This window comes from Canis lupus, chromosome 10 (assembly GCF_003254725.2).
Source record: "Canis lupus dingo isolate Sandy chromosome 10, ASM325472v2, whole genome shotgun sequence".
Lineage (NCBI taxonomy): Eukaryota > Metazoa > Chordata > Mammalia > Carnivora > Canidae > Canis > Canis lupus.
The window spans coordinates 8,902,235-9,046,413 of record NC_064252.1 but is presented as its reverse complement, the minus strand read 5'-3'; the positions used below and the strand labels follow the sequence as shown (position 1 = coordinate 9,046,413).

At 42.1% G+C, this 144,179-nt stretch overlaps 4 protein-coding genes and 1 long non-coding RNA gene across 8 annotated transcripts in view; 3 read left to right on the top strand and 2 right to left on the bottom strand.

Moving 5' to 3' along the window:
• The window catches only part of HELB (DNA helicase B), a 31,353-nt gene extending 20,578 nt beyond the window's left edge, over positions 1 to 10,775 (bottom strand). The window contains exons 1-5 of one of the 2 annotated variants that reach the window (XM_025476695.3): positions 10,367 to 10,775; positions 8,095 to 8,505; positions 6,811 to 6,980; positions 3,830 to 4,672; positions 602 to 779 (exon numbers count right to left, since the gene is read on the bottom strand). In XM_025476695.3, the coding sequence (XP_025332480.1) occupies positions 602 to 779; positions 3,830 to 4,672; positions 6,811 to 6,980; positions 8,095 to 8,505; positions 10,367 to 10,760 (1,996 nt within the window). In that variant the 5' untranslated portion in view covers positions 10,761 to 10,775. Of the gene's footprint in view, positions 1 to 601; positions 780 to 3,829; positions 4,673 to 6,810; positions 6,981 to 8,094; positions 8,506 to 10,366 lie in introns of those variants that run through there. The other variant, XM_049115130.1, reaches the window with a different exon arrangement.
• A 23,384-nt stretch (positions 10,776 to 34,159) lies between these two features.
• On the top strand, positions 34,160 to 89,444 carry LOC112677901 (uncharacterized). Of its 2 annotated transcripts, XR_007413354.1 has the most exons (5): positions 34,160 to 34,230; positions 34,795 to 34,894; positions 57,075 to 57,176; positions 87,684 to 87,833; positions 89,221 to 89,444. It is a non-coding gene; the product is annotated as an uncharacterized LOC112677901 (long non-coding RNA). The 2 variants fall into 2 exon arrangements; XR_003147271.3 differs by lacking the exons at positions 87,684 to 87,833; positions 89,221 to 89,444 and adding an exon at positions 69,950 to 70,214.
• Positions 40,613 to 91,546, bottom strand: IRAK3 (interleukin 1 receptor associated kinase 3). Its single transcript, XM_025476701.3, has 12 exons — positions 91,316 to 91,546; positions 77,810 to 77,992; positions 74,869 to 74,933; positions 74,188 to 74,242; positions 72,767 to 72,918; positions 68,739 to 68,803; positions 64,192 to 64,306; positions 63,055 to 63,173; positions 49,105 to 49,303; positions 48,793 to 48,855; positions 48,541 to 48,705; positions 40,613 to 46,843 (listed from the first exon to the last, which is right to left on the bottom strand). The coding sequence occupies exons 1-12, from the start codon at positions 91,452 to 91,454 to the stop codon at positions 46,334 to 46,336; spliced, it is 1,830 nt and encodes a 609-aa protein (XP_025332486.1). The 5' UTR covers positions 91,455 to 91,546; the 3' UTR covers positions 40,613 to 46,333.
• Positions 91,547 to 104,343: 12,797 nt separating this feature from the next.
• Positions 104,344 to 131,314, top strand: TMBIM4 (transmembrane BAX inhibitor motif containing 4). The gene is made up of 7 exons (XM_025476702.3): positions 104,344 to 104,533; positions 116,780 to 116,888; positions 117,922 to 118,027; positions 121,440 to 121,473; positions 123,373 to 123,490; positions 130,453 to 130,498; positions 131,042 to 131,314. Exons 1-7 carry the CDS (start codon positions 104,437 to 104,439, stop codon positions 131,246 to 131,248), a joined length of 717 nt encoding a protein of 238 aa, XP_025332487.1. The 5' UTR covers positions 104,344 to 104,436; the 3' UTR covers positions 131,249 to 131,314.
• A 4,787-nt stretch (positions 131,315 to 136,101) lies between these two features.
• On the top strand, positions 136,102 to 143,426 carry LLPH (LLP homolog, long-term synaptic facilitation factor). 2 transcript variants are annotated; one of them, XM_025476703.3, is made up of 3 exons: positions 136,102 to 136,255; positions 139,140 to 139,357; positions 142,804 to 143,426. In XM_025476703.3, the coding sequence occupies exons 2-3, from the start codon at positions 139,153 to 139,155 to the stop codon at positions 142,980 to 142,982; spliced, it is 384 nt and encodes a 127-aa protein (XP_025332488.1). In that variant the 5' UTR covers positions 136,102 to 136,255; positions 139,140 to 139,152; the 3' UTR covers positions 142,983 to 143,426. The 2 variants fall into 2 exon arrangements, with proteins under 2 accessions (XP_025332488.1, XP_035552504.1); XM_035696611.2 differs by lacking the exon at positions 136,102 to 136,255 and adding an exon at positions 136,891 to 137,037.
• The last annotated feature ends 753 nt before the right edge of the window (positions 143,427 to 144,179 follow it).

The following is a 144,179-nucleotide window of genomic DNA, read 5'->3' as shown; positions in this document are numbered from 1 at the left end:
TACTTTCTCAGTGGAGACTGGGCGAGTGCTTAAGCCATTAACAGAGTCAACTAACTGCTTACAGCGTATCCCCAAAGACCTAAGAGAATTATTTGTATACAGTTTGATTCTCACAACATGATTCTCCATGAAATCATACAGGCTACAGGCCAGGAGTACCCAATAGAATCTAACTCTCACCAGAATGGAAAAGGATTTAGGAGGCTAGTGACGTCTACCTTGAGTTATTAGCTGAAAATCATAAATTCACTCCTAAGTGGTCTATAATTCAGACTTTTTATTATTTCTAAATGATCCAGATCATTATTTACTCTGAGCGTGTGACATTTTTACTATTTTAACAGTCATCATTTAGGTGATTAGCAGTAACCCCTCACGACTCTATTTCATCTCGCGGCCTAGTCTCCTAATACCCTGGCCCAAATGAGGAACCACCCAAGCTGACAGAGGGATGGAACCCAGGGGGGGCTGGAGTGTGGGCTCTGAGAAATGGCTTCCCACCTGGAGGACAGGGACACTGAAACTGTGAAATGCTGTAAGCACCCCACCAACTGCAAAGCTTTGAACAAAACAATGAGGACTCCAACAATATTTAACTTACCAAGGATAATGAGCTTCGAAAGTTTGGAGTGCTCACACAATAACTTTAAAACTGATTTGAAGATTCTGACAGATACCAAACTCCCTTCATCCACAACCAGAACTCTCACCGAAGAAAACTTCCATGGACCGTTCTTGGCCGAGTTTTTTTTCTCCCATAAATAGAAGCTATAATTGACCTACAAGCAAATTATGGCATTTCTAAATTCAGGGTATAAATTTTACAAATCAACATCTTAACAACATGTTATTTTGAAACAAGACTCTTGAATGGGCCAGTGGGGGTGGAGAGGGCAGTGGTGTGGGTAAAGCCACATAGAGAAACAGGCTAAAGAAATAAAGAACACAAAAGTTAAAACTTTTTAAAACCCTAAAGGGATGGATACAGAGAAAAGATAGATCAAATAAATCTAAAAACAAAAACAACAAAAAAGATCAAATAGTTTAAAAAAAAAATGCTTCCTGATAAGTACTACATGTATTTAAACATCACACACAGCATTACTCTACTGCCAAAATCTTAACCCTCTTCTTTTCGCTCTTGACCACACAGAGCTCCCTAATCTTTTCCATTCCCAAATGAACCTTCTCTTGGCTTTCTGAGATGGCCAGTCACTTCAGCCCTCCTCTCCTCCCAACTGCACCACTCCATTCTGGAAATAAAAGGCTGCCTTCTCAACCGAACTATGAACATACTATTTTTCTTCTAACATTCTAAGCTCCCTTACTTTCCCAACATTTAAAAACCCACAACAAAGCAAGTTTAAAAACTATCTATTAAAGATACAATAATATTTACTATTTTAAAAAATACAGACAAGGAGAAAACTTTGGAAAATAAAACCTGAGAACATTAAATATTTTGGTATATACATCATTCCCGAAATGTGTCTACGTTGGAATCATGCATGTATACACTATATACCTACGCCGATTTCTTAAATTGTATATCTTTAATTTTTCTGCTGAAGCTTCACTTTACTTCAGCATGTCTATTAAGTAAAAGCCTTCATATTTTCCACCCAAATTCATCAATTCCCTTCAACAAAACCCCCATTCTCTCAGTGGCCTTGTCTCAACAGAACATCTGAATCACTGCAGCTTGTTTTGATTTTATAAATTCAATTAGTTCTCTTAGAAATGTCTAGGTGAGACTTTCCCCTGTATTTTTAGTGCTACCAACCAAACACAGGCCCCATCTGTGAGGCTAGATTACTCCCGCAGCCTTACAAGCGGGTTCCCCTGCACATTGATCCACAATGGGATTGCCAGATAAAATATATGAATTTCAGATAAACAGTAAATGACATTTTAGCATAAATATGTTTGATGCAGTGTTTAGTACATGCTTACACTAAAAAAATAATTTTATTTTTATCTGTCCCACCTGGTAAACTGGTAACCCTAGCCCAAGGATGGTAAATAAATGGTGTGAGTGCCACATGAATGCCTTTCTGATGGCCCTATCTATACGCTCTCCTGACCCTACATGTGGCTTAAGAAATATTCTCCCAGCATTCCAAGCAGATATTAAGATACTTCCATTGACCAGAGTCAGAACATAAGATGAAATTTAGTAATAATGCCTCTCTAGCTCTTCTCTTCTAAGCCAACCCTTCAGACTAATCAGATGGGAAAAATCATAAGCTGATCAGAAAACTCTGCCGTCAGTGAGCTATCCTGAGCTTCTACACTGAACACAAATAAACGTAATGTATAATGTCATTTCTGAGGTGGCTCATGGCGCTGAGATTCTGGGTAATCTTTCTTAAAACTGCTTTCTTCAGCATTTCACTCTCTTGTTGAGGATCCTAAATGGCTCCCCAGTAAACCAAGTCCAAGCTTCTTTGTTGGGTATGCAAGGTCTGGAGTAAAGGAGGAAATTATGGCACCACGGAAAGAGCAACGAGCAGGGAGGTCACACATCTGAATCCAAGTGCTAGTTCTGCACCTGGTTACGATCTTGGGCAACTTGTTCAATACCCTCAAATTTCAACTGGCTCCTCTGTAAAATGGAGATAATATCACTTACTCACTTCACTAGTTTATCAAGGATTTAATGGGATACTTTGCAAACAGTAAAGCTCAAGTTCCCAGTCTACACCAAACTCAATTTCCATTATTTTACAATACACGGAATTCACTCTAATCAATGCAGTCACCTCAAGACCATCTCCACACACTACGATCACTTCTTCAATGCCTATGGAAAGGCCTTCCCCCCAAATAAAATGTCCTCCTCACCTGAGCCTCTCTGTCTTTTGCAGTCCAAGTCAATGATTATATCCTTTAGGAATCTTCCAACAATGGAGTTCCTTGATCTATAAAATGGCAGGTCAGGCTATTACAAGTTTAAAATTCCATGACTTCTAACTAGTGCCAAAACTGTTTCTCAAGAATATTAATTCATTTGAAAATTTTATTACATGACTGTTTACCAGGCTTTGCTATGGGGGAAGGAGACAAAGAACTAAAACCAGGGGCGCCTGGGTGGCTCAGTGGTTCAGCATCTGCCTTCCCCTCCGTCATGATTCTGGGGTTCCGGGATAGAGTCCCCATCTGGCTCCCCACAGGGAGCCTGCTTCTCCCTCTGCCTGTGTCTCTGCCTCTCTCTCTGTGTGTCTCTCATGGATAAATAAATAAAATCTTTAAAGAAGAAAAGAACTGGGCAGCCCCGGGGGCTCGGCGGTTTACCACCGCCTTCTGCCCAGGGCCTGATCCTGGGGTCCCGGGATCGAGTCCCCATCGGGCTCCCTACATGGACCTGCTTCTCCCTCTGCCTGTGTCTCTGCCTCTGTGTGTGTGTGTGTCTCATGAATAAATAAGTAAAATCTTAAAAAAAAAAAAAAGAAGAAGAAAAAAAAAAGAACTAAAACCAGACGACCAAAGTCTTCACTTTTATGCAGATTTCCAACTATCAAATAGAATACAGCCTTTTCCTTCCAACACAAGCGCTTCTCCGACTAGGGGTGCGGACTCTAACAGGTGTGTAACCAGTGCCCCCGGGACGGAATCCCACGCCGGACCCCACGACGTCACGCAGCGCACCCCCAGGCTAGCTGGCTCCCTTCTACGCAGGACCGGCTCCACGAAAGCCACGGAGTGCTGAGCGACTGGCCAGCGCCGGCCCTGAAGCAGGGATCCTCGGAGAGCCCGGCTTCGGGCCAATGGTTTTATCTGCAGGGAAAACAAAAACAACAAAAAACAAAATGCAGAAAAGTCTTCCCACCTGACACAGCGTATAGGCGCTCAGGCCGGTCCTCTGCCGTAGCAGGCCGGCGGCCTTGCCGGTGGGCGCGGTGAGCAGCACCTCCACGGCCCGCTCCAGCCTTGGGAGCCCCTGCTCTGCAGAGCTGACCCACTCGGGTGGCACGTCCTGGTCGCGTTCAAAATCCTCGCAAGCCCGCTCTACCTCACTTTCCTCCAGCTGCTCCAGGTGCTTAAAGAGGTGGCTGACGATGCTGGTCTTGCCACTGCCCCCCTTGCCGCTCACCACAGTCACGGCATTGGAGCACACCATTTCCAGGGCGGCCACCTGGGCCGGATCCAGCCCAGCCGGGCCTGTGTCTGCGCGCCCGTCCTGGCCCCCCGGGACGGCCACAGAATGCTCTGCACTCACTGCGCCCGGCATACTTCCATGCAACGCCTCCCCGCTCCTCGACCCCTCGGGGCCTGTGGCCTGAAGGGCTGCCAGCACCCTTTTGACATCGACCTGCAAATGCCATGGGGGCCTCGTCATCAGGTCACATATGGAAGAGGCAATGCCCTGCTCCGCCCGGTAAAGGTCATCAAGAAAGACACAGCCCCTCTCGTATGTCACCACGCCGATGTCCTTCAGAAACTTCAGAGACTGCCAAGCGTCGTGGAAAGACATGTCGTCTGACACGCTGTAAGTTAGGTCGGCTTCCTCGACACACGTGTGCCCTTGCTCCCTACATACGTGTCTCAGTTTGGAGTAGATTATCAACGCATGCTTCTCCAAATCAGCCATCGACTGGAGGAGGGACTGGCACTGGCAAAATGAGGCCCAGCTGGCCTCGCACTGCAAGAGCTTCAGCTCCATGTAGGTTATCTTCAAGGAAACAGAGATCGAGTTGCTTATGAAAATTGCAACTGCTGGCGGGTGTTATCAGGACTACATAAAAACTGGGTTACTCGTTGGTAGTTGCTTAGGTCTCAAAAAAGACATAAAATAAGAATTGCTTACGTCTCAGATGACATGTAACGAAACCTGGAGGAAAAACTGGGTAGCCATGACATCACCAAGTTTCTACTAGACTGTCAAAGATCTAAGTTTTTAATTAAAATTATATTTTCTCAAAACAATACACATACAGTTTTAAAAGCCAATTAACACTAGCAAGCAAATTGCGAGAGAGGAATCCCCTGACTTACCCTTTCCCATGCCTCATAAGGTCAACATTGTTCTAAGTACTGTTTATACCACTCTCTGATTTTTTTAATTTTAATTTTTTTTAATTTTTTAATATATATATATATTTTTTTAGAGGAGGTAGTAACCTCCTCTCCTATGGGAAGTCTTTCTCTACAGAAACTCCCCCTTTTTTATGACAACACTTCCCCACATGCTTCTCTTCCCATCTTTGAAAAAAAGCTATGGTATACATGCTGTTAATCAAATTATTTTGGTTAAATCGGTGCTAAACAGGATTCGCAGCTGAGTGACACGATATATTACAATTATATTAACTTTTGCGTCAAACGCTTGCATATGTAGTGAAGTTGATGACTGTCTCAGCTGGTTGAGGTTTCTCTGTGTCTCTCAACAATTCTGCCCAAACTCTACTGAAGAGGCACAGAACTTCCTTCACCATGATCCACTCAGTAGGTTCTCTACCAGCTTCATTTTTTTTTTTTCCTACGGAGCATCTTTTCTGGAGCCTTCCATACATTTTATGGGCTGAAATGTGTCCCCTCAAAATTCATTTGTTGAAATCCTAACCTGCTACTACGCCAAAATGTGGCCATATTTGGAAATACGGTCTTTCAACAGGTAATTAAGTTAAAATGAGGTCACTGGGGTGGAACCTAATCCAACAGGACTGGAGTCCTTATAAGAAGAGAGGTGATGACAGACAGGCACGAAGGAAGACTATGGAAGACCCAGAGAGAACTGTCTTCTCACAACCATGTACAAGCTAAAGAGAGGGGACTCAGAAGAAACCAATCAGCTATCACCTTGATTTTGGACTCAGAGCCTCCTTAATCGTGAGAAAATAAATATCTACTGTTTGAGCCACGCAGAATATGGTGTGAAGCACAGATTTAGAGGGTTGGCAGTCCCAGCCATCTAATATGTCAGTAACGGTCTTTATTTTGGACGGTGGTTTCCAAACTGTACGGTAGGACTTCATGTCTCCTGTTCCCAATTGAGTTCCAGAATGTGCTTTGCTCTACCTCTCCTCTCTACTGAATATATATAATAATCCAGTGTTCCAGAATTTCATTTTGTAAAACATGCTGAAATCATCATCATGTCATGTAGGAGATAAATTCATTATTCTGGTATATCTCAAATTGGTTGGGGGGAGGGGGCTCATAAACATTCTTGGGGATCCAAGAATTATCTCAGAAATTTTTAAATTGTATTTTCATTTGGAAAACCACCATAACCAAGTACTGCCAACATTTAAGTGCTACACTTGGTCTCCAACTCCACTGAAGCCTCATAGTTCCATTCCTACTCTTGGTCTCTAATAATAAGAACAGAAGGGGATTCATCTGTAAGTGATATCATTGTATCAAAAACTCAAATAATAAAAAAAAAACCTCAAATAATATAATGATGTACCACATGAATAATGACAGTTTTCAAAAGCTCAAATAGGAAAGTGAGGGATTAACATGGACTTGCCAAATTCCTAAGAATTTGTGTCTTCAATGAGATCATAGTCACATTGCAAATGGTCATTTGGTTACCAAAAAAATGTTTCCTATTGAAGTAAATTATATAATTAAATTACTGACAATGTCAATGTCATCAATTTTGTTATTTTGTTTTCCTTCACAAATTTTCTGCATATGAGCTACAGGTATAAGAAATTTATAGTTGGTTCTCACCCTTAAGAGAAAAATCAACATTGAGGTCCATACAAATTTTTTTCCTTTGAAAGAGATGTAAAAATTGTCACGTTTGAGAAATCCTCCCTTACTCAAGATTATTAAATGGCGAGTAAACGTCTTACTTACTTTACTAAACCCAAGTTTCCATGGATGCGTACCTAACATCTCTTCTATCTTTTCCAAAAGCTCCTTAGAACCTGAGCTTATGAGCCATTTAAAGTGTCGAGGCAGAAGAATTGGAAGGAATTCCATTATTTTTGGAAACTGCAAAGCTGTCATTACAGTTATAAATGGAACTACAGGGTCAGAGAAAAGAACAAAACAAAACGTACAAGTGAGCTCACAGAACAACTGATGTGATAGACTTTCCCCCCGTAGCACAACCAGCTCATAAAATTGAAATTTAAGAGAGAGAAAGAAATTTACTGTAACCGGCAGGAAAACTGAGCGGTTTATACAACTGATTTTGTACTCGGGTGGTAAAAACTGTGTTTAACTCCAAAATGTATGTTCTTCAAATGCTTAGACAGCCACTTCTTAGTCTTTTCTTTCCTTTTGCGTATAATATAATCAGAGTAAAATTTGGGACTCTGTGATATAATGATAAATTTGAAGCTAAGCATAACAAAGAAATCATTTACATATTAACCTTTAGAACCATTTTCCTGACTGTCATCGTGATTCTTTGGTCACTGAAGTCATCCGATGATGCCGTTGCATATCAATTATTTGATATAATTAAGAAATGAAATACTCTATTCATGTGAGTGGCCAGATAACAAACCATACTAAGAAATTATTTCATACCATTTTGGACTGCAATCTCCAAAATATCCTTATCTCTCTCCTCTGCCTTCTTAAGCAGAATAAAAATTGGAACTGAAGAGCTGACAACTCAACTTTCCCTTAATGACTCCAGGTAATCCCATGGACACAAAAGTCAGAGAGAAACACAGTTTTAAAGCCGGGGAGGGGATCCCTGGGTAGCTCAGCGGTTTAGCGCCTGCCTTCCATCCAGGGCGCCATTCTGGAGATCTGGGACCAAGTCCCACGTTGGGCTCCCTGCATGTAGCCTGCTCCTCCCTCTGCCTGTGTCTCTGCCCCTCTCTCTCTCTCTCTCTCTCTCTCTCTCGTAAATAAATAAAATCTTTAAAAAATAAATAAATAAAATAATAAAGCTGGGAAGGAACTAGAAGAAGCTTAAAGATCATGTCACCCAACCTCCCCACCTTATCCATAAGGAACCTGGAAATTACAATGATGCATCCTAAATGAAACAGAAACAGAGTTGCAAGAGCAGATTTTAAAAAAGAACAGTATGCCAAGATACTAAAGTGGTAATATCTCTAAACACACTAGTTCATTAAGTATCTCATTTATAATAAAACTGGATGATAAAATCACACCTACCTTTGTTTTCCAGAGGAAGGCACATCTCGTTTTCTGGTAGAGACTCTTCCCGTCCATCCTGCGTAGACTGTTTTTGACCTTTCCTTTCAGTTTCCTTTTGGAAAAGTCTCAGCATTTCCCTAAGATTTTCAAAGTTGAGGTTTTTATAGCTTGAGACAGCATTTACCCAAGCTAAAAATTTATCTATCTTGTCACTGGAGAAATTACAGTCTCTAAGAAACAGGGAACAGATACTTTTTTGATTTGGTGGTGACATATCAGACTGTAAAAAGTAAGATGGGAATCCGTGAACTTGATAGCTCCTCAATCCCATAGGTCTCACTTGCACCTTCACTCGCCACCAAGGACCCATTATCGGAAAACGTCCAAACACGTTACATTGCTCTTGAGTGTTTTCATCAGAAATTATGACTTTAAAAAAAAGAAAAGAAAAAGTTAATGTAAGATATTTTACAACCGCTTTTTCAGTGTTTTAGCAAATCTACCACTGTCTTTAATCCCCCCACAGCACCCTGTACGGATGTTTATTAGGGTATCTCATATTCCACTTACCTGTTTCTCTGTTTCCCTTTACTGAGCTGTGAGCTCTCTAGAATGAAAACAATATTTTACTTGTCCTTGGATTCCAAGAGCTAAGTACAGTACCTGACAAAAGTCTGTTGTTTCTATTTTTTTTTTAAGATTTTATTTATTTATTCACGAGAGACACAGAGAGAGAGAGAGGCAGAGACACAGGCAGAGAGAGAAGCAGGCTCCATGCAGGGAGCCCGACGCTGGACTCGATCCCGGGACTCCAGGATCACGCTCTGGGCCCATGGCAGACGCTCAACCGCTGAGCCCCCCAGGGATCCCCTGTTGTTTCTCTTCTAAAAACAGTCATCTCTCTGCTACTCTGACCTATGCCAAAAATCACCTTCCTGCAGTTTCTAAAAAATGCTGTGGTCCCTCCCACCACAGGGCCTTTGCATATGCTGTTCCACATGCCTCACATGTTCTCTTCCTTGCTATTTAACCCCCTTTTACTACAGATCCTAATTTAATTGCCACTTCCTCAGGAAAGTCTTCCCTGAATCTCAAGATTCTAACTTCTCATAGCACTGCTTATTATTCCTTCTATCAACTAAGTATTATGGTCACTTCTGTAATTGTTTAAAGAATGCCTGTTTAATTCACCAAAGAATAAGTTCCATTAAGACAGAAGCTTCATTATCTCATCTCCCTGGGCATCTCGGCAACAAACGGCAGTCACTTGCTTGTAACTTGGTAGCCAGTCACTAATACTTTAGAACAAATGAGTAACCTTGCACAAATACTTGACAACTGTCTGTCTAGGGCACCCGGGGGGCTCGGCAGGGGAGTGTCAGAGTAGCTCAGGGTGTGACCCTGGAGTCCCGGGATCCAGTCCCACATCGGGCTCCCTGCATTGAGCCTGCCTCTCCCTCTGCCTGTGTCTCATGGATAAATACATAAAATATTTAAAAAAAAAAAAAAAAAGAAAGAAAACTTTCTAAATGTGTGCTGCCCACTCTCATGTGACTATTTAAACTCTAATTAAAACTAGACAAAACTTAAAATTCAGCTGCTCGGTTGCAGTAGCTGCATTTCACGGTCCCAATAGACGCGGGCGGCTCGCGGCCACGGGAGCGGACGCTGCAGGCACAGAGCGAGGCCTGCGGCACCGAGCAGTCTGGGGGGGAGGGGGGGACCACTCAACGACCCTCAAACACCAGTCAGTGCGCTCGTCACCGGGACTCTCCACAGCACAGCAACTGCACAAGATAAACGCACATCAGGACGCGAACGAATCCACCACGCCTGGAGGCGCGTCCTGTGTGCGTGCTGTCCAGGTGGCTGAAAAATAAATCTTTGACTCCAGGCAGGACAGGAAAACAATTTTATTTTACTATTATTATTATTATTTTGGAAAACAGTCTAAGACTCTACTTCTGGGATGCCTGGGTGGCTCAGTGGTTGAGCATCCATCTGCCTTGGGCCCAGGGCGTGACCCCGGGGTCACGGGATCGAGTCCCGCATCGGGCTCCCTGCATGGAGCCTGCCCCTCTCTCTCTCTCTCTCTCATGAATAAATAAATATTAATTTAAAACACAAGTCTCCTTCTGGGCGTGAACACAGGCTTGACGTCCCGCTGTTTCCTCGAGGACGTAAACAACCCCCCCAAGAGCCTGGATCGTGGGGCGCCCACCCGACCCGCCGACCCGGAAGCGCTCCCTCCCTCCGGCCGTCCCATTCCCTCGGGCCGCGGCTCCCTCACCGCGGACGCGCCCGGGGAGCGTGCCGGCCTTGACGCCCCCGCCGCACAGCTCCTCCGCGTCCACGAACTCCAGGTCTTCATCGTCCTCCGCGTCCTCCCTCACACAGTCCTCGTCCTCGTCCTCCAGGTTCTTGGGTGGCAGCAGAGGTCCCTGCAGCTCGCGCAAGGGCTGCCTCACCAGAGCCATGGCGGCCCCCTCGCGGGTCTCCTCGGATCCCGGAAACCCCGGGCACCGTACGGCCACCATCAGCCAATCAGCTCCGCGGGCTAAGAGTTCCGGAAACGCCCCCCACAGCGGCTTGAGCGTGCGGAAGGGCGGGGCGGCGGCGAAGCTCCGCTCCGAGGGTCCCGCGGGAGGCGGGGCTAAGACGCAGCAGGGGCGGGGTGAGGGCATAGCTCCGACCCAAGTCCCCGCGGGAGGCGGAGGTAAAGCGCAGCAGGGGCGGGATGAGGGCGGGGCATCGGCGTAGCTCCAGCCCAAGTCCCCGCGGGTAGCTCCGCCCTAAATGTGCCGCGGGGGCGGGGCTAAGACGCAGCAGAGGCAGGGTGAGGGCGTAGCTCCGCCCCAAGTCCCCGCGGGAGGCGGGGCTAAGGCGCAGCAGGGGCAGTATGAGGGCGGGGCATCGGCGTAGCTCCGCCCTAAATGTACCGCGGGGGCGGGGCTAAGTCGCAGCAGGTCGGTATGGGGGCGGGGCATCGGTGTAGCTCCGCCCTAAACGTGCCGCGGGGGCGGGGCTAAGACGCAGCCGGGGCGGGGCGAGTGCGGGGAACGGCGGGAAGAGCGCGCGCCGGGCGGCCGGCCTGGAGGGTCCGAGCTGTGCGGGGCCGTAGCCCGCCCTCCGGGCAGCGTCCAGTGTGGCCCCTGCGGAACCCCTAGCACGTCCAGAGAGAAACGTGAGGGAAGGCCGCCTCCAGGGAGTCTAAGGAGCCCGGAAAAGCAAGCCCCCCCAACACCCTAAAACGAAAACAAACCCAGATGCTCCTCCGGAAATGGGCCACCGCCCAAAGCAGCGAATCTGCAGTCGGGAGACCCGCTTAGGCCCCACTGCTTTGCTCCTCCGTTTCCTTAAACCTTTGAGTTTATGACATCGGAGGCTCCTGCGTTCAAGGCCGGGTCTCCGGGCCCCGGGCCACGCGCAGTGTGTGGGGGTCTAGGGCAGGGACCCAGGATTCAGGCTTTAGCGCACGTCCCAGGCTGTCTCCTGTGATGCTCAGCCAGGCTTGCGAACTGCCGGATCGCACGACGTGCAGAGGCTTTTCCGTCCTTTCCTCTGTGACCCCAAGCTGGTCTCCCAAGCTCCCCCAAGCTGGACCACGCCGGCCCCCAGAGGGGCAAAAAAAGCATCTGCTTACAGTTGAGAGTATAGACGAAGACTGGGGAAGGGAGGTACAAGAGAAAGGACCGTCCGTGGCTTTAAAAAGTATTCTGGGGGGACACCCGCGTGGCTCAGCGTCTGCCTTCGGCCCAGGGTGTGACCCCGGGGTCCTGGGATCGAGTCCCCGCACTGGACTCCCTGCAGGGAGCCTGCTTCTCCCTCTGCCTGGGTCTCTGCCTCTCTCTGTGTGTCTCTTGTGAATAAAGGAAAATTGGAAGTATCAAAAAGGAAATTGGAGTATCAAAAAGAGTCATCACACTTCATCGTAACACATTGAATACATAAAAAGTGATGTGGGGCACCTGGGTGGTTCCATCAGTTAAGAGATTATGTGTCTGACTCTTTGTTTGGGCTCAGGTCATGATCTCCAGATCCAGAGATGGAGCACACTACCCACTCTCCATGCTCTTCCAGGAGTCTGCTTCTCCTCTCCCTCTGCCCCTACGTCCCTACTTCCCCCATACTCTCGCTCTCTGTCTCTCTCTGAAATAAATAAATCTTTTTTTAAAAAAAGTGATGTGCCCACTAAAACACAAAGACAAACAAAAACAAAAAAAATATATTTTTAAGGGGAAAATTAAGGGAAAAAGAGGGAAAGTAAGAAAAGAATGCCAGGTAAGAAATTTAAAAAGAAATTCTAAAAATATAAAACACCAGGGACACCTGGGTGGCTCAGTGGTTGAGTGTCTCCCTTTGGCTCAGGATGTGATCCTGAGGTCCTGGGATCAGGCCCCAAATCGGGCTCCCCACAAGGAGCCTGGTTCTCCCTTGCCTATGTCTCTGCCTCTCCCTCTCTCTCTCTCTCTCTCTCTGCCTCTCATTAATGAATGAATAAATAAATAAAATCTTTAAAAAAACACACACCCACGCACCATTTTGCAATCCCTGGCTCCGTAACTGATTCAAGCAAGGGCCACCAAAAGATACTAAAACCATTAAGTGAAAAGTCAATGGGAAACTCTGGCTCAATAGTCTCATAGCTATACCCGATTATAAATAGCAAAGGGGAAAAATGTACTTTTACAATGAAGATATTTGTCAGTCACCCCTCAATCAAGTTATCAAGCTTAATGTCATTAATGAGACAAACTGATGTTATGTGTCTCATAGTATGATGTACAGAAAATGAACTGTGACGTATTCTTGCCAAGAATATTTAACCTGATTTTAATTAAGGCTCTACACCAGCATTGTCCAATAAAAATATAGTATGAACTACATATGTAATTTAAAAATTTCTAGTAGCCACATTACAGAAAGAAACAGGTACCAGTAATTTAATGATGCATTTTCTTTCATCCAAAATATGATTATATCAACATGATAATCAACATAAAAATCACTAATGAAATATTATACACTTCTTTTCATGCTAAATCTTTAAAATCTGGTGTGTATTTTATCCTGACAGCACATCTTAACTTGCACTAGCCACATTTCAAGTGCCTGCCTGACTACCATATTGGACGGCACATTTCCAGAGCTAATTTCCAACTTGCCAAAAAATCCAAGAAACTGAAGTATGAACTAAATAATACCATGAGAAAAGAGAAAGATCTAGAACAGAAGTCAGAAAACTGTTTTGTAAAGGGCCATGTAGTAAATATTTTAGGTTTTTGCAGGTCATATAGTCTTTATCACATAATTCTCCTACCACTACCTCCTTCTCTTCCTCCTCCCTTTCCTTATTTCTCTTTTTTACAACCCCTTAAAAATATAAAAACTGTTCTTAGCTCCAGTGCTGCACAAAAACAGCCCATACTATGTGCAACTTGACCTGGCATGGGTGTCATTCTATAAGACAGCTGACCTGGATTTTCCAGAAACTCAGTGTCATGGGGGAAAAGGTGGGAAAGAGCAAGAGGGATTCTGGGATGGACATAATTCCAGTAGCTGAAGTCAAGAACATAAAGAATAGCTCCAAGATGGGCAAGAGCACTGTACTGAAGCCAGAACCCTCGGGGCTTGGGGAAGCCACAGTAAGGTTAGGGAGAAGCCACAGAAGGTTATAAAAGGCTTAATTAACCATTTTTTTCTTGAAACCATGGCTATTCATCTCATACTAATCAAGCCCTCATTTCAATGCCCCCTTGAAATCTATCCTAGGGAGTGCTTGTTAAATAAATCAATCTAAATCATGAAGCAAAGGTTTTTTCAGTATCTCCTTCATATTGCTTCCTGTGTGGAAGTTTTTTTTTCCCATGTTATACATAATGTGTCATCTGGTTATTTTGGAAATGTGTTTATCTTAGGATGCTTGGATCGTATCAAGGCAAGTAACTGTGAAGTTATCATTGGTAAAGCCTAAGCATTTAATCTGAAGAGCAAGGAGGGCATAAGGTTTAGTGACTTGTTTAATTAACGTGATGAAGGAAAGCATGCAGTTAATGTGAAGTCATGATAATGATGGTTTCGCAATTATACGAAAGCACTTCAGTTTCATCTATCTAGATGAGTGTTTTAAATTAGCATTTTGTCTCTTTCATCTGTTAAAGTAATGTCTTATCAGGAATGGTAGAGTCAAAACAAGAAATGAGATAAATGATAGGATAACCAAAAAGACTGGTAATTGCATACGGAGCAGAATGTTCAATTTCATTCAGTCAATGGGCAGGCATGTGTGCGACACCTAGTACTACTGTCATCGGATAACTGGTTCCCCTCTCGTGCTAGGCACACAGTAGGACTGTGCTTCCCTACCAAGCTGAAGTTAGTCATGGTCATCTAACCTGCTTTGGCCAATGAAATAAGAGCAACATATCCCTTCAAGGTGGAAGTATTTAATTGCAGGTGCTCAACTCTGTGTCCCTAATTATTCCTTACCTTGATGATTGTGGGAGTGTGAGGAGCAGCAATGAGCCACCATATAACAGCCAACTGCCCTGGAGAGTTCTGTAGGCCTATAGTAAACTTTGAGTAAACGAGAATAAATCTTGGTTGTGTTAGTCCACTAAGATTATGGGGTTGTTTGTCTTATCAGCAGAACCTAGCCTATGCTTCCTGACTTAAGACTGATCGTATACTAGATGGTTGTGCTGGTGGGTACAGTGAGAGACATGAGGAGACAATTATAGCCTCTGCCAAAGAGTTCCCATAAATTATAATTAAGGTATGTAGATTGCGAGTTAATGGGCCAAGGGGCTGGAAAACTGTACTGGGGGCATGATTCAGAGCAATTTGGAGTGCTGAAACACTGAGATAGCATTGTGCAGTAGGAAAATGGATTTAAGGAAGTATAGAGTCCCACCCACAGAGGTCTGATATCTAGTTTCATAAAAGTCTTCAACCAGGAATCCAAACTCGGAGTAGTTAAGGAGTGATATACCAAAAAGGAACAAAAATGCTGAAGATAAAAGGCTTTAGGGAATGTGTCTAGTTGACTCATATTAATTAATACATAAGATATATCTTAACAATTTTTTAATGATATAAAAATGGGTATCTTAGTGGCTCAGGTCATGATCCCAGGGTCTTAGGTTCAAGCCCTGCATTGAGCTCCACACTCAGTAGGGAGTCTGCTTGAGTTTCTGTCTCCCTCTCCCTCTGTGCCTCCCCCTGCTTGCAAACTCACACACACACACTCTCTGTCTCTCAAATAAATAAAATAAGTCTTTTTAAAATGATATATAAAATAAAGAGCTGACATGAAGTTTTAAGATAAAAGATAAAAATAATTCCCCTCTGAGGAGACTGGTTGGGTAATAGTACAAGATCCCTTGAAACCTTCAGGCCCTCTTCTTTGACATGGGTGACTCAGTGGAAATATTGATGTAATTAATTGTCGTTGATGTTAAGCCCCTCTCTCTAAATGTCGCAAAGTAATGGCCCCAGTTACATCAACCACGATTCAATTTCATCTACATTATTATGCAAGTTTTTACTCAAGCTAAAATAATTGGAGGACTAAATCCATGCCCTTATGTTTCTATTTCAATATATAAGTTTTTAAATTATAGGAGAATATATTGATTTTAAAAAGTATCACTTTCTTAAATATATTTTCTAGAGCTTCCTTTCCTAACAAATATGCCACAATCCAGGTAATCACCAAAGCGAAAGCACATCGACTCTGGTGCCACAGAAGTATGGCTGCAGATTGATCCCTCGCTGGCCATCTTGGTCTTTATTTGTTAGGCATTTCATGAAAATTATTGATCGCATTCTGTATAATAAGTGAACAAAAAACAGCAAAATTTTGGAAAGTACTAGTGATAGGAGCAAATGGTTACAACTCATGTATTCAGTCAATACATATTGGAGGACAGTTACTGTTCTGGGCACTAGAGAAGAATAGTGAACAGAACAAGTCCTTGCATATCCTAGTGGACAGAGATAGTCAAAGAGCAAGTAAATATAAATATCAAGTGATGATGAGTATGGGAGGCCAAAATAAGAGATTAAGCGGGAAGAAGATGACCGGACTGGAGATTTGTTATTTCAGAAAATGGGAATTGATGGACATAGAGGCAGAGATATTAAACTGACATTGATGAGGTAGTGTGTTATATTGGCTCTGGGATGAATTCTTGAACAGAAGAAATGCACACGAGAAACAAGTGAAAAATGTAATGCTCACACAATCCAAAGCCAGCAGTGAGTGGGGAAGACTGACTTCATGGAAGGGGAATCTGTTTGAGCATTCCACAGGCTCCGCCTGATTGCAGAAATCAGACTGTCTTCAGAGTAGCAGGTGTGTTTTCCTAGGCTCATTTTAAATGGCTGGAAAAATCCCCTGCATTTGTGAGCAGATTCTACAAATGACGCATACTTCTGACCAAAGACAGGGGGGAAAAAATCATCCAGCTTATGAAGCGTTAGAGAAAAAATAAGATCCAAAGAACTAGGTTGGAATGATAAGAAGCAAAAAGGGAAGGAATGAGTGAAAGAGAGATAAGTAGCATGTGGGAAGAGAAGTACATTGAGGATAAAGCAATCATAACAAAAAAAGAATTTGAAAGTTCTCCTGAAAAAGAGAGAAAAAGCCATAATGCTCTACCGACAGCTCATTTTACCCAATGGCTTATTTCATTCAGGAATAGAAAATCCGTGAAATTCCATTTTTGAGAGAAGAAAACAAATTTGGAGAGGACACAGAAAACGTTTTCATACTCAGAAAAGTAGAACATTTATGTGTTGTTTTCTTCTCTTTTTATTTATGAACAAGAATAGTAGCTAATTTTGAGTGCTTACGATGTGTCAAGCATGAAGTGCTTTTAGTGAATGAACCCATCGACTCTTCCCAACAGTCCTATGAAGTACGTACCAATAAAATGTCCATTTTCCTTCTGAGAAGGTTAAATAACTGGCTTAAGGTTGGAAGTGGCCCAGCCAGGGTTCGCACCCAGGGAGTCTGGCTCCCAGGGCCTGTGTTCTTCGCTGCTATGCATTCAGGCACAGCCAGGGCACACTTGGGGGAGCATGGAGACGCATGTTGCTGCAAAATAAACCTTCTTCTCTGATTTGTTTGAGATTTGTAGAACACACACACATTTCTTTGAGATCCTACAATAGATTTAAAACAATTACAAAGATAAGCTCATGGCAAAGTCATCAGTAAGTGATAAATAACTCAAATTGCACAGAGGTTTCTTATTTTTCACATAGCTGCTGGATCAACCTGTAAGAACTCCATACTCAGTGGTTTAGGATCAATAATCCACGTGGGAGAAATGAGTGTTCTTTACCTCTTTCTTGGCTAGCTCTGTTTTGGAAAGATTATTGTTGGCTGACACCTTCCCCATAATATTTGACCACTACTTCATATTTTGAGAAAAACCTCTTCCTTACAGCTCCCACACTGCTCTTTAAAAAGCTTCACCCTATTATCTCTTTGTTAAATTGTATCATTGCCAAATGATGGGGGTAAGCACAGGGTCTGAGCCATTTCTGTAGTGAGGAGAAGGGGATTCACCTAAAAAGATGACACTCAGATATCAGAACACCTAATTAATCCCTAAGTTGTGTCTCTTCTTCCTCTTCCTTTAAAATGTCTCTTTGATTGCTCCTTCATTACCACTACGTCACACTCAGGGCCATCCCTAGGGTGTGTGGAGCCACGTGCAGATCCTGTCAACAGGGCCCCGTCAATGGAAACAATTTTAGCCACCCCATATCAGCATGCCAGTGCCATTCTGGCTGTCCAATCTCATGTTCACACAACCCCAGAAACAAAAACAAAAACTAAAAAACCTGCCCTGCCCAGTAGGTTGTTTGGCTTGTCCAGTCACCCTTCTAGAACCGAGACCTAGCCACAGAACCCCAGGATGGCCACATAAGCATGACTCATGGAGCGACTGGGGAGATCTGGCCAAGTCCGCTCATTGGACAGGAAGTGGGAGATGATCCCCCAAAAGAGAAACTGGTACTGACTGAGCCCACGTGGGGCCTCACTTCTGTCTTGAGGGGCCCCACCCAGATGGACCCCAATCCCATCTCAGCGGGTCCCAGGTACCAGAAAGGGTCTAAGAGACATAAAGAAGTCCTTTCAAAGAGTGAGCTCCACTGAGGCCTGGGGCCTTCGTTAGGGGCCCTGGGTTACGAGTCTAAGAGCTACAGCAGCACCTTTTCTGTCCCTTCTCACCCAACTTACTACAACTCCCGCCTGGTTGGCTTCACAACCCCCACTTTCTCTCCTTTTCTGTTCATTATCCTCATTGTGCAAACATACCACACGTCCTCTTGTGTGCCATGTTCCTTCTTATTGGTTTTTATGAAGCCCTCAGTGGTGGTCCTCATCTGGATTCTGGCCTAGATCCCACCCCCTCTCGTCCACTCAGGAGCAGTGCTCCAGCAATCTTCCCGTCTCTCCCATATCATTCATTTCTCTCTCTCTGATGAGTGATTTCCGTCATCACACAAACATGCCACCTTAAAAACCCATTCTGTGTCCTCACTTCCCCCACCAGCCACCGACCCATTTACCCACTTCGCAGCTCTCCTGCAGCAAAACCACCTGAAAGGAACCCTTGATTCCTCTCCACTTGTGCTCTGCACAAAGGCATTTGGTAGAGAAGGCAAGCGTAGAGGCGGAAATCTAGTTCATTCTTTGTTTACCAAGCAAATGCTTGACACAGGACTTTGTCATTTTTGAGGAACAACATTTGAAATTGATCTGCCTTGAGGCATCATTATTTCCAGTTGGCCAGCCGGAAGATTTTTTTTTTTTTTTTTTTTACTGATTTTGCACAAAGATCCTCAGGTCCCCTTGGTCTTTGTTAGCCCACTTCAGTCAGACTTTCCCCATTGTCCCCCTGAAACTCCTCTGGTCCAAGGTCACCGTGTAACAGTCACATGGGTAAATCCAATGGTCGGTCTATTTGTCTCCTCTTGCTGCTGTAACAAAGTACCACAAACTTCGTGGCTTCCAACAACCCAGATTGCTTATCGCACGGTTCTGGAGGTCGGAAATTCAAAGCGGGTCAGTGGGACTGCCTTCCTTCTGGAGGCTCTAGGGGACAACACATCCTTGTCACATCACTCCGCCTTCTGCTTGCACTGTCCCATCTGCTGCTCTGTCTCTGATTCCAAACCTCTTGCCACCACCCCCCTTCTAAGGACACTTGTGATTACATTGATCCCACCCAGACAATCCAGAATAATCTCCCCATTTCCAGATCATTAGCACAATCACATCTACCAAGCCCCCTTTGCCACGGAAGGTAGCATATTCACAGGTTCTGGGGACTAGGCCGTGAGCATGGTCGAGGGGCCCTGACTCAGCCAGCCAGTTCTCTCTTACATGACCTGTCAGCTGTATTTGATGCACTTGATCTCTCCTTGCACCTTGATATATTTTGGGCTCCTGGTTTCTGGGACATCGCAGTCTCTTGATTGTCTTGCCCTCTTGTGGCTGCTCCTCCTGAGAAGTCTCCCTTGCTGGTCTCCCTTATTCTTCGTCACCACACTCGGTCTTTGGTCTTCTCTCTACACTCTTCATTTGGCCTCGTGTCTGTAAATAGCGTCGATGTGCCACAATGTGTAAATCTACGTAGTACTTGTCTGTTCCTCTCTTTTGAACTACAAACTCGTATTTCCAACTGCCCGCCCAACACCTCTATTTAGATCACTAATATGCATTTAACACTTAATATGGCCACGTATGACTTCCTGACCCTTTCCCCACAAATCTGCTCCACCTAGAGTCTTCTGCATCAGGATGGACGGCAACGTCACCCTCTTGGTTGCTCTAGCCAAACTCTAGATCCATCCCTGACTCCTCTCTGTCTCCTATGTCCCATCACCAATCCATCAGCAGATTCCACTGACTTTACCTTCAAAATATGCCCAGAATCCAACAAATCTTACCATCCCCCCCTGCTTTCCCATAGTCTCATCTCTGTCTGCCTTCCTTTCTGTGCTAGCTTTTTCCAATAGCCTTCTAACTGGTCTCCTGCTTCCAGTGCTCTCCCTACAGAGCATTTCTCAGCGTAAGAACCATAACGATCCTCTTAAAACAGGTCTTAGTATATTACTCCTTTGCTCAAAACTCAGCAAAGATGCCCCATCGCACTCATGGTAAAAGCAAAAGCCTACATGCTCCACCCTGCCATCAATCTCACTGACTTTTACCTCTTCCTATTCTCTCTTTGTTCGTTCTGCTTTGGCTAACCTGGGCTCTTTCTAATATTCCTTGAATATATCAGTCTCTGGGCCCTCACACCACCTGTTCCCTCTGTCTGGAAAATATCTTACCCAGGGATCTGGGTGGCTAGTTCCCTCACCATCTCTAAGTCTTTGTTCATCTATTATTTTCTCAGCAGGACCTTCCCTGTTCACTCTGCCAAAGGCGTTGATGGGAATGTGAATTGCTACAACCTTTTGAAAGCAATTGCACAGGGTCTTTGAAAACATATTAACACATCCTTCAATACAGTGATTTCATTTTGGCCAATCTCTCCCATAGAAATAGAAAGCATAGAAGCACCCTGTGTAAGTTTATAGGGTTATTTATTGTACATCCTTCTTAAACCGAAAAGACGTAAGCAACAATCTGATTGTTAATCAACACAAAAGTGATTGAATTAATTATGGCAAATCATATTAAAGAGCATTATGCAGCTATTGGAAAGAATGAAGTTAGATATAGTATAGTTACTAAGGCAAAGAGGATGGTGATGCTGGATACTTAAACTAGCATGCTGCAGAGTAATGTGCAAAGTATTATTACATTTTTGAAAAACAGAACAAAAATTCACATAATTGTTTTAAGGCCATGAAAAAAGTGCTACTGGATAGACACTAAACTGTTAATATCAGCTACCTGTAGGATATGGGAATAGAACAGGAAAATAATTGACTTTTTCTTGAAATATTTCTGTATTGTTTCATTCACTAAAATGTACACATAATGGAGATCCCTGGGTGGCTCAGTAGTTTAGTGCCAGCCTTCAGCCCAGGGCGTGATCCTGGAGACCCGGATCAAGTCCCACATCAGGCTTCCTGCATGGAGCCTGCTTCTCCCCCTGCCTGTGTCTCTGCCTCTCTCTCTCTCTCTCTTTCTGTCTCTCTCTCTCTCTCTCTCTGTCTCTCATGAATAAATAAAATCTTTAAAAAAAAATAAAATGTACACATAATGATTCAGTAATTACAATTAAAATTTAAGTTTAAACTACAAACATGCCAATAATAGCTTGCTTCCTACACCCTCACTGTTCATTTTCATCCACTTAAGCATTTTGCTGATCACCTACTGTGTTTCAGGCCCTGGACTAGATGCAGAGCAATAGGATGGGGCAAGTATGGCGATGGTGGTGGCAGTGGGGAGACAGGGAGGGTATGCTTGTTTTCCACCCAACATGTGGGTTTTTTAGAAGTTAAATTATTTGCCCCATTTAAAAATCAGAATATTTTATTTTAAAATTTTAGGCTTCTAAACTTAGAATATGTGGCAACACTGGGCTGCATTCCCTCATAGAAAGAGTCCATTTAAATTACATGCTTTGTGCTCCCTTTACGTGAGGCCCGTTGTCTCTAATTGGTCACAGTCCTCACTGCCCCCTGTTAATGGCCTGTGTCCCATCTCACTTGTTTACCTCTCACTTGTTGGACTCTCTAACTCCCGACCTAAACTAAGGCAGGTTTGGGTGGATGCAGAAGGAACAGGAGTAAAGAGGTGTTAAGGAGATTGATGTGGAGGGCTTGGTGACCAATGTGCATGTGTGGGAAAGGGGTAGGTACAAGGGGACTTGGATGGATAATGACGTCACTATCTAAGGCATGGAACACAAGAACTCAGTTTGTAGGAGGCTAATGGAAAAGATAAGTGTCCACTTCGGACTGTTTGAAATGTCTGTGGAGTATCTGGCAAAAGATATCTAGGTAATAGTCGAATATGTGGATCCTACGGAAATGGTCAGAACAAAAGAGAAGGATTTGGGAGTGGAAGAGGTAGTTTTGGGATTCCTGGGTGGCGCAGCGGTTTGGCGCCTGCCTTTGGCCCAGGGCGCAATCCTGGAGACCCGGGATCGAATCCCACGTCGGGCTCCCGGTGCATGGAGCCTGCTTCTCCCTCTGCCTATGTCTCTGCCTCTCTCTCTCTGTGACTATCATAAATAAATAAAAAAAAAAAATTTAAAAAAAAGGAAGAGGTAGTTTTTATAGTGACTAAATCAATGATAGCTGATGAAACTGTGCAAGGCATGGTGGGGCATGAACTCTAAAGAACATTCCTTTTAGACTAGAGAAAGGCACTAGCAAAGGAGGCAGAGGATGGTCATCCGGGAGAGGGAGGAGACCGCCCAGGGCAAAGAGCAGAGAAGCCAAGGACCTAAGAAAGTCTCCCAGGAGAAAGAGGTCAGTAGCTACACATCACCGAGCACCATATCTAGTCCTTCGGAACCTAATCTTAGACACAGATGGGAGTCTCGGGTTCATGTCCGAGTTTGATGTTGGACCTAATGCAAGTCTCTAAAAAAAAAAAGGGAGGGGGGCCCTCAGAGACCACATCTGTAAGTAAGGAAGTTGGACCAGGTGATGGATCCCTAAGGTCTTTGAAGTCCTAACATCCCAGGATTCTCAGAAGCCTCCTCCCCCAGCCAGTTATCACTGCCACCTGTTCATCCCGAAGCCATGCAGCTCTGTGTGTGTGTGTGTGTGTGTGTGTATTTCAGTTGCTTCTATACAGAGAATGATGCCTGAGGCTAGATTTTTTCAGTTCTGCCTGCCTGGAAAGAGGAAGCCAGCATCTGCTCCTTGAAAAAGAATTTCAAGAAACCTCTACTGATAACTTCCCTAATTCCATAGATCAGTTATAACCTAAACATACTCATGAATTTCATTACTCAGAAGTTACTTCTGAAAAGTAAATTCAAAAAAAAAATGAAAGTAAAGTCATAGGAATATGAGAACAATGATTTATTCTTTTTTAAGATTTTATTTATTTATTCATGAGACACAGAGAGAGAGGCAGAGACATAGGCAGAGGGAGAAGCAGGCTCCCTGCGGGGACCCAATGCAGGCCCCGATGCAGGACTGATCCAGGGACCCCAGGGTCATGACCTGAGCCCAAGGCAGATGCTCCACCGCTGAGCCCCCCAGGCATCCCAAGAACAATGATTTATAAAGGAACCAGTTGTTCTCCCTGACCTGGAACAATCACTTCTTATGGGGGTGGGGGAGGTTCCCCTCTGGTTTCTAATGTGCTATTAGCTGTACCACGAGTCCCTTAATGGTGAAGGCTTCCTCCTACCTAGTAGGCCCTCCACGAATGTGCATTGCAACAAACGTGTCTCACATTATTCCACAGTTATGTCTAGCAACTGGATTAAGGATGGACGTCTCTGGGGGATCCCTGGGTGGCGCAGCGGTTTGGCGCCTGCCTTTGGCCCAGAGCGCGATCCTGGAGACCTGGGATCGGGTCCCACGTCGGGCTCCCGATGCTTGGAGCCTGCTTCTCCCTCTGCCTGTGTCTCTGCCTCTCTCTCTCTCTCTCTCTCTCTCTGTGTGACTATCATAAATAAATAAAAATTAAAAAAAAAAGGATGGACTTCTCTGCTTAATGAGAGAAAGGCACATGGAAGAAGCATAATTTCAGGAGGTCTCTAAAAAAAATGAGCCTGGGGGAAAGGAAACGTCATAGGAAAAATAGGTGGAAAATAGCAGATTCCGGAATGAGAGACCTAGTTGTCACCTGACTTGAAAGATGCCAAAATCAAGGAGGGGGATCACACGTCACAGCTGCCACTGTGTGCAGTTCAACAGCGGTTGCTCAATCTCTGTGCACACAGGATGTCTCCCATGTCCTTTCAGCCGTTCCCATCCGTTGCCTTGGTGGCACAGGCAGTCGTGTCTCCCGCAGCAAGGGGGAGAGGAAGGATCTGTCACCCGCAGGGCCCCCGGTTCCGTCACAGCTCCCTGCTGCAGGGCAGACTGGGGCATCAGCTCAGCTGACCCGTCAGCTAATCCCCTGGGTACATGTGTCCAAGCCGATTTCTGTGACTCACCGTTCACTTTCCCCGTTACATTCCTTCCGACAGGTTCCCGATGAGGCCCGGAGCCACTTCTGGAGCATGAGGCTCCAGCGCACGGGCACTTGTTAGAGTTGCCAAGTCAAGCACGGGACACCCAGATCATTCGGCTTCCAGATAAACTATGCAACTTTCTTTTTCTTTCTTTCTTTCTTTTCTTTTTTTTTTTTAGATTTTATTCACTTATTCATGAGAGACACAGAGAGAGAGGCAGAGACACAGGCAGAGGGAGAAGCAGGCTCCTTGCAGGAAGCCTGATGTGGGACTCGAATCCAGGACCCTGGGATCACAACCTGGGCCACAGGTAGATGCTCAACCATGAGCCACCCAGCTGTCCCCAAAACAACTTTCTAATGAAAGTATTCCCAGAGTTTCCTGTGTCTTGTTTTTTTATGTTTATTATTTTTTTTTTAATTTTTTGTTTGTTTGTTTGTTTTTTGCCTAACCCTGACAGCCCTGCGCTTTGGATTCCAGGACGTTTCTGTTGGAGAGGTTTCTGATGCCCCCCCCCCGCCCTCCCCCCCCCCACCGCCTCCAGGGTGCGCTTGTGCTTCGGCTGCTCTCTAACGTTCACAGCCCGGCACTGGCACCCACAGGCGGATCCCGGGGGCGTAAAGAATTCTCAGGGCCTGGGGAGGAAGCCCCTTCAGCAAACATTCAGCCGAATCGCTAGCTAGCAATGCCACATCCTCAAGTCCCAGGCTAAAGGACAAGAGAGATTTGTCCAGAAAGCATACTGGGTTCCAGGTCAGATGTCTCAGAAAAAAAGACATTCTGCTGTAAACATCTATCCCTGACAGGCTCTGTGATAGATTTGGGGGGGCTTCTGTTTGTCTCCTTAAAACAGAGTACAGACAGAGGGGAGGAAATAATTACTATGTGAGAAAATGCAGCAGAGTTCATCTAGAGATAAGAGCTTTGGGGAAACTCTCAGCCAGGCAAAGCCAAGACCCAGAGTCGAGCAAGGATGAGAAAAATTAAACACAAGTAAATAAAACTGATAAAACTGCTATAGATAAAATGGGAGAGGGTGTCGTCCTTAGAGGACTTCTTTGGGTGATCGCTGATTTGGGAAAGGGGCTGGAGATGAGAGATTGGAGTCTTAAAAGATAGAGAAGAGAGGAGCCAGGTGAAGACCCCTAATATAAATGAGAGCATGTCTAGCAGCGTGGCCACTGGACAGGCCAAGTAGGCCGGCCCACCGGCCCAGTAGGAATAAGGAAGAGTCTGATATCTGAGCCTAAAGGTCCTTAATTTGTTTAGGAGTCCTACTTTTATAAAGCAAGTTACAGACGACAATGCAGACTTCATAGGTCCTAGAAATAAGTCTGGGACTAGATAGCCAAATTAGAGTGAAGGGATTGAGGGGGAGCCAGGACATGAAGGGGAGGCAAGGAAGTGGCAGTCAGAGGGGATGAGGGACAGGCAGGGGCACTGGTGGTTCTGGATGACAAGGGGCCCTGGAAACATCCTCCTAGATCTAGAAAAACCCAAAAATAGTTGGGTGTTCCCTATATTTCCTACAGTTCACTGCATAGACCCCTGAGATATTTTACTTGTATAGGATCACAGAAGGCTGAAGAATTTTGTGACTCTCAAAGCTCATATAAAATGAGGTTGTTGCTGGGGCGCCTGGGTGGCTCACTTAGTTGAGCATCTGACTCTTGGTGTTGGCTCAGGTCATGATCTCAGGGTCATGGGATCAAGCCCAGGGTTGGTGAGCATGGAGCCCACTTCTCCCTCTCCCTCTGGTCCTCTCCTCCACACACCCCCCACCCCCGCACAGGCTCATGCTCTCTCTTTCTCTCTCTCAAATAAGTAGATAAATAAAACCTTTTTAAAAAAATGACATTGTTACTAATCTGTGAGATCCTGTACCACTCCAGTAGTCTGTGGTTCTTACATGTATTCCAACCAAAAGACAAATGATATACTAAACGAGCACAGAGCAATGGGTGGTGCGTATCAGCTGCTGGGATCAGGCAGAGACATCATAATGTGTGTATCGCACCTGGCCTTCCTTCTCTAGCTCCTTCAATGCTACTCTCCTACACCCGAATTGCCCAGGCTAGAACCCGGTATCCTCAACTCCTGGCTCTCTCCGCCCTACCTACCCCTGCAATTCCTCATGAAGTCGTATAAATTTTATCCCTTAAAAAAAAAAAAAAATCCCCTAAAACTATGCTTACTGTATCCACTTCTCTGGACCAACCCCGTCCAGGCCACCATTATGTCTTCCTGAACAGCCTCCCAAAAGGACTTGCTGACTCCCTACTTGGGCTTCTCTGATCCATTCTCCACCACATAACCAGAGTCATCCTAGAATGAACCCCATCAATGGCTTCTTGATGCTCATAGCATGAAACAAGATTAAAAAGGTCTTTCTGAGCTGGCTTGTGCCCAGTAACTACTGAGATCACTCAGGGGTCCCCTGACTGTACCTTCTCCTCCACCACTGCCCTCTTTCATCCTAAGCTTCAGCCACACTGAATTTTGTGCAGTTCATCCCTAGGCTGGGCTCTCTCTTGCTTCAGATCCTTGTAAAAGTGCAACCTCCCTTCAGATCCTTGTAAAAGTCTAGAGACTAGTTTCTAATTCTGTGTGGCCACTTCTCCTAAAGATAATAATGATAATGATAAAGATGATAGTGCCCACTGCCAGCCAGGCGGATCAGGATGATGGCTAGGGCCACACCATTAATTCTGTGACTGGGCTTAAATAAGAATAAAGAAATAAAGCTTTAGAAGATTAGGTCTTTGGCATAAACATATTTGAAGTGAACTAATTAAATACAAATATCCCTCTCAAAAGACATTAAGCTAAAAACGCAGAAGAAACTTTCATATAAATTCAGTGCTCGGAGTTCTTAACATGCAAAATTAAACGCCACATTCTATTGTGCCTTTTGCCCAAACATGGATTTTGACATTACCCATAAAACCAGAAGGAGCTGCAGATCATAGAGCACTCCGAGGCTGGTATGACCCGGCAAATTTTCAGTTTCCATTAAATAAAACAATAAATGACTTTAAAAATGAAACACAAAGTTACATTTTTCATAAAGAATTGATTCGCACTGTTTTTCTTCAAAAAAATGTAAAGAAAGTGACCCCTAGTGGAATTCCGACGAAGCATTTCTCTGGTGCTTCGTGCTTCTCTATCCGACCTACTGTAGAAGGGCCAAGGGTCTGCGTGCCAGGCCTTGCGCTGGGCTCTGGAGACAAAGACAAGGCCCACGGGAGGTGCAGTGTGCTGGAGAGGCAGCCGTTCATAGGGAAAGCTGATCCGGGCTGTAAGTAATAAGATACTATTTATTATTTATTATTATTAGGGTGGAAGCAGCCAATTTGGCAAGGAGCCGGGGTGGTGGGGAGAGACGGTCAGGGGGAGTTGTGCAGAGGAAGGTAGCCACGGAGACAGGCTATTTGGAACAGGGAGGCTGGAGCAGCATGGTACCTGCTGGAAATTGCCAGTGGTTTCATGCGGTGTGTGCGCACTTAGGGGAGAGTGTATAAGGTAGAAAAGTAGGGGATCCCTGGGTGGCTCAGCGGTTTAACACCTGTCAGGGCGTGATCCCAGAGTCCCAGGATCGAGTCCCATGTCAGGCTCCCTGCATGGAGGCTGCTTCTCTCCCTCTGCCTGTGTCCTGCCTCTCTCTCTGTCTCTCATGAATAAATAAATCTTAAAAAAAAAAAAAAAAGTAGAAAAGTAGGCAGGGACCTGGCCTTTGTCTTATTGCATTGTGTCCTTCACACTGTCCGGAGATGTAACAAATTCTGCACACGATGTTAGTATTAACTCGGCCTTCGAAGGCCACGGGAGACTGTTTAAAAATGGGCTTCAGCTGGCAGACCTCAGAAAGACCGGGTCCCTAGAAGAGAGGATTATTCAAGTCAGGAAGTGAAGACAGCAGTGGGAAGATGCGCAATCGGTTGAGCATCTGCTTTGGCTCAGGTCGTGATCCTGGGGTTCTGGGATCGAGTCCCTGTGTCGGGCCCCCTGCGTGGCGAGGGGCCTGCTTCTCCCTCTCCCTCTGCCTGCTGTTCCCCCTGCTTGTGCTCTCCCTCTCTGTCAAATAAATACATAAAATCTTGAAGAAGAAAAAGAAGAAAAAGAAGGAGGAGGAGGAGGAGGAGGAGGAGGAGGAGAAGAAGAAGAAGGGGAGCAGAGACCACACAACACCTGGAAGTGCCAGGAGTGTGGACAGAAGGCGAGGCGGGCGGCCAAGAGCAGATGTGCGGTTGCGGGAGGCAGGAGGCAGCAGGAGGAGGCCGAGCTTGCAGAGGGCAGCAGCCACCTCCACTATCCTCGCCAGCAGCAGTGGGAGCACCACGAGTTCCCGAGCCGTTGATGTGCCAGGAGCTGCATTTTACCTGCATTAGGCTAGGCCCCAGGTAAGCCCTAAGCCACACGTTACTAGCCTCCCTGGACAAGGGAGAAGTGGAAACTTACGCAGGGTAACCATTTGGCCCAAGCTCATGCAGCCGAGGAGCAGGGGACTGGTCGCTGGGACCTAGCACTGCAGAGGCGTCAGGAAGGACAGGGTGCCAGAGCCATCCGAGGACAGCAAAGGGACTCCTCACAGGAGGCTTGAGCCCGAAAAGAGAAGAGGGGAATGTGGAAGCCCGGAGAACAGTGACATCTGAGGGAAAGGCAAAGAAGGAGCAAAGGAGGAGGTAGGGGCGCCCCGGGGTGGGGGGGGCTCAGCGGTGGGGCGTGATCCCGGGGTCCTGGGATTGAGTCCTGCAGGGAGCCCGCCTCTCCCTCTGCCTCTGTCTCTGCCTCTCTCTGTGTGTCTCTCATGAATAAATAACATTTAAAAATCTTAAAATCATAAAGGAGGAGGTAAGGAAAGCAGAGACAGAGACTTACCTAAAGGAATTAGAATTCAAGAATTGCAGAAAGAACTAGAATTCCATGGGCAGCCCGGGTGGCTCAGTGGTTTAGCACCTGCCTTTAGCCCAGGGCCTGATCCTGGAGACCTGGGATTGAGTCCCATGTTGGGCTCCCTGCCTGGAGTCTGCTTCTCCCTCTGCCTGTGTCCCTGCCTCTCTCTGTGACTCTCATGAATAAATAAATAAAATATTTTTTAAAAAGTTATTAAAATAGGAAAACTGCTTTCCTTTTTTTCTGCAGTCTCTTGGCCTATCATGGTGTTTTTATTTGAAACCTCATGTCATGGTCCCTTGGACATGGGGATACTGGTAGAATGAATGCAGAGCCTCACGGATGCCCTGGGTGGGGGCCCCCTCCTGACTCAGCGTGTGGCCCACTGGCTTCCAAGTTCAATCTCCCCGATATGCTGCACCTGAGCTGAAAGCAAACCACCCGGTGTCCCCTCCCCACGGCCCACCACCCAGCCCAGAGCCCAGGGCAGCCTCGCAGGAATGACGGCCCCCGCACCGGGACGTGCTTGGTGCCTGGGTCGGGGTGGGCAAGAGGCTCATCCTTGCCACGTGCCAACCAGACACACTGGGCATTGCCAGCCTGGAGCTACGCCTTACCCGGATTTGTCACAGGCCATGTTCACGCAACCCCAGCCCTATGGGTGCCTGAATCCAATCCCCAGCTAGGGAGACACTGGTGATGTGGGCTTGCTCTGCTGGCACCCCCCAGTGGCTGCCCCAGGGAGGGTCAGGAAGGGGCAAGACTGGGCATGACCCAAATTGCTGGGGGCGGGGGGGGGGGGAGTACAGGAACCAAGAATCCGACCCAGGGAGGGGGGCAGGCAGTGAGAGGTAGGACCCCACGTGAGCTATGACTCCACAGCCTGTGAGGACAACTGTTCCATCAGGCTTCACGTACAAAACACAAATTAAAAGCTAAAAGTGTTATATTAGTTTGCTAGGGCTGCTGTGGCGAAGCACCACAGGCTGGGGGCCTTCAACGACAGAAATGAATTTCCTCACTTTTCTGGAGGCTGGGGTCCTGGATCAACACGTCCCGGGCAGGGTTGGCCTCCTCTGAGGCCTTGTACACAGCCATCTATCTCTCTGTCTTTGCCAGGTCTTTCCTCTGCGCTGTCTGTGTCCTAGTCTCTTCTTATGAGGACACCAGTCACCCCGCATTAAGGCTCTCAGCAGGGGGATCCCTGGGTGGCGCAGCGGTTTGGCGCCTGCCTTTGGCCCGGGGCACGATCCTGGAGACCCGGGATCGAGTCCCACGTCGGGCTCCCGGTGCATGGAGCCTGCTTCTCCCTCTGCCTGTGTCTCTGCCTCTCTCTCTCTCTCTCTCTGTGACTATCATAAATAAATAAAAAAAATTAAAAAAAAAAAAAAGATTAAAAAAAAAAAAGGCTCTCAGCAGGGACCTCATTTCAACTTCATTACCTCCTTAAAGACCCTGTGTTCCAATGCACTCACATTCTGAGGTGCTCAGTGGGAGGTCTTCTACATATGAATTGTGGGGGACACAATTCAGCCCATAAAAATCGTTAAGGGTCTCAAGATAGCAACTACAGGGCAATAGGCCCCAAGGCGGGGAGGGGGGGAAGATGCTCTGTGCGTGGGTACAGTGTGACTGCACCAGGCACACGCCGGCGAAGCCAGCCCTGGGCTCGGAGCCTCATTGTACAGGAGCAGCAGTGCGGGGCTGGAAGGTTCGGGCCTCCCCCCACCCAGCCCTGGGGGGGCCAGGGTCCCAGCAGAACCAACACCCTTCCTTGGACAGGATCATGACGGAAGTAAAGCAGTGCCCTTGAGAAGAGCCGGGTTTTGTTACAGTGATAGAGAGGGTGACAATGCCTTTGAGCAGGGTGAGAGCGAAGAGAAGTTTCTTTGCAAGCAAATGAACATCCCACTGAACAGAGGAGTGTCCTGGAGGGAGGTCAGCAGTGAGCAAATAAACTCCGGAGGGGAAAGCAGCGTGCTAGGACGGGAATACGCAGAGAATACGTACCAGAGGACTTTACATTTCACAACTTTTAATTATTGCTGGCTTTAAATTCCTGGAACTGAGAAATTAAATTAAAATTGAATTAATATTAAATATTATCATTCCTTGATCCAACTGCTGCGGCACTTCGTATCCAAACGTGGTATTACTAACTGACCAGTGGGAAAATATTCTGTCCTTACTCTCTTGTGGTGTCCGCTGCGATCAATGCAATATTTGCAGATGCTGGATCATGAAGAGGTACATACTGTAGCTCTATGATAGAGCCCCCTCTCCCATGGGACCCAGTATCGTAATTGTTATCACATCACTGTAGTGCTCTAGTGAACTAAGCTTAGTCCCTTGTGCATTTGCTTGAGTCATTACCCTCACTCTCGCATTAGTCTCTCCCGGAGAACAACAAAAAAGTCTTGTTGCATTTATAGGGATAGAAATGCAAGCAATAAATAAATTTAAAGATCTTCCATAGCGGAATAGCACTTCAGGAAATTAACAACACATGAATTACATAAAAGCAGTTTTCTTACGCAGAAAACGAAATAATGAAAATGGTGACGTATCGTTGCATATGATTTTTATTGTTTGTTTAAATCCCACCAAATAAGACTACAAAAATAATTTTAAGACTTCTCAAATAATGGCAATTATTTTTAAAATTAAAGTAATCCATGTTCATTGCAGGAAAACATTAAAATATAGATAAGGGGATTCCCGGGTGGCTCAGCTGTTTGGCACCTGCCTTTGGCCCAAGGTGCGATCCTGGAGTCCAGGGATCGAGTCCTGCATCGGGCTCCCTGCATGGAACCTGCTTCTCCTTCTGCCTGTGTCTCTGCTTCTTTCTCTCTCTCTCTCTCTCTCTCTGTCTATCATGAATAAATAAATAAATAAAATCTTTTAAATAAAATAAAATAAAATATAGATAAGCAGAAAGGAAAGGTGGCATCATTATAATTCCAACTCCCACTTACTTTTAGATATTTTTGTTTATTTTTTCTAGTCCTTTTTTCAACTTTTTGTCCAAACACTTTTTGCAAGAAGTAGGATCCTGTTTTACGTAGCGTTTAGTAACCTGCCTTTTACCGCTAACAAGGTAAGACATTCTTGCATAATGTTACTTTAATGACTACATTTAGTTACCATTTTTAAAAAATTTCTGATTGTTGGACATTTAAGTTAATTTCAGCTATTTGTTACTATAAACCATGTAGAAACATACATCCTTCCAGCTATAATTTTTTTGCATCTCTCTGATTATTTCCATAGGATAGATTTGTAGATGTCAGTAATGTCTCAAAGAGGGATGCAGAGAAAGGGGAACCCTCTTACGGTTTTGGTGGGGAATGCAAACTGGGGCAGCCACTCTGGAAAACAGTGTGGAGGTTCCTCAAAAGTTAAAAATAGAGCTACCTTATGATTCAGCAATTGCAAACAAAACTATGTTTTGTTTTAAGATTTTATTTTTAAGTAATCTCTACACCTAACATGGGGCTTGAGTTTACAGCCCCAAGATCACATGCTCCACCTACTGAGCCAGCCAGGCGCCTCTGCACTACTAGCTATTTATCCAAAGAATACAAAACTAGTAGTTCAAAGGAATGCATGCACCCTGATGTTGATAGCAGCATTATCTACAATAGCCAAATTATGGAAAGAGCTTAAATGTCCCATAGAGTGATGGATGGATAAAGAAGATGTGGTGTATATATATATGTTGGAATATCACTCAGTCATAAAAAAAGAATGAAACCTTGCCATTTGCAATGATGTGAATGGAGCTACAGAGCATAATGCTAAGTGTAATGAGTCAGTCAGAAAAAGATAAATACCATATGATCTCACTCATGTGTGGAATTTAAGAAACAAAACAAACAATCATGGGCGGGGGGGAAGTGAGACAAACTGAGAAACAGACTTAACTACAGAGAAGAAACTGATGGTTCCCAGAGGGGTTGGGGGCGGGGCACTGGGGGACATAGGTGATAGGGATTAAGGGGAGCACTTGTGATGAGCCCCCGGTATTGTGATTAAGTGTTGAATCACTTTATTGTACACCTGAAACTAGTATTACACTGACTGGAATTTAAATAAAAACTTAAAAAGAATAATGTCTCAAAGATTACTCTTAAGCCTTTTGAAAAAAATGCTTTTGATCAGGAAAAAAAAGTTAAGGACTAGTCTGCTCATACAACAATTAGCTCTTTCCACGTAGAAAAGTATCATAAAAGCACACCAGATTAAAGCAGTAAGACTGAGGTTGGCTCTCTGCCTTGTCTGCCGAGGAATTTTAAGACCTCGACTGGTCACTCAACCCTTTCAGGTCTTGTTGGCATTCAAGTTGACAATGGGGTGGCAATACATCAGAGTTTCCTTGGAGAGACTATGTCTCTAATGCAAGAAAGAGATGGTTTCAAGCTTCCTTCATTGAGAAATACTTAAGATCAACTAATTGCACTGCACCACATCAGAGTGCCTCGTCTAGAACTTGCCTATAAGGAGATGAAACACTAAGAGGTTGACTTGAGAATTCAATTCTCTGGATAGTTATGCTTTTCATTATAAAATAGAAAATCAGCATGCTTATTTTTATCAACTTCCATGAGCTTGATCACTGCGGATCTGCCATTGAGAGGTACGTCCATTCCAAGGAAACTGCAGATTTCTAGTCCCTAAGGTGGCAAACTAAGATGAATTCCCAAAAACTTACTGAGGTCAGTCTGGGGTTGTTGGAGGTCAGTCTGGGGTATTAGTCAGTTCTACCCCAGACAAGTATGACTCGCTTTCTTCAAACTCCAACAAGCAACTAGCCAAATATTAAGTTTTTCATTCATTCAATAGACATCAATGAGTATCCAATTCCATACGCTGGAGGAGATCATAGTGTTAACTCCGAAAAGAGACACAAATAATATGGTCATGATTACAAACAATAAGCAAAATGTAAAAGCGAAATTAGTGAGAGAGAACGGAGGAGAGGAAGTTTGGGAAGGATTCATGGAGGAAGTGATATTTATGCTAAATTATGAATGGTATATAAGGTTGTACATAGCTGAAGGGGGGGGGGTGGGGAGAGGAGGGCATTCCAGGCAGTTGGAGCAGCTCGTGCTAAGGCATGGGAATGAGAAAAGACACGGTATGCTTTATTAGGAATCATAACAAATTTAGTGGGACTAGAACAAAAGGTATAAAATCAATGGAAAAAGAGCAGGAAGGAAGTAGTGATGGAATCATAACAAATTTAGTGGGGCTAGAACAAAAGATACAAAGTCAATGGAAAAAGAGCAGGAAGGAAGTAGTGATGGGATTTAAGGGTAGATAGATAGTTTGGAACCAGTTTATGAAAGTCATTTTGTGCTACTTAAATTGGATTGTATCTTGTATTCAAGATAGAGAAACATATGTTTGAAAATGAGATAAAATCAGTTGATTGGATTTATTCCTAAAGACTTTTTATTTACTGGAAAGACATTAACCTGAAAGAAGATACGTGGTGAAGTGCCTCATGGTTCTAAAGTCGACATTATCTTGCACTTTTTATCAACAATTTTGTGGATAGATAAAGTAACTTCATCAAACTGGCCAATAATGCAAGCCTGGAAAAAAAAAGCCGCAAGTTTGGGTGACTGAATCAAAAATTTGAAAGACTAGCTAATTCAACTATTCTAAAGATGTTTATTGAACATCTATTATGTTTCAGGTCATTATCTAAGTGCTGAGGATCCAGCGATGAGCATGTCAAAGTCCTTGGTTTCGTGGAGTTTATATTCTAGGGAAGAAGATTGATGATAAACAAATAGGTAAGTGTAACATATAGTGTCACTCGCTGACAAATGAATTGAAGGAAACTGAAAGATTGCAAAGGGCGAGCAGGAGTAACGGCAGAGAGAGAAATTCTGGGGGGAGTGAGCTCCAGGCAGGGGAAGGGCAAGTGCAAAAGTCCTGAGGTGGGAACCAGGTTGGCACCAAGAGGCCTGGCGTGGCTGCAGCTGACGAATGACGGGGAGAGTGATAAGAAATGGAGTTAGACAGGGGCTACCCCAAAATGTAGGATCAGTGATTCAAAACAAACAAGATGGCCCGGAACCACAGTGTGTATTAAGTCATTTGAAAATAGCTGGACAAAAATAAATAAATAAATAACTGGACAATGTTAGGACAATGTTATAAGCTCTGGGTTTTATTTTGTGATAATCAGTCACACAAGGAAAAGGTGAAGGAGATAGATGCTTATCAGAAGTTTATGTGAAAAAGATCTCAAGGCCTTGGGTAGATCCTTTAGCTCTGTAAGAGCTCGTAGGAAGCCTTGCCTTTGACGCACACACATACCCACACTTGGGACAAACTTAGACTAAATTAACAGAAATATAATATATCCAAATGAAATAACAGAATAAATTAATCTTCTTTTTACATACAATATTTAAAGTATTACATTTGATTCAGTATGATAAATTTTAAGAGAGCTATTGGTGATTTAAAATCTTTCCCATTATCCAATGGCAAGGATGCTGAGAAAAATTAAAATACCCACTCATATATTTTTTTTCAGCTTCTCATCTCATCAGTTCTGAGCTCTGCTTATGTCTGTCTGTCTGTCTGTACTCGCTCTGTGCCTAGTGTGGGACTCAAACTCACAACCCCGAGATCGAGAGTTGTAGGCCACACCAGCTGAGCCAGTCCACTCTGCCCCACGAGCTCTGCTCATTTAAAACTCATAGGTCTCAAGTGAGACGTGATCCCACGTGGACACAGGGGTCTTACAAACCAGGGCGTCGAGACTGTCAGTTTGGGCTCGTGGTGCCACTGGGCCAAGAAGAAAGATGTAGCTTGCGGTGGTGTGTGGTGGTTCTGGGTATCGATGGCAGCTACAAAAGGAGAGAATCAGACTGGGGAGCACAAGGAGGACGGGAAGGTTTGAGACTGGAATCCGGGGAGCTGTGCCCCCTAACAGTTCCACAGCCAGTGATGAAAGCTAGTGTGGGGGCGCCTGGGGGGCTCAGGGTATGATCCTGGGGTCCTGGGATCGAGTCCTGCATGGAGCCTGCTTCTCCCTCTGCCTGTGTCTCTGCCTCCCTCTCTGTGTCTCTCATAAACAAATAAATAAAATCTTAAAAAAAAAAAAAAGAAAGAAAAGAAAAAAACAAGCTAGTGTGCAGTGAGCACTGATGCAGACCGCTGCCGGCTCGCACCCTATAGGGACGGAGGCCTGGCGGGGAGCCTGCACCCCAATGTGCCAGCCCGGGCCCAGGGCACGTGGAAGGAGAGTGACTTGCAGCAGGCAACAAATTACAGAAACTAAGACTAGCGCCGCCGCGCAGATTTCCCGTTTTGTATGTACTTATGTATGTTCACCAATTACTTATTTTCCCCTCTCTCTTCTCCCGTGGTATGGAAGGAATATTGGTGATAATTACCTTTATTCTTAGAAAAATCTTAGATAGATTAAAATCACCTGGACACAGAGATCGTGACTGATGAGACCCTGTGCCTCCCCTTCTGAAACAGCGACAGCATCTTCAATTATTTAAGGAATATGGTGCGATGTTGTTACTGTCACTGGAAGTTTAGGCATGAGGTGCAAAGGTGAGGACAACCGCTGAATGGCTAGAGGGCGGGATTTGTCCATCCTTGCCCTTCAGTGCTTTCCTGTGCCTTTTGGAGAAAACTGTGTCTCCTGGATGCCCTGACAGCTAAGTCCTCACTTCGGAACATAGAAGGGGTGAAGACTTTTGGGGCCCTGGCAGTACGGTAGGAGCTGCACAGGTGGTGGTCTGGCCCCTGTTCCCGCTTTCCTCCGGGGCAGCACCGTTTCCAGAAGCACCAGCAGCGAGCCCTCCGCAGCCTCGGCAGGACACTGCTCATAGGCATTTACTCGCACCTTTTCTCTTTTTTTCTCCTTTATCCATAACAGTGACAATGGCTTCTTGTCATTGCTCATCTCTGGATAACTTCACATTTTCCTTTTTTCTTCTTCTTTTTTTTTTTTCCACTTGTAGCCTTCACAACCTTTTGATAAGCAATTCCCAACATGAAATTCCATCTGTTTAAAAGAACTGGTATAGGGGTTCTATTTCTCCATGAGGACCAACACTGATACAGGCGAACCCACGACTCAACCTACGACAAGAAAAACGTGGAGTGGATGAGGAGGAGAAGCATGGCCATGGACAAGCCAGGAAAAACTGGAGAGATCAGATAATCGGATGTCTTTGGCAAGTGCAGGACGGCCTACAACGATTTCTGATGTGTAGCAGTTTCGGGTAGGAATGGGGTCCAGAGTGTGCCTTGGAAACAGTGGCTGAAGAAAAGTGGGCTGTAGTTTCACTGTGATTGATGAGATCATTTGACTGTGATGCAGGGATGCTACTTGGTTCACTCAGATGGCCACTGAAACAAGGACCAATGATGCTGGGATATGAGGACATGTCAGACTATGTCTTCTACACCATGGCAATACATTTTTATTAGAGAAATACCTTTTAAATTTTTATTTATTTATTTATTTATTTATTTATTTATTTATTTATTTATTTATTTATTTTCAGAAAGAGAGAGAGAGAGCATGTGTTTGTGTGTTTGTGTGTGTGTAAAGAAGGAAGGGCAGAGGCAAAGGGAGAGAGATCCTCAAGCAGACTCCCTGGTGAGCGCTGAGCCCAACTCGAGGCTGGATCCCAGGACCCTGAGATCATGACCTGAGCCGAAATCAAGAGTCAGATGCTTAGCTGGCTGAGTTCCCCCAGAACCTCCCCTTAACCTCTGTTGCTGAAATCTTCGCAGTGATGGGGCAGTGGTATTACCTGCCATTTCTCTTCCAAGAAACACAAAAACAGCAGCAACTCATTAATTTGGTATCAAGAGAACAAAATGTGTGGCAGTGTTATGCTCTTAAGAAGCCAACACTGGGACCCCTGGGTGGCTCAGCGGTTGAGCATCTGCCTTCAGCCCAGGGCGTGATCCTGGGGTCCCGGGATCGAGTCTCACATCGGGCTTCCTGCAGGGAGCCTGCTTCTCTCTCTGCCTGTGTCTCTGCCTCTGTGTCTTTCATGAATAAATAAATAAAATGTTTAAAAAAATTTTTTTAAAAGCCAGCACTAATTTATCTTTTAGCTGGATTTGCCTGGGAAGTGTTTTTATCATATTTACGCCCTCCGTAACTTATGCCCACAAACAGTCCCTCCAGATAGAACTCGTTAGAACTGGTATTTCACCCTGGAGTACACTTTTGCTATTTCCCTTTATAATTAATGTATTGTGGGCCCCATTAGCCTAATTACATAGGCTCCATCTCCACCTGCTAGAGAAAAACACTGTATTCGGTCCCATGTTCTCTGCACTGTGATAAGTTGTATTTTCAACTGATAACTACAGCCCCGAGTCTGCTAACTTCAGCAAGTTAAAAATTCTATGTAGGCTAAAAGGGATAGAGGGACACAAGTCTGAGGAATAGATACTTTATGGTTAAAAATCTCTCTCTCCAAAGATCTTGTGATTTGTGTGTGTGTGTGTGTGTGTGTGTGTGTGTGTGTGTGTAATAAAGGGCAATGGAATAGAAGATTATTGGTAGTTGCCAGTTGCTATCAGGGGTGGAAGTATGCAAAAAGCCAGGCCAATGTCGAAATGCATAGGATATTTTTCCAACATAAAAATAGTTTTATTATTTTCTGGTAACAAAAATGATACATACTCATTATAAAATTTCAAATACATAAAAGTCTAAAGTAAAGATCATCTGAATACCATGGCCGGGAAAAAGATGCCTCTCTTGGCAAAGATCTCTGTATGAAACATACAGTATTTTAAAATATCCAGTATTATAAATGGGCCCACATTGAACATATTATTATATAGCCTGCTTTTTCATTTGATAGTATTTCACGGACCAATTTCCCTAGCAATGAATAAGACCTAAATGATTTTTAATGACAGTCGCATATGATTTAATGGTATATATGTGCTGGAATTTATTTAACCCATTTTTTATTAAAGGATATTTAGGCTATTTCCAAAGGCTTTTGTTGTTGTTGTTTTTAAAGATTTATTTATTTATGTGAGAGAGAGAGAGAAAGAATACAAGCAGGAGGGGCAGAGCCAGAGGGAGAGAGTATCTCAAGCAGATTCCCTAGGATCATGACCTGAGCCAAAATCAAGAGTCTAGCACTTAACCAACTGAGCCACCCAGGCACCTCCCAAAGTTTTATATCATAAACACCATCAAGTACTTCTTTGCCCTCATGTTTACATACTTGTGTGATTTTCTTTCACTGGGATAGATTCTAAACAAATTGCTGGGAAAGTGTATCGTGAATTTTTGACACATATTGCCAAGTTTAATACATACTGTCTTCTGGAAAAGCTGCACCAATTTTCACTCTTGCCAAGAGGACCAAGAACGCCCCTTTGCTCATATTCTTGTCAATTATTTGAATATTTGCCCATCTGGGTGCATACAATTAATACCAATAAGGTAGGGGCACCTGGGTGGTTCAGTTGGTTGAGCATCTGCCTTTGGCTCAAGTCATGATCCCATGGTCCTGGGATCGAGCCCCACATCATTGGGCTCCTTGCTCTGCAGGGAGCCTGCTTCTCCCTCTCCCTCTGCCTGGTGCTCCCCATGCTGTGTTCTCCCCCTCTCTCTGTCAAATAAATAAAATGTGTTAAAATAATACAAATGAAATAATAAACACACATATATTTACTTTTTAAAAATTCTCAAATAGAGGATGCCTTTATTTTTTTTAAGTTCCCCTTTTTCAGAGCAGGTATTTCCTGATTTGAATAAATCAGGAATAAAGAGTTTTCAGTTTGCATCCCCACTTCAATATTGGTGTGACTCCAGATAAGAGTCAACTTTCCCAGCTCACTAGGCATTCAAAGCCTAAGTGATGAAGGCATCTACCACATACTAGATACTTCCATGTTAACCGAGTCTGAATCTCCACAAGTAAGCTTTCTACCTGCTTACCCTCCATTGCAATTAATGTTGTTCTGTAAGAAATTTTAAAATTAAGGAGCCAATAAAGAGCTTTGGAACTATCCCCTTGCTCTTTGTAGAGGTAACCACAAAGCTTTCAATGAGGCAGATGACATCAATAAGAAGGCACTGAAGTGAAAGTTTGGTAGGCAATGTAGATCTTTGGAGCAAAAATGTCTCCCAAGAAAATACTTGCATGTCATGTTCAATAGACCATCAAATATTTATAAATAATTTGACAGAAAGATGGAAACAAACTATCACAAGTATCAGTTTATCTTTTATCAAGATGTTGGTCTGTGATTACTTAGAAATGGTTTGGGAATATTTTCCACCATGAAGCAAATTTATAAGCAATGTACACAATGTCTAATTCCTCTTTTCAGAGATACCTCAGATATTAATATTTGACATTAATAACTTTTTATCCACAAATAGCAGTATGGAACCATCTAGGCAAATGAATGCCAGTAGAATGGATCTTAGAAACATGGCACTTTGGGAACAATGTAGATGACAGTGTTGATATACTAGGTACCAATGATTTGAAGATGTTTTAAAGGAATATTTAGTTCATTCACTTTACAAATATTTATTGGGCCCCATTACGTGCCAGATACCATGTTAGTTGTTAGAGATACAAAAATGAGCAGGATATAGGCCCTGCTCTCAAGGAATTTTCAGTTTTGTGGAGAAGAGAGAAGTCAATAACTACATTTTGGAGTGATAGGGAGGTGAGGCATGTGTAGGTGCTTTGGGTCCTTAGAAGAAGCCAGATGAAGATGCCATGAGTAGCCAAATAAATATCCTGAAGAAATCATAGGTCAATGGAAGAAGAAGGTCTGTTACGGTGGCTGCAAACCATGTCATCCTGCCTAGTGCACACTAGTAGCAAAGCAACAAGCCACTGTAGAGACATTAGCTGTACAACAGGATAAGGAGAAGTCTCTGTGAACCCCTAGAAAGATCTGGCGAAGAAGCCAGAGTCTGAGTCCAGACAACACTCTCTGCGAGATGGCTCAGGGAGGCTGGTCTCCTGGAGAGCCACCAGTGAGCATTAGAATTGAGATGAAAGGGGGTCGGTGAAGGATCTCAAGATGGCTGGGCAAAAACTTGCTCTAAAAACCATTGACTGGGTAGCTTTTGGGGAGATCATACCCCGAAACCAGAAGGCCATTGCCAACTCCCTGAAATCCTGGAATGAGATGCTTACCTCCAGGTTGGCTACTCTTCCTGAGAAACCACCTGCTATCGACTGGGCTTACTACAAGGCCAATGTGGCAAAGGCTGGTTTGGTAGATGACTTTGAGAAGAAGTTTAATGCCCTGAAGTTTCCTGTGCCAGAGGACAAATACACTGTCCAGGTGGATGCTGAGGAAAAAGAAGATGTGAAAAGCTGTGCTGAGTTTTCGTCCCTCTCAAAGGCCAGGATTGAAGAATATGAAAAAGAGCTGGAGAAGATGAAGAACATAATTCCATTTGATCAGATGACCATTGAGGACCTGAATGAAGTCTTCCCAGAAACCAAATTAGACAAGAAGAAGTATTCCTATTGGCCTCACAAGCCAATTGAAAATTTATAAACTTGAGTTGAGGAGAAAACCCTGGCTCTCATATTATAACCATTGGACATTGAAAATAATGATACGGAAAAAAAAAAGAATTGAGATTAAAGGAATGGTGTTTCCTTTCATTCATTCATTCATTTATTCCCTTGAACATAAGCTCCATGAGATCAGAGATCTTTGTTGGGTGTGATCTTCACTGCGTCCCCAGCTCCCCAGAACAGTACCTGACACAAATGTTGATAAATGTTTATTCAATGAATGAATGGTTGGATCAGTGGATATATTTAACTCACATCTAATGACAAAGTGGATAACTGTTAACAGAGAAGCAGGATAGTGAAAAAAGGAGGAAGACATGTCAAGCCTTGTGTCCTCACTGAAACCTTGTGGATTCAACAAATGACATCTATGCCTTTTCATAAGAGCTTGGATCTGTGGGGGCTTCTCTGTAACATGCAGTACGAGAAAGGGTGTGGGCCTTGAAACCAGAGAGATGTGCATTCAAATCTGGGCTCTCCCAGATATGGGAGGCCCTCAGGCATGTTCCTTACCCTCTGTAAATAAGTCTTCTCACCTCTAAAAAGGGTTCAGACCTTTGGGGTGGCTGCGAAGGCTAAACAGGGAAAAAAAACACAGAAACCTCTGGACCCAGCTCCCTTTGCCCTTGCCCATCCTTCCAGCCCCAGGGCCTGTGTTGTGTGGAGTTCTGCGAGAGCTCCTGGCCCCCAAACCTCTGGATGTCCATCCTGGGCCCCCTTTTCTATTTCTCTTCCTCCCTCTCTCTCTCCAGCAAGCTTCTCCAAGAAGCCTTCCTTCCTCTCTCATAAGTACACAGTAACCTCCTTACCCTTTTATTTTTAGTTCCATTGGTTTGTGGTTCAAATACCAGATGTTACCAAACTGTTGAGTTGGCTAGTTGCCTTTCCTCCTTCCTCAGTGTCCTAGGAGCCAACACAGTGCTTGATAAATGCTACTCAGGCTAACCCTCATTTCCTAGACTCACCACATCTCAAGTCATAGAAGCTGTTTACACAGGCTAACATACCATCCCATGAGGCTACACGATAACGCAGCGAGTTTCGGATCATTATAACAATTCTCAAGAAGTCAATAAAAGTGATTATGCCAGAAGTCCCATACCTGTTTTCAAAGACCACGAAATATTTTCCCTGTGCTTTGGGACATTATAAAGTGAGGCCAAAAAACCTAACAAGTAAATAAGATTGGCCTGGGGGATTGCCCATGGTGCATTATATAGGTGAAAATGAGTGAAATTCTTTACTAATTGATCTTTGCTGATCAAAGGGAACACTTAAAGGCTCATTCTTGGTTTCTTCATGTACCTGAGTCTCCACATTATGAAGCCATGGAGGTCCTCTCTTATTGCCCAGAGCAGTGTGCAAGATTTAATTCCTATCAATGACCCTGTATTAACACACCAGAAGGCAAATCAAGGAGGACTAGTTTACTCAATAGAAGATTCTTCTAATTTTCAGCCACAGTGGCATCTGCCTGCCATATCATTGATCAGGTTATTGCCAGATAATCTGACTTGTTCTTTAAGATGTACAAAGTAGTCATACCCTAGCAAGGTGACTGCATCAGAAAAGATGACTGATTAACAATATTTCTAGAGCTCTTACTCCAAATAACTAAAAGCTTAAGTAAGAGGGTAAATATAAAAGAATTTTTTTAAATGATTACTCTCTCAAAAACCATACACCTAGATGGAAAGGTACTGATCTATGACTATTTGAGAACACTCTAAGGCAGAGGTTCTCAAAGAGTGGTCTGAACAGCAGCAGCATGAGCAGTATCTGGGAACTTGCTAGAAAGCCAAATCCCTAACCCCAGAACTACTGCATCAGAAACTGAGTGGGGTCCAGCAATTTGTTTGTTTGTTGTTTGTTTGTTCAGCAATTTGTTCTTAACAAGACTTCCGCATCATTTGGATGCACACTGAAGTTTGGGAAACACTGCTAAGAGAATTCAAATCAACATAATTCCAACATAATTCCATGTGCCAAGTAATGGCTCAGGCTTGGTGTTCATCACAGCTTCCTTTATGACCATCTCACCGAGGGTACTGGGAGGTCCAGACTCAAGGCAAAAAACAGTTCAACATAAAGTCAATTCTTGATCGTCTTGATTACTTCTTTTGAATTACTAGTGGCAACTTCACACAATGCCAGGCTAATTTCCCCAATTCAGCCAAAATAGTTTCAGATTATGTTTCTAAGATAAGCTAAATCCTGATGGTTTATAATATATAAAGCCAAACACCAAAAGCTTTTATACTTCTTTTCATTAACATGTGTAATCGAGAGCTGCCAAACTAGGACAGGTCACAAGAAATCATACAAAGTCTAGTCCAATTGTTTGTCCCTACTAATTTTGGCACATGGGCGATTTGGGAGCATTGTCAACACATGCCATGAACATATGGGCAAGACAGTGAAGGGCAGTCAGGGCACGTGAGGGCCAGCCTGAGCATGACTTCTCTCAACTGTTTACCTGGACCTTTATGTGGACTGCCAATCAGACTAAGGCATATTCTATTTGAACCTCATCATGAGATCCTTTTTCCCAGAATTATAGCTTCATGTTTCTGACCTTGGTCTCTTAACCTGACCCTGATTCCTGATGACTTTCTTCTTTAATCATTTGTTCTTAAATCTGAAATCTGGCCTCCAATCTCACTATGATTAACCTAACTGTACTAACTCACCAAAAATAATAATAATAAAAAAATAAAGGAAGAAAGAAAAGAAGGAAGGAAGGAAGGAAGGAAGGAAGGAAGGAAGGAAAGAAAAAGAAAAAAATGTCTATAGAAGGCTAGAGGTCTACCCTTTTATTATAAATGTGCTAGAGAAGGAAATTCCATTAATCCTATGGAAATGGTTTTTGTGGAGTATTTCTATTCATCATCATGAAGACAGTCCTTATCCCCACTTTATTCAGCAATGTTTACCATAGCTGAATTTCTTATTATGTGGGTTCTTAGAGATAATTTAATTCAACTTCACTTGTAAGGAAACAACAGCTCTGTACAGGCTAATGTGGGCCTTGAAGAGATGAGTCCTACACACTCAGGGAATGTGACAGAGTAATGTGTCCTCCCCTCCCCCCCCCCCCCAGCAGGATATCCATGTCCTAATCCCAGAAACCTGTGAATGACTTTACAGGAGAAAAGAGACATTGCAGATGTGATTAAATTAAGTGTCCTGAGATGCAGAGATTTCTGTGGATTATCTGAGTGGGCCCAACACAAACACAAGGATCCTTAAGAGAAGCAGGAGGCCCAAAGTAAGAGAAAAAGGTGATGAAGAAAAGATCAAAGAGAGAAAGAAAGAGAAATCTTCAAAGATTCAAAGATGCCACATACTGGCTCTGAGAATGGAGAAAGAGGCCACGAGTCAGTGAATGCAGTCTCTAGAAGCTAGAAAAGGCAAGGGGACAAATTCTCCCCTAGAGTCTCCAGAAAGAACGTCAAGGACCTCTGACCGTCAGCACTGTAAAATAACTAAATTATATTGTTTGTCTGGTTTTTTTTTTTTTTGGTTTTTTTTTTTTAAGTAATCTCTATACCCATTGTAGAGCTCAAACTCACAACCCTAAGATCAGGAGTCAGATGCTCTACCAACTGAGCCAGCCAGGCACCCCAACTTACACTGTTTTAACCCAGTAAGTTTGTTATAATTTGTTATAGCAACAAAAGGAAATTAATACAGGTAGTTTACAAGCCAGTCAGAGAGACTGGATGGCACAGGCAACTTTGATATAATTCAGTAAGTAACAAATATAAAATAGAAACACAAAAACAATGCTGTGGCAATGCTGATGAAGTGAGTACTTCTGGGTGGAGAGATTTAGGAAGCTTCCTGGAAGAGGCACTTCTGAGCCTTGAAGGACAGGTAGGATTTCCACAGGGGGAGATCCAGTAAACAGGAGGTAGAGGCACAGAGTTGGCTGGTATAGAATCAAACTAAAAGCTGACATCGGCCCTTGTGACCAGCGATTTTCTCAGAAATAAAAATTACCTGATTAAAATTTCATACATTCTACTCAAGATATAATAGTTTGCAAAAAAAAAATTGTAACAATAGCCAACAACTATATGATACATGATAAACTATCCTAAGAGTTTAAATACAGAAATACAGATCTTGGACAAGAATTCCCTCTTTCCACAGAACATGTCATAGTCGGGAGCGAATCTGGCTCATTTTCAGACAGGCAGGCTTGATAGGGATGAACAGAAAAAATACTAAGGGTTAACTGAAGTAAACAAAAGGGCAATTATTTAAAAAGGCATCTGCTAACATTTACAAATTAGACACTTCCTACAACCATCTCAAGCAAGCTAAACAGAACAATGGAATCTAACTGAACTGACCGTACATAGCAGACTGGAGGCTCTGAGGGCTCATGTTGATGATGACGAAGACAACAGAATCCAGTCCCTTTTTGGTAGGTTTTGTTTGTCTGAAGTCAAAGGTCATGATCTTAAGTAATTTTGAATGGCTCTAACTTAGACTAGGTTTAAGCCACTCTGTTTTGGGAATTGGGAAGGAAGGAATAACATCGTCCAGATTGTTGACCTGCATCACCCAAACTCACCATTGATAGTCCTCTTAGCATCACTTATGGTGACAATGTTTTCCCAAGACGATACCTGTCCTCGGGTGCCTTAGCAATTACTTGCTTTCTTCTTTATCGTCTGGTGAAATCGATTCCCTTTTATACTGTTCACATTCGTTCCAGGAAAATTCACAGGAACAGCTGGTCTCCACTGGCCTGCTCCTGTAAGAATGGCCTGGAGCTTCTACAGAAGGGTCCACATCCGTACCATAGGCCCCTGGGTCCTGGGATAGAGCTACATGCTTTGGAGACCCACTTTCTTTACAAGAAGAACTGGGCCTGTCGCAGGTATCCTCATTCCTCTCACTGCCTGTCTTTCGGTCAAAACCCAGAAACGTAACCTCAGACTGGCTGCATTCGAATGGAACTTTCTGAGTCACTCCAACTTTTCTCAAACCTTTATCATGAGGCAGTGAATGATTATTCTGGTTTTCATCATCTTCCACTGGAATACTTGGTACGTTCTCCAAGAAGAGAGGAGAAGGACACCTGAAGGACTTTAGGGAGGTGGGAGGATCTTCAGCAAAATATAAGCTGGCTTGAGTACTTTCAAGAGTAGTTAGGACCTGGTTAACCAAGAAGCAAACAAACATGGAGTTAAGCTTGAATAACCTCTCCTTTTACCTTATTTCCATCTACCTGCTAAGGAATGTTCTTGTATTTTCATGAAATAAATTCAACTATAGAGTTTTGAATGAGAAGGTATTGAAGATTAGCTTAAACCCCTTCAGTTTAATGAGTAAATTAAGAGACTTGAAACCAAATATAAAAGAAGCTGCAATGAAGTAAACATCAAGGGACCTGAGTTAAGGCTTAGATTTGCCCCCAGCTGCTGTGGGACCTTGGCTGGGTCTCTGTCCATTTTTCACTTCAACCTTAATATGTGGAGTACCGGAAAGTGTCAGAGGACGGGGGACCCAATCCGTAGTTCTCAAATGCCAGATTTACATATAGGAGCTTTCTTAAAATACAGATCCCCTGGTCCCAACCTAAAGATCATCACTGAAAAAAATATGAAGATAGGGGCCCAGGAATCTGTATTTTAAAAGCTTCTCCGTTGGTTTGGACATGCAGCCCAAACCAAGAACTACTGACCTGATTTAAAAGAACATGTAGCCTCCCTTCACACACACGTCATTTTTAAAAATATATTTAGAGAGCTTTACTATTTGCAAAGTGCCTTCACATGCATTACCTCGTTTATTCTGCACAAACAATACTGTTATCCTCATTTTACAGATAATAAAGCTGAGGCTCAGAAAAGATCACTAGCCAGGAAGGAGCAGATCTGTTGCTTGACCTCAGATCTGGCTCCCAACTCCAGGTTTCTTCCACTATATATCTCACAGCTCTTTTTAAAAGGCCCAAGATACCAGGTCACATAGCTCTCACTGGTGGTGCCAGGCCTAAAATATAGCTCTCCTGACTCCCATGCCAGTGCTCTTCATATTCTGATTGTGCTGATCTCTTGTTGAAAACCCTTTCATGGCTCTGCTGTAGATTCAGGATAAACCCAAAATCCCAGAATGGAATTCACGTCCCTCTATCACCTGGAACTTTCTATGATTTTAAGCACTCCAGCTTTTGCCTCACCACCTCCCACTTCCATGAACTACCTGCAGTATCAGTGCTGAAAAATCCGTTACCTCTGAGCTTTGCAAGTATAAATTCTCTTCGACTAAAATGCCTTTCTATTCTGACTCTATGCTCGCATGTTGACCTGGGCTTCCACCTACCATTATGCTTATCTCTCTGTATTGAAAAGCCACTTGAACTAATCTGACTCTCATTTGAGGCTGAGGGCAACAACTGTATCTTGATTACTGTTGCATCCTCCGTATCCAATACTAAGTCTGGCACATGCAAAGTAAGCACCAGCTACATATTTGTTGAACAAATAAACAACTAACTCAATGGATGATGAAATTGAAGAGTAAATTTTAAAAATCAATAGAGGAAATATGAAATGCATTTTTAATGGACCAAATCTCTTAATGAAGGTCGAATAAAATTCTCTCCAAGCTGCTCACTTCAGTCTTTTCATTAAATCTCTTGTGGTGCCCTATTCCCACGCAGCAACGACCTCTACCAGAATACCAAATAATGTGACTTGTTGACTTGGAAGAACCATTAGGTTAGAACTCTGTGTGAGGAGCTGGATTTGCCTCATTGATAAAGAATTCACTTAGACACACAATTTATCCAATTTAGATTTTTCCATGGTTCTGTGGGCTTGGTTTTGAGTAAAACCATGTGTACGCACTTCATCCATTGATGGTCTTAACTTTGCCCGCGAGGTAGCACACTGGCCTGCCAAAGAGAAGAGCTTGGCAGAGAAGTTCCGAGGACAGGGATGCACTTTCTTATCTAGAAATGAAAGACATGAATCGAGGCCTCTCTTCTCCATCAATTCCATAAGGAGATCCCTCTAGAAAGAGAAGAAGACAATTTATCTTTTAGAACTCTACCCCAAAAATGACCAAGAGATCGGAACAGAGATGAAGACGATTCTCACCAGCTGGATATGCTTTGGATCATCTAACACCACTTTACAGCCTGTTAGAACCTCCATTATTACCTATAAAGAATACAGAGAAAGTCAACTACAAACATATGTAAGATATATACGCAGAATTAGTTGCAGTGATTAACTTTAACAATAGATATCGTTCATTCTAATTAATGACTTTATATTTTACTCTTTGATTACACAAAATTAATGTATAAGACGATGAGTAACAGTCAAAAGCCCTTAAAAAGTTCTTAGAATTTAGAGCATTCCTGGGAATAAGCTTTCCTCCTTTGTTGACTGGTACTTGGTACTTACAATTCCAAAGCTATAGACATCCGTTTTAATGGAAAGTTTGCCCTGTCTGATGTACTCTTCAGGCATGTACCACAGATGTTTACTGCTGCTGCTGGCCACGCTTATGGTACAGCTCTGGTGTTCCAGGTGGGGTCGGAAGTGCGCCATGCCAAAATCAGTTAGCTTGGGTTGAAACTGATCATCCAAAAGTATGTTTGCACTAAAATCATGATCGAGGACAAACAAGACAAAAACATCACAATGACATTCCGGTGGGAAAAAAACGACAAGCTCACCTTCATTTCTGGTTAATGCCAAACACTAACAAAACAAAGCCACGCACAGTTTTTCATGAGCTAGGGGTATTTTCTTATTCTTCTTAAAGTATAAATACAAGTAGTATATAAAACTCTAAAATGAAAACCTGGGTGCCTGGGTGGCTCAGTCAGTTGAGCGACTGACTGTTGATTTCAGCTCAGGTCATGGTCTCAGGGTCCTGAGGTCTCAGCCCCTGTTGGGGCTCCATGCTCAGCAGGCAGTCTGCTTGGGATTCTCTTTCTCCCTCTCTTCTCCATCTCTCCCCCGCTTCATCCGCACACTCTCTAGCTCCCGTGCTGCCTCCCTCTCTCTCTCAAATAAATAAATCCCTTAAAAAAATGAAATAAAATGGAGACCTGACCTAGGAATAGTGCACTTTTCAAGTGTATAGATACATATAGGGCGTTGGCAGATAAAGCTGATGCTTTGTCAACAGGAAAAACTAAAGTTAACCAAAGCCACTTTCCTTGCGCCCTTCTGATACGCAGTAAGACCACTAACTGGGTTTTAATCAGCTAACAATCAAGTGCCTGTGATGTGCACAGAGCTCAGGAGCTTATCAGCTTATCAGCCTATCAGCAACGAGCCACCAACCTGCAGAGATGTGAGGAATCTTTGGCAGCCCCGTCTTACGGATAACCCTGGTCTACTGTCCCAGCTCTATGGACTTTCCAGGGACTAATGACAAAAATGTCTTTGAGTCTTATTTATTTATTTGTTTGTTTGTTTGTTTATTTATTCTTAAAAGATTTTGTTTATTTATTCATAGAGACACACACAGAGAGAGAGGCAGCGACACAGGCTCCATGCAGAGTTCCGGACGCAGGACTCAATCCAGGGTCTCCAGGATCACACCCCGGGCTGCAGGCAGCGCTAAACCGCTGCGCCACTGGGGCTGCCCTTGAGTCTTATTTAAAACATAAAAGGGCACCTGGGTGGCTCAGTAGGTTGGGCATCTGCCTTTGGCTCGGGTCAGGATCCCAGGGTCCTGGGATTGCCTGGCATTGGGCTCCCTGCTCAGCAGGGAGCCTGCTTCTCCCTCTCCATCCGCCATTCCCCTTTCTTGTGCTCTCTGGTTCTCTCTATCTCTCTGTCAGATAAATAAAAAAATATATTTTTCAAAAAATTAAAAAAAACCAAGTATCTACAGAGGTAAAGGCAAGGTGCTTAGAGTCAGTTTTGTCTCCTTGTCACAGAAAAATCTTAATAATCACTCAATATCTTGGCTGACAGTAAGGTAAGCATCAGCTTACTTTTACCTTCAAAGCGCCGCCACAGCAGGGATGGGAAAGGTTAAGCCCATGCATTTCACGTGGCCCACAGCCGGCGTGAGTCCCAGCCTGCCTTTCTCTGGCAATGTGGCCACGGGGGTTACTATACCCCATACGCCTCAATGTTGTCCTCACATGTGAAATGGGGCAAACAACAGAATTCACAGAACTGAATATAAGCAGCCTACTACCCAGCATAGGATAATGTTCAATAAATGAGAGGGAAGATGAAAATCAGTAACTCATGGTAAGAGAGCAGATGGGTATTGATAAAAGAGGTGGGGAGGTGGGCCAAGAGAGGGTGATCTATTTCTCAGTTTTGCTTGGGGCTATTCAGAGCTGGCTTTTTTGTTCTCTGAAACCAAAGCTGCTAATACTAGGCCTGCCCATCCAAAATGCCAAGTGGTATATTTGTATACTACATATTGTTATCAAAGGTGGTAAGAGCAAGGTGCCTGGATGGCACCATTGGTCAAGCGTCCAACTCTTGATTTCCGGTCAAATCATGATCTCAGGGTCATGAGATTGAGCCCGGCATTGGACTCCACACTCAAGGCAAAGTCTGCTTGAGATTCTCTCTCCTTCTCCCTCTGTCCCTCCCACTCATGTCTCTCTCTCTTTTCTCTCTGTAAAATAAATAATTTTTTTAATGCAGTAATAGCTACAGGATAAGAACAAGAAATTCTTAATCCTGAACAAATACTGGACCTTACAAAAGTTCCAGAAGTCCTTGCTGTCCCTGTACATGTAGGCTGACAGGAAGAACCTGGCTTCGCAGTCTGAGTTGCAGGTGTTCTAACCATCCAGAGTATTCAGAGTCCTAGTTCTATTTCGAGATTCAGAGTTGAGGCCTTTAAGAATTCTAGTGCGGGCTTTGTCTACAACAAAGTTGACAACAGCATGAAGACATTCCCCAGGACCCTTTATGAAGAACACATTCTAAACTTGATGTCACTCTCTGTCCTTTAAGTGTGGCCAGGAGAATTGCAAAATCCAAAGAGCTCACCTCATTTATCAGTCCTAGGACGTTTATCTATTGTGTGACCCTTGCGTTTATAAGAACGTCAGTGAGGGCCTAACCCTTCAGTCTCATATCAGTAATCATAGTTCTCAGTCTTCTCCTTGCCTTGTCTTTTCTTCATATATTTGAAACACGGCAGCTTCTAAGGCCAGCCTGGGTCCAACTCATTTTTGTCACTCATCATCCATCTCACTTGGAAAATAGTGTTTTGTTTTGTTTTTTTAAAGATTTTATTTATTTACTCATGAGAGACACACAGAGAGAGGCAGAGATACAGGCAGAGGGAGAATCAGGCTTCTTGCAAGAAGGCTGTTGAGGGTCTCGATCCTAGGACCCCGGGATCATGCCCTGAGCCAAAGGCAGACACTCAACTGCTGGGCCACCCAGGCGTCCGGGAAAATACTGTTGACTATCCTGACAAACCTCTGAACATGAGGAGTCCACTAGAGCCAGCCCCTGCCTTCTCTCCAGTTCCAGATAAGAACATTTAGTTCATAATTACTTCTTCCATAGGTATGTGTGCACTTCAGCTGTTCCCACCAAGGTGGGCCTTCTGGAGACCCCTTGATCATTTCGGAGGGCTGGGGGCTCTAATGCAGGAGCTTGCCAGCTGTGCCAGGAGGTGAGACGGGCAGAGAGGTCCCATTCCCAGAACCCCACCCTCTCCCCCTCCACTTCTGCTGCACTGACCACCCAGCTCTCTTCTGCACACACCCCCACCCTCTGCACGCACATGCTTGATTTCAGCAGAGAAGGACAGGAAAACCCTGAATGCCAGAGTTTCAGTGTCAAACATCTTGCCCTCTTCTTCCTCAACTCCAGCTCTAAAAAGCTTAGACCCACGAGGATGCAAAAGCTGAATTTATAAAACACTTAGAATTCCTGAAGAATAGATCTTTCCTGGGCACAAAAGAAAAAAAAAAGGCAAGCATCAAAAACAAAATCCACAATCTGATTCTTTTATTTGACCCTCAGCAAAGCTGGTGGGGAGCTTTGAGCAACTGTTGACTCACGCTTCAGACACACTTAAGGAAAGTGGGGTAACCACAAGGGGTGATGCAATAAAACCCACAGAGGACTGTGGGCCAGTGAGAGGGCATCAGTAAGAATCTAGGGCACTGCATTTACACTTTCAATGAAGATAGTTGATGAAAAGACAAGTTGTTCACCAGCAGGCTTTAGTGCATAACACGAATTTTGAGTGCAGTGTTCTAAATAAAAGTTCTAAATAAAAGTCAACAGTGGCTGAGGAAGAAGCATGTTCTGTTTAAGAAAGTAGGAACTGCAAAAGCCCCATCAACAACGAGCTCTGCCCGGATTCCTTCCCTCACTGCAGCCCTAAATAGAGCATTCATACACCGCCTTCAGCCATCATACAAGGTCAATGGAGTATGTTTGTCCCGTGGGGGTAAAGACAGACCAGTAAAATAAAGACAACATAAAATAACTACAATCCTATAACAATATAGTTGAACAAAAGGGCAGCTCTCTAGCTACCGTGCTTACCAAGGAGATAGACAAGAAACACGTAATGGCCTACGCTGTCAATTTAGGGTTTTCACAACCTATTTCTTCTATTCTTTCCCACAAAGCTACTTGCTGAAACACAGACCATCACCTTTCTTTTTTTTTTTTTAAGATTTTATGTATTTATTCATGAGAGACACAGAGAGAGAGAGGCAGAGACACAGGCAGAGGGAGAAGCAGGCTCCCTGTGAGGAGCCCGATGTGGGACTCGATCCTGGGACCTTGGGATCACGCCCTGAGCCAAAGGCAGATGCTCAACATCTGAGCCACTCAGGTGTCCCTCTAAATAATTCTTCTAGTAGAAGGATCGGGGTGGTACACGGAGGAGACGGGGAAAATCCTACACAAGGTGGTCAGTTTGCATCCTGACTCTGGAGAGTAACATATTTCATCTCTCTCTTGCCAAGGGCCTCCACCACAATTCTCTCTGGAGACTTGAACCTCCCACAGGGTACAAGAATTGCTTTCTTTGCTCACCAGTCTTTCTCCTGATTTAGCCAAAGCCCAGGGGCCTAAAATGTACATATAAACCATGATGATGCATCTAGATTATAGCGCAGAATTGGAATCTAAGTGCAAATACACATTTGACATGTAAGCACATGACTGGTTTTTTAAAATATGAATTTTTAAAGGATTTTAGGGGGAGTTATTGGTGCAAAGCAGCCTAGTCCCTGAGTGCCTGGAAAACTCTCTGGAAAAGTCTGGACTCCAACAAATTGGACTCAGAGATAAAGAGGACCCGCTGGCCTCTTCATGACAGCCTGAGGCAACAGGACATCTTGCCGTCTGTGTCACTGCTGTTACAACACCAAGACACCCCTCTCCAGATGAGGCAAGATCCAGCGTCTCAAGGAACCTATAGGTTACTGAAAAAGGGCATACACTCCCCACCCCAACCTTCAGCATGCAATATATCTGATGAAACTGAAGCTTTTTATTCCCCCTTTGGATTGTACAACCTTCTGCCTCTCTTCCATTGAACCCAGACAGGACTCAGGGACAGTATTAAAGGCTGCTGTTGCTTGACTGATGACTTATGAGACCTACGCTCAGCCATTAAATGGGTATTCCTGCATTAAATGTGAAATCTGGTCTCCAACCAAACTAGCATGACTTCCTTAAGGCTCAGTTTCCTCGTGGGTAAAAAGATCTGAGAATGCTTACCTCTCTGGGTTGTTACAAGGATTAAATGAAAAAATGTAATCAGAGTTCCTGATACACAGGGAGGGCCTCGGAATATACTCTGAAGGATGTAGGCCTGGCCTTTGTCCATCTTACACCTGCCTTAAAATCCCAAGAAACTTGGTTGGGTATCTGTAGAAGTTCAAGGCACCAATGTGAAGTGACAAAGGTACAGGGGGTTGCAACAATGACCCTGGAGATCTAAGGATCCTTGGGTTAATTAGTTTCAGGGCATCTGCTGAGTTTCAAAATAGTTCCAGAGTTCTGGAAGAACCTGATTTAAAGTATCATTTCCAGATACTCTATGATCATGGAGAGAAAAAAGGGGTGTTTGGCACATATGCGTGCATGCGTGTATGCACGCCTGTGTATAAATAAATGAATGTTGGGGTTTAAAAACACTGATGATAAACAAAAATCAAAGGAAAAATTTAAGTTTATGTACGATTTAGCTGCGCTGGCATCTCTTCGGAAAAAAATAGACATATTTGGAAATTTTATAAGAAGGGAGACACTTGAGGAAAATAGGAAAATCTGAGGGAAAAGAATTTTTATATCTAAAATGTTTCTGAAAAACAAAAGTGGGTGTTTTTTGGGAGGTGGGGGGAGATGGGAAAGGAGAAGGAGGAGACTTGTCAATTAAACAATGAACTAATCAAACCAACAGACTTTGCATTCCCTGCAGATTTTGCATCCCTACTAGACACGGAGCTGCTGCTTCTACTAGACACCATCAGGTCTGGGGGGAAAGGCGGAGGGGCAAGGGTGTCACGGTCCTAGGAAGGGGCCACCGCCCTGTGGCCTCCTCGCCTCCCTCCCAGCCACCAGGGCTCTCGTCCCTCACGAAGGAAATTCCCCATGCACCCTACTACCACCAGGCGTCTCTGATCCAATTCCCTTTTTAAAAAATTCATTTGTGAGCACATGGATTTCCCCCTCTTCCCTTTCCTAGACCACCTCCCTCGTACGAAAGGCTGTTTCACTTGGCAGGAGACACATGGCAATACGGCCGGAGAACATGATCTTATAGGAAACATTAGAAATGTTCACCGAGATTATCTCGGCTTTGGAAACATTAACAGGAATGAATGCCTGGGCTGAAAAATGCCGAGGATAAAATGCATTTCAATTTAAAATCGTTCATAAATGTGAAAACAATTAAGCTGGCTAAGGGATAGGCTGGAAATAACAAGGAGGTTTACTGCTTTCAGATGCTTTTATGTGATCCTGTAATTCAAAAACATCTTCGTTTCCCAAATAACAGAGACTTTGCCAAGAACAGAGACTTCAACTCTTCAAGATTCTTTTCTTCAAATCCTTTTTCCTCCTTAAATTCCACCATCTGGAAATGAATTTTGTTTTTATAACATTCTCTTTGAAGAGTTCACATTACTAAGACATTTTTGGGCTAACTAAACCACCAGACTTCTTGAAAATACCTTTGAAATGTGGGCTTGGCTTCCTCCTTGGGTGTTCTGCAGCTGTGTCCTTGACAGTGTCTCCTTAGAAGATATTTATTCTCGCTGCTTGAACAAGACGAAGATTCCGAATGCAGACTTTCAGGCCTACTCTCCCTCTCAAAGCCTCCTGCCTACCACTGCCATTTTCACTAGGAATCCAACGTCAGCATTTCCAAACTTGCACATCCTAGTTACGGTCTCTTCCCCATCCAATCTCCCGGTCTCTGCCCATGAAACCAGCACGCTCCCAGGAATCCCGGCCAGGAACACTGCATTGCCTCAAAAGACCATGATTGTTGGACCCACACAAACATGGAACTCCGCCTCCTTCCCCATCTACAGACATGGGACAGAGGCAGATGACAAACCGCTGTGACTCTGAGATAAGGCCAACCATGTGCACACTCAGGGCTGCTGGGAGGAGTGAGTTATTCGGTAGGCTTTCAGGTCAGGTGTGAAGTCAGGCTGGCTTTCACAGAGTTCCCTAAGCTGTCTGCAGCCCATCGGCTGCCCCGACTGCATGAGCACATACCAGTGCAGGTGGGATAGACGGTGCTTATCACTGTCTGGGCACTTTCCCTTCACCTGCAGAGTACTCTTCTTCCCTCCCTTATTTTCATTCAAATCCCCTATTGCCGCCTACACACCCCTTCCTCCATGAAGTCTGCGCCCCACCACTCTGAATTCCAGTGGCACCCCCTTTCTCAAAGTTCCCGTGGTGCAGCCTGCACTATACCATGTGGCGCTTGCTCAGAGACCAGCTTCTGTTGTTTACATAAGCTTAAAGTCTAGCCTATAGAAGACACCAAGCAAACATCTGTCGATATAATCAGTTTGTTAATTAAGAGAATTTGAAACCATAAGTGGACCCAGAACACTCTGCACATGGCAGATTTATGGCCCAAATGCTGCCAAAGCATCTCTTCCTATTTTCTTGGCAGACATCACTAACTGAGTTCAGAATGCACCCACCCCCAGGTTCCCTTTCAACCTTGCAGGTGGGAAGTCAGTACCAATCAATCAGCGGTGGAATGTGAGATGAAACAGATTTGTCATCACTGCTAGAGTGTAATCATTTCCTTTTCAGATGAGGTAAATGAGCCCACATGCTCGAAATGACTTGGTTTTTGCAAAATAGCTTGCTAATGGCAGAGCCAGGACTGAAGTCTAACCCTCCTTTCTGTTTGCTACTCTTTCAATTTACCACAGTGAACTGAAAAAAACACCTTTTATTCAGCTACTCATAAAAGACTAAGAAACTGTTGATCACCAAGCAAAAGTGAAATGAAATTTATCTCTTCTTTTCCTCAGGTACGTACAGATCATTGCAGTGGCAAAATAATGGTTAATGGGTGAGTCACAGGAAGACAGATTTTTAGCTCAAAATAAATGGAGTTGCAATCGTTAGGGTTGCACCCCAATGGAGCATGAACAACACACTGTGCAAGGGTCCAAGGACAGGCTGGATGAGACATGTAGAGTCGGTCTCCATGAAGTAGGAGGGATTACAGTTACTGCCAAGCCTTGGCCTGGGCTTTGCATTCATTATCTCACTTCATCCCCACAACTCTGGGAGGAGGTGCAGTAGTCACCCATTTCCAGACAAACCCTTAAATAAAAATAAAAAAAAAACATGATATAGAAGTAAAAAATAAACCATTATTAAAAAGCCATAGCCTCTCCATCTAAATAAAAACTTGTTATATTTTGATAGGTTTTCATCTTCTGTTTTAAAGTAGGCTCTGTGCCCAGCACAGAGCCCAGTGCAGGACTTGAACTCATGACCCTGAGATCAAGCCCTGAGCTGAAAGCAAGAGCTGGTGGCTTACCCGGCTGAGCACCTAGGCGCCCCTTAATCTTGTTAAAAAATTCATGAGTTTGTAGTTCTATAAAGTTACAACTGTATACTATATACTAGTTCAATTTGGCTTTTTTCACTTAATCTTACTTAATGCACATTGTTCCATGTTATTCCATACTATTAAAAACATTGTTTAGTAAAGTCAAATAATGTATGACAAACTCTCCTGCAATTCATCAGTTTGAGATCCAAATGCAGAAAATAAAGGTAACAGTATCTTCCATTTCATACTCCATCAAAAAGAAAAAAAGGGCACTGACTTCGTCGTCCTAGAGAAGGTCACTGTTAAACACATTTTGAGATGTCCTTTATCGAGCCAACTATCAGGGCTGTGCAACGAAATGACATTGCTTCTAGAAGCTGCCCTTCCTTACAAAGAATGAGAAAATTGATAGGACACAGGCAGGAGAACAGGAACCTCAGATTTTCCTCAAAGCACCAAGCTGTACAAACAGGGACCAAGAGCCAGGAAGGCCCAAGTTTAGAGCAGAGTGAAGAGCTCATTTAAAAGATTCGGGAGGGTAATCTGGGTCAGCCAATTCACATTTGGTCAAGACGGCTGGAGGCTGAATGTCATTACCGTCAGATGTTCGGTGCCCTGAATGAAATGAATTGGTCTCATTCCAGGGTCTAGAGAACAGGTGCACACAAGGAAGGGGTGGGGAATCTACTGTTAGAGTTGGTACTAATTAACATCCTTGCTGGCAGGCTCAGCGGAGAGGCCAAGAGTTCACTGGCTGGAGAAGGGGCTGCTTTGTTCTGGAATAGACAGGGACATACTGATGAGTCCTCTGAAATCAAAATCTCAGAGAAATGCCCAGAGTCCAGGAACTCCACATCCTGACATGTTCCCGGGGTGGACATAGTGCCACATAGATGGTTATGTTTGAGTCCTTGAACCCTTTGGAAGCCCCCGAAAGGCAACAATCATCAGCAGCCCCTTCACCAACTACAAAAATGAAATACATTGTTAGCACATTTCCAGTTTAAATCCTGCCTCTTCCATGAAATGCTCCATCTCGGACCCTCTCTTGGGTCCCATTGGGATCCATTCTCAATCTCTCTTGGTGTTGCGTACCTGTAATGCTGCTGGGCACTCTGTCTGGCAGGGTTACTGGAATTATTTTATAGTTGGCCACATCCAGAGAAGCCCCTGAGATCTAGCCTGGAAGAAATAGCCTCCTTCTAAGTATGAGACACTGTAAGAGACTCCACAATCATTCTGTTCCCACCTATAGTCCCAGAAATGCTCGAGTCCCTCGTAAGAGCCTAGCTTATCTTACCAAGGTCCTCAGGCTGGTTCACCCCTGCCCCCCAACATTCCTCATCCCTCCCAGAAGCCCCTTCCTTCATTCTTGTCCCTTCCTCTCCACTCAACCCATCTGTCTCGCTTTCATTATACTCTTGGCAACTCTTTACTCGACTCTTCCCCTTGAACAAATGATTGCCTCCACTAGGAATATTCTCTCCTGTTCTTTCAACCAACCTACTGCCTTGGCCCATCTGGGCTCGGAACTCTGTCATTAGAATGAGGCTTCTCAGCCCAGGCAGGCATTGGGCATCTTTAGTGGTGCCCTATATATTTTTCTGTGTTTGTGTTACTGCTCTGATAACCAGGTTGAACCTTCAAGGACAAGACGATGATCACTGACATCTACCCCATGTGTTCTAATACGATGCTCTGCATACAGCAGATGTTCCATAAGTATTTGTAAATTAAACATGATTTTCAAAATGTTCAATAAACATGTTGACATAGAAGTGATTTTTCTTAAAACAGAGCTTAGTTTGTGGGTCTACTTCTCTCTCTCCTTTTAAAGATGTTATTTATTTGTTTGTTTATTTATGTGAGGCACAGAGAGAAAGGTAGAGACACAGGCAGAGAGAGAAGCAGGTTCCCTGTGGGGAGCCCCATGTGGGACTCTATTCCAGTCCCTGTGGGACTCTTTGGCCTTGAGCTGAAGGCAGACTCTCGACCACTGAGCCATCCAGGTGCCCCATGTGGGTCTACTTTTCAAACACAATAGATAGATGATAGAGGTAAGTACCAAGTATAGAATGTTTGTGTCCCCCTCCAAATTCATATACTGAAACCCTAACCCCCAGGAGGATGGTAGGTAGAGGTGAGACCTTTGGGAGGTGATTGGGTCAAGAGGGCAGGGCCCTCACAATTGGCATTAGTACCCATATAAAAGAAGGCCCAGAGAGACCCCTTGCCCCTTCCATTCTATGAGAACACAGAGAAAAGATGGGCATCTATGAATCAGAAAGTGGATCCTCACTAGACACAGAATCAGCTGGTGCCATGGTCTTGGACGTCCAGCCTTCAGAACCATGAGAAATGAAAGCGTGTTGTTTATAAGCCACCCGTTTTCTAGTATTTTGGTTATAGTGTCCCGAATGGAATCAGACAGTGGGTAGAAGAGGGGTAAGTAAAAAAACAGATTGGCCATCATATCTCTTAGCCTTTACCGCCGCTATTCCTACCATGTCTTCACTAATTATAAGAGAAGCTACCATTTGATGAGTGTGTGATGAGTGCATACTCTTTGCCAAGCACCATATGTATTTTATTTCATTTAATCCTAAGAGATAGATGCTATTACTCTTATTAGCATCATGCAGAGGGAAAAACTGAGGCTTCCAGAAATTTGCTGAGAACCACGTTAAGCGGAGAGTCAGCTTCTTAAATCAGATGTCTCGGAGACACCAGGAGATAGTGAGCTAAGAGGAAGGGGTGAGAAGAAGGTGGGGAGGAAAGTAGATGAAAAAGAAAAATGATTTGGTTCCGTTTTGCAGAGCACACGGCAGTCAATCTGTCCCCGTGAGGGCAGTGGCCGCAGGGGTGTGGCTCAGATCCCTCCTTCAGGACCCAGGGACACCACAGGTCCCCAGCCAGGGAGGGGTGGCTGTTGACAGCGCACTAACCCCTACCTGGAACCTGCCCTTGGTAGGAGGGAACTGCCTCGTCCAAGTCATAGTCACAGCCCCACACGCAGGGCTAGTCAGACGCAGGGGTGCAGAAGCCCAAGCGCCTGCTCCACTTTGGCAAGTTCTCGAAGGGCCACCCAGCACCAGTGCTCCCTATGGCGTTGATTAGGCCTCCACTCCAAGACCCCAGCGCAGCTTCTCCGGTTGCCCCAGTCCACCTTGCTCCATCCCTCCCTTACTTCTATGGTTCCTGGGAACACTCTAAAAAACCTCCTGCCGGGCAATCTGTCCTCTGAGCCTACTTCCTGGGAACCTGGCCAAAGACACCTACCCACACCGAGAAAGCGGGTATCAGGGCCAGGGCCTGAGCTCTCACCTGATCCCTGGAGAGAGATGCTGCTGGGCAGGCCCACAGCTGTGGTGATGCTGGCTCGGCCACAGGCTGAGGCCAGGTCTGGACCCCTCCACCCTGACACTCCCTTTGTGCCAGTGGGTGCCTTTCTCTGCCCTCACAAGTACCAGAACCTTGATCTATCATTTCTCACCCCTCTCCCATCAAGCTCTCCTTTCAGGAAAGGATTTGATGAACTCAGTCACCCAAAAGAAAAATGAATATTAATGTATTACCGCCTGCGGCTGAAAATAAGCGAGGCTCATTTTAAGTATAAACCAAAGGAAGGACAGGTGTAGAGGAAAATGCTGGATATTTATTTATGCAGATACGACATACATAAGCATCCACTATGCTGAGCTGGGGGTGAGGAAGGGGGATTGCTTCTGCCCTTTGGAACTGACCCCCCGACACCATGGCTGTCCATCTGGGTCGGTCCCGAGAGGGAGCACCCACTGTGTGCTGATTCTATGGGGCCACCAGAGCTGATGAACTGTCACACCGCCACGGGAGCAGATGGCCCTGGCTTGTTTCTGCACACCCCCAGGACTCCGGAAAAATCTAGAGTCTTTTTATATAGAGTTCATTTCACCAGAAACACAAAGAAGTAAGCAACCAGTCCCTCTTTTGCTCACCTCAAAAGCACACTAAAAGCTTTTTTTTTCAAGATCCCAGGGGATGGTTCAGAAGAGACAGAAGCCTTTTAAATTCAGTTATCCCTGCTAGGCAGCAAAGGTGTATTTATCTACTTTTGACTGATTCGAGATGAAGGGCACACGGGAAAAATTCACCAGGGGGATTTTGCTACAGAGTATCTACTCTCTGTCTGAATGATTCTTTAGGTCTAACTGGAGAAAAAAAAAAGAGAAGAAAGAAAGAAAGAAAGAGAGAGAGAGAGAGAGAAGAAAGAAAGAAAGAAAGAAAGAAAGAAAGAAAGAAAGAAAGAAAGAAGAAAGAAGAGAAGGAAGGAAGGAAGGAAGGAAGGAAGGAAGAAAGAAAGAAAGAAAGAAAGAAAGAAAGAAAAGAAAGAAAGAAAGAAAGAAAGAAAAGAAAGAAGAAAGAAAGAAAGAAGAAAGAAAAGAAAGAAGAAAGAAAGAAAGAAAGAAAGAAAGAAAGAAAGAAAGAAAGAAGACGTTGCTTCTAATTTTCTCATGTCTCAAAAATGAACAGCAGAGTCTCGGCTTGGCTTGTCACACATGAATAGGTAAAGCTAGGAGGCTGCAGGCTCCGTGGAATCAGCAAGACCCTGGGGACTCAGTGACAAAGAATTTTAATTACCGTCGACTGTCTACTGCTGTTATCTTGCTGGGAATCTCCATAGAAGTCACTTAACCTTCCCTTAAAACTCACTTATGAAGAAAAAAGGGAGATTCATACAGGTTCATTTCAAAGTTTAGTGTCAGGTATAATTAATAAAATACACAAAACTGTCTATCCTACGTTATTCGTTAATAATTCCCAAAGATAATATAAACTCTCCCTTTGGCCATATAAATGTAGCATTTTACATTGGGTAGATACAATTTTCATTAATAAAAAAATTGACTCTCTATAATGTACACCTGAAACTAATTAGGAGTCATATGCCATTATACTTCACTAAGAAAAAAGTCAGATTTTAAATACTTAGATGAGAATTTTTTTTCTTTTTTAATTCTATTTATCTTGAGAAAGAGAGAGCGAGCACATACACAGCAGGCGCGGGGGGTGCAAGGGGTGAGGGAGAGAGAGAATCCCAAGCAGACTCCACACTGAGCACGCGGAGCCCCACACAGGCTGATCCGTGACCCTGAGACCATCACCTGGAGACCATGACCCAAGCCAAAACCAAGAGTTGGATGCTTAACTGACTGAGTCATCCAGGCGCCCCCTCTTAGATGAGAATTCTTAATCCTTATACACACACGTACCAGGGAAACTGCAGGTAGAAAATAGCGTGAAGTCTGACTCACCTGTGCTGATGAAAAGGGCTTTTGGGTGCAACCTCAAGCTTTGGGATAATTTACCTTGATACACTGCCACAGATGACTGAGCACGGCTCCGTGTTGTGCAAGTACTGAATGGCTCTGGCTGTTCCCAATAAAACACTGATTCGAATGTGCCAAGAGAGTGGGGCCGTGTTACCCTAAAAAGACAACAGTAGTTGGTTTAGGAGTGGAAGGTATGTACCCACACCTAGAGGTATGCCAAAAGAGAAGCAGATGGTGAGGTGGGGTGAGGTAGGGGAATGAACATTTTGGTTTGCCATAACCTATTTGTAATTTGAGATACGTTTTCCTCTACTACCAACAGTTCTAGGCCTTTTCGTAGTCAATGGGAATATCCAATAATTTTAACATTAGTTTAATCAAAATATGGCTCGTAAGGTAACTAGGTTTAAATGTTCATTAAATAAGGGGCCACTAGGCGGCAGTTGGGTAAGCATTTGACTATCAGTTCAGGTCTTGATCTCAGGGTCATAAGTTCAAGCTCAACAATGGGATCCACCCTGGGTATGGAGGCTACTTACAATATTTTTTCATTAAATAAGATTTAAAAATTACTTGTGGCATCATAGTGTGGGTAATTGAGAATACTCTGTTTTTATACTTACCCTAACTAAAATTTGACCTTAAACATACACACATACCAGGGAAATTGCAGGTAGAAAATAGCATGAAGTCTGACTCACACTTCATTCATATTGAGAATGAATTTTTAAGCTTCTCTTTCAAAAACATGAGAAATCAAGGCATTATTCAACCTCTTTCTCTTTAAGGAGGTTATATCACCTTTATGTCTACCCTTTGTACTGAACGCTACTTTGTGCGAAGCTATGTGAGTAAGAAATAAGGGTAGTTAATGTAAACTCATTTGAGATATGGAATCAATCAATAAGGAGTAAGGACTCAGCAAGTCTTTTGGCCACCGTGCTGCACAGCACACAGTCACTCAGGTATTTAGGCAGGCTTTTTTCTTTTTTTTTTTTTTTTTAGAGTAAAATAATTAATCATGGAAAGTCCTCTACTTCCTTGGGAAACACATTGTTGGCTATCCCTTCATGTGAATCCATAGTGGCCTGCTGGATCCTACAGGAGGTTTCAGCAGCTTCTCCAGGGCTTCAGGGGGTTAGAGCATCAAGGGGGGGTCAAGGTGTGACTTACTACACACTGCAATCTGTCAGAAAGGGATCCGTTTCTCATATATGGATATACCAAGCAGAACTTCTCATTCTCTGTAAAATAAGCAGCCAACTCCAGTATGTTTGGATGATGAAACCTTGAGAGAAAAGATGTTTAAATCCATCAGATTATTTATTCAAATAGGAAACGAACCGCACTGTGGTCTGGGGGCAATAGGGTGGGCTGGGGAATGGGTGTAAAGCAGAATATAGATTTGGCCCAGGGGGAAGTAATCTCATTGGACACATGGCACAGATTTATTCCCCAAATTGGTCTAAAGAGCGCAGCTCTGCTGAGCAGAGAGTCTGATACAGGCCTCGATCTCACGATTCTGAGGTCATAACCTAGGCAGAAACCAAGAGTTGGACGCTTGGCCAACTGACCCACACAGACGCCCCAAAACTATTTCTTGAATGGCTGTATCATCACAGTGGAACCCAGGTAACAACTGTGAAATATAAAACGTGAACTTCACGTGTTCCACAAACTCAGTTCAATTTAATTATTTATTGAATGCCTACTATGTTCTAGGCATGCTTGGGGAAATTAAAATAAAGCTTTTTTTTTTTTAAAGATTCTATTTATAAAACCTTATTATTAGTTTCTTCAATGGCAAAACTTTCCTATAAAACACACATACGCACGTCTTCAGATTTCTTTCCTTCCTCCTTCCTTAAAGAAGTATGTCTTGTATGTGTGTGTATGGACCCGCACAGAGACATATTTTACTTTTAAACAGATCAAAAATGCCTATGGCATAAGACCCCTTATACCTAGTATAATGCAGACTCTCACTACGAAATGAAAAGCAATGGACTGAAAAAGAATTGAGCTGGCGTATCTGGCTGCCTAAACAACTGATCTATACCACTGCCTGGTCCGTCTTGCACCTTAAAATAATTCAGAGACAGAAATCTTTTTTGGAAAGCAGATAGCAGACCTCATATAGACACAGCCATGGCCTGGTGCTCTGCTCTCCTGCTCACAGAGCAGAAATGACCATTTGCTTATTTTTATTTTTTTATTTTTTATTTTTTTATTTTTTTTTTCATTTGCTTATTTTTAGATATGACCAATCTAGCAGAAAAACGGACATGGTACAAGTCAGGGAGGTGTGGAACGTGGAGCAGCCATAGAGAAAGACTGCTGACTTTGTATCTACGGACCCTTCTCACCTATCCTTTCACTACAAATTTTGAAGTCAATGGGATTTTAGATTATATAGAGCTCAATGTATTCGGATACAGTAATTTTAAAATCAATTCAACAAGTATTTGTTGAGTGCCAGCTGCAGACAAAACCTGCCAGGAACCATGTTGTAGTACATCAACAGACTTGAACGACAGACAAACCTGGTTTGAATCTCTGGTCTTCTTTTTAGCAGCTGTGTGAACTTGGGCACGTGATTTAATTAATCTCCGTGAGCCTGTTAATCTTTGCTATGGTCTGAGTTGTGTCTCTCCCGACACACCTTCACCCTCCCTCCACCCAGTTCCCATTTAAAGCCCAAACTCCAACGTAAAGGTGTTTGGAGAGGCCTTTGAGAGCCAGTCAGGGTCACGATTAGATCCCTCACGATGGGATCAGTGCACTTATATGAAGAAAAACTGGAGAATCTGCTCCTTCTCTCTCCATCATGTCTGGACAGAATTAGAAGACCCTTGTCCGCAAGCCATAAAGAGCACCCCATCAAGAACCAAATCTGCTTTGATTGTGGACTTCTCAGCCTCCAGAACCACAAGAAAGTAAATTCTGTTTAAGTCACCCTGTCTCTTTTGTGATGGCAGCGCTAACAGATGAATATTCTTCAACTCTAAACAATAATTAAAACATCACTTCCCAGAACGCCTGGGTGGCTCAGTGGTTGAGCATCTGCCTTTGGCTCAGGTGGTAATCCCAGGGCCCTAGGATAGAATCCTGCATCGGGCTCCCAGCAGGGAGTCTGCTTCTCCGTCTGCCTCTTTCTGTGTGTCTCTCATGAATAAATAAGTAAAATCTTTTTTAAAATTTTTTAAAAATAAAACACCACTTCCCAAGTTTCTTATGAAAATTAAATGAAAAGTTAACTACTTAGCCAAATGTCAGGTCCTTAAAAATTATTAGCTCCCTTCCCACCCCTTGGGAAAGGAGAGAAAAAAAGGAATCCGATGCCACATCCCAACGAGTTTACAATCCTAAGGGACAATGGTTAAGAAATTCCCTTAAAAAAAAAAAAAAAAAGAAATTCCCTTAATATTGAACAAAAAAAAACTCATCTTCAGGTCTCAGCTTAGACATGACTTTCTCTGGAGCTCCCAGGTTACCACGCTCCCCTCTCTCAGCACTCTATACTTCATCTCACCACTTCGCTTACTGAAATTGCCTGTTTACTTATGTACTTCTCTCCTAACCCCACCCCAGGCAGCATGTTGTGGGAGGAGAGGGCTATATCTGATTTATTCATTAATAAATATCTGAGAAGGAGACTGAAGATGATTTAGGAAAGGAGTTGGAGCTTCTCAAAAAGGTGGGATCCACTTCCGTTTCCACATCTTCAAAATGAGGATAAGAGTATTTACTTCACAGGACTGTTGTAAGGATTAAAGAATGTAAAGTACTTGGAATAAAGCCTAAAACTAAATAAATATTAGCAATATAAATAATAATAGCACACCAAGAATATTCAAGATCATAGAGTGGTTAATTCTCTCTAAAGTCATATATAAATACCTTCCAGAACAAATCCAACTGGATCAGATATATAAATGTAGAAAATGAAACCATAAAAGTACTTGAAAAAAACATGGTAGAATTATTTTATAACTTTTCACTAGAGAAGGTCTTTGAAACTGTGATATAAAATCCACAATCCATAAAAGAAAATATAGATTAAATTCAACTACATTAAAACCATTTCCACAGAGCAAAAACTAGAATAGGCAAAGACAAATGTCAATCTGGTAAATATATATATATATATATATTTGTATTTCATGAGATTAAGACTAATTTTCTCTAATATATAAAATGCTCCTACAGATCATTAAGAAAAATACCAATAGCCTAATATTTTTTTAAATGGGCAAAGAATAGCATCAGATATTTCACAGAAAGGAAATATGTCTCCTAATATGTGAAAAGATTCACTCATAATACACGAAGAAATTTAAACCATACTGAGAAACCATTTTCACCTAGCACACTGGCAAAAATTAAAAGTAAAGAATAAACGCTATATTGGCAAAAATATGGGAGCCAGGAACTCATATGTATGCCTGCTGTAAGTGTAAATTGGTACTTCTTTTGGAGGAGAATTTGGTGTTATGCAACACATATAACCATTTGACCCTGTAATTATATTTATGGGAACTTAGATATACTCAAACGGGTACAAAATAACATACAGACAAGCTTTCCTTATTGCAGCATCATGACTTTCTAATATTAAAAGATTAGGAAAAAACCCTAAAACTCCATCAATATGAGAATGGGTAATTAAATTACAAGACTGAATACAATGGAATATCAAAATAAGCAAAGTGAACAATGTATCTCTGCTACCCCTGGTGTGAAAATAAGAAAACTAAATACATACATGCTCATGCATAAAGTTATCTCTGGGAAGACATACAGAAAACTGGTAACTGTTGCCCTGGGGAAATCAGCTGGGTGGTTACAGATAATAGTGGGGAAAAACAGTCTGTTTTTGGTTTACCCTTTGGCACTTTTGGAATTTTGAAATATTCCGACTTATTATATATGCATTAACAAATAAATAAAACTTAAATACAGAAAGCTTCTACTATTATGATTTGGGTTTTAGTTATTTGTTGACTAAATGATATGCAGTAAGTTTTTTATGATTAGACTTCTAATATTTTGATTTCTGGTCTGGGGCCTAAAAGAAGGATGTAGTACAATGCCTCCTCCACCACCCACTTCACATATTGCTTTAGAAAACATCTGAAAAGAACATTTTCTTTTCATAAAGGGTGATGAGTGAGCTCTATAGGGTTAAGGGCCTTCGATGAGCAAGGCTGCACAGCTGCAGATATGAATATATATGAAAATGAAGTCATTTTAGTTTGTCTCTGAGGACTCCCAGGCTCATGAATGAATTCCCAGAAAATAATATGCACATCAAAAGCACTTGATTTCTTTGTCTAAACTCTCTTCCTGAAGAGGGTTATACTGGTGAAACAGTTTCTTGACTAAAATGTCTCTAAGGAAGGGGGAAATGGTAAAATATATACAACTCTAATGTTCTAGGAGTTATTTTACATTCAGCCATGTTAGTCGCACATGATTTAACCCACTTCCTGGTGACGGTTTCTTGTTAAAATGTGTTCAAGTGAATTGTGTGAATGGTCTATTTTAAAATATATTCTCAGGACTATGCGAAAGCAGATGTCAAAAACATACCCAATGTTCAAATATCCAACCCACATTTATTGCATGCCAGCCATGCCAAGCACTGTGCTGTAGAATCAAAGATGCAAAAAGATGAAAACCAGGCACAGAGGGAAAACTTGCAGACGAAATATACTCACAGTAGTAAAACTTCAAGCTCAGATAAAAACCGCTTCCATTGTTTCTTACATTGCATTTTTTTCTCCTAAATATCACACAGAAAAATAAGAAAAGAAAATTAAGCAAAGGATCTGTAATTCTGGGATTCTTAACCCAGGCTCTAGTCTTCCTGAAACACAGCTGATGTTTTTGATGTAAATGCATATAAACATTTTTCTGGGGAAAGGATCCTTAGCTGTCATCAGATTTGCAAAAATCCATCAACTCCCCAGCCGATTGAGAACCACTGCTCTTGAGTTCGAAGTCTTTCATGCAACGTGTCACGTTGCTATACTTTACATTCAAACCCTTTTACCATATTCTGTATGCATTTTCATAAATTCAAAAGTTTTATATATGTATTTAAATAAAATCCCATGCTAGAACCTGCCCACTTGATCTCACAGAGAATCCAGTTTGTCTTGGCTGCATTCTGGTTAGAAGTGATTTTACTAATTTGGCATTTACCATTTGGGTCATTTGGATATGACAATTCCAGTTTACCTTCGTATTAATTTTGAAAAAAAAAATGGGCTTACTAAGACACTGAAAAATATAACTCCTTACTTCAAAGGAGTTTCAGAAGCTAGCCCAGTGCCTGACACGTAATTGAATAAATATGAATTATTTATTAGTTTACTGAATAAATTAATGAATTTGATGATATTGTATGAGCACCTACTCTCTACCTGGTATTGTTCTTGATGGCTTGCTAACCCTTATGTCCCGGCAGGTCTCTGCATCTCCAGGTCCTAACTTCTACTAAGAAAGAGTTAAATATTCTTAGGCTCCATCAGCTGTAAATTTCTATCATTTGTAAATTGAAAGACAGGGCAGGGTTTTTAGAGCTCTGTTCTCAGGAAGAAAGGGAGAGAAATCCAACAGGAATTCTGGAAGCTATTTTCCAAGTTAATCCAGGAAGTCAGAAACAATAAACTAGGCTAACAAATCATTTTCAAGGACCGTTTTATGAGAATTTACATTTTAAAAACCCATTGTCCTGGGAGCCAGGTGGATTGGGTCTCAGTCCTATTTCTAACACTCAATATTTGTGACTTTGTGTCACTTAATATCCGTGAGGTCATTGTTTTCTTTTCTTTTTTTTTTTTTTTGAGGTCATTGTTTTCTTAATCTGAAAAATGAAGGGGTTAGTTTTTGTGTTCATGCTAACCTAGTACTCTTAATGCTCAAGGTTTGATCTGTGAATGAGGAATCATTTCACTGGGAGCTGGCGAGGAATGCTGAATATCAGGTCCCTACGAGGTCTGCTGAATCAGAATCAACACTGTAAGAGCTCCAGGTGATCTGTACGCACCTAACTCACGCATCTTGTACATTCCCCCACTTCAGTCCCTTGAAGAAAGGTTACTGGAGTTAATGTCCCAATATTACAAAACCACATTTCTTTAAAAAACAAATGCTCTGTGGCTAAGTCTTCATTAAATTATCCCATCTTTCCTGATGAGTGTGTGTGTGTGTGCGCACATGCATGCACTTAGGACTTTGTACGGTCTCTAAGTCTTTGGTAACTTTGTCAGCTCTTGTCTTTTTACTCCTAGAGATTAGCAACTACATTCATCAAAAGGACGTACATGCGTCATTCAGTTCACTTAATGAACACTCATTGAGCAACTTCCATGGGCCAGGCTCTGTAAGAAGGCTCTGGGATACAAAGATAAATAAGACTCTTCAAAGAAAACCATCTAGTCCATTGGGAGAGGTGGATGAAGAAATCAGTATTAGGAGATAATGCTATGATGCTGTGGCTGCACATTGGAGGGTCACCAAAACCATACCGGAAGGCAATCAAGCAAATGATCATTGTGGGACAGGAATTCTGGGACAGGAAACAAAGGAGATCTAAAGGCAATGACATTCCATTCTGAAACCAGACCCCTGGAAGGAAAAAACTGAAAACCAAAAATCTCCCCAAAGGGAGTGTGAGTTGGTGGCAGCCATAGAGAGAAGAGGAAAGTAGAAGGCTGGAGCCTTTGGGGAGGGAGGTAGCCCTGGGGGTCAACCCTGAAAGAACATACAGCTGGGGCCGGGACACATGGCCCTAGGAAAGGCTTCATTCAGTTAGACCACCTCCAGAGTAACCACCTTCTTTTTGTTGAATGGTTTTACCAGTAAAAAGTTTCATTTCTTTTTTCTTCTTAATTTTTTTTAAAGTAGGCTCCATGCCCAACACAGGGGCCTGAACTCATGATCCCGAGATCATGACCTGAGCTGAAATCAAGAAAGAGTTGGATGTTCGACCAACTGAACCACCGAGGTACCCAATGGTCTCATCTCTTGTGTCCTCAGGAATCTTGAAGCGCCCATATAGAATCAGTGGGGTAAAATGCAATTTAGGGAACTGGAAAAATCAGATTAATAATTAAAGAAAAAAAGAGGGGCCCTGTAATCAAAGCTGCAGAGAAGGGATGGCTTAGCTCCATCCTCTTCCCTACCTCCCCAGTCCTATCTAACTGACCATGAGATTTGGTCCATTTCACCTCATTTCTTAGACACACCTTCTCTTGGCCTCTGTCCTGGCTCACAGCAGTGGGTCTCAACACTGGCTGCACACCTGAACCACTTGGGGAGCTTTTTAAAAATGCTGATGCCTGCCACCACCACCACTACTCTGACCTAACCTGATGCTGACAGGAGCATTTCAGAAAAGGTCCCGAGGTGACTCTAACATTAGGATTGAGGACATTAGTTTAGGTCCCATCCATGTCTTTATCACACATCTTGAAAAATCCCTCTTTTCATCTCCAGTCTAGCCCTTGCCATCTCTCCTCCAATGCCTCTGCCGGCTTCCAGCCCATCATCTAACCTTTAATCAAAGTTCTACTTCAAAAACACAAGGCTAGTCCTTTCACTCTCCCACTTAGAAACCAGCCACAGGCGTGACCCGTCATTCCAGTATCGTCTGCCACCACCTTCCCACCCGCACCCCCACACTCAGGTCTCCTCCACAGAATGATCTGTTACTCTAAAGACCTATGCTATCACACACATACATCCAGGCTGCTGGGCCAGCTATTACTTCCCCCAGAAAGCACTTCCTGTCCCTCGCTGCCTGCCAAAATTCTACTCATCTTTCAAAATCCAGCTGAAAGGTAACTTCCTTTCACCCACTTTTCCATTTGTGTGTTGCAGAAATGTTTATCGGGTAGTCCTTCTGTGCCAGGCACTCTTCTGGGTGCTGGATGTGCCCCTGCTCTGGCTGTCTTGTTTATGCTCCTGTGGCCTCCTTTTACACAAATCTCTGCTCAAGGACTTCTCACTCCACAGGTTAATCTTTTCTTTACTTGATTGTTTGCTCCCTAAGACTGAGCTCCCTGAGGATAGAATTCCACCCTATACATCCTTGCTCAGCACCCAGCCCAGCGAGAGTTTAATAAATGTTTACTGACTGTTGACTAACAACGCAGAACATGAAGAGCAGCTCTTTAGGGTGTTATGTGTGCACCCCAGTATCCTCCTGACTCCTGAGTTTGACTCCTCAATACCTTTCTGCTTTACTGGCTGCAGCCACTCAGCTTTCTCAGAAACTCCTACTCTGCTCATTTCCTTGCTCTTCCTACTTGAGGCCTCCTCTTTCTAGCCCCCCTGAACTGTGATAAATGACAATTTATAAAGTAGCACCTAATATCAGCCTGTGGCTTAGCCGGTGAAGCTACCTGGGGCTGACCCTGCCCATCCTAAAAAGAGCAAGAAAACTGGAGCAGACCAGCACAAGCAAAGTGCCAAAGGTCCTACAAGGCTTTTCAGAAAAAGTCCTCCTCCTTCGACACATCTGGGGATGGGAAGAATTTCACTTCCACATTCCTGCAAGACAGGCACTCATTTCACAGTCTTTTCTCCCGTCACCTGAGCTCATATATCTTATTTCCATTTATGAAACTTTATTTTCAAATATACCTCCTTTCAATGTTGATGAAAAATGACACATTCTAGTATGAAATATGAGCAAATAAATGGAATTGATATCCTGTGATAGTAATTCTTTCCATACCTGTTTAAATAATTTAATAGCATATGTTCGGTTTTGGATCTCCGCTCTGTATACCTCAAAAATCTCCCCTTCTCCAATTAGGAAGTCTTTGTGGAAATTTTTGGTTCCATCTCTGATGTTTTGAAAGCTGATGGAGGATTTAAACAATATTCCTTAGGAAGGAAAGTGGGGAGAAGATAAGTTACTCTTTCTCTTTTTAAGAATCAATGACACCATTATAAAGAACCAGGGCTTCCATATTAGAAATACATCAGAGCTCAGCAGAAAGCCAGCCGTGCAAGACCCAGGAACCAAAACCAAAAGCCCACCATATGCTCTCTGCACTTTTACTTGTGTCTGGCACCCACCATTCCACAGAGCAAATGGCTTTTTAGATTTCTGAACAATAGCCGTGTGGTTCTATCATCCTTCCAAAGAGGTCAGCCAAAGAACGTAGTTAGGGAAACTTTTCCAAAGTTCTATTTCTTCATCATTAGATCAATAGGTTGCTTTTAGCTCACTATGAACCTAAAACTATTAAAAACAAAAAAACTCTAAAACTATAGAAGTGGAAATTTTGTTATGACTAAACAATATTCTCCAAGCATGACCGATAGAAACATTTTTCATGAGCCAAATCCTCTAAATTCTGAACTACTTCCTCAGAGTAAATTAGGAAGATGCTTCAGCTTTTCAAAAAATCATCTAAAGCAGAGATTGGGAGAAAACATTTAAAAAGGTAATCACATACATATTCAAAGGGAAAAGCGTAGCAAAATCCTTCAGAGCCAAATTTTGGCTGTATTTCCACATTTGGTGTTTGATGTAGATCTTATTGTTAAATCTTAAAGGATCAAAACCTTACCCAACTTTTCTAATTCTCTTTTTGAACCAAAAAACATGCAGATCTAATGGTAAAGCTGAGGCAAAGCAGCCTTAACTAGCCATTAAAGTTTATCAGAATGATTCCCAGGTAGAACTAAATTATTCTCCCTGCTAATAAAGTAATAAAGCTGATATGGAAAATAATGGGATTTTCATAGTGACCTTCAGCATTGCTCTACAGACATCTCTAAAGATCTCCACAAGGGCTATGAAAATTTCTAAAACTATATAAAACCCAATGTAATTTTTAAATGTTTTCCTATGACATATAAAAATGCAAATTTCACTAATGGAAAATATGAAACCCCTTGGGGAAGAGACCACTATGTTCCATTGGCCAATGGGATTTTTTAATATAACCATAATATATCATCCATCAGAGCTCCGTGTCGGTCAAAACTGCCAGTATTTCAATATCCATGAAAATTTGACCCTAAACCTGCATATTTTTTTAAACCTGCATATTAATGAACAGCTAATAGGTTTATTGGATATTCCTCCCTGTAAGTTAACTTAAAGCAAAGCATGATTTAAAGTAAAAAAAAAAAGTTTTTTACCTTTTTCATTATGTTTAGGAGTAAGCACATTATCCGTTGTGACATTGGCTGTTTCCTAAGAGAGGAAATACACACTGAAATAATTCCATTTCATAAGTCTAGAAAGAACAGAACCGTAACAGAAACCCAAAGCTCCCCCTGGACTATACAGTGCAATAGAGTAGAATTTAATTTAGAAGAAAGCTAGTAGAAAGCAAAGTTACTTTATTTAATTCAATAGTATTCATTGTCATATACAGTTAAGTCTTCCATACCACTGCAAAAACTCAATGTCATGGTTATATTCAATTTTAAATGACTTCTACTGCTATAAAAAAATGATCACTGCCAATTTATTTGCTCCAATAAAATCCAACAGTAACATGCAAAATGCCAACTAGAACAGGAAAATTAAAAGCTGAATTAAGACAAATGCATAGCTCACAGCGCTCTTAATAGTTCTAAGCCTCATCTATGACAGATCACTGCGAGGAGAAAGCTCTTCACTCTTTCAAACACTCACAAATCTCTAATTTCCTGAATCCTCAACTAAACAAAGAGTAATGAGAGAGCTAAGGTTTTTCTGGTTTTAGAAAAAGTGCCTGCAAATCCAGCATTTTTCTGTCTGACAATTTCATTCCCCATGCTCAATTATACATGCAACGGAGTTCAAGGTTCATTATCTATGCACATACACTCTACCTTGGGTAACATGTTTGGAAATCCATCTCTCTGATGACTCTGCTCTGAAGGATTCAAGGCTGCTCCTGCAAGAGAAATAGGGGAGTTACATACAGAAAAATGTTATGTCTTTATTAAGCACATTTTTTCTTCCTTAGACTGTGAAAAAAACCACTTTGCTAGGAATGTTAATTTCTAAATCTCAGTTTCATTCTCTGAATGGTTATAAATTTGCATATGTGAATAGCTTTCTAAGCATCAGGCATTATGCAAACATGCTTAACACACAAATACCTATCTTAAATTACTGTTAGACATCGTTAAAAATATTAAAGTATAAAGCAGAAAATTGAAAGAAAAAAAGCTTTTTGCCCATATGTTTTAAAGTTTTACAGTCATGGGATTATATCTCCATAAGTTAGTTTTTATTTTTTGTATTTTATTTTTTATCCCATTCTGTGCCATTGGATATTAGAGATGTGTATGTGTGTACATGCAAGTGTCGTCAACCATAAACACCTACCACCCCTTCCTGAATGTACACTGTAAATTCTGTCCTATTTGAATCGAGGTAGCCTATGTAGGTTCCTACAAAAGATGAAAATCCTGAAATATTTTGCTGTCACATCTGACATTTTCATTCAGACCACAGAAATTTAATTTCATCTTCTAGTTTTTCTTAGATTGCATTCTGTTTTTAAAATTATTTTGTTTAGAAAACTGGCAACACAACATTATCAATTAATAACAGACCTCCTTGAACAAACTATAAACCAAATAGACCTAGCAGACATTCTACAGAACATTCTACACCAAAACAGAACAATATACACATATTTCACAAGTGTACATTGAATAAGCTCCAGGATAGACCATATCTTGTGCAATAAAATGAGCCTCAATAAATTAGGAAAGATTGAAATCATATAAAGCATATTCTCTGACCACAATGGAACTAAAATAGAAATCAGTAACAGAAGGAAATTTGGGAAATTCACCAATACATGAAAATTAAACAACAAATCCAAAAATAACCAGTGAGTCCAAGAAGAAATCACAAGGGAAATTAGAAAATACTTTGAGATGAAGGAAAACAAAAACACAACATACCAAAACTACAGCACTCAGAAAAAGCAGCGCTGAAAGGGAAATTTATAACTGTAAATGTCTACCTTAAAGAAGAAGAAAGATCTTAAATCAATAACCTGAATTTTCACTTTAAGGAACTACAAAAGAAAAAGTAAACCAAAGCAAGCAGAAGGAAGAAAAGGATTAAGATTACAGTGGAAATAAATCAACTAAATAATATAAAAACAAAAGAGAAAACCAATGCAACCAAAGTGGGTTCTTTGGAATAATCACAAAATTGACACTCCCTTAGTTAGACTAGCCAAGAAAGAAAAGAGACTCAAATCACTAAAACCAAAAACAAAAGAGGAGACGTAACTACTAACCTTATAGAAATAAAAAGAACTATAAGAGAATATGATGAACATCTGTATGTAAAAAATTAGATAACTGAAATGACATAGACAGATTCCTAGAAAGACACAAACTGCCAAAACTAACTCAAGAAGAAATAATTTGAATGGATATATTGCAAAGGAAAGAGATTGAATTAATAATCTATGATTTCCCACAAACAAAAGCCCACGTGAATCCTACCAAACATTTAAACAAGACTTAACATCAGTTCTTGGGATCCCTGGGTGGCGCAGCGGTTTAGCGCCTGCCTTTGGCCCAGGGCGCGATCCTGGAGACCCGGGATCGAATCCCACATCGGGCTCCCTGCATGGAGCCTGCTTCTCCCTCTGCCTATGTCTCTGACTCTCTCTCTCTCTCTCTGTGTGACTATCATAAATAAATAAAAATTAAAAAAAAAAATCAGTTCTTTACAAATTCTTCCAAAATAGAGAAGAGGAAGTAACAACTCCCAAATTGGTCAATGAGACCAATCATATTATCCTAATACCAGTGCCAGATAAAACAACACACGAAAACTAGAGCCCAATATCTCTTATGAATATAGATGCAAAAATATTCCACAACAATAAGAAAAACAACAAATTCCAACAAAATATTAGCAGACTAATATAAGAAGATTATATGACGTAATCAAGCAGGATTCATTCAGGAATCCAAAACTGGCTTGCTACACGAAAATCAATGTAATATAGCACATTGTTCAAATGAAGAACTAACCCATGAAACCCAGTAACCTGTCATAGAGATCTAAGGGATAGAAGAGAATTTCCTCAATTTGGTTAATGGTATCTGTGAAAAGCCGATAAATAACATCACATATAATTGTGAAAAACTGAATGTTTTGCCCTTTACATCAGGAACAAGAAAAAAAAATGCTCTTGCCACTTCTATTCAACATCATACTAGAGGTTCTAGCCAGGGCAATTAGTCAAGAAGAAGAAAAAACATCACAGATAAGTATTGTGCAGAACAAAATTTGAAGTACAGGCACTAAAAGTCATTGTCCTTTTGTCAGGGAGACAGGGAGATGATACTTCATTGTCATGTAAAATAGACGATTCAAAATGGCTTTCCTGAAAAAAAAAGAAAAGAAAATGGCTTTCCTAAGAAGCCAGCAGAAAGCTATGGATTTCATGTCAAAACTAGAAAATAATTGCTGATCATTGACATTTAAAACGCCCCTGGCCCTCCACCTGTTCATGCTCTCTCTCTCAAATAAATAAATAAAATCTTAAAAAAAAAATAATAATAACTAAAGAAGTGGTAGAAAGGAATGTGTTGCTTACTCAGGCAATAAGGAAAGAAAGTGTCCTAAAAAAACAAAGTAATGAAAGCCTTCAGATAAAGCCTCAGGTCAGGAATCAATGACACAGCATGGCCAGTCAATGTCTCGAATAAGATACAATATTTACATTTACAAGTTATATTGCAAATAAAATGGATTGAGAGCCAGGTCGTAAGAATCATAAATGTTTACCATAGTTCACAATTAAATGGATAGCTCGATGATGCCCCATCTCCTGGAGAATCTGTAAAAGGTCACCGATGGTCTTGTTTTTCTGTGCCCAGGACCAAAGTAATTCTCTTGTTCCACTTTTACCTTGGTCTACATACTTTTCAATGTGACGAACATCCAGCCAGCTGCTCAAGAGTCTCTCTGCTGTGGAAATTGCAACAGGAAGAACCAAAAAATAATTTACTTTTATTGGAATACTTGTTCGGGGGTGTATGTTTTATTTCATATTATTTATCATTTTTATTTTGAACTAATTTTAGCAATATACTGCCCACCCAACTGCCCCCAGTATTAACATCTTATGTTCCCTAGTACAATGACCAGGACCAGTGATGACTAAATTGCAGACCTTTTTCTACTTTCACCAGTTTTTCTACAAATGCCCTTTTTTTGGCCTATGATCCTACCCAGTTTTCCACAGTGTGATTGTTGCCACTTTTTAACCTCCAGTCTCATGGTCTTCAGTTTTTCCTCATCTTTAAGGACAGTGAAATGCTATTGTGTCCTCCTCACTACATAGTATCAAGAGGTTCAAGATGCCCATGTCCTACCACTAACGATACTGATCTTGACTGCTTCGTGATGGTGGCATATGCCACCTTAGTAGGTTCCTCTACTATGAAATTACCTTTCCCTGTAAAATAACTGTGTTGGGGGAGATACTTTGAGACTATGGAAATATCCTGCTTTTCCTTAGATTTTGCCCATAAACATTTGCATCCACCAGTGGATTTTGTCTATCAGAACTATGATTGTGGTCTTTGCTTCGTGGTGATCTTCTATTTCCCCTTTCTCCTCCTACATACACTAACTGTAATTCTTCTGTAAGAAAGTACTATCCAGGGATCCCTGGGTGGCGCAGCGGTTTGGCGCCTGCCTTTGGCCCAGGGCGCGATCCTGGAGACCTGGGATCGAATCCCACGTCAGGCTCCCGGTGCATGGAGCCTGCTTCTCCCTCTGCCTATGTCTCTGCCTCTCTCTCTCTCTATGTGACTATCATAAATAAATAAAATTTAAAAAAAAAAAAAAAAAGAAAGTACTATCCATTCTTCCCCATTTAATTAACTTACTTATATCAGTATGGACTCAGGAGTGTTTATCTTATTCTATAGATTAAAATCCAAAATTATTATTCTCTACTTTGTTGCTACAATTATTCCAGCTCTGTCCATCCAGGTGGGTTTCTGTGCTCTTCTGACAAGCCCTATCAGTTTTGGAACATTTCCTTATTTTCTGACCCTATAAGATGCTATGCTTTGGGCTCATTATGTATTTCCTCCCATCCCAGCCCTGGAATCAATTACTTTTCAGGAGTCCTGGTTCATTTTATGAGATAATGTATTTAGAAGACAAGATGTAGGTGCTACACGCACTCATTACCACAGGGCTCCATTGCTTCCAGGCCTTCCATGCAGACAGAGCTAGGAAATACATGTGCATTAACTCACACACCTATAATTTCTCTGTCTGTATACATATTAAAAACCATGTTTTGGGGGGCATCTGGGTGGCTCAGTGATCAAGCATCTGCCTTCCGCTCAGGGCACGATCCCAGGGTCCTGGGATCAAGTCCTGCATCAGGCTCCCCAAAGCGAGCCTGCTTCTCCCTCTGCCTGTGTCTCTGCCTCTCTCTGTGTCTGTCATGAATAATAAATAAAATCTTTAAATAACAAACCAAAACCAAAACCATGTTTTTATATTGATACCTCTGATTCTAAGTCAACACTACATGGTATATTTTAGCCCTTCCTCATTTGTAACGGTATTCCCAAATAGCAAGAAACTTGGTTCTCATTATCTACAGTATCTTTACTGATTTGTTCAATATTACTACTTTCAGAACTGCTAACCTATACCCCTAGGAGAAACACTTTAACCAAATATTGCATTTATGTACACTTCTTTTTGCCCTCAGCCCAAGAGTATTTAGGTTAGAGCCTATTTCCCAAAGTTCCTAGGTTAGTTCTTCTTCTCCTCTCCCTTCAGTGTAACTACTCATTTGCAATAGTTAGGTTCAGTTGTTGCAGTTTTAATGGAACGCTGCTTTAAATTTTTGTTCAATACTCTCTTGCTGCTGAACATTTTTGAGCAATTAGAAGCTAATATCTGGATAGGATCGGGGAAATATTCTACTGGGATAGTAGGATTTAATTGCTCAAAAACAGTGTATATGGCTTATTTAAGCCTGGTATAAATACCTTAAGAGCTGTACTTACTGAAAGTATATGAGTTTTTATGACACCCCAAGCTAATGGGATTCTTTAGGTTAAAAAAAAAAAGATACTGTCTTTCTGCACAACTTCCAATTTTTAAGGTGTATTTTAAGGCCAAGGAGAGAGAAAGAGACCAAATGACAGATCAAAAAGGTGTCTTTCTTGCTCCTGGGACAACACTCCCAGATTAGCCCAGTCATCTTGAACACTAAAATTAGCAATGTGATTTGGAGTCAGCGATGATGATTGTGGCATCTCCTCATAACTTTATCCTCTGGAAAATCTAAAAAACTCTGGAAGCCAGATACACATCGGTAGATAAAATCCAATTATCATCTGAGTGTGGTCATGGGGACCCTCAACATAGCACCATAACTGGTTATGGAAAACAGCCTTCTCTTCCTCTGCCACACACGCATTTGGAAGCTCCTCTCCAGCAGTAACCAAGGTAACCTCTCTCAAGGACTCAATGATATTCTCCAAAGGTCGATGTCCTTTTAAAAGACAAATAGGGGCTCAGATCAGAGAAGTGCAATAAGCCCCCTGTGGTCAGTCTACTTCAGACTCCAACGTTTTAAAAAATTTTGAAGGGAGCTACTACACCAGTGATAGTATTTCAATGAAGACATCAGAGAGGCAAACATCTTCTGATCTAATCTGGCATCCCTTCTCCCCACGTTTTCAGTCCTTCAAGGGTTTGCTGGGCTATTCAATTTCCTTTAACTTTATGTTTTTGCTGAGAGTATAAGTAAATCCTGATAGTTGATGGAGATCACAATATGAAACCAGAACTCTTTCTGTAAACCAAAAATTGACTTAGTAGCTACCAGTGCCTACCAATATAAAATCTTTAAAAAAAAAAAAAAAAAAAAGAAAGAAAAAAAAAAGATGAGGGCATCATGGAAGGCTTCCTAAAGGAGTGGTTTCTGGAGCCTGAGCCAAGTTTAAAACTTTAAGTATTTCTAAAGAGAGGCCAATTCTCAAGGAATTATTGATACTATACTGGGGAGGGAAAAAAATCACTGAAATTTCAGCTGGAAAACAAGATAAAAGAATGAACTCTGGGGACGCCTGGGTGGCTCAGCGGCTGAGTGTCTGCCTTTGGCTCAGGGCGGGATCCTGGGTCCTGGGATGGAGTCCCACATTGGGCTCCCCGAAGGGAGCCTGCTTCTCTCTCTGCCTGTGTCTCTGTGTCTCTCATGAATAAATAAAATCTTAAAAAAAAAAAAAGAATGAACTCAGAGCCCCATAGGCTATATTGTCTTCAAAAGAGAAGTCACCAGTCAAGACAGAGGGCCCTTGTGATTCCCTGGACACACGCATGAATATATGGGTTTAGCAGAAGCTCTCTCATTTGACCTATGGTGCAACTCTAGGCAAGCCACTGAGCAGTTTCAAAATTCTCATTAATAAATGTCCTTTGAGGGACGCCTGGGTGGCTCAGCAGTTGAGCGTCTGCCTTTGGCTCAGGGCAGGATTCTGGGATCCAGGATCCAGGATCAAGTCCCACATCGGGCTCCTTACAGGAAGCCTGCTTCTCCCTCTGCCCGTGTCTCTGCCTCTCTCTGTGTGTCTCTCATGAACAAATAAATAAAAATCTTAAGAAAGGGGCAGCCCGGGTGGCGCAGCGATTTAGCACCGCCTTTGGTCCAGGGCCTGATCCTGTAGTCCCGGGATCGAGTCCCGCGTCAGGCTCCCTGCATGGAGCCTGCTTCTCCCTCTGCCTGTGTCTCTGCCTCTCTCTCTGTGTCTCTCATGAATGAATAGATAAAATCTTAAAAAAAAAAAATCTTAAAAAAAAAAAAAAAAAAGCTTGCAAATCAACCAATCAATCAAACAGCTCTCTCTCAAGAGTACCTGGATAGCTTGGTCAGAAGAGCGTGCCACTCTTGATCTCAGGGTCATGAGATCAAGCCCCACATTGGGTGTAGAGAGTACTAAAAAAATAAATAAATAAACTTAAAAAGAAATCAGTTCCCTCTCCACTTTGAATCTTTGAGATAAGACATGACATGATTCTGGGATAATGTGAAGAGAGAGGATACTCTTGTGGGCTACCACAGTCACAGAGGAGCATGATGGTGTGACGCTGCCACCATGTAGACCCCAAGACCTGGCCTTCAATGCCCACCTGCTTGTATACTTTGTCTTACATCTTTTCCTAAGCTCTTCTTTCCGACTTTTCCCTTACTCAGACAAGGGAAGCCCCAAAACCAACCCCAGGTGATGGCTTCTGCCCTGACAAGACCTCCTGCTGCCCCAGACCACACAGACCACTTGAGCTAAACCTGACTTGGGACCGTGCAGATGGACCATGGAGTGACATCTGGACTGACCTACAATTACTTTTACCTCATTGTAATACTAAAATCTCTGCCCAAGGAGGAGCCTCAGCCTCATTCACATAGCACACAAGGCACGCACAGGCATGTGGCCATAGGCATGTGGCCTTTTACCCACCTCTCCCTAGGATGACAAGGTTTCCCTATCTAAATATTCATCCTAACCCTAAACAAAAGGAACCTATTCACTCTTTCTCTGGGAGTCATTCCCCATGATCTCCTTATTTGCTGCAAATATAAGTTTTCTTTGTGGGACAACTGAACCTGGTGGTGTTTCTGACTCATCAAGGCAGGAACTCATTGGTTCGGTTACATTGTCAGCTCACTCTACAGTGGGGGTGGATTGGGACAAGAGAGACTTTCTGAGAGAAAAGTCTGTCAGATGGGGAAGTGCTCCAGAAATGAAGGAAAGGACTGACAGGGCAAAGAGGAGGCCAGTATGTTTAAAACAGAGGATTCATGTTAAAGAAAAGGAGAACAGGCCCCATGGAGTCTGTGTTACCTCCGTAGGAATGTACTTGGCACCTGCTAGATGTTCACTACATATCTGCTGAGTGACAGACAGGCCCTGAGCATTAGCATACAAATTTAAACTCTCTTCTGAAAGTAAACGAGGCCAATGAGGCCAATGGAAGATCTCTGAGAAGGGGATGCAAACACAGAAGCTTTAGTTTTTGGAGGATCCACCTGGTGGCGATGGCAGCAGGAGAGTCCCACAAAAAATATTTGTACCTAAAAAGGTAAAAAAACACTTTAGGGCTCACAATTCTCACAGTAGAGAAGCAATGGTTTATAACTGCAAGAGAGATCTGGAATTAACTTGTCAAGTCAGACTTCCCACCTAATTCTTTTCCCCATTTTCCTTTTCCTTTTTTTAAATTTCTGAATTTCCCTCTTAAAAGTGCAACAGACCATGATTCTGTGCTCTCTCATCCTGTGACTTGAGACACCACAGATGCAAAAAGAGCTGAGGTTTTAGTGTCCTAACACTGATCAGGGTCAAGGGGTTCTGAGTTTGTACCAGGCCTACGTAAAGCAAAGGCATTTTGCTAATAGTAATAGTTGACAGAGTAAGACTGACCGGGGCTCCGTTGAAATGGATACTGCGTGCATGGGCTGCTTCTAGGATGAGAAGCCAAATAGGTTTTCTCTTTCTGTAACTGGTGATTCATGGTGTAACCTTAACAGCTTTCCTTCAGTGATGATGCATTCGGCATAGAAACACCACTAAAGAGTATTATTAGCATCCATAAAGTGTGTAGTGCATTTGCAACAGATTCTAGAAAACAAGAGCTTCATTGTGATGGGACGGGAATGCAGACTCTTGACGTGTGAGTCATATCCTTCAATATTCAGAGTTTTCTCTACCCCTTCCCTTGTTTTCTTCCGGAACATAGAACTTTGTTTATTCGTAGTACTAAACAAAGAGTAAATTTCTCAGTGACTAACTGTGTTGTTAAGCTTGACCAATCCCCATAAAAAGATAAAGAAAAATATGCCATAGGTAAGCATTGTTTAAAACATTGTTTTTTAGAAGGCAAATCTTTTGTTTGAAAGGCATCTTGGGAAAAAAAAAAAATGAAAGGCATCTTGGCATGAAGTAAAAGAAGCCAAAACGTCCAGCTGGCAAGTTCAGAGATTTGTCTATCTGAAGATACTGATTGCTTAATAATCATTTGACTGTTCAAAGTTCCTTTTCGGCTTTGTTTTGAGAGCCCAGAACTATCTAGGTAATGCTAACCACTGGGGAATTCAACTGCGGAGATCACTCTTCATATGCAAATATGTCTCTGAAGGGGTTTTTTAGAATATCGTAACACACCCCAGTTTGGAATCTTTGTATTTGCATATAACCACATGTCAAAACCCTTAGTAAATTAAGACTGTGTTCTTGCACAGTTTGTTTTGAGATAATATGATGGGAAAAGGAAAAGATGCCTCCCTCCTTTCTTCCTACACAGGATGCAATCAGGCCTTCTCATAAAAGAACATTTAACTGAAGATCTGTTTCATTCCCAGGGAAGTCAAATAAAAAGCCAAACGTGTAAGTTGTTGGCTCAACTCCTCTTACCAGACGATTGCATTAACACCCACCAGCTAATAAATTTTACTAAGAAGTAGTTCTTGTCCACACTTCAGCTTATGTTTACTTTTGCCCATACGGGAGCAGCACTCCTATTCCGTGGCAGGGCAGAGCATGATTTTTTAGGGCACCTCCTTCCATGTGCCCTGCTCCCACAATCCCAGACTCTGGTAAGGATGTAACATTAACTACCTCTGGGAGAAAACTTAAGAACAGTTCATCCTCAACACCAGCATTTCAGTCTGAAGCTCAGAAGCTGGGTGATTCCATATCCAGGTGATGATTGATGTGGGACACAAAAGGCAAAAGAAAAATTATTAAATTCCCTTACTGCCTACAGCTCATTGATAAATCCTTGAAACAGACAGAGTGACCTTCCTCTAGGGACTCAACTGCCTCGACTGTTAATACTTTGCTAAGGACAAAGGCAATCTTAGCCCGACCCCAGGATGCTGTAAGTCTACTTTAACATAAAAAAATTCCTTCAGAAATTTCCTCCATCTCTGAACCCCCCAAGATGCATGTTGGCAATCACTCCTCCCCACCAAGCATATGATCATCAATACACATCTGAAGGTTCTCATGACTAAAGTTTAATTAGATGATAATAAATGACATTTTCCGAACAATAGCTAGCCCCCCTCAAGGTCCTGGAGACCTTGCTTCCAAATTCCTTAGAGACTTACACTATCCCTAACGCCATCCCAACTTGAAAGTATATAATGGGCTGCTCGCTCCTCATCACCCCGGTGCAGCTCTTTCTGCCCAAGGGTCCTGTCCCCCCACCCCACCCCGCCACCGTGCTTTCATAAAAACCATCTTTTTGCACCAAAGATGTCTCACGAATTCTTTCTTAGCTGTTGGCTCAAACCCTAAGTTCTTTTCCTACATCAATGATCAGTACTATCTCTCCATACTTTCTTCCTTTGTCAAACTTCAATAGGCCTATACAAATTGGCAAAATTAAATTGGGAAATCCCCAGAAGCAGGAACCATCACTTGAATCCAGTATATTGCTTTGTTTAATATCCTGCCCCAAAAGTTTTTGGATTTTTAACGGACCCCTGTTCATTATTCATTCAATCACAGGTATTTACTGAACATCTGCTCTATACTAGGTGCAATTTTAGATGCTAAAGTAGTAAGCAGGAAACAAGGCAAACAAAACATCTCCTGCCCCCTTGAAGCTTATTTCTAGATGGGCAAAACACAAATAAATAACAATATTTAAAGTGTTGTGAGGGATAATCAGTGACTTGGAGAAAAGTAAAGCAGGAAAGGGGCATAAGGAGCATGGCGGTGTATTTTATTTTATTTTATTTTATTTTATTTTATTTTATTTATTTTATTTTTTGGCAGTGTCAATTTTAAAAGAGTGGTCAGAGTAGATAATAGTTAAAAACACAAAGGAAGTGAAGAAGCAAGCCCTCAGGGTTACCTGCAAGAAAAATGTTCCTTGTGTGTCCAAGGAGGCCAATGCAGCTGGAGTGGAGCAAACAAGAAGGAAGTGAGAAAAGCCATGTAGAACTTTGGGAGGCCACTGAGGGGTTCTGAATGGGGCAATGATACTAGCATCCTTTGCATGTATACTTTAGCTCACTGGCGCTATGCTCAAAAGTGACTTGAGGAGGGCAAGAGCAGTAGCAGGGAGACCAGTTAGGAGGCTGCTGAAATTATCCAGTGGGATCTGCTGGTGGTTTGGACCAGGATGGCTGTGGTAGTGGTGCTAAGAAGCGGTCAGATTATTAGATAGAGCCTGAAGGCAGAGTCAACAATATATACTGAGAGACAGGATGTGGTTTGTGAGAGAAAGCAAGAAGTCACAGAAGACTAATATTTTCAGCCTGAACGAATGAAGGATGATGGGGTTGCCACCAGCCAAGATGGGGAAAAACTCTGGTGGAGGGAAGCATTTCTGGGCTGTTACGTCGGAGACATCCATCAAGCAGACAAACAGAGATGGTGCTGATGTTGGGGAGAGAGAGAGAGAGAAAGAGAGAGAGAGAGAGAGAGAGACCCAGGCTAGAAAGGTGCAATTAACAGATAGATGGAATTGACAAAATAGTGGGAATAGGAGATAAACAGAAGAGAAGAGGTTTTGTGGACTAATCCCAGGGGTACTCGAGGAGGTCAGAGAGATAAAGACAAACCTGCAAGAAGGGAAGAAAATAAAGAGTGTAAGTTCTAGAAGTAAAGAAAGTGCTTCAAGGAGGAAGGAGTGATCAACTGTATCAAGTAAGAGGAAACTAAAGGGGCGTCTGGGTGGCTCAGTCGGTTAAAAATCTGCCTTCGGCTCAGATCATGGTCTCAGGATCCTGGAACTGAGTGCCACATCGGGCTCCCTACTCAGCAGCAAGTTGGCTTCTTCCTCTGTGATCTCTCTCTCACTCTCTCTCAAATAAATAGGAAAAAAAATATATCTTTATTTTAAATATATATATATTTACTTTAAATATATAAATATATGTAATATATTTTTATATATTTAATATATATTTAATATTTATATATAAATACATTTAAATATAATATATACTTTATATAAATATAAGTAAATATATTTACTTTAAATATATTTACTTTAAATATATATATCTATTTTAAATATATTTACTTTATTTTTTTAAAGATTTTATTTATTTATTCATGATAGACACAGAGAGAGAAAGAGAGAGGAAGAGACACAGGCAGAGGGAGAAGCAGGCTCCATGCAGGGAGCCCGATGTGGGATTCAATTCCAGGACTCCAGCATCACGCCCTGGGCCAAAGGCAGGCGCTAAACCGCTGAGCCACCCAGGGATCCCTATATTTACTTTATATATTTATTTTAAATATATATATTTATTTTAAATATATATTTTATATATATATATACACACACACACACACATACACACACACACATATCATAGAGGAAATTGAGAACTGATGATTGGATTTAGCCACCTTGACCATGGATGAGAGGTATTTTAATGGAGCAGTGGGGACTGAGAAAGAGCCTGACTGGAGCAGGTTCAAGGGAGAATGGAGGGATTGTAATATAAATAGCTCCTTTACAGAACTTTATCCTAAGGGGAACAGAGAAATGGGGGGGGGGGGGTAACTTAGGGTAAAAATAAGATCTAGAGAGAGAACACTGTAAGATGGGAGAAAGTCCATGGTCCTCAAAAGAACAAGAGGCTCTGCTCCACTTTCAGGGAGGAGGAAGCATCACTCTCCATTCCTTAAGTGTGGGCTGCACATAGTGACTTTCTTCCAAAGAGTATGCAGAGAGGGGAGAAGAAAGAAAGAGTATGGGTGTAGAAAACTGACAGACACTACCTCAGCTCTGGTTAACATCAACAGCGGTAAGTCAGGTAAATAGTGTGTGCCCCTAATATGATGTCATGAGAATGGCACTTTACCTCTGCTGCTGGCCTCTCAAAAATCCATAACCTCACTCTAATCGTGAGTAAGACACCAGCCAAATCTCAGTCAAGAGACATTCTACAAAATGGTAGACCAGTACTGACCAGTACTCCTCAAAACTGTCAAGGTCATCAAAAACAAGAACTGTCTGAGAAATTATAACAGCAAAAAGGGTCCTTAAGAATACAGGATGACTCAGTGTAATCCCCAGATGGGATCCTGGGAGAGACAAGGGGGGCTTAGGACAAAATGATGGAAATCTTAATAACATATGGACTTTAATAATCATAATAATATATCGATACAGTAACAAATATACCACACTCATGTAAGACGTGAATAACAAGGGAAACTGAGTGCACAGTGTATGTGAAAGGTATAAGAGATGGGAATTTTTTGTACAAGTTTCTCAAGCTTTCTGTAAATTTAAAACTGTTCTAAACAATAGCCTATTTAAACATTTTTTTTTAAAAAAGACCATAGGCTCTGGAGTCTGACCATCTGATGAGAATCCTAGTGTGCGCTTCTCTAGACTAAAAAATAATCATAATATCTTCAGTCTGGGCTCCTCCTTTCATTACAGAACCATCCAATCATCATCAACCAGAGAGTGTATTATTACCTTGTGATTATACTACTCTTAACAACAATACATGATAAGAGTGATTTGAAGAATTTAGACATAGAATATGTATAAAGATTTTTAAAAAATTAAGTGGAGAAGTGAGAGTGTGGTAAAATAACTGGTATATTAAGATGTTACTCCCCCTTTCACCTTTTTTTTTAATTTTTTAAAAAAATTTTTTCCCCTTTCACCTTCTAAAGTCAAGTGTTCCCTCCCTGCACCTCTTCCCATCTTTCTCCTTTCACTGTGCCAACAGGGAAACTCAGCATATTTAAAATGAGCAGTTGCCCTCAACCACCCTGAACTGAGCCCAGCTAGCCTTCTGGCTGAGCCAGTAATTCATGAAGCAGCTGGGCTGTCCTCGGTCTCCTTCCCGAGCTATGTAGTCTCGCTATGTGCACAGCAAACTATAGCTGGGGAATCAAGGACCAGAAATTTTAGATTCTTCCCCTATGAAAGGATATACAAAGGAACAATGGCCAGACTATATATAAAAATAGAAATGTGACCCACACCATGCATCAATCCGTCCAGGATGCCAATCCACTATACACAGCAACTAGTCCGGGAAGTCATATTAGCATCTATAGCAACTAGTCCAGGAAGCCAAACAAAAATCCCTGTAGCAGTCAGTCCCACATAGTTAGGACTTAATTAACAACTGCCAGCTTCCTTAATTTTTGCCCCTGCTTCCCATTTAGGAGCATCTGGAAAAAGCCAACTCTGCACCCTAAACAATTAGACAGAATGCCCCCCTACTAGTTGGCCTGTCCAGAGCTTCTTTGCCAACTGCCTCCAATAATGGAAGACCTGAAGCCTTCACTTTTTTCTACTAGAAAGCTTTTCCACTCCTCTGCTTGCCTTTGGGGCTCTGTCAAATGCAAGTGACGATGGCTGACTCACTTGCTTTGAATAAAAAGCCTTTGCTTGTTCTCATTTCGGGGGTCTTTATTTATTTCCACAGCTAGAAAAAATGGGGCTGCATGTTTGAAACGGCTCATTGAATTGTTCTTTCATTGGCTGAAATGAATGTACTATAGGCTGGGTGATGTAGCAGAAAGAGAAGAATGGTCAGTATTTGTGAACTTGAGGAAGTCATGGTCAGGAAGTGTAGAGTGGCTGCGGGTAAGGGCACAGGCCGTGGACCCAACTGCCATGGTTCAAATTCTGGCTCTGCTATTCCTGAGCTGTGTCCATTTGGGCCAGTATGAATTAATGCACACCACAATTCACTCATCTGTTAAAATAGTGGTGATGATAACAGCACCCACCCCACAGGGTGGCTGTAGAGGACACAACCCCTGTAAAGCATGAGTATCTGGATTTCCATGCTGAGAGAGACAGAGAGAGTCCAGCAATACTGGACTGGACTTGCTGAATAACAGCAGTGACATGGGACGATGACTGTCCCTTTCAGATGGGATATATGTTCTTCTGTTGTCAGTCTTCAAAATGCTTTAACTCATTTATGAAGCTACCTAGACCCATTCACTACCTGTGATTGTACTGAAAACCTTTTTCTCTTGCGAATGTAGTAATTCCAGGAAACCAATGGATGCTAAAACTGCCTATGTCACCCATTTCAAAAAGACCCGGTGTGGGAGGATCTTATTGCTCAAATGCATCCTGCGAATCTCTATGCTTTCTAGAAGTCAGAGAGTCAAGTATTCTTCTCTGACATTTTTACATAAGGGTCACACTTTAAAATTAGAGTTTAAAGGGATCCCTGGGTGGTGCAGCGGTTTGGCGCCTGCCTTTGGCCCAGGGCGCGATCCTGGAGACCCGGGATCGAATCCCACGTCGGGCTCCCGGTGCATGGAGCCTGCTTCTCCCTCTGCCTATGTCTCTGCCTCTCTCTCTATCATACATAAAAAAATAAAAGATTTATAAAAAAATTAGAGTTTAAAAAAATAAAATAAAATTAAGGGTTTATAACACATAAACCATCTTTATATAACTAGAAGCCTGATGCCACATTCCAGAAAGTTCACCAACAGTAAAACTTTTTTTCTCATAGGTCTTTTGACAGTCTTGTTTAAAAAAAAAGGGAGGGGGGGCTATTTCATTAAATCAAGGCTAAGTTGTTTGGACACAATCGTGTTTATTTTCAACTAATATTAAACGTGGCATCATGGAAGATCACATTTAACAAAAAAGTGCCCATACTTAACAAAACAAAGATTTTTCCCCCCTGAATTATGTCCAGGGATCACACTCGAGACTTCCAAAAGGCAGTTGCTCACCCTCCCAATGGCTGCCTGCAATGGCTTTAAAGCCAACTTTCTAGATTCAAATAAAAAGACGCATCGAGCCATCGAGCACCAACCTCCACGCCAGAAACTCTGTCAATAAGCCAGAGATATTTGATTAAGAAACCCGGGAGCCGCATTATTATAAATAAAATAGTGTTTTACGCTAGCCTGTCACCTGAAATGTGATGACGACGGGCACCTGGAGGTGGGTGCCCTGCCGACCCCAGGGCCTGACCGCAGCAGGAGCTCTGACCCGGGCCAGTGGGGCCCTGAGGAGGCTTCGAGCATCCGAACCGCGCGAGGCACAGGGTCGGGGAGCGCAGGTGGCCTCCCCGCGGCGCGGCCCAGGGTCTCCGCGAGGGAAGGGGAGCCCCGCCTCGGGGCGCAGGGGGCGGCTGCGGGCTCGCCTCGCCGCGCGGCGGAGCGGGACTGCGCATGCGCGCCGCGGCCCCCGCCCCCGCCCCCGCCCGGGGTCCCCGCGCCCCCGGGTCCCCGCCCCCGCCGCCGCCGCCGCCGCCGCCGCCGCCGCCGCCGCCGCACTCACCGAGGCCGCGCCAGCCCAGCGCGCCGTCGCAGCTGTCGAGCACCGCGCACAGCTCGCCCAGCAGCGCGGGCGGCAGGTCGAACAGGAGCGTGTGCGCCGACAGCGCGCCGCGGGCCCCGCCGCCCGCCGCCCAGGCCATGGCTCGGCCGCGGGGACGCGGAGCTCAGGCCTCTCGGCGCCCCGAGCAGCGCTTACACAACCGCGGAAATCCTGCCCCCCGACGGCGCCCGGGCTGCACGGCTCGCCGAGCCCCACGAGGGGCGGGCCCGCATGACGCACTGCGCCGCCCGGCGAGGTGCCCGGGCCTCGGCCTGCAGCGCCCCGGCTCCCCCGGGCCTCGGTCTGCGGCGCCCCCCGGCTCCCCCGGGCCTCGGTCTGCGGCGCCCCCGGCTCCCCCGGGCCGCGGTCTGCAGCGCCCCGGCTCCCCCTCGGCCGGCGCCTGCACGACGACAGGCCATCCTGCAAAATGCATCCGACTCTACCTTTCTTTCTTTCTTTTTTTTTTAAAGGATCAACATTTTTATTTATTTTTTTTAAATTTTTATTTATTTATGATAGTCACACACAGAGAGAGAGAGAGAGAGAGAGAGAGAGAGAGAGGGAGAAGCAGGCCCCATGCACCGGGAGCCCGACGTGGGATTCGATCCCGGGTCTCCAGGATCGGGCCCTGGGCCAAAGGCAGGCGCCAAACCGCTGCGCCACCCAGGGATCCCTACCTTTCTTTTTTTTGCCAGAAAGCAGCGCATCTTTACTGAGGAACACTTGGAAAGCCCAGGAAAACTGGAAGAAGAAAATAATCCCTCGGCGGAAGACGACCATGTGAAAGGTGTTAGCACCTTTTCCTGCAACTTATACCGAGGTCAGACAAATGTGCATATATGAAGTGACTGTTGGGAGACGCCAAAACAAAAAACAAAAACAAAAAACCAGCGACAGGAAAACAAAAGAGAGAACAAAGCAGAAGAAAATTGTTCTCGTTTTGTCCATAAGGCTGCCCATTCTCCGTATGGTTCCTTGGCTTTACTACATTCTTTTCTTCTGTGGGCTTTCTTTCTTTCTTTCTTTTTTAACATTTTACTTATTTATTCATGAGAGACACAGATAGAAAGGTAGAGAGGTAGGCAGAGGGAGAAGCAGGCCTCATGCAGGGAGCCCCATGCGGGCCTGGATCCTGATGCTGCCTGATGCTGCGGATCAGGCCCTGAGCCAGGGGCAGGTGCTCAACTGCTGAGCCACGCCGGCTGCCCCGGGCTTTCTTGATAAGACGTTGTGTCACTACTTTTTTCCTTCTTCAAAGCTTCAAAGTGTTGGACAGAATCGTTTGCTTTCAACATGGAGTTTAAGTACAATTGACGATTGTCTTGACCTATTCTTTGGAGTACGCTGTAAAGCCCATCACCGGCATGATGCAAATGCTACTGACAAAAACAGGAGATGCTTTGAAAGTGGGGAGAAAGATCCCGACCTTTATGACTGTAGAGGGACAATGGCCCTCTACAACTGGAAAATAGCCACCCAATTTGAAAGCCATCAGATTTGTACCCTTTGGCAATGGTGCCCCCTAGAGACCAATATTTGATGATACGCGATCAGTTTGTACTCCTACCCTGGTCTGAATTGCCAAGTGGTTCTCTGCACAAAATATACTTGAAAATTGATAAAGACTACACGATTTGGGCAAAGGCTTCTACATCCCTTTGTTCAAATGGCTAAGCCATTTCTACATCCCTTTGTTCAAATGGCTAAGCTTTATATCGTCCATCTGAAGATGAAGCCCTATACCTCTCAAAGGAACCACCTGAATAAACTGAGCAACAGAGAAAGATACAAGTGTTAGCTACGGAGTTGCTGAGCCAACCTTAAACTCTCCTAAGCACGAATCACTGTCACTGAGTGAAGCAGTCAACAAGGCCTGCTTTTCCAGATCTTCTGGTTTACAGAGAAGCAAGAATTTTATGGGAAATCCCAGATGATGTGAAATCTATATGGACTACGTGAAATTTCTGGTATTTTTCAATGTTGGCAGTATCAGACCATGCTCCCTCCCAACTCCTTTTTTTTTTTTTTAAGATTTTATTTATTCATTCATGAGAGACACACACAGAGAGAAGCAGAGACACAGACAGAGGGAGAGGGAGAAGCAGGCTCCGTGCAGGGAGCCCAATGTGGGCCTCGATCCTGGGTCTCCAGGATCACATCCTGGGCTGAAGGTGGCGCTAAACCGCTGAGCCACCCGGGCTGCCCTCCCTCCCAACTCCTTAAAACTGCCTTAGACTTTTGGATTTTAGGTCATCATGTTATGTCACTCATGGCTCTTCACTGGTGCTGTCCTTCACTGCTCTCCCCCACCTTAATTCTTCTCTCTCGGTTTTAGACTCTACAGCTCCTGCTCACTGCAATTATCTCCAGTACTAATCCTATCTTAATCTTTGGAGATCTGAAATATTTGCTGAGCAAATGATCTTTCCAAAACCCTGTCTGCCCAGTTCTTTGACTCATTCTCTCCTCTAATAATCATATCTTCCACTCCATTTCAGCCAGTCACTCGCATGATCATTCCCTAGAACTTGTCATTATCAATAACCACCACTTCTGTAATTTCTAGTTCATGAATCTACTGTCTGACCACACCACCTGTCTTTGTAGTGCATTCCCTCTGGGTACTCTGACCCCAACAATCCTTCCTCCTCACCAGGATACCAAATCCAAAGTCTTGCCACCTCTTCTTTGACCCCACCCTCTTGATGTCCTTACTTTTCTCTTCATCTGTAAAGTTCACACTCAATTTGTATAATCCTTCTCTTGGAAAGCATATGCTTTCCATTCTCTTGCTCCTCTCTGCCTTTGTTGAGCTCTCTTAACAAATCTACCATCCTGATTAGCTGTAATTTTCTAATTTGGGGCTCTGCATCCATGTACCAGAATGTAGCTGGAAGTGGGGTGGGGAATAAAAACTTGTTGATTGCACTCAATCTAAAATCAAAGCTATGACTCTCAGATGGGTCCTTTATGCTGCCAGGCTGCCAGGCTATGTGCCTGGAGTCTACTTTTCTCGTCCCCTTGACAACTGTTTTATGCCTTCTCTTTCCTCAATTCCCATTATCTTTTCCTCCATCCTTAATGCTCAGCCGATGATCTTGAGAGTATTTATTAAGAGTACTGGGGTGGCTCAGTGGTTGAACATCTGACTTTGGCTCAGGTTGTGATCCTGGGGTCCTGGGATCGAGTCCCTCTGCCTGTGTCTCTGCCTCTCTTTGAGTCTCTCATGAAAAAATAAATAAAATCTTTTTTTAAAAAAGTACTGATGTATCAGAAAAAACAAATTCCACAGAATCTCAGCATCATCTCAGCATCAATCTACCCACCAGCATCTGAACAGACATACAGACCTCTCTCCTTTTCCACAGGCCAATTTTTAGGTTAATCCTTTCCCTTGTGCACTAGATCTGATTGCCTTCCCGTCTCCTACTCAAAGACATCAGGAGCAGTTGTTTTCACTCTCAGCTGCATCAATTTATCTTTACTTACTGTATCAGTTCCTTTTTTTTTTTTTTTTAAGATTTTATTTATTTATTTATGAGAGACACAGAGAGAGAGAGGCAGAGATACAGGCAGAGGGAGAAGCAGGCTCCATGCAGGGAGCTCAACGTGGGACTCGATCCCAGGATTCCAGGATCACACCCTGGGCTGAAGGCAGGCACTAAACCGCTGAGCCACCCAGGGATCCCCTACTGTATCAGTTCCATTGGCAGACAAACATGAGGTTATTTTTTTCCACCTTAAACCAAAAAACTACTACATGCCATTTACCCCCTTTGATGTCATAATTACCCCTATTTCTTCGTTCCTTTTCATAGTAAAGAGTTGACTATTCTCACGGTCCCCCAACTTTTGTCCTGTTATCTCTTAAATCAACTCTAGAGCCACCCCTCCTACCTTACTCCCCTGAAACAGCTCCCAGGATTGTCCATGTCCACATCCGTTGCTGAATATAACAGTCAATTTTCAGATCTCATCTAACTTGACCTATCAGTTTTTTGACTCAGGTGATTACTGCTTCCTTCTTGGACACTTTCTTTGTCTTCCAAATCTCTTACATTTTAGCTTACTTCACTGATCAGTCTTCAGCTTCTCTTGCTGTCCCTTCTCTTTTCCCTTAACTTAATGTTGGTGTGCCCCAGGGTTTGGCTCATTGTTCTATGTACACCCATTCCCTTGGTGATCTCAACCAGTTTCGAGGCTTTAAATACCATCTGCCTAGCAGGGACTGCCAAATGTATATGGTTAGCCCAGACCTTTCCCTTGAACTTCAAACTCATGTCCAAAATTGAACCCTTGATCATGCCTCCTGAACCTGCTCTTCGACATTCTTTGCCATCCAGGTCACTCTATCCTTCTAGTTGCTTGAACCGAAAACTATAGAGTCATTCTTGATTCTGCTATTTCTTCACAGCCCATGTTCAATCCACCAGCAAACCCTGTCCACTCTGGCCAAAATATATTCAGAATCATTCTTTTCTCCACTTCCACTACTGCCACCCAGGTTTGAGCCATCATCATATCTTGTCTGGTTTATTACAGTTGTCTTCTAACTAAAGTAGCTTCCACCGTTGCTTTCTATAGACTTCCCTCAACACCGCAGCCAGATTCATCCTTTTAAATCAAATCTGATTATGTCTGTCACCTGTGTAGAAGCCAACAATGGCTTCTAATTTCAGTCAGAATTAAAGTCAAACCCTTTATATGATCTGCATTCTCTCCTTCTTCTCCCACTCGACTGTTACCCCTGATCACACTGCCTCCTTTCTGGTCTTTGAACACACCAGGAGGAGTCCCACATTGAAGCCTTTGCACTTGCTATTTCCTTGCCTGATATGCTCTTCCCATCTAGCTATAGTCTTCCACATTTAAAATTGCAGTGGTCCAGGCACTCAGACTCAGGCTGGCACATGACTAGAACTGGCAATAAATATGGGTTAGGGGAATCAAATCTCATTCAAATTTCTCCTTCTCTCTGAATCTGAGTAGGAACGTGTAGCAGCTCTGGCCATCTCTGGAACCATTTTTGCGACCACATGGATGTACATATTAGAATGAAGTGAGCCCTGGGGATAGTCTCATGAGAGAAAAAAACAGATCCTTCATAATGGCATTAAGCAGTTCTTTTGTTCTTACCTGGAGAATGTCCTATTTATGGACTTCTATCACACAAACCCCTTACTGAATCAGTTTTTAAACTGGGAATCTGGTAATTTGCAGCCATATGCATCCTAACGGATACACCGAACAGACATTTGGTGATAGTCCCTGGTTTGTTGATGGCCCATAAACTATGGGAAGGAACCTAACCTTTATCCAAAGCTGGAGTTCAAACGTTTGCATACAGCTATATCTCTGAAATGTCAGGCGGTCATGAAAACTGCATTGTAGAGAGACAACTGGGCCTTTGGGAGAAGAAAACAAGTGTTAGTAGAAAATGGTTCTGGTAGCACGGATGGAAGCAGTATGAAGTTCTAGACGTGCATGAGACTGCACTGAAATCCATGCAGACCCAGACCCTGCACCACACCCTACCCACCCCACCTACCTGTACATGCTTCTGGCAAAGACACGGCTGTCCTTAAACCTAAAACTATTTCCTGTTTTATGCCATGAGATACTCTCTAACTCCACTCCCCCCTACCCTCCTGCCCATACACACACACCATACATTTCAGACACTAGGAGAAGAAATAGTTTCCATCCCAGCTGGAAGTAAGAGAGTAATGACCTGCAAAGATTAGCAAATGGAAATGCCAAGGGAACCCTGAAGGCTACGGCACAGATGACACAATGGCACAGATAGACTATCTATCTGTCAGATAGACTATCTACTATCACTGGCAAAGTTCCAGCTAAGCACAGGCATTGAAGCCCCAGAAAAAATCAGGTGAGTCAGACAACAGCTCTTTGTATACGTGAAAAACTATCTTGGTGGCAACTATTTATTCAGCATCCCTAAGGATGGATGTGCAAAGACACCCAGCCTGTGGGACATAGATTTTCTGGTATAGGAAATAGTTTTCAAAACAAAGATCACTAGCCTATCCCATCTTTGAGCCTTAGCCTATCCCTGAGCCTTAGAGGGTCCTAGGTACACTGGGGTTCGGGGGGGAGGTAAAAATCCGTAATGGGGTGAGAACATTTGTGGTCATATTACTTGGTAATTTTAAGAAGTAAAAGTTGGATGGTTTCAGGCTTTCATTAAAATGACCTAATAATATTGTTGGTGGGAATGCAAACTGGTGCAGCCACTCTGGAGAACAGCGTGGGCGTTCCTCAGAAAGTTAAAATTAGAGCTACCCTACAACCCTGCAATTGCAGTACTAGGTATTTATCCAGATGATACAGACATAGTGATTCAAAGGGGCACTTGCGCCCCAATGTTTATAGCGGCAATATCCACAATAGCCAAAATATGGAAAAAACTCAGATGTCCATTGACAGATGACTGGATAAAGTTGGGGCGTACACACATGCACACACACACCCAATGGAATACTACTCAGCCATCAAAAAAGAATGAATTCTTGCCATTTGCAATGATGTGGATAGAACTAAAGGGTACTATGCTAAGCGAAATGGCAGAGAAAGACAAATACCATATGGTTTCACTCATAGATGGTATTTAAGAAACAAAATAGATGAACATGGGGAAAGGAAGGAAAATTAGATAAGACAAAAAGAGAGAGGGAGGAAAACCATACAAGACTTTTAATTATAGTGATTAAACTGAGGGTTGCTGGAGGGGAGGCGGATGGGGGCATGGGGTAGCTGGGTGATGGGCATTAAGGAGGACACCTGAAGTAATGAACACTGGGTGTTGTGGCAACTGATGAATCATGAAATTCTATCTCTGAAACTAATAATACAGTATATGTTAATTAAATTAAAAGAAAATTTTAAAAGAAAAAATGATCTAATAATAATAGCATGCAATAATTATTCCTCCAGTTCAGTGTATGTGTATTTTTAAAGATTTATTGATTTGGAGGGGAGGGGCAGAGGGAGAGACTCTCAAGCCGACTCCTCACTGAGCACGGAGCCCAACTCAGGGCTTAATCCCAGGACCCACGAGATCACAACTGGGCCAAAACCAAGAGTTGGATGCTCAACTGAATGAACCACCCAGGTCCCCCTGATGTATGTCTATTTTTAAAGAACATTAGGCTTGCATATATTATAATTATATTATATTATAATTCAACCTTTCCCCACTTAAGATATTAAAAACATTGTTTTTGGGATGCCTGGGTGGCTCAGCGGTTGAGCGTCTGCCTTTGGCTCAGGGTGTGATCCTGGAGTCCCAGGATCGAATCCCACATCAGGTTTCCCTGTGGGGAGCCTGCTTCTCCCTCTGCCTGTGTTTCTGCCTCTCTTTCTGTCTCTCATGAATAAATACATAAAATTAAAAAAAATAAAAACATTGTTCTAAAAACCCGTTATCTAATAAGATGATCTATACTAAGATTTTAGCAATTATACTTTTAGGGTAATGGAAGGGTTCCTGGTGATTTTATTTTCTTTGCGTTTTCTACACTTTCTAAAGTTAGCATGTTATTGTCTTTATTAGAAAACCATCAGGTGCTTGGGTAGCTCAGTTGGTTAAGCAGTGGCCTTTGGCTCAAGTCACGATCTCAGAAATCCAGGATCGAGCCTTGCGTCGGGGTCCCTGCTCAGCAGAGAGCCTACTTCTCCCTCTGCCCCTCGCCTTGCTTGTACTCCCCTTCTCTCTCTCAAATAAATAAAACCTTTAAAAATAATATCCTTACCTATAGAAAATAATTTCTTTCAACATGTTCATGCTTTTAAAATCATTTTCATAGTGTTTTTCACCCCAGAGTGTGTTGCTATAATAACTTTTGCCTGGTCACCACTGACTTCTAAAATCTGATTTTTATAATTGAATAGTTTTCAGTCAAGGGCACTTCAATATTAGCTAAGCTTCTATTTTTGAAGGAAATGTTTATTTATCTCTAGAAGCACCCCAAACACGTGAAATAAATCTGAGATTATGGCAGCATTTTTTCTTTTGCAGTCAAGTATCTACTCAGGCTGTTTGCAATTTGATAATGGAAAATGGTTTAGAGATCCTAATCCAACTACTGCCTTTTATAGATGGCAAAACTGCTGCTGGCTATAAGAACTCTGGATGATGTGTTTGTTGGAGAAATACACACAAAAAAGTCTCATTCAAGATTTCCAAATTTCCTTGTCAAGTTATAAGCACAAATCTTGTGCATTCTCCCTCTCAAAGATTTGGCTCTCTTTTCTTCGTCATTTAGTAAATCCTATATTAGTCTATTCAGGCTGGTATTAAAAATACCACAGACGGCATGGTTGAAGTAAGAGAAATTTATTTATTCACAGCTCAGGTTACAAATCCCAAGATCAAGGTGTCCACAAGGTTTGGTTTCTGGCAAAAGTTCCCCTTCTGGCTTGTGGATGGCCTTTCCTGGGTGTGAGCACACACATATTCAAAGAGAGAATAGAATGAAAGAGAGTGAGCAGTGCACCAACATTCTGGTCTCTTCTAATTAGGACACTGATCCTATCTGATCAGGGCCCCACCCTATGACCTCATTTAACCTTCATTAACTCCTCACAAGCCCCTTCTCCAAATTCAGGAGTTAAAATGGGAATTAGGGCTTCAGCATATAAATGAGGGGCCCACGTTCAGTCCATAACAAACCCTCTGCACAGAAGTTCAGAAAATAATGTCACATCATTAGTGTTCAGAGTGTACCCGTTCTAACAACACTTGGTAATTAGTTACTCGCATCTTCTAGTCTTTCATAGTGGTCATAGTTCCTCTGATTCCATACTGAATTTGTTTCATTGTTCTGATCTTTTGAAAGAAAAGTAAAAGCTTGGATTTCTAATCTGGTGCCTTGACAATGAAGGCAATAACAAGTCTGTGTATGAAAATATCCAGCATATTTTGATCTAAAAATATTAGTAGCTTCATATCAAATGGCCTTTCCTTAGAGCTCATTCTGGCAGTTTCATAGCATTAGTCCCCCATCACACCATCTTTTGTGAATTTTTGCCTTTTTTGGTCTTTTCTGACGATAGTGTTTTCTACCTACATTACTGATTGTTTCTTCTGTTTTCCCAACTGACTCTTCCTTTGGCTTGTACTGTGCACCCACAGGCTGAATTCTATTGATCTTTTTATTCCATGTCTTGAACATTTCATATCCTCTCATTCTTCATCTATTCTGTATGTGGACTGCTCTCATGTTTGTGTCCTCAGCCCTAACCTGACCCATGGGTGCCCTTCGCACTCTTGCCTCCAGTGTTCATTTCTATTTCTATTTCTTCCTTGCATCTCAATTCAGCATGCCCCAAACTGATCATTTCCTAGAAAATCAGCTTCTTTGTACCAAAAGAACTCTTAATAATTTTGATTGACTGACTGATTGACAGAGTCAGAAGGAGTCAGAAGGATTTAGTGAGCACCTGCCCATGTCAGGCATTATGTTTGGCGGTGCTTATATCCAATTGTTATTCTTTGGTAACGTCAGTCATAAGTGTCTGGGTCTTTTCCAATTTGTCTGAACTAGTTATTTCATATTTGGATTTTTTCAGCATCTCCAAACTGATGAATCTCTAATTATCTTTCAAGATCCCACTGAAAAGTCACCACCTAGTGTGATGTAGGTTGTCTCGTGGGCACTCATAATATACATTTAAGTCTTAACCACTGATACCTTTGAATGTGACCTCGATTGGAAATATAGGCATACACAGAACATATTACAGATTCAGTTCCAGATGACAGCAATAAAGCGAATATCAAAATAAAGTGAGTCAAATGGATTTTTTGGTTTCCAAAGCATGTAAAAGTTTACACTATGCTTTATTACACAACACTATACTACACTATACTGTTGTGTAATATCATTAAGTGTGTAATAGCATTATGTCTAGAAAAAAAGTATATCCTTTAATTTAAAAATATTGCTAAGAAATGCTATCATCTAAAGCCTTCGGAGTGTTGTACTCACTGATCAGATCACCATAAAAAACACCATAATAATGAAAAAGCTTGAAATATTGTGAAAATTACCAAAATGTGACAGACACATGAGAAGTGAGCAAATGCTGTTGGAAAAATGATGCCAACAGACTTGCTCAACGCAGGGCTACCATAAACCTTATTACACTCAAAGTGTAATAAAGTGAAGTGCAATAATATGAGGTATGTCTGGAAAGTCTTTGCAGAGGTAATCAAGTTAAGATGAGGCCATGCTGGATTAGGACTGGTGTCCTTATAAGAAGACGGACGTTTGGACACAGAAACACAGGGGAAAGAAGGCCTGGTGATGATGATGGCAGAGATTGGAGCGATGCAGACACAAGCCAAGGACATCCAAGGACTGCCAACCCTAGAAGCCTCTTAGAGAGGCATGGAACAGATTATCCCCGAGAACCTCTAGAAGGAACTAACCCTGCTGACAACTTCATTTCAGACTTGTGGCCTCCAGAACTGTGAATGAAGAAACTTCTGTTGTTTTAAGACATTAGTTTGTGCTAATTTATTACAGCAGTCCCAGCAAACTAGACACTCTGTGAAACCATTTATAATCTTCCCAAAGCCCTTTCTTTTGCAGTCTCTTTACTTGCCATGATTTTTTAAATTTGCTATTTAATCTCCTTTAAGTAGTGGAAAAATATCACTTAACATTATTAGCACAAATTTTATCATTGATCTTTATTTCGTGCAATGCCACTTTTAAATGCAAACTCATATGTGGATCACCAAAATCACAGAGTTTGTATTTCAGACCCTGTATATGCATATGCATTTCATTCTTAATAGAACTGTGGAAAAGCTGCATACAACGAACTCAAAATATTTTCATTTCATTTCTTGAGATGTGCACATTCTACTAACACTCTTTAGCTTTAGCTTACTGATAAGGATGGACAGGAGAAGAAACTCCGGCTGCCCCTCTTCCCCTTTCCTTCAATCGCTTCATTTTTAGTGCTAGTGGTTGGTTAATCCTGGGAACTGACGCAAGTGAAAAAGGATAGGATTCCTTGGACATTCATGCTTCTTAGAACACCATTGCCTCAAGGGATCCCCAGGTGGCTCAGCGGTTTAGTGCCTGCCTTTGGCCCAGGGTGTGATCCTGGAGTCCCGGGATCTAGTCCCACATTGAGCTCCCTACATGGAGCCTGCTTCTCTCTGTGTGTGTGTCTCTCATGAATAAATAAATAAAATTAAAAAAAAAAAAAAAGGAACACCACTTCCTCATTTCTGCATTCATAGTAAGTTCTGATTGGTAAGGAAAGATTGGTAAAACAGCCCTTGGCACTCACTGTCTGTGTCCTCCCACCCGTTTCCTTTACTAAGTTGTAGGTGTAACACACTTGCCGTGTAATGGTATTGAGTCTATTCTAACTCCCATGTGTTGTAGGTCCAATAGAATTCTGTGCTCATGGGACACCTTGAATGCTAAATTCCAATGGTTGGCAAAGAAGAATGGACGTTCATATATTGCGTACACCTCTTTTGCTCATGCTCCATTGTGCTTTCCCTTATAAAACACAAGTTGAGGGGATCCCTGGGTAGCTCGGTAGTTTAGCGCCTGCCTTCGGCCCATGGAGTGATCCTGGAGAACTGGGATCCAGTCCCACATCAGGCTCCCTGCATGGAGCCTGCTTCTCCCTCTGCCTCTGTCTGGGCCTCTCTCTCTCTCTGTGTCTCTCATGAATAAATAAAGAAAATCTTTAAAAAAAAAAACAAACACAAGTTGAAAAGCAAAATTCTTAAACACTTCAAAATGGTGACAACTGAGCATTAAACCAAGGGCAAATTCCTTTGAGAGCAGGGCCCTGTGCAATTGTACAGATTGCACGTCGATGAATCCAGCTCTAGTTTAAGAGTCCTAGTTAATACACAATTTTTTTAATACTTGGAATTGTCAACCTCTTAATTTTAGCCATCTACACTCTCCTTTTATGATTTTATATTACAATGAGTAATAGGCTTATAAAATGAAAAATCCTAAAAGGTAAGCATTTTTTGGCTCATCTTCATGGAAACGAGTTTAGTCCTTTTTTTTTTTTTTAAGATTTTACTTACTTATTTATTCATGAGAGGCAGAGACACAGGCAGAGGGAGAAGCAGGCTCCCTGCAAGGAACCCGACGCGGAACTCGAACCCGGGACCCCGGGGTCACGCCCTGGGCTGAAGGCAGGTGCTCCACCACTGAGCCCCCCAGGTGTCCCCAGTTTAGTTCTGTTGACAAAAGCTTCCAATAACATCAACTTAAGGATCTAGTTTCAGAATAGACAGTTCCACAGCTATTCTGAGGTCCACTTAGTCTTTTGAACACTGTGGTTAAAGCGGGGACCCGGCAACTGTGCGGGCGGGGGGGGGCGGGGGTTGTCAAAGTCAACTCCTCAGAACCACTCCGAGCGGCCCTGGGATGACATTACTCGGGGCCCATCTCCAGCTCCTCCGAGCCCTGGGCTGGCAGCAGCCGCGAGTGCGCGCCCTGACCCCTGGGGCCTGCCAGCGGCGCTGCCGTTAAGTGAAACCGATACTGGGGCTCCCGGGGGGCTGCGCGGTGGGGCGTCTGCCTGGGGCTCAGGGCGTGACCCCGGGGTTCCGGGTTCGAGTCCCGCGTCGAGCTCCCCGCGTGGGGCCTGCTTCTCCCTCTGCCTGGGTCTCTGCCTCTCTCTCTGGGTCTCATGCACAAATCAGTAAAATCTTTAAAAAAAATATATATATATATATATATAAAAGTGCCTTTGCAATGTGATTGCTGGAGGACCCTGAAGGAGACGGGCGTGTGTTGAAGGCCGTGCGGATGGGACTGGCTGCACCCGCGAGCGCAGCGGCCCTGCAGAGCTGGCCCAGGGCCAAGCGGAGACCCCGCCCCCTCCACCCCCGCCCGACGGCGGCGGCGCGGGGAGCGCATCGATGAGCGCGGCCTGCGCTCGGCGGCTCGGCGGCTCGGCGGCTCGGCTAGTGGGGGCTGGAGCGCCCATCCCGGAAGTGCGCCGGCGGCCGTTGCGGCCGCGTCGTTGCCCCCGCCCGGCGGGGTCGCTGGGCTTCCGCCGCCGCCATGGCCGACCCCGACCCCCGCTACCCCTGCGCCTCCATCGAGGACGACTTCAACTATGGCAGCTGCGTGGCCTCCGCCAGTGTGCACATCCGAATGGGTACGCGCCCCGCCCCCGGGCCCCCGCCGGCCTGCCGCGCCGTCCGCCTCCCCGGGCGGCCTGGGCCTCGGCGGGAGCGCCTCCGGGGGCCGCCCTCCCCCCACCCCGCGCCCGCCGCCCCTCCCCCTGCCCCCGCGCCTCCGCCGGGACGGCGGCGGACGTGCCCCCGCGGCGCGGCTCGGGGACCGCCCGGAGCCCGTCCCACGGCGTCGCCGCCCGCGTCCGGGGCGGAGGAAGACCTCGCCGGCCTTGTTTTGGCACCTTCGTTATTACTATTATTACTATTACTATTATTATTATTATTATTATCATCATCATCATCACAGGGATTTTATTTATTTATTCATGAGAGACACCGAAGAGGGGAAGGGAAGGGAAGGGAGGAAAAAAAGAAAGAAAAAGAAAAAGAAAACCGCGCAAGCACACAACTGCATGTAGGTCTACGTCACAATGACGTCAGGAGGCCCGGGGTCACGCCCTGGGCTGAAGGCAGGTGCTCCACCACTGCGCCCCCTTCCCTTCCCCCCTTCCCCACTTCCCCTTCCTCCCCTTCCTCCCCTTCCCCTTCTTCCTCTTCCCCCCTTCCCCTTCCTCCCCTTCTTCCCCTTCTTCCCCTTCCTCCCCTTCCCCTTCTTCCCCTTCTTCCCCTTCCCTCTTGGTGGTGGGATCCTTTCAAGTGTCTACTTACTGCTCCAGCCTCCTTTGCTGGATGGTAGGATCTGTGAGGCCAGAGGGACCGCATCCGTTCTTGTTTCACTCTTCAGTGTCTGCAAGACCTGGGACTTAGCACAAGTTTGAGTATTAATTGAGGCAGTTGCTGGAAATGGAGGCTTTAGAGGTCGATCAATATGCAGTATTAGTTTTAAGTTCTTTTCTTAAAGATTTTATTCATGAGAGACAGAGAGAGAGAGAGGCAGAGACACAGGCAGAGGGAGAAGCAGGCTCCATGCAGGGAGCCCGATGTGGGACTCGATCCCGGGACTCCAGGATCATGCCCTGGGCCGAAGGCAGGCGCCAAACCGCTGAGCCACCCAGGGTGCCCTAGTTTTAAGTTCTTATGCAGTATTTATGGGGCAGAAATAAATTTGAATCTAAAATGCTTAAAAAATTAAAATGGTTCGTTTCACGTTAGTGGAATTCACCGTCTGTTACAGTTCAGCCAATTGCTTACAGAAGTTGCCCCATAGTTTCATCCTGTCCCCGTGGCAGGAACTCATCCTGGAAAAGGGATTACCAAGATCTGATGGCACTAAGACTCTTATTTCTTTTTTTTTTTTTTTAAGATTTTATTTATTCATGAGAGACACAGGGAGGGGGGGGGGCAGAGTCACAGGTAAAGGGAGAAGCAGGCTCCATGCAGGGAGCCCCACGTGGGACTCGATCCCGGGACCCCAGGATCACACCTGGGCTGAAGGCGGCGCTAAACCGCTGCGCCACCCGGGCTGCCCAGGCGCTAAGAATCTTGATCCCTAACATCTCTATTTCTGGAATTGGATTTTGGAATGATTTTGGCAAAGGAGCATAGTTTTTAAAATTTTTAATTGTGGCAAAACACACGTTAAAAATGTCCCTTACAGGGCATTAAAAATGTCCCACCTTCGCCATCTTAAAGTGTACATACAGTTCAGGAGTGTGAAGGTTATTCACATTGTTGTGCAACCGATCTGCAGGACTTTTTAGTCTTGCAAAACTGAAAGTTTGTACCATTAAAGAACTCCCTGTTTTCCCCTCTTCCAGTGCCTGGCAAAGGCAATTCTACTTTATGAACTTGGCTTCACTAAGATTTGTCATATAAGTGGAATCATACAGTATGTACCTCCTTGTGACTAGTTTATTCCAATTAGCATGTTTTGTGGTTGTGTCCATTTTTTCTTTCTTAGGGAGGCGGGAGAGGGACAGAGGGAGAAGGAGACTCCATGCCCTCGATCTCACAACCCTGAGATTATGACCTGAGCCAAAAGCAAGAGTCTGACACCTAAGGGACTAGGCCACCCAGGCACCCCAAGGTGTATCTATTTTATAGCATGTGTCAGACTTTCCTTTTTAAGGCCGGACAATTTTCCATTGTGTGACAAAATCACATTTTGTTGATATGTTTGTCTACTTGACGCCTGCATAGCTTTGACCTGGCTGTGAATCGTGTCGCTGTAAACGTATATACAGTGCCCCCATGGGATGCTTTTTTCACTTGTTCCATCTGTCTACCCAGAAGTGGCATCGCTGGATCCAGGGTGTTTTAGTGAAAAACCTATTTTTCCCTCCTTACTAAGGAAAAAAACAGTTTTTCCTCCTCTGTTTTTCCTTTACTACTCACACAGAACACTTCAGTTCTGACCCTTCTAGTCCCCCAAAGTGTGGGTTTTTCCCCCACACCAAGCAGTTCTCCACGACACCAGCTCTGTGTCCTACAATTTAGCTCCATTCTGACACTGTCTCCTAGTGGATAGTACCGGACCCCACAGGTGAAGGGCTCAGTCCCATAAGACTGCTCCCACTCCACTTCAGATGCCAGTTGCAAGTAACAGGTTCCCAGTTACTCTTAACTTGTCAGACTCGGCTCTAAATTGAAGGTTCCCGTCAATCCCTTCTTGGATTGACCAGAGCAGCGCAAAGAACTCCAGGATACCACATTTGCCAGTTTATTAAAAAGTAAACGGGGCAGCACTGGTGGTCCAGTGCTGCCTTCGGCCCAGGGTGTGATCTTGGAGACCCCGGATCGAGTCCGTGTCGGGCTCCCTGGGTGGAGCCTGCTTCTCCCTCTGCCTGTGTCTCTGCCTCTCTCTCTGTCTGTCATGAATAAATAAATAAAATCTAAAAAAAAAAAGTAAACAGCTGGATGAAAGCAGAGTAGGAGGTCTGGGAGGGTACCAGGCACGGGAGCTTCTGCCCCGGTGGAGTTGAGGTGCGTGACCCTTCCAGGATGTGGATATGTTCACCAGCCTGGAAGCTCTCTAAACTCCTACTCATCATTTTTATGCATGCTTCCTCACTGAGGCATGATCAATTATTAACTCTATTTTCAACCTTTTTCCTTCTCCCCACTTCAGCAGGGCTGAAAATTCCAGACTTGTTTATGGCTTGTTCTTTCTCGTGACCAGCCCTCATCTAAGAGAGTCACCTCAGTAGAGCAAAAGACATGTCTATCACCCAGGAAATTACAAGGGTTTCAAGAACCTTGTATCAGGAACTGGGGTGAAAGATCAAATATTAGAACAAAAGATGTTCCTAGTGCTCTTATCAGGTAGGAAATTACAATTTCAAGAGCTCTGCCAGGAACCTAGGACAAAGGCCAATATGTTTTTTCTATCATCTCACAATACGGTAATTGTATTTTTAGTGTTTTGGGAAACCACCATACTGTTTTACACAGTGACAGCACCATTTTATATTCTAACCAACATTAGGTGTTCCAGTTTTTCTACATTCTCATGCTTGTTTTTCCCCCGTTTCTCTGAAAGTAGCCTTCCAAATGGGTATGAGGTGGTATCTCATTGTGGTTCTGCTTTGCTTTTCCCTAGTAATTGGTGATATTCAGCATCTTTTCATATACTTGTGGGCCTTTTGTATCTTCTCTGAAGAAATGTTATTTAAGTCCTTTTTAAAAAATGGACTTTATTTCTTTTGAAGCAGTTTTAAGGGCAGCCCCGGTGGCTCAGCGGTTTAGCGCCGCCTTTGGCCCGGGGCGTGATCCTGGAGACCCGGGATCGAGTCCCACGTGCTTCTCCTTCTGCCTTTGTCTTTGCCTCTCTCATGAATAAATAAATAAAATCTTTAAAAAAATAAAATAAAATAAAGCAGTTTTAAGTTCACAGCAAACTGAGTGGGAAGTACAGAGTTCCTATGTAACCTGTCCCTACACATACATAAGCTTTCCTACATTAGCATCCTGCACCAGAGTGGTACATTTGTTATAACCCATGAGCCGAAGTTGACACATCATTATTACCTAAAGTCCATACTTTATATTAGAGTTCACTCTTGGTGTTCTACATCCTGTGGATTTTGACAAATATGTAATGACATAGACCCACTATTGTAGTATCACATGGAATAATCCCATTGCCTTAAAACCCCTCTGTGCTCTGCTATTCATCCCTCCCTCCCAGCAGTCCCTGGTAACCAGCGATCTTTTTTACTGTCTCCATAGTTTTACCTTTTCCAGAATACCATATAGTTGGAATCATACAGTATATAGCCTTTTCAGATTGATTTCTTTACTTAGTAACGTATGTTTAAGATTCCTTCATATTTTTTCATGACTTGATAGCTTCTTTTTATTTTTTTATTTTTATTTTTTTTAATTTTTATTTATTTATGATAGTCACACAGAGAGAGAGAGAGAGGCAGAGACACAGACAGAGGGAGAAGCAGGCTCCATGCACCGGGAGCCCGACGTGGGATTCGATCCCGGGTCTCCAGGATCACGCCCTGGGCCAAAGGCAGGCACCAAACCGCTGCGCCACCCAGGGATCCCGATAGCTTCTTTTTAGCACTGAATAATGTTCCATTGTCTGCATTGTACTTCAGTTTACTCATTTACCTGCTAAAGGACATCTTGGTTGCTTCCAAGTTTTGGTAGTTATGGTTTAAATTACTATATAAACATCCATGTATAGATGTTTTTGATTTTTAAAAAAAAAAACTTTATTTTTTTAAGATTTTTATTTATTCATAGAGACACAGAGAGAGAGAGAGAGAGAGAGAGAGACACAGGCAGAGGGAGAACCAGGCTCCACGCAGGGAGCCCGACGTGGGTCTCGATCTCGGGCCTCCAGGATCACACCCCAGGCTGTAGGCCGCACTAAACCGCTGCGCCACAGGGGCTGCCCCATGTATAGATTTTCTGTAGTCATAAGTTTTCAGCTCATTTGGATAGATGCCAAGGAGTATAGTTGCTAGATTGTATGGTGAGAGTATGTTTAGTTTTGTAAGACACTGCTAGAGCACAGTTGCTGGATCATATGATAAGAGTGTGTTTGGTTTTGTAAGAAACTGTCTTCCAAAGCGGCTCTACCGGTTTTGCATTCCACCAGCAGTGAAAGAGTTCCTGTTGCTCCACCTTCTTGTCAGCATTTGGTGGTGTCAGGTTTTGGATTCTGGCCATTCCAATAGGTGTGTAGTGGTATCTCGTTTCAATTTGCATTTCCCTGATGACCTATGACACTAAGCATCTTTCCTATGTTAATTTGCTCTGTTTTGTTCAGTGAGGTGTCTTGCCTCCTTTTTAATTGAGTTGTTCATTTTCTTACTGTTGAATTTGAAGAGTTATTTGTGTATTTTGGATAACAGTACTTTTATCAGATGCATCTTTGCAGATATTTTCTGTTAGTCTGTGGCTTCTCGTTCCCTTGACTTTATCCATATTTTAATTGGGTTTATTTTTTTTACTGAATTGGAGGAGTTCCTTATATACTCTAGATATTAACCATATATAGATAAATATGTACATATGTATTTACAAATTTTCTACCATTCTGTAGGTTGTCTTCTCACTATGTTGATTGTGCTCTTTGATGCACAATTTTAAGTTTGGGTGTAGGACAGTTTATCTATTTTTAATTTTGTTGCCTGTGCTTTTAGTTCATATTCAAGAAATCATTGCCAAACTCTGTCTTGAAGCTCTTCCCCTGTGTTTTTTTTTCCCCCCTGTGTTTTTTTTTTCTAGGAGTTTTTAGAGTTTTAGGTCTTTCTTTCTTTCTTTCTTTCTTTCTTTCTTTTTTTTTTTTTTTTAGTTTTAGGTCTTATGTTTAGGCCTTGAAGTTATTTTGAGTTATTTTTTGTATATGATGTAAGGATTCAACTTCATTCTTTCACATGTGGATATCCAGTTTTCCTAGCAGTATTTGTTGAAGAAACAGTCCTTTCCTTCATTGAATGATGTTGGCATCCTTGTTGAAAATTATTTGATCATATATGCAAGGGTTTACTTCTGGTCTTCTATTCTATTCCACTGTTCTGTCTGTGTGTCTTTATGTTAGTAGCACACTATTTTGATTACTCTAGCTTTGTAATAACTTTTGAAATCAGAAAGTGTGAGACCCCAAACTTTGTTGTTCTTTTAAAGGGTTTTTTTTTGTTTGTTTGTTTTTTGTTTTTTGTTTTTTTTTACTTTTAAAGTATTTTGGCTGTTCAGGGTCCCTTGAAATTCTAAATGAATTTTAGCATGCATTTTTCTATTTCTGCAAAAAAGGCCATTGGGATTTTGATAGTGATTGGTGTGGGGTCAGGAATGAATGAATAGTCAAGAAAGAATTCTTGAGATGTTTTCAGTGCAGAGTTGCTTTTATTATAGTAGTGACAGGATTGCTAGGCAGAAAGAGCTGCACTTTTGTTGTATGAAGCTGGTAGTTATATGTTTACTATTCAAGGGGGAGGGACATGCAGGGAGTATTGGATCATAAATGTCTTATTTGAATTTCTACTTGTAAAACTGCTTTCTCAAGATTTCCTATTGATTGTCATTCAGCTCGATATTAACTATCAGTGAGATGTGCAAGCAGTCATGATACCCTTAAAGAATGTAGTAACTAGCACATATCAAAACTATGCAGGCTACAGGTCAGCTTTCTGGGCTAAAGGTGAACATTTTTCTGTTTCTATGCCTCATCAGGGATTGCATTAGATCAGTAGCTCTTTTTTTTTTTTTTTTTAATTTTTATTTATTTATGATAGTCACACAGAGAGAGAGAGAGAGAGGGAGAGACATAGGCAGAGGTAGAAGCAGACTCCATGCACCGGGAGCCTGATGTGGGATTCGATCCCGGGTCTCTAGGATCGCGCCCTGGGCCAAAGGCAGGCGCCAAACCGCTGCGCCACCCAGGGATCCCGATCAGTAGCTCTTTTTGTGTATAGTAGGGACATTTTAACAATATTAAATCTTTTAATCTGTGGACATCAGATGTCACTTATTTGTGTCTTTCAGCAGTGTCTTGTAGTTTTAGAGTACAAGTCTTTTGCTCTCTTGATTAGATTTATTTCTAAGTATTTCATTCTTTTTGATGCTATTGTAAGTGGAATTTTTTTTCTTAATTGTATTTCCCTTCTGGCTTGCTCATTGTTGGTGTATAAAAAATGCATCTGATTTTTGATTCTATACCTTGCAACTTTGTTGAATTCATTTGTTCTTAGAGTTTGTGGAATCTTTATGGTCTTGTATGTGTAAGATCATGTAATGTGTATACAAGTAATTTCACTTTTTTTCCCCTTTCCAATTTGGATTTCTTTTTCTTGCCCACTCGCTCAGGCTAGGACTTCCAGTACCATGTTGAATAGAAGTGCCCCAAGCCTACATCCTTAACTTGTTCCTGATCTTAGAGGAAAAGGAGTGACGATTTCCTCAAGCTTCTCAGAAGCCCTGTTATTTGAATGGTTTTTCCATGGTGCAAAATTGGATATTTGTGAGGTTTTAACAAAGGATTTTACAATCACATTCTCTCTCTCCTCTTGCATTTTAGTATAAACAGCAAGAGGCCAGCAAGTACCTTTATTACTTGCTGGAAGTCTCCTCAGTCTAATCACCCACTTCATTAGGTACATTTTCTACTTCTGTATTTCCATAGCTGACAGTGTTGCTACATTTTTTCGCCAATACAAAATAAGAATTTTCTTACCTCCAGTTTCCATAAGGTTTTCCTCTCTTCTAGCTTATGACCTACAGCCTCCTCAAAGGCATCATCATTCTAGAAACAGTTTCAGGGCTTTTTGAGCTTTTACCTCAGAGACCTGCTATCTTCCAGCCACTGCCTGGTTCCAAAGCCTTGCCCATATTTCAGGGTTTTGGTATGGCAGCTCCCCACTTTCAGGTACCAAAGTCTAAATTAGTTTTCTATCGCTGTGTAACAAATTACCATAAAATGCAGTGGCTTGAATAAACGTTTTTTTCTTTTCATCAGTTTCTCAGAGCCAAGCATCTTACTGATTCTAGATCAGGATTTGTTATAGGTTGTAGTCTAAATGTTGGCCGAGACTGTAGTCATCTGAAGGGCCAACTGGTGCTGAAGGCTATACTTCCAGAAGGCTCAGTCACATCACTATTAGCAAAAGACCTTTTTCTCACTGGCTGCTGGTGAAATAATGTGCATCTTTCCATAGGACCACTCGAATTTCCTCACAACATTGGCAGCTGGCTTCTCCTGTAGCATTCGTTCTCAGTGGGGACAGTACCCTCCCAAGAGGGTAAAAATTGGTTCTTGATGTGGATGGCAAAAAAAGTCTCAGATTTTACAATGGTTTGTAGCTTTCCAAAAACCTATGATACAAAAACAGATGTACAATATGTTTGTGGTTTTAACAGTTTATTGGAGGACTATTAGGAAAATAATGTCCAGAAAGCTCCTTAGGTGTTCAACAATGGAAAAAGGTTGAGAAACAATGCCCTAGAGTGAGTCCTCTAAGCAAGTAGGTAGCTCTGTTACTTTGTATTCTTTAACTGATGTATAAAAAATTGCCTTTTATGATTAGTGTTAGAAATAACACACATTGTCACTTCTGCATATTCTTTTTGTTGGAAGTGAGTCTCTTGAAGGAAGTGTCAAAAGTGTGGATGTTTTTATTTATTTATTTTTAATATTTTATTTATTCATGAGAGACACACACAGAGAGAGGGAGGCAGAGACACAGGCAGAGGGAGAAGCAGGCTCCACCTGACGTGGGACTCAACCATGGGTCTCTAGGATCACGCCCTGGGCTGAAGGCGGCGCTAAACCGCTGAACCGCCCAGGTTGCCCAAGTGTGGATGTTTTAAACCACCATTCCATGAAAAGAAAGATAAAGGCATTCCAGGCAGAGGAAACAGCAAGGGCAAAGACCCAGACGTAGGAAGGAGTTAGTATGCTTGGAGAACAGAGAGGTAGCTACTGTGGGTAAAGCTAGTGAGAAAAAGAAGAGTGGCGTGAGATGAGACTGGAAAAGTACATCAGTTAGGGCCTTGTAGGCCCCATAGAATCTTTTAATAAGTGTTTAAACAGGGAGTCACATGACATAGTTCAGGTTATAAAAGATCACTTTAGTGAGTGACAGCTGTGTGGAGGATGGATTGTGACAATAGGTGGGACCAGAGTGTAAGCATGGAGACCAATAAGAGGACCACTATAGTAGTAGGTGAGCGATCATACAGGCTTTGTTTGACTAGAGAGGTAGTAGAGGAGACCAAAAAGGTGGACGTGCTGTACTTGGTGAGCAGAAGCTCCAGTACTTGTGGGTAGATTGGGAGAAAGGAAGCATTGCCCACATTTTTGTTGTGGGAAATGTTGGTGCTGGTCACTGATGAGAAGACTGGGAGAAGGACAGATCTGAGTAGAAATGAAGAGTTGCTGTTTCGGCCATGTTAAGTTTGAGTAGAAAGGGAGGAAATAAAAGCAGAAGGGGGAGAAATCAAGATTCAAAAAAAATTGAAAGATACTGCTCTTTGGCTTATATTCATTTCCCATCAGCTCTTTTATTTTTCTGTGTGAGCTAAGTATACATAGCCTTTGCCACGTTTATATTAGTTACTCAAAATGGGTGTCAACTGTTGCTTTTTCTTTGAATTTAATTTAAGCTTTTATTAATTTTAATTTTTTAAAGATTTACTTATTTATTTTAGAGAGTATATGCCCATGCACAAGCGGGGGGAGGGGCAGAGGGAGAGGAAGACTCTCAAGCAGATTCCACCCTGTGTGCAGAGCCTGACGTAGGGCTTGATCTCACAACTCTGAGATCATGACCTGAGCTGAAATCAAGAGTCAGAAGCTTAACCAACTGAGCCACTCAGGTGCCCATAAGGTCTTTTTTTAAAAGGGTCTAGAAAAGTTATAATCTAGAATATAGGTATAAGGATTATTTTTATGATGAATTTATTGGGTTAGCACAGGTTTCTTTATTTTTTTTTAGAAAAAGGATTTTATTTGTAAGTAATCTCTACACCCAACGTGGGACTCAGACTTACAACCCCCAGATCAAGAATCACATTCTCTAGTGGTGGAGCCAGCCAGGCGCCCCCGAACCCCCAGCTTAGCACGTTTCTTTAGAATGGTTTTCCTTTTTACAAAAGTAGTAAAGATTTACTGATAATCTATAAAAAACAGATTAGCAAGGAACTGAACATGAGAATCATCCTCAGTCATGTTACTTAGAGAAAACCATCATTAACCCCTTAGTGTATATTCTCCAGTCTTATTACATAAGCACTTGTGCACACACACACACACACACACACACATACAAATGAACATGAACTACACTATTTTGAACTGTGGAGCAGTTCCGCAAAATGGTAAAGATTAATATTAACTTTTCACTGCTTAGTTGAGAAAACAGATGGAATGAGTTTGAGTTATGTGAGGTATATAATAGGATATCAAAATTTAAGAATATGATTTTTTTTGCAGTCTGGAAAATCCCTCGAGGGAATAATAGTTTGGCTTTTAGTTTAGTAATTAAATCTGCAGAAAGATAGCCCAAATAATACTGTCCATGACAGTAATACATGCTTTTCTCTGCTTTTGTGAAAAAGGTGGAAATGACCTTCCACAGCATGCAGACAGACATCAGGGCCATTTTAAGAAAGTACATTATATTGTAGATCAGTTGTGGGGATTAGCATTATTTATCTCCTTTCTGTTTAAGATACATACCTACGTTGTAGGCCAGAATACAACTGTTAACCAGTGTTATCGCGAGTCATCTGTTAAATTATAAGTTCAGTAAAATCTGTTCAGGAAAAACTTACTATATATTTTGGAAAAGATACCAACATTAATTAAGATTTAATTTGGGGTCATTTTTAAGGATTAAATCTTTGGTATTTATGAAAATTCCTTTATTAAAGAATATTTATTACTTGATATTTGGCTGAATGCCATCAAAGCACTTCACCCTCACTTAGGAAGCCAGGTCTTTAGTTGGAATCCTTTTCAGAGAGAACACTTCTTGTATTAGCATTGTCATAAGAAGGAAGAGATGATGTTTCATCTTGTTTGTTGGGTAAAAGTCATTCAGCAGTGTTTTTACTGGCTGCCTAAGCACAGTGAGTGCTCTACAAAAGTTATGTGGCTCTGCTGTTGTTTTAGAATAATACAACTGAGTGGCAAAATTCACCTTTCATAAATTCAATATAAATTATTTAAAAGCAAATAAAATGTAATGAGTATCATAATAGTGCCATTCACTTGGCTGGGTGTTTGGGATATAAAAATGAGGGAGATGTGTTCCCTATTATTAGGGAGATTTTTTTAGTCTTTATAGTTTAATGGAAGTGAAGGGCCAGGGCTTATTAATTAGAAAATGAAGTGATCGGAAATACACTTGTATTCCCCTTAGGAACAGAAGGAGTGTTTAATTCACACTGGGGAAATGAGAAAGGCTGAATGTTGAAAGATGGTTAGCAGCTAAGGGGGTCAGGAGAGAAGGATGTTATCAGTATGTGTACATAGAGGAGGTGGAAACTCTTTTTTTTTTTCTGAAACCGGTGGTGAGTTGGGTGTTCACTGTATTTATATCATCTGTATGTCAGATGACTTTACTAATAAGTTTTTTTATCATTAGGCCTTGGAGTTGATTTATGGTTGTTAATGTGCTGAAAGTAAAAATTTCTTACTGTATAGAAACTAGAGGCAGAGGTAGTATAAGTGAGAAATAAAAGCAGGTGAGTAAGTTTATTAGCCTTTTAGGGAAAAGTTTTCATTTTGAGGAAACATTTGTACCACTTGGAAATTAAGATTTCTTTAAAAAACTGTATCTAACCATATGCTTTCTCTTTCTGCTTTTCAGTTTCAAGAAAGATTTGTTGTTTAGAAATACTCAATTTTTAATCTTTTGTTGTATGCTGCTGTATACAAATATGTTTCATCCTTTTTATTTTGATGAAAGCATTTTCTTTTCTTCTTTTTTCTTTCTTTTTTTTTTTTTTTTTTTTTTTTTTTTTTTAAATAAGCTCTACATCCAATGTGGTGCTTCAACTCAACTCAATGACCCTGAGATCAAGAATCACTGAGCCAGCCAGGGACCCCATTGCTGAAAACATTTTCATTCTGGGCTATTAATTTTTTTTTTAAACTAATGCTTCTTGAAGGATAGTTATCATTTACAATTTGTGATTTCTTTGGGAGTTTTTTTGTTTGTTTGTTTAAGTTACAGACTGCATTATTTGGGCTAAGATCTAAAAATTATACATAAAAAAAGTCCATGTTTCTAAGTACAGATTTGATTGTGCTGTTCTATGTTAAATGCTTAAGAAAATAATCATATGGAATTATTTTTCTTTTTCAGCCTTTCTAAGAAAAGTCTACAGCATCCTTTCTCTGCAAGTTCTCTTAACTTCAGTGACAGCTTCTTTTTTTTTATACTTTGAGTCTGTACGGACATTTGTACATGAAAGGTAAAGTGATGAGTCTGAAACATTTTCAGCTGCTGCTTATGATCAAAAGGCCATATTATAAGCAGAGTTTTTTTTTTTCTGTTAACTTCTGAGGCTAGAATGTAAAAAAGGTTCATTATTACCTCTCATAAATCTAGTTTTGTTTTGATAAGAAACATGTTCTACAACTTAGTATTTGCCTCTGAACTTCTTAGCATACAGTTTTGTAGGGTTAAACCTTCATCTCCTCAAATAGTATTAAGAATTTTTACTGTATTTAGCTTTTTTAAAAAGGGTTTTTTTTTCTTTTATTATACTTAGCCTGGTCCCCAAAGCCTTACATGGTGCTTGAAAAATAAAAATGCTTTAAAAAAATAATTAAAAAAATATAAATAAATAAATAAATAAATAAATAAATAAATAAATAAAGGTACTTAATAAATATGTGTGTAATTTATCTTAGTGTTGGCTCATGACTAGGGTAATTTCACTGAGAAAAGGAGCTTCATATGGTTCATCACATTTGTTTAAGAGCTGACCCCAAAATAATTATTTCCTTGGCAAAAAGTTTTTTAGATTTTTATATTAAAGGGAAAATAAGGAATGAATATTTTCTTGGAAGTAGACAATTTCTATCATCCCTCCCCCTCCAAAAAAATAAAAAAGAGTTTGTTATTTAGGTAAAGTTCTTTAATTTAAATTACAGTTAATAGTAAATGTATATAAAATTTGTTTATTCTTTAATAGCTATTCTGTATTTCTGTCAAAAACAGTATGCTAATTGTAAAAATTATTCAAATACATAGAAGTTCATGAAAAAGGAAAAGTCTCCCACATTTATTGTGGGCTCTTTTCTTTGTCTTGCTGCTCCTCCCCAATTCACATTCCTCAAATTCCTTGAATGGAAAAGTAATTTCTTTTGACAGTTTGGTGTAGTTCCTCCCAGATTGCCTTTTCTTACTTTCACAAATAAAACATACAAATTTTATTAAATGGGTTAATACTATTTACACTGTTTTTAAACTTAAAAATGCTTTTAATTTTTTTCTTTCAGTCCTGCCTTAATTTTGGTGTTTGCCCTTGGATCTTTGGGTTTGATTTTTGCATTGACTGTAAACAGACATAAGCATCCCCTTAACCTGTACCTGCTTTTTGGATTTGTGAGTATTTTGACAATTTGTTACTTTAACATTTATTCCCGTGTTTTAACTTTATTTAATTGAATGCAAATAACATATAATAGTAGCAGAACAAAATTAATGTTTTTAATAAATTAAAATATTTTAAGAAATTACTTGAAATGTTCTAATCTTTTAGAATTTTTAACCTTTGTCAGTTTCAGGATTTTTTCCTGTGAATATTATGGTACAGCAGAAAAAAAATCATGAATTGGAATCTCATGACCTGGCTTTGCCACTTTCTGGTTATGTGACATTTGGCAGGGTGGTTAATTAACTTTTTTGTACCTAAGTTTGCTCATATGTAAAATGAACATATTAAAGTGGATTATCTCTGTGATACTTTGAATCTCTAATATTCTGTGATTTTCTTGGGAAAAAATTATAGCTTTAATTTCATAGACCTTAAATTGAAATTTTTCTGATTAACTTTTGTGTTTTTTTTATCTTAGTACTCTGTTCTTTTAAAGGACCACTTTGCTCAATTGATGTGCTCTACTAACTTGTTTTAAAATGATAAGTAGGGAACTTAACTTTAGGTCATGTTTGTTTGGATGTTTGTGAAAATGAAAACCCAAACTACTACCTATAAAAACCAAGCCTATAGTATGACCAGAGTGAGTTGGCAAGGCTCAAGATAGATATTTTTTAAATTATTTTTCTTGTTCTCTTATCCAGTATGATTTTGGGTTCTAACCTAAAAATTTACTTTAAAACATTTCAAACTAATATTAATAATATTTATAGTCCAATAAGAGTGAAAATGCTATTTATCAGATTCACTTGCTTTAACCTAAAGAAAGTTTGTGAATTCTGGTAACAAGTTTATATTAATATTATGAAAGAAAAGCTCACGACTTCAGAAATTTCAATTATAGAAAAGGTTATTCATTTAAATCATAGGTTCTTTTGTTTCCAGGTATCAGTATCCTCACCTAAGTTCTCTCGAGCATGGAGTTTATATAAAAGCTTGGGAACTCACCAAGAAGGGGCCTTAAGAAGACAAGGAACTAGAGGAAGGTTCTAGAAAAATGCCGTTGTAGGAAATTCAGTACTCATTTTGGCAGCACATACACTAAAATTGTAGGAAATTCAAAGCAAGAATTGGGGGTCTCCTCTCCCTTCTTCCATTACATTTCTTCTCTGTCTTACAGCTGTCCTTATATATAGTTTTCCTCTTTCATAGCTTTTAGTTTTTAGATGGTTTACTGTGGGCCTTCATACGGTTCATTAACATTTAGCTTCAGCTCCTGCTACCATTGCTTCATTCTTTAAGTTTAGATGCCTAAGTGAGAAAGAATCTGATTGGCATAGTTTATTATTGGCATGGGTCACATTGTGGATTGCTAGCCAATATAAAGCCAAGGGCTGCCAACTCCTACTCCTGTCATCTGTGACCTAGGAGAGAGGTGGGGTGGGGGATTAGGGAGGGGCACAAAAAAAAAACACAGCATCATATTCAGTTCCTCTTAAACTCTGCAAAAAGCTTGCCACCTTTCAGAAAGGCTATGATTGATTTCTATGTGTATGGATCAACTTTTGCCCAGCAGGGAGAGGACCTCCTAGAAAAGTATCCACCAAATGCATATGAACAAGATGGTCACTTACAGCTACAACTACTGATCATACCCATAGGTAAAAATGGTTTAACATATAAGGAAGCATGGAAAATACATTTCAGATTATTCAGAAACCTCTGATACTAGATTACTTTGTCCTGCTCTACCAAAGTAAGAAAGGAGATGGCTCTAACCTTGTTTTAGGTGTGTGTGTGTGTATGTGTGTGCGTGTGTGTTCATATACTTAAAAGAGGGTATTATTTTAGGGTGGTGTTATATTTTCCTAGTCTTACCTGTTCTCCTGTTCATATTATCATGTTTCCTTTGGATGCTTTGAGTATGGGGTAGGATTTCTTAACCTAAAATTATGTCACAAATATCAAGAATGAGGTTTAATCATATTTTTCCAGAAAAAAAAAATGTCATCTTTTCTACCACTTCTCCAACACTTCCAACAACATTATAACAAAATGTGGCAGTGCCTTTCTTGCCTCTAGATCTATGTACAATTTTAAGGCCATTTTTGCTCTAGTTCTGATAGGTTTCTTGATTTCAGGTGGGGAGAGTTACAGGGAGTGCTTCTACCAAGAGTATGAATATATAGCTACTGACGTTACTTCTCGCTTTACTGTTGTGATATGGTCTATGAGGTAGTTGGTAAAATATAACTCTAGAGTAAGCATTTATTTATTTATTTTTAAAGATCTATTTATTCATTTGACACCCATACACACCCACACCCACACACACACCCACACACACACACACACACACACACACACACGGCAAGCAGGGGGAGTTGCAGAGGGAGAGAATCTCAAGCAGACTCCATGCTCACTGTGGGGCTCAAAGCAGGGCTGGATCTGCGGACCCTAAGATCACGACTTGAACTGAAATTGAGAGTCAGATACATAACTGACTGAGCCACCCAGGCATCCCTAGAATAAGCATTTAAAATAAAACAAAGGTATGTAGTTAAGGAGAAAGTGAAGCTAGAGGGTAAAACTCAATATCCCTAAATCTTTAATTTAGGATAGGAGTTCAGCTACAGGTGACATGGGTGAAACGAGATTATTTACTTCTCTTTCATGTAAAAATCTGTGCACTGTTTAGTGAAGTTTTCAGGGACCCAGGTTCCTGCTATGGTTCAAGGACTCCTAAAGTCTTGTATTGGCATGAAATAGCTCCCACCATATCAACATTCCATCCAGTTATTTACAAAAATGAGAAGAGAAAAGGCAGAGCAAGCCCCTTTGCTTTTTTTTAGTAGTTGTATACCTGTCTACTCACATTCTGTTGGCCAGAATAAAGCCCCATGACCAGATACAGGGGAGGCTGAGAACTATGTTTAATCTGAACAGCTATGTGTCCAGGTAGAAATTCTGTTACTAGGGAAGAAAGACTAAATATTTAGAGACAGTTTCAGGACTGCCACACTAAAGCGCTATGTAAATACTTTATTCTTCCTATGTATGTGTATGATGTTGAAGTTTTATGAATATAGATATCATTTGCAATTTCATTTTTACTTTCAGAAGGTGAGAGAAATAGAAACAACATTATTTCTGTATCTTCCTGTTACAGGTATAAAAAAATCTAGTCAGGGTTTAAAGAGTGATAGGATCACTATTAGAATGTAAATATTCTCAGTACATTGAGGTCTCATTTTCATTATGGTAGGCTTATTATATGTCCCATGTAATTCATGAGGCTGCTCTGAAGCTAAAATGGGATCATATATGGGAAGTCACGTGGAACTCTTAGAAATTAGGACATGTACATGACAATAGTGTAAATTTTATGTGCATTTATGTAATTTTAGTTTCTTTTTTTAGACACTTTTCGAAGCTCTGACTGTGGCCTTTGTTGGTAAGCCATAATTGTGCTTCTGTATGTTACAGTAACTTTTAATGTAGATAAATCTTTTGAGTTAAAAGGTGCTTGAGACTAAATTTTAACATCATGAGATGTCATAGTTCAACTATATAGCATAGGATGAGGAATTCCATCACATGAGCTGAACCTCTCAAATTGCTGCACTGAACTGTGCTTTATTATTATATCCTCATACTTTATCAAATGACCCTACAAGAAACTTGTTAATTTCTGTTTTATATTTGGTGTTAAGTATGTGTCTGAAAGGAAGTGTCTGTTAAAATTATTTGATGTACTGTATGTAATGCCTTAAGTAAAAAATTTCGTGATTTATTAACAATAAAAATTCAGATTGTCTCAGAATGATTAACCTGGGGTACAAAAAAAGTTGGAATGAACTATTACTGTCAATAATAGTAAATTGTTACTCATTATGTTTAGTTTGTTTTTTTTTTTAAGATTTTATTTATTTATTCATGAGAGGCACACAGAGAGAGAGAGAGAGAGAGAAAGAGAGAGAGGCAGGCCCCATGCAGGGAGCCCGACGTGGGACTCGATCCCGGGTCTCCAGGATCACACCCCGGGCTGAAGGCGGTGCTAAACCGCTGAGCCACCGGAGCTGCCCTCATTATGTTTAATATATTTATCTTTTCCTATTTTGTCATTACTGCTTTTAACCTTTCTATGACAGTTTTATTTAATCTATATTGTTCAGTAATTCACTTCTTTTGTAAAGGAATCACAATGTAAGTAATAATAACTACTAAAATAAATAGAATTGAAATTTTTCAACATAGAGCGGAAGGATTATTATTAATAATTACTTATTAATGTTATATCTATTAATGTTATTATCAAGTCTATCTCTGTCCTCCCTGGCTCCCTCCATTTGTAACAGATTTAGGGAGAGCTCTGTTTCATGGTTCTTAGAAATACATAGGATGGGGTAATCTGAGAACATTATTTTCCTCATTAATTGTAATATTCTTTCCACCTAATCTTATGCCGAAGTTGTTGACAAGAAGCACAATAATCTCATATTTTTTCATGTCTGCATTTGCTTTCCTAATCCTATAGTGATAGAGAAATTCCAATAATGTAGTGTTTAGGAATAGATATTAATCCTTGAAAAATAAAAAATGACTTAATGGTTTGGGTTCAAAGCACTTCCTTTAAAGGGGATATAATTTAGCATTCTGTTAAAATGCTAAGCAACTGTTTTACAATTATAATAGTCATAGTCAATCTAGGTGTTCATTCTAAAATTTCAGAAGAGAATTTGGTATGTATTCAGGAAACCCCCAATTATGTATTCGTTGTATACATTTTTGGATATAAAGCAATTAGCGGTTGGTTCCTGGTCTCTGCAGGGTTGGTGAATGGTAGACAGCCCTAGTATTCTTCTTGCCTCGTTTCTTTGTTCGGGCTGATGAACTGGGTATCCAGTTAACCAAGCGATTGCTGGAATTGCTGCTACTGCCCAGGAATTTCCCAGCCAACCACAGGACCCAGAGTCATCCTTATTGATATTTCAGTTATATAGCACAATCACCACAGATGGTGATAAAACTAAGCTGGGACAGAGATAAGCAAGAGTAATTCTATCATATCCACCAAACTCTAAGCTAGCTAGCTGTGTCATAGCTCTCTGGTCATTTCTTTGACTTCATAATGATGTGACCACCTTATTTGGTATGAATGACTGTTTATTGCATTATGGGTGTGGTTTTATTGTACCAGTGTTACAGGCTGAATAAAGAATCTTTTCATAATTATTTTTATTGGCAAGTAGTACAGGAGAAAAATACAGTATTTCTGTTAAATGCCAGGAAAAAAACGGTTTTATATTGAATATGTCTAAATTCATTTTTAATGTGTTTTTTAATTTTACAGTTACTTTCTATGATGTCTATATTATCCTGCAAGCGTTTATACTGACTACTGCTGTATTTCTTGGTTTGACTGTATATACTCTACAATCTAAGAGAGATTTCAGCAAATTTGGAGCAGGGTAAGTTATATATTCATGGCTATGATAGATAAATATCTTTAACATTAGAAATCACCTTAAGAGAAGTGCTATAATGTTAGCTTTGGATATTACCTTTTAAAATGAAGGGTGTTGAAGGACACCTACGTGGCTCAGTCAGTTAAGGGTGTAAACTCGTGATTTCAGCTCAGGTCATGATCCCTGAGTGAGGCTCTGTGCTCAGCAGTCTCTTTGGGATTCTCTCTCTCTCCCGCACTATCCCTTGTGCACGTGCTCTCTCTCTCTCTCTCTCTCTCTCGCTCTTGTACGCACATTCTCTCTTCCAAATAAACAGATCTTTAAAAAAATAAATAAAAATAAAATGGACATCTTTCTGAGTAGTAAAGCCAGGCCTTAACACTTCCAGAACATACAAGGAGACAGAAATCACTTGTTTCCGTTCTATGTTAAAAGGGAAGAGATTGCCCAAAAAAAAAAAAAAAAAACCCAGTTTGCTAGAGAGGCTAGGCTTGTATGCTCTATGAATGCTATGGAACTTACCTAAATTATTTAGGTCTTTGTCTTAACATACATGTTAATACATGTTAATACAAAGCCATCCACTTCTTTGTGGCAGAAACAAGGTAATTGACCCAGGTGTTGGTGATAATCAACATGAACTTCAAAAACTTTTTTTTTTTTAAAGATTTTATTTATTTATTCATAGAGACAGAGACAGAGAGAGAGAGAGGCAGAGACACACAAACAGGGAGAAGCAGGCTCCATGCAGGGAGCCCGACGTGGGACTCGATCCAGGGTCTCCAGGATCACGCCCTGGGCTACAGGCAGCGCTAAACCGCTGCACCACTGGGGCTGCCCCAACTTCAAAAACTTTTTGACCTATTTTGATAAACCGGTATCCTTCTTCAAACTAATAAATACATGGAATGATATTTTTTATATTAGGATGATGGTACAGTGTTGCCCTCACCTGGTAAGAATGTATATACTCTTTTCTAAGCTCACAATGGCTTCCTGTTGACACATCATCAGCATCTTCTGTTCCTTTTCCTGTTGCAACACTAAAAATTTACAAAAGTCTATCTTGCAAAACATTCTTTCATCCCCCCTTTTCCCCTGGTAATCCAAATTACTAGAAATTTCTACTGGAATAAAATACAGTTGGTCAGCCAACACTGACAATTGTGCAAGATGCTTTACTTGTTTTAGAATGGAGCGTGATTTAGGGAGAGGCAACATTTTTTTCGTTTTCTGCTTTTTGTGTTTTGGAGGGGATACATAAAGATTTGAAAGATTTGCTGTCTGCTTCTTCCCATCCCATCCAACTGTGCCCCTCCCTCCCATCCATTCTAGTGTAATCTCTGGAAGTCCCATTCTGGTAAACATTCTTACCTGTATTTTGGCCTCTTCATAATATATTCTTTTTCCTTATTTCAGTGAAACTTGATTCCTCCTTGAGAACACTGCTCTCTAGCATTTTGTTCTCCCACACCCTATGTAGTTTCAGGTGTGTGGGGGGGTTAGTACTGAAAACTGCTTTAGTCCCCTGCTGCTACTTTCAGTATTTCCTTAGCATGCTGGAAATTCGTTGTTTTAAGGTTGTGTTATCTGGCTATACATTTCCTAATCTTCCTCATTACTCCCACTGATTCCCTTTGTTCAAACCTTACTTTTTTTTATTTTTATTTTTTTTTTTATTTTTTTAATTTTAAATACTGTTGGGGTGCCTGGATGGCTCAGTCAGTTAGGCTCAGTCAATTAAGCATCTGCTTTCAGCTCAGATCATGCCCACAGTCCTGGGATTGAACTGATCCTGGGATTGAACCCCATGTATCAAGCTCCCTGCTCAGTGGGTAGTCTGCTTCTCCCTCTGCCCCTGCTTCTCCCCCCAGCTCATGCTCACTCGCTCTCTCTGTGTCTCTTTCAAATAAATAAATAAAATCTTAAAAAAAAAAATTCAAGTAGCTTTTACACTCAAGGTGGGGCTCGAACTCACAGCCCCAAGATAGAGTTGCATGCTCTATTGACTGAGCGAGCCAAGCACCCCAAGCCTTCCTCATTCTTGAAACACTTCATTCAAAAAAAAAAAAAAAAAGAAAAACACTTCATTCAGCATCGAACTACATGTTAGGCCCATCTATCACTTTAACTTCTCAGTGTCTCCGGACCGCTTCTTCAGCAACTTTTCATTTCCTTGCCACAGCTACAGTATGGATCTTGTTGCCACCAGAGATTGCTCCCCTGAAGAAATCTTAAATGCCAGTGTTGGACTTTCTTTTTTTTTTTTTTTTTTTAATTTTTTTTTATTTATGATAGGCACACAGTGAGAGAGAGAGGCAGAGACATAGGCAGAGGGAGAAGCAGGCTCCATGCACCGGGAGCCCGACGTGGGATTCGATTCCGGGTCTCCAGGATCACGCCCTGGGACAAAGGCAGGCGCTAAACCGCTGCGCCACCCAGGGATCCCTGGACTTTCTTTCTTAAGTCTTCTACTAGCTCTCTCGTTTCTTTGTGCCCCCAATTGTGCTTGTTCTTTAACAACTGCTGTTGCTGTAATAAACTTCTTTTTCTCAGACCTAGGGGTCTCATGTCTTCTACAGGCATCCATGAAACCATACTAGACTAATTTATGAGCTTGTGTGTGGGGTAAAATCTCAGATGCTTTATATTCTTAATACCACCTTCCTTACACTCCTTGATGCTGAAGCTTTGTAGTTTTCTTAAGGTTTAAGTATGAAAAAGTAAGTCCTGAGTCCATTTCAGTCCTGAAGGATCTTATACTCTGGTGGCATGATACTTCATTCTAATTTAGGTATTCCACATGTATCCAGAAAAATTCTGTGGCCATTCCAGCAAGAGAATTGAGAGCTGGAATCTCATCATGCCCTTAGTTCATCGGATTATAATACTATGTATACTTAATTTCGGATTTTATTTTTATTTTTTTGTTGCTAAAGAGCATATTTTCCATGATTTCAGTCCATAGTGAGATTCATGTTATGATACTTAGTAAATGATCTTTGTGCACTGGAAGAGAATGTATATTTTGCTGCTGTTGGATAAGTCTTTGGTGAATGTCAGTTAGGTCAAGTTGGTTGATAGTATTGTTTAAGTGTTATGCACAATTTGTAATATCCGCATGCTCGTTCTATCAATTAATGTCAAAGTTGTATTGAAATCTCCAACTACAATTATGGCTTAGAGTATGATTCTCTTATCATTTCTGTAAGTTTTACTTCATGTTATTTTGAAATTCTATTTTTAGATGCATAAACATTTAGGATTGTTATGTCCTCTTGATGACTCCTTAATCGTTCTGAAGTTATCATCTCTGGTAATATTTTTGTTCTAAAATCTACTTTATTAATACAGCTACCCTAGCTGTCTTTTGATTGTGTTAACATGGCACATCATTTTCCATCCTTTTATTTTTAGCTTCCTTGTAGCTTTATAGTTAAAATAGTTTTCTTATAGGCAGCATATGGTTGTCTTTTGCTTTTTGTTTTATCCAATCTGACCATCGCTGCCAGTAATTGGAGTGTTTAGTCAATGTGATTATTCATCTGGTTGGGTTTAAGTTTACTACCTTGCCATTTGTTTTCTTTCTGTTTGTCCTGTCTGTTCTTTGTACCTTTTTTCTCTCTTCCTTCCTTTGGATTATTTGATTTATCTCCTTTATTAGTTATTAGCTATAGCTCTTTTAAATAGGGGTTGCTCTAGGTTTTACAGTATATATCTTTCTTTCCTTCTTACTCCAGAATTTTTATAATTTTATGTATTTAAATAATCTCTACAACATAGGGCTCGAACCCATGACCCTGATATCAAGAGTTGCATGCCCAAAAAAGAAAAAGAAAAAAAAAAAAAGAATTGCCTGCTTTATGACTGAGCCACCCAGGAGCCCCTACAGTATGCATCTTTCAATCATCATAATCTACCTCTAAATAATATACCATTTCCTGGGGCACCTGGGTGGCTCAGTAGTTGAGCATCTGCCTTTGGCTCAGGTTGTGATTCTGGGGTCCTAAGATCGAGTCCCACATTGGGCTCCCCGTAGGGAGCCTGCATTCCCTCTGCCTGTGTCTCTGCCTCTCTCTGTGCGTCTCTCATGAGTAAGTAAATTAAATCTAAAATAATAATAATAATAATATGCCATTTCCTATATAGCATATTACATCTCCTCTCCTCTACCTTTGTGCTATTGTTGCTGTAACTTTTAGTTCCACATATGTTATACACCTCATAATTACTATTTTTGTTCTAAATTTTACCCTTCAAAAAGATTTAAACATAGATGAAGCCTTTTATGTTCACCCACATATTTGTCATTTCTGTTCTCCATTTCTTTGTGTCAATCCAAATTTCCATCTTATACTTCCTTCTAAGGAGATATATTGAGAGAGCATATATCTGCCTGAGAGATTTCCTTTTAATATTTCTTATTTTTAAAAGAATTTATTTATTTATTTATTTATTTATTTATTTATTTATTTATTTATTTGAGAGAGAGAAGTGGGGGAGCGTGCATGCGTGCTAACAGGGTGGGGGAGTGGGGGAGCAGAGGAAGAGGGAGACAGAGAGAACGTTAAGCAGGCTCCATGCCCAGTAAGGAACCTGATGGGGAGCTTGGTCTCACCACCCTGAGATCATCACCTCAGCCAAAATGAAGAGTCAGATGCTTAACTGACTGAACCACCCAGGTGCCCCTTCTGATATTTCTTATATAGTGCCAGTCTCTTAATCTCCGCTTTTGCATATCTGAAAAGAATCTTTATTTCACCTTTAATATTGAATGTTATTTTTGCTGGATGTAGGATTCTAGATTTGTTGAGGTTATTTTGTTTTGTTTTTTTCTGTTTTTAGTATTTTAAAGATGCCATTCCATAGTATTCTGGTTTATGTATTTTCTGACAAAAAGTCTTCTGTCTTTATCTTCGTTCATGGGTATATAATGTCTTTTATCCTCCAGCTACCCTTAGTATTTTCTCAGGAATTTTCAGTAATTTGATGAACATTTTCAGTAATTTGATTATGATATTCCTTGGTGTGTTTTTTTTCATGTTTCTTCAGCTCCTTGGATTGGCAGTTTAAAGTTTTCATCAAGTTTGGAACATTTTCAGTAATTGTTTCTTCAGTTATTTTTATGTATTCCTGTCTTTCTCTTTATTGAGACTTCAACATATATGTTAGGCTTCTTGATGTTGTCCGACAGTTCATGGATACTCATTTTATTTTTTTCCTCCAATTTTCTCTTTGTGATTCATTTTGGTTAGTTTCTATTGCTGTTTTCATTTTGATAATCTTTTCTTCTTCAGTGTCTATAATCTGCTATAAATTCCAACCAGAATATTTTTTAATTTGACATAAAGTATTGTTTTTATTTTTGGAAAGTCAGCTTAATTTGTGTCTTTTAAAAATATATATCTTCCATTTCTCATGGTGATGACTTTCCTTTAAAACCTCCTTGAATATATGGAACATATTGTTTGTAATGCATTGTTTCCTAATTCTCGCGTGTCATTTTTTAATTTGTTCATATTGATTAATTTTTCTCATTGTTAGAGGTCATATTTCCTGGTTCTTTTGCATGTCTTTATAACTTTTCATTAGATGCTGGTCATTGTAAATTTTATATTGTTGGGCGGTGAATCTTTTTGTTTTTCTTAAAATATTTGGTTTCATTCTTCTAGTAAGCTGTTAAGTTCTTTGGCAACTCTCTGAACCTTTTGACGTTTGCTTTTTTAAGTACCTGTTATGTAGGCCCAGAACAGTGGTTAGGTTAGGGCTAATTTGGCCCCACTCTTGAGACAGTACCTTTCTAAGAATTCTTCAGAGCCCCATGTCTTAGGAGGTCTTTCCACTTTGGTTGGGGAGAATGTGCAGTATTCCTGGCCCTTTGTGGATTTTGAGGATTGTTTTGGCTGCTTCTCTATTGTGTTTCTTCCTCCGGCCTTTGTCATTTCTTCACATGTATGCATGATCTGTGCTCAGCTAAAGACTTGAAGGGAATTGTCTGCATATCCCCAGAGCTAGCCAGCTCTCTTCTTGATAGCTCTCTTCTTTCTGGAACTTTGCTCTGCAAATTCTAGCCTCTATGGCCTTTCTGACCATTCAGTTCTCACCACCTCAACTCAGGGAGACCAGAGGGCTCCATATGGATTCTTGTCTCCATGCTGTAGTCTAGAAACACTTTCTTGCTGGGTCAGTTACAAAGCTTACCTTTATCTGGGGAATTACTGTGCCGTGCTGCTTGCTGTTCATTCATATGTTTTGTGTGGTTTTTATTTAAGGAGGGAGGGTAAATTTGACCCCAGTACTTTCTTGTGGCCTGAAGCACCAGATGTGTATTTAGGTTTTTAAGTTTCATATTTGATAATAAAGGACTGACTGCTTAGATGTCCTTTGTCATATATTTATACTTTTTAAAATATATTTATACTTTATATTATAATGCATAATTACACATTATATATAATATGTAGGAATGGTAACTCATAAAAGTATAGCAGTGGCAAATTATGTGCATAAATTTCTGTAACACATTAGAATAAAAGAGGGAGTACATTGGGAACTTTAATAGATATGCATGTTCACAGACTAATATGATATTGTTATTTGGTTAAAAAGGCAGTTTTGTTTCATTTGTTCGTGTATATATTTTCTAGAAGTTTTATAGGTCTCTGTCCTAAAATCCTTCTAATGATATTTCTGCTTATATCAGTATTTTCTTTGTGTTCCAACTGAACACTTTAAAAGTGATACTTTCAACTAGTTTTGTTCGCTATAAAAACAAATGTTGAATGATGGCTGTTTTTTTCAATTTCTGAGTATTCTACATTATTCATTGTGTATTTATGAACTCTTAAATTTCATTTATTCTTTGGCAAATATCAGGATGGATTTCTTCAGAAAATGTTGCAACAGTTTACGTAGCGTTTTGGTAAGGAACAATATTCTAATTTACCAATATTTTGTTTTTATAGACTGTTTGCTGTTCTGTGGATTTTGTGCTTGTCAGGAATCTTGAAAGTAAGTTGTTTTAAAATGGTAACTTGAAATATAATTCTGGCCATGTTAATATAAATAATCTCAAGGCTATGAGAGGTACTTTTTATGATAGGACACTTAGTTATAATCTGGAACATTTGCATATAGAATGATTAAAAATTATCTTTTAAAAAATCAAGGTCTTATGTTAATATCAATTGAAAGAAAGATGAACATATGACTTAAAGTACATAGAAAGAGGTCCTTACTTGTAATTGCTAAGCTCCCAGTGGCACATATAATTCTGAAAAAGAAATATATTTTTAAATAATTGATATTTAGGATGCTACTATTTGAAGTCAAGTGGGTAATTTAATAGAAAGGAGGATATCCATTGACTCATCCATTCATCCTTTCATCCAACAGAAAGGAGGATGAACCTTGCCTTTTTCTGCTTTTAACATTTGCATTCCAAGTTGTAAAACATTATTAAATATGTATATAGCATATGTAACTTAAGAGCAAGTAACTTAAGTATTCTTCATACAGTTCTTAAATATAAACTTACTAATTTTTTGCTTATAGTTATTTTTCTATAGTCAAACATTGGAGTTGGTCTTGGCTGCTGTGGGGGCCCTCCTTTTCTGTGGATTCATCATCTATGACACACATTCATTGATGCATAGGCTGTCACCTGAAGAATATGTATTAGCTGCCATCAGCCTTTATTTGGATGTCATCAACCTGTTCCTGCACCTGTTGCGGTTTTTGGAAGCAGTTAATAAAAAGTGATTGAAAGCAGTATATGGAAATGGATTCATTAAGTAATAAAGTTTGAGATATAATTAACTATTAAAATTTTTTGTGAGTTTCTTCATATGCTACATATTTCTGAGCTATTATATAATATAGTATAATAGTAATATCTGTATTACTATTGTATAAAAGTGATTATAATTGAAATCTGTTATATAATTATTGGATTATATACTAATAATATAAATCTTATTCCTTATGGTATCTCATTTCTTTTTTTATTTTTTTTTTAATTTTTTTATGGTATCTCATTTCTAAGTCCTTAATTTAGAATCTCAGGTAGGAGATATTAAAATTCTGTTTTTCAATTTTTTCAATCCCAAATTTACCATATATAGATTGTTCATCTGCAATTCAAAAGTAATTTCATGACTAGACTATCAGTTTATCTTTGTCTACTGATTTTATCTAAATTTTCCTTAATGTTAGATTTGATTTTGATTTTACAATACTTGTGTCCTTACCATTATAAATTTTCTTTCACCAGGAGATTTTAATCTTATTTAGAAAGGAAAAAATATAAAAGATAAATTCCACAGAATTACTCAGCAGTAATATTAAAATTACATTAAAATGTTAATGAAATTCATTATAAAATGTTTTAAAAATGAGATGTCTTCTTGAAAGTCAGATATATTGACATAAAATTTGGCATTATTTTTTTAAAGTACAGATCCCATTTAAAAATTCTGGCAGTGTACCTGTGGCCAAGCAAACTTTCATAAATTCCTTCACTGTATTAGTTTGCTGGGGTGCCATAACAAAGTACTACAGACTGGGTGGCTTAAATAGAAATTTACTTCCTTACAGTTCCAGAGGCTAGAAGTCTGAGACCATAGATTGGTTTCTTTTGAGATCTCTCTAGGCTGGTAGGTGGTCATCTTCTCCTTGTGGTTTTACACGGTTGTCTCTCTGTACTTGTCTGTGTCCAAATTTCCTCTACAAGGACACAAGTCATATTGGATTGGAGCCTACCCTCATTTTACCTTAATTACCTCTTTAAATACTCTGTCTCCAAATACGGTCACATTCTGTGGTACTAGGGGTTAGGACCTTGTAATAATCTGAGTATTTGTTGTCCCCCCCCAACCTCCCAATTCACATGTTGAAACTTAATGCCTAATGTGATGGTATGAGGAGGTGGGGCTTGCAGGTCATGCTTAGGTCATGAGGACAGAGCTTTCATGAATGGGATTAGTGCTTTTAAGAGGTAACCCCACAGAAATCCCTCACCCTTTCTGTCGCATGAGGTAACAGTGAAAGGACACAATCTTTGAACCAGGGAAAGATTGCCTTTAATTAGACACTGAATCTGCCAGCACCTTGATCTTGGACTTTCCAGTCTCTAGTATTTTGTTATGGCAGCCCAAATTGACTAAGGCAGACTTCATCACATGAATTTGGGCGGGGGGGGGGGGGGGGGCACAACTCCACCCATAACACTTGCTAAGCATCATTCCCCCTGCTCTTAATTTGAAATAAATAAGATTGCTTTAACCTCTGGTGAGTTTTAGATGTAAATGTGACTCCATCATTATCAATTAATTGATGAATACTCAATTGAATGATGCTATATTCAGGTTTAACATAGCATGGTAGGTAAGAGCATTTAAATGGGAATCCTTGCTGTGCAACCGATTATGTGACTTTTGGCAAGTTACTTATCCCTTTCTAATTAGGTCTTTTGCCTCATCTTTATATTGGGAGTCATAATACCTACCGTATTGGACTTTCATAGGATTTAATGAGATGGATGTTGTATAAACTAAGTGCTTGGTTAATGTCAGCTACTATTATTAATTCTTACTAGCAGTCCAAAGGCAGAATGTGCTGAGTTGTGACTAAAAGATACTAAATAAGCAAGAACAGATTTGATGTGTGTTTTTTTTTTTTTTAATTTATTTATTCATGAGAGACACAGAGACCTAGACAGGAGGAGAAGCAGGCTCCCTGCGGGAAGCCCAATGCGGGACTTTATCCCAGGACCCCGGGATCCTGACCTGAGGACAAGGCAGATGCTCAACCACTGAGCCACCCAGACATCCCAGATTTAAAAAATGTAAAACAGTGCCATTCTTTTCAGTAAATTATTTTTTTGGTTTGGAAAATAGTTTCTTAAAAAATAATGCAGACAGGTAATTCATTTATCTTTTTTAAAGGACTTAAATAAATTTTTAAAAGTTGTTTTAATTTCTGATATGACAAATATAATTTCTGAGAACGTGAAGAGATCACAAGACCAAGAAGTTTGAAAACTGATGCAGACTGTCCTATTTTATCAGTGAACCATAATTATTCATACATTCTTCTGTCGAAGAATTTTTTTTTTAAGAATTTTATATGGTTCCTTTTTTACTGGCAAAATCAGTGCTGCTATGTATGTCCCAGTGTTCATAGATAGGAGTTTGCCTACATAGGGGAATATACCTAGAAGCAGAATTGCTGGATACAGACATCTTCAGTTTTTTTATAATGTGAAAATATGCGGACTCGAGAAATATTTTAAAAAGTGAAATTATCAGGACTTGGGTAGAGTGGCAACTCCACGTGCAAGGGACAAAGTATAGTCAGAGGTAGGGGGAAAACAGAGGAGTATCTGGGAACTTTTTATGGCATGTAATTTTGGGAAAGGTGCAGTGGGCTCTGTCTGCCTGCCTACATTTTTTTTTTCTGCAGGCCTCCTCACACCTGGCTTTGATCCACTTGATGCACTTTGGCGGCTTGGTGATGTCAGCAGCCAGCTGTGGCCTTTTTTCTTTTTTTTTTTTTTTAAGATTTCATTTATTCATGAGAGACAGGCAGAGACACAGGCAGAGGGAGAAGCAGGCTCCACACAGGATGCTGTGGGCTTTTCTCGAACAGGTGGGAACTTAGGCTCTTTTTCTTGTTCGTCCTTGTAGAGCTTTGCCTTCAAGTCCCTACCACCTAGGGTCTGGACAACATGGGGTCACCATCTGAATCCCAGAAGCCTTGGTAAAAGCCTGAGTGAGTATTCAGATTGGGAATTGCATGGGCTAGGCCTGACTGCAGAGGCCGTTGTGGCTGGTGCTTGTTGCATAGCTTGCCTTGCAGGTGGGGAACCAGCCCACTTCCAGGCAGGTATTCAATCCTGCCCACTGTGCCTCCAGTCCCAGCGGCTTCTTCCAGCTTGGTGAGGGAGCTGAAGCAATGTTCGCTGTGACTTTTGAGCCTCATCCCTCCATCAGGGGCTAACGTGTCCTGGAGCCTGTAGTTCAGTCATCATAGAGCCTATCACAGAGTGCATACTCGAATGTATGAATGAAGAAATGAATTAAGGATTTTTAAATACACTAAGACCATTTATTTTTAGAACTGCTTTTATACAAATTGATGAACATAAGTATTTTTTTTTTTTTAAGATTTTATTCATGAGAGAGAGAGAGGCAGAAACACAGGCAGAGGGAGAAGCAGGCTCCATGCAGGGAGCCCGACGTGGGACTCGATCCCGGGAGCTGAAGGCAGGTGCTCAACCGCTGAGCCACCCAGGGTTTCCTGAGGAACATAAGTTTAAAAGTTTTTTTTTTTTTTTTTTTTTTTTTCAAAATGCAGTTTATGATTCAGTGTTTTCAAGTCTTAGTAATGCAGAATTTTGGCATATATTTAACGCCATGACATTTTCATATTAAGTTTTTTCCGGTGCCAAGTGTCTATTCAAGTCTTGGCCTGGTATGTTAAATGAGATGCAGTTCATTAGGACTATTAGTGAGCTTTCTCTAAAATGCAACGTGAACATTTTTGGGAGGGGCAGCTAAGATCTAATATATGGCTAGTTAACACATGGACATTCACTTGCTTTATAAAGGGTTAATCTTATTTAAAGAAAGCAGGTTTCTCAGGCACGCTTCTTTTTTATATACCACATTATGAGCTTTTTTTTCGGGTGCTAAAAAACCCCGATGTATTTTGAGTATAGTAATTTCCATATGACGCAAGTTTTCTTCAAGGACACAAATTTAAAGAAAAGTACACACAAATTATCTCAGAAGGAACTTTTCCCTTACCAGCAACCAGACAGGAATTTACTGGGCATCATTAAAAAAAAATTTACTGTGTTTTGGTGTGTGTTGTAAATCTCTGGAAAACGCAGCTTAGCAAACAGTAGGGCGCATGTTTGAAATTATGTAAAAATAAGGAAAGCGACCCCTTGCCGAGTCCTTCTCACGTACCCAGGATCGGTCAGCTCGTGTTGGCTTGCGTCTACGGAGCAGGAATCCCGGCTCCGACATACCTAGGAAGATGCCCCAGGACACCTGCCTGCTCCAAGGCCCACGCTGCCGGCCGGGGGTCGTAGGCAGCTCATGAATCGTTAAATCCTTCCCGGAAACATAATGCACTGTATGTTAATTGAATTTAAAGAAAATATATCTTAAGACCACAACAAAGCCTAGGCAATCCGGAGCATACGTAAAATAATACTAAGAACTGGTGTCTGTGGCCCACGTGCCCGCCCCCGGGGACAACGGCCCAGGCTCGGCCTCGGGTCTGCTCTCCACTGAGCGGCTATCAGGTGCGCGCGGGCCCGGCAGACGCAGCCTGGCCTTGACTTGGTCTCCGGGTTGGTAAAGGCTTGCTTTCGGGGACAGATGTGAATGAAGCGCGCGTGCCGGTCGGTCGTGCCTCTTACGGCGCCGCTGGGGAGTTCGGGCGACCGGCACCGGCGTCCGCCGCGGGCGGGGACGTGCAGCTCGGCTCCGAGCCCCCGCCTGCAGCAGCCCGCGGCCTGCAGACCGCCGGGACCCCACGGCGCACGCGCCCAGCGGAAGGAGGAAGTGCGTCTGCGTCAGCGCCAGCCTCCGGGAGACCCCGCCCCTCGGCGCGCCCCGGGGCATCTTGGCTCCCGGCGTGCCCTGCGCCGCCCGGGGCTCCCGGGAGCGCGCGCAGAGAGGCGTCCCGGAAGGCGGAAGTGCGGCGGCTTCCGGTCGGCGTGGCCGTGCGCGCGGTGACCGGCCTCCGAGTGTCCCGGTGAGTCCTGTGCTGCCCGCGCCCGGTGGGGGGGTCTCGTCGCGGGCCTGGGCCGTGTGGGGGCGGGGCGGGGACCGGCGCCTCCTGCGCTCTCGGTGGTGGCCCTCGGGCTCCGTGCGACGTGGGGCCCTCCTGTGTCGGTCGTCTCGCCCGGGCGAGCCCGGGGCCGCGGCGTGGTTTGCCGCAGCCGTCCCGGCCCTGGCCCGTCGAAGCGCTGCGTCGTTGCCGACGGGGGAGCACACTGAGGGGTCAGCTGGCGTCCCTCACCGTCCCTCCGCCCAGCGCATGCGCACTGCGTCGGGCGCCTCGGTCGCCGAGGCCGGAAAGCGCTCCGCGCCCTCAGGTCGTAACACCTACTGAGAAGGGAGCGGGAGGGTAAGGGTGATGGGGCGGTGGGGCGGGGGCCAGGGAAGCCCTCTCCCAGGAGGGAAGGGAGGAGCAGGCGCGACGGACACCGCCGGGCACAGGAGCCTAAGTGCGCAGGCTGTGCACTTGTGAATTTTTTTTCTTTTCTTTTTTTTTTTTTTTTCCAAAATCGTGCCTTGATGTTTTCTGTAAGTGCTCGGTTGTGTGTAATGTATTGCATTTTATTTATTTACTTATTTATTTTTAAATGTTTTTGATCCCTCAGAGGGGGAAGAGTTCAGTCTTGATTTGCCTTTCTGAGGGAAAAAAACAAAAACAAAACTTTGACCATGGCAAGAGCATTCCTGATAATATAAAAAGCCACACTGAGAAAAGCTGAAAGTTCATCTTTGCTTTGTCTTCCAGTTTTGTCCACAGTGAGTGGTGCCGTTATGAACTTTACTTTGCCCACCACAACCTCTTCCATGAAACTTTTTTTTTTTAAGATTTTATTTATTTATTCATGAGAGACACAGAGAGAGGCAGAGACCCAGGCAGAGGGAGAAGCAGGCTCCATGCAGGGAGCCTGATGTGGGACTCGATCCCGGGACTCCAGGATCACCCCTGGGCTGAAGGCAGGCACCAAACCACTGAGCCACCCAGGGATCCCCAAAAGTTCTGATTACATAATTTTTACCCTAACCCTCGAGGCAGAGACAGGCAGAGGGAGAAGCAGGCTCCCTGCAGGGAGCCTGACCTGGGACTCGATCGCGGGATCCCAGGATCACACCCTGGGCTGAAGGCAGATGCTAAACCCCTGAGCCACCCAGGCTGCCCCATAATGTAGTTTTTGACATATGTATACAAAGATCCATCAGCACAATCAAGATAATGTAAATCTCTCCCAAAAGCCTTCCTCCAAACTTTTTATAATCCCTATAATCCCCTCTTCTCAAATCCCCACTCTGTCCCTAGGTTGTCACTGATTGAACTTTTTTCAGATGTAAATGGTACTTGGGGATGAGATGGAGCTTGGAGCATGTGGTGAGACCTAGTTGAAGGAAGCAGGGCTAGGGCACAGATACCCATGTAGATCATGACTATGAGGTGGGATGTCATTAAAGAATTCCATGAAAGAATGGAAAGCTCTTAAGTTTTTAAAAGTTCACACTACGAGCACCTGGGTGGCCTAGTTGGTTAAGCATCCGACTCTTAATTTCAGCTCAGGTCGTGATCTCAGGAGGTTGAGCCCTGCATCAGGCTCCACACTCAGTATGGAGCCTGTTAAGATTCTCTCTCTCCCTGTGCCCCTCCCCCTGCTGGCGCACTCAGTCTCTCTTTAAAATATATATATAAATATATATAAATTAAAAAATATATATATTTTAAAGATGTTACTTATTTAATAGAGAAAAAGTAAAAGCAGAAGGGGCAACAGGCAGGGGGAGAAGCAGACTCCCTGCTGAGGGAGGAAGCCCGATGTGGGGCTCGATTCCAAGACTATTCCAAGATGTTGGGATCATGACCTGAGCCGAAGGCAGATGCTTAATTGACTAAGCCACCCAGGTGCCCCAGCACAAAAAAAAATTTTTATAGCTTGGGCTAACCGCCTTGTGGAGGATTTAGGGCTGGAGCTAACAGGTGAGGAATAGCAGGATGGAAATAAGACAAGTTTAAAGTAACTAGATTGAACTGAGGGGAGGACAATGAGGAAGACGGGTGGGATGTCCTATAGGCTTGGAGGAAATCGAGTTTTAAAATATTTATTAAAAAAAATATATATATATTTATAAAAACATGTTGGGGGCGCCTGGGTGGCTCAGTCAGCTAAGTCAGACTCTTGATCTTAGCTCAGGTCTTGATCTCAGAGTCCTGAGCTCGAGCCCCACGTGGAGCCTACCTAAAAAAATACAAATAAAACCATTTTGTGATTTGTAAGTTGTTGCATGAATGTAAGGTGATGATGCTCTTTGCATCTGGGGGTAAGTCAGATTCCTTCATCTTGTGTGGAAACCCCAGGAGCTTTCAGAGTTGGCTTGACTTAGAGTTTGCCAGTGACCACAGGGAGTTTGATTTTGTGCTCTCATTATTTACTGGCTGTATAGGCCATGTTGATCCTCACATACTTTGTTCATTATACCATCGTAAATCATAAACAGAGTGAACAATTTGCCCTTCCATCGGTTTGTGTTTTGTTTTTTTTGTGTGTGTGTTTTGTTTTGTTTCTGTTTTTTTTAAGAAGGTTTTTTTTTTTTAATTTTTATTTATTTATGATAGTCACAGAGAGAGAGAGAGAGAGAGAGGCAGAGACATAGGCAGAGGGAGAAGCAGGCTCCATACACCAGGAGCCCGATGTGGGATTCGATCCCGGGTCTCCAGGATCGCGCCCTGGGCCAAAGGCAGGCGCCAAACCGCTACGCCACCCAGGGATCCCTCGGTTTGTGTTTTGTACTGATAACTTTTGACCGGGTTTTCCAAGGACTTGCCCTTCTTTTTTTAATAGTAAATTTTTTTGCTTTTGTATATGTATTTCTGCTAGCTTTCCAGGTAACATGGCTAAAAGCTTACGGAGTAAGTGGAAAAGGAAGATGCGTGCGGAAAAGAGAAAAAAGAATGCCCCAAAGGAACTCAGCAGACTAAAGAGTATTCTTAAAATGGATAGTGATGTTTTAATGAAAGATGTTCAAGAGATAGCCACCGTGGTGGTACCCAAACATTGTCAAGAGCAAACTCAGTGTGTAGTACAAGATGAAAAAGGTGAGTTTATGTGCTTCGTTTTAAAAATAATAATTCTATTCATTTCCTTTTGTGACTCTTTTTCCCTTTTTTGACTATCCTCCGTTCTTTCCTGCACATACTTCCCTATGAACCTCCTGCCATGTCCATATAATTCTTTGAAGGCTTAGAGTGCTGCTAGAGATTCTGTGCTAAACTATTTATTTATTTACTTATTTATTTTAAAGATTTCATTTATTTATTCATGAGGGACACAGAGAAGCAGAGACACAGGCAGAGGGAGAAGCAGGCTCCCTGCAGGGAGACCGATTTCGGGACTCGATCCCAGGACTCCAGGACGACGCCCTGGGTGGAAGGCAGACAGACGCTCAACCACTGAGTCCCCCAGGTGTCCCTGTGCTAAACTATTTTAAAGCCGGTTCATGTGAATAGGCATATTCTGAGCTACTCTGAGTGTGCCTTTGGTGCTTATACAATATCCTGAGTGCCTCAGAAATAGATAGTACAACAGGAGTAGACAAATGTAGATGTAGCCTCATTGGGAAGGTACAGTATTCAGTTAGGGACTAGGCAAGATAGATCTCTCTTCATTTTATCTTTCACAAGATCTAGTTCCCATTCAAAGAATCCTTATATGCCACTAAGTTATTTTCCTGAAAAATCAAGGTTTTCCTATATGTGATTTTGAAAGATTCTAGGTATCTCTGTCGTAATCACAGTCTAAAGTTGGAGGCCTGTATGTTACTAGCTTCAGCACAGGAAAAGACTCATTGGTTTTCACATCCTCATAGAACAGTTTGGCAGCAAACTGAAATAAGCGTACATAATAATCAGACTCTTAAAATAGAAGTATATTTGTGTGGTGTTCAGTGCAAGGAAGAGAGTGGTGATCCTCAGTCTCGCAATCCTAGATACTTTCCCTCTTGCTGATATTCCCTCAAAGGTCAGTTCCTCCCCTTGTGTTCTGAATCTTCTCCATTCCCAGGGGCTGTACTCACGCATCCTGCTTATCGGTCTCTCTTCTCCACTGGGTCATTCAAACAGGATAAATGTGTTCTGGAATGTCCATTCTCAAAAACCAAAAACAAAAAAACCATGTCTACATGTTTCCCCTTATTTCGTTTCTTTCAACTGACTACCCAGTTTCTTAAGCTTCAAACCTAGTAGTTACTTTGATCTCTCTCATCTCCCACTTCTAAACCATTAGCACATCTTGAATCTTTTATTTTTTTTTTAAATTTTTTATTTATTTATGATAGTCACACACACACACACAGAGAGAGAGAGAGAGAGAGAGGCAGAGACACAGGCAGAGGGAGAAGCAGGCTCCATGCACCGGAAGCCCGACGTGGGATTCGATCCCGGGTCCCCAGGATTGCGCCCTGGGCCAAAGGCAGGTGCCAAACCGCTGCGCCACCTAGGGATCCCCACATCTTGAATATCTCCAAAATAGAGCAGGAATCTGTCCATTTTCCTCCTCCTTTCATGTTTTCACTTTTTTTTTCATGTTTTCACTTTAAAATGACCATTATCTCTTGCTCAAACCAAGGTAGTAGCCTTTTTATTTTTCTCTTCCCCTCTTGCTCCCTTTCAGTTAATTTTTGACATACCAACTGGTACAATATCTTTGGAATATTTGGCAAATTATGTTATTCTCTTGCTTAAAACATCTCATTGTCTTTCCGTGTTCTCATCAAAGCCTACCTACCAGGTCCTACTTAACCTGGTTCCATACTTCTTTAAAAAAAGCCACTTAACACAGCTGCAGCTGTTATGCACCTTTGTTATGCTCCCTTCAACAGAACATTGTAAGCTCCGTGACAGCAAGGAGCACACTTGGACCACTATATCCCCAGAACCTACAACAGTATCTAAAATAATCATTCAGGGATGTCTGGGTGGTTCAGTGGTTGAGTGTCTGCCTTTGGCTCAGGTCGTGATCCCAGGGTCCTGGGATCAAGTCCCACACTGGGCTCCCCACAGGAAGCCTGCTTCTCCCTCTGCCTGTGTCTCTGCCTCTCTCTCTATGTCTCTCATGGATAAATAAATAAAATATATTTAAAAAAATAAAAATAATCATTCAACAACTAGTTATTCAATGGCTAATATATAGCAGGCACTATCCTACGTGCTGAGGAAACAATGGTAAATATCAGAGAAATGGCCTCCATGTTGATGGGATTTACATCATATCAGAGGAGACCAAAAGTAACCAAATAAACGAATTAATATAATGTCAGGTCAGGTAGTAGAGATCATGGAAGACTTCGTATACCCTTGTGAGTTACCTGGGAGAGACATTCTGGGCATATCCTTCATAGCCCGGTTGACCCAGCTTCCTGCCAGGTCTTCTATTTAGTGGAGCTGGATCTTTGTTATCTGGATAATCCAGTGTTACCTGGATAAAGAGTGGCAGCTCAGTGTATATCCGGGTTTTTCTTTCTTTTTAATATACTTCTGTTTTTAAGTAAACTACACCCCCAACGTGGGGTTCAAACCCACGACCCCAAGGTGAAGAATCCCATGATCTACCACCTGAACCAGCCAGGAGCCCCTATATCCAGGTTTTCTTTTCTTTTTCTTTTTTTTAAGTTTTGATTTAAGTAATCTCTACCCCCAGCATGGGGCTTGAACTCAGGATCCTGAGATCAAGAGTCACATGCTTCTCCCACTGAGCCAGCCCAGCACCCCTGTCCAGGTTTTTCATTGTCATCTGCCCATTTCTGCTATCACAAGCTTGTTGCTTACTACTGCACTTCCTTAGACGTGGCCAGCCATTCCTAATAGTTGATTTGCTTCTACGGCCTATCCATTAAAAGTGTGGTTGCACTTAATAGGCTCACCTGTCTTATTTAGCTTAAGAAAGCACTTAATCTGAGAAATGTTCTTATAACTCACATGTGCTCACAGCTATACACTCATTCTTCATGCAGTAGCTCAAACCCGTATATCCTAGATGTTTTCTGTTTAACTTTTATTATTCCAAAGATGGACACTCGTGACATTCTTCAGAAAGTTTCTAAGTGGGACACCCAGGTGGCTCAGTGGTTGAGCATCTGCCTTTGGCCCAGGGCATGATCCTGGGGTCCTGGGATGAGTCCCACATCAGGCTCCCTGTGTGGAGCCTGCTTCTCCCTCTGCCTGTGATCTGCCTCTCTCTCTCTCTCTCTGTGTCTCTCAGGAATAAATGAATAAAAAGAAAGTTTCTTAGTGACCAAATAGATGACATCTCTAGTTCCTCACAAAACTTCTTGTATCTTTCATGGTTTAGGAATACCTGGGAGCGTGTCCATTGAATGTGCTGTGAGTTTTCAGTGTTAGTCAAAGAACATTCTACAGGAAAAGGATTTGTTCCTTTTGTAGTTTCAGACGACTTTCAATTCTGATGTTCTCATTGCATTAACACGCTTTTTCACAAGATTGTTTCTTCATTCATGAACATTAATAGTTTTCCATCTTTTATTCAGATGACATGAAAATGGAGACTGAAATTAAGAGAAACAAAAAGAGCCTTCTAGACCAGCATGGACAGTACCCCATATGGATGAACCAGAGGCAAAGGAAAAGGCTAAAGGCAAAGCGAGAAAAAGGGAAGGGGAAAAGCAAAGCCAAAGCAGCAAAGGCAGCGAAGGGTTTGGCTTGGTAGACTCTTAAACACCTGAAAAATCCTACGCGGGACTGGTCTTTGATTAGAATGTATACACGGATTTCAACTTCACCAAATGAAAACTTGGTTTCCGTATTTAACTTGGCCTTGCTCTTCAATACAAACCCAACTTAACTCCTCAAATTTGTTTTGGGAGCTTGAATAAAATATTTTTTTGATGAATGAAAGCTACACTGATATTTTAACTGGATGCTGTCCATTGTGCAGGGATTCTCAGACATCACTATTCTATCAAGTGCTATTGTGGTTGTAACTGGTCTTAGTAAAGATTTCTAAAAGAAGATATACTGACACGTTTGAGGTAATTCTGGTTTAGAGAAAACTTTTACACAATTTAAAGTATAAAGTCAGTGGATCTTTTAAATACTACTTGTTTGGAGTTTTGATTTTGTTTAATTGAGAATAAAAGATATTTTGTCTAGATCTTGAAGAGCTTTTTCTTTTATCTATCCTTAAGGCTTTCTAGTAGTAGAGAAGACCACCTTCCTCAATTAAATTGTTAAAAAAAAATCTTAAGGTTTTTGGTAGAATATTAACATCTACAAATTGGTATGCTCCATCTTTTTAGGAGTTAGAACATCCTGGGAACTAGTTCAGTGTTCTTTAGTTTTTATCTGATGTAGCCAGCCTAACATAACACAGTATTCCCCAGAGTATGTTTCTCAGAATCCATTTTTCTGAATGCAGGGTGAGAAATACATTTCATACGTCAATTTGGGAAATGGTGCATGCTTGAAGATCCACAAAAAGTATTAATTAGCTCAGCATAGTGTTCTAGAGATCTAACAGTAAAAAAACCTATTCAACTTTGACTCTTTCAAACTAGTGTTCTGAAGAAAAATATACTGTTGGAACTGCTGGTAAGATGCAATGCTTTTCGTTAAGTCCATCTTGCTACAGTTCACTAATTTCACTCTTACTTAAATTTATTTATTTAAAAGATTTTATTTATTTGAAAGCGACAGAGCACAATTGGGCAGGAAAGGGAGAAGAAGCAGGTTCCCCACTGAGCAGGGAGCCCAATACAGGGCTCTATCCCAGGACCCCAAGATCATGATATGAGCCCAAGGCAGATTGATGCTAAGCCAGCTGAGCTCCCTTACATTTATTTTTGTTAAGCAATTTAAACTTTGTATTCCCTCTGCAATTTTACTGTAGTTCTGTTCTGTTACATGT

Coding starts and splice junctions, on each gene's coding strand:
- TMBIM4 (XM_025476702.3), top strand. CDS start 104,437: ATGGCCGACCCCGACCCCCGCTACCCCTGCGCCTCCATCGAGGACGAC. Junction 116,889..117,921: donor CGGACATTTGTACATGAAAG/GTAAAGTGATGA, acceptor TTTTTCTTTCAG/TCCTGCCTTAATTTTGGTGT. Junction 121,474..123,372: donor TCTGACTGTGGCCTTTGTTG/GTAAGCCATAAT, acceptor TTAATTTTACAG/TTACTTTCTATGATGTCTAT.
- IRAK3 (XM_025476701.3), bottom strand. CDS start 91,454: ATGGCCTGGGCGGCGGGCGGCGGGGCCCGCGGCGCGCTGTCGGCGCAC. Junction 64,307..68,738: donor GAGCTTGAAGTTTTACTACT/GTGAGTATATTT, acceptor TTTTCTCTCAAG/GTTTCATCATCCAAACATAC. Junction 48,706..48,792: donor ATCCAAAGCATATCCAGCTG/GTGAGAATCGTC, acceptor TTCTCTTTCTAG/AGGGATCTCCTTATGGAATT.
- LLPH (XM_025476703.3), top strand. CDS start 139,153: ATGGCTAAAAGCTTACGGAGTAAGTGGAAAAGGAAGATGCGTGCGGAA. Junction 139,358..142,803: donor TGTAGTACAAGATGAAAAAG/GTGAGTTTATGT, acceptor TCTTTTATTCAG/ATGACATGAAAATGGAGACT.